Raw genomic sequence first — 132630 nt, 5'->3', positions numbered from 1 at the left:
GCTCCCGTAACAAAAAGTGTTTATTAAGGTACAGATCATTTTGCATTGGTTTAGATGTGCATATAAAGCATTGAAAAATGTCCTGTTCCTGTTCCACCGGGAGCATCTCACACCTTCCCTGCCCTACGGGAAAACCAGGATAACTTTTCCTTAGCTGAGCGTGTCCCCGGCATTCCTGGCTGGATGGTGGGACCCCGGAGGGCTCAGCTCCCACCTCGGCCCTGCTGAGGCCATGGCACCAACCATGGAACCCTCACTGTCCCTTGTGCCCGTCAGCTGATGGAGAACACAAAGGTCACTTTGAGACTGGGAAAAGGCCTCGGGAAAAGGAGAATTTCCCAGGTTTATCAGCTCCCCGTGGAACCCAGCGCAGGGAAATCTCTTCGTTCCTACGTCATCCAAGTCCTTTCTCCTCCTCCTCCCCCCATTTCTGATGGGAAGAGACGTGAGCTGTGGAAGGAGAGCCCAGGGATTCAAAGGATGAGCTGGGCTGGAGTTGAGCCACGAGTCCTGAAAAATGGAGATGGAACCTGGGATCACCCCTGGGGAGCAGGAGCCGGTTGATGGATCCAGCTGAGACCTGTGCTGGGCACTGCTTGGGGGTGTCCCTGTCCTGGGGGGAACAGACCCCACGAGGCCTCCAGGACCACCCTGAGTGGAGCCACGTGGAAAGCCTGGGCTCTGCCTTTGCAGCCCCTCCTCCAGAGGCTGCCCCAAGCCCCCGGCTCAGGGAATAAGGGGATCATTTGGGGTGGAAAACTCTCTGAGACCACTGAGTCCAAGCGTTCCCCCAGCACTGCCAAGGCACCACTGGCCTTGTCCCAGGTGCCACATCCACACTGTCAAATCCCTCCAGTGATGGGGCTCCGTCCTTTGGAGCTTTTTTGCCACTCAACCATTCCCCAATATTTTTGGAGACCCTCCTTGCCAGGAAGGAGGAATTCCAAGCCCAGGACACTGAAGCCACCACACTCTGCTGTCCAGGCAGGGCCACCTCCACCACAGACACCCCTGGGGACATGAAGCTTTGAGATTTCCAGTTATGTCCTCAGAGAACCGCCAGCAGAATTCCATCTTCCCATCCATTCCCATCCCAGCTCAACCATCACAAGCTGCTCATTATTTTCCCAATGGGTTTTATGTGACATTCTCAGTGCGGTGCTAATCTCATTTTTTGAACAAGGAGCTGCAAAGGGAAGCAGTGAAATGATCTCAATTCACCCCCTGCATTTTTACACGGGCTTGAGAAGCAGTTGACTTTTTAAAAATGTCATGATTTTTTTCAAGGCTTTGAATTCCACCCCGGCAAGATGCAGGGAATATTTTAACAGATAAAAGAAAATAAAAATATCTTTTTTTTTTTTTTTACCCCCAATGCTAATAGTAAGTTAAATAATAAAGAGCAAGTGATTAACTGGCTGCTGAATTGGTTTTGAAATCTGGCCAGATGTGTTCGAGCAGGAATTGTTGGCTGATAGCATTTTTATAAATCTGATCTCTATTTATGAGCCTGCCTGGGAAAAGAGCACTTCTGAAATCTGGCTTTATAGTCCTCGATTAAATGGTTCTGGATGAGGATTTTAATTTACAGTTTGAAGAGGGTGTGTGTGATGAAATCCTCGCTGGTTTTTTGTCTGAGTGTATCAAACTAATCAAAGATCCTTCTTCCACCTAAGAGGCCAAATTCTTCTTGCAATGGGAGAATTGTGAGTGAGGACTGCTTTCCCAGTTAGCATTGCCATAAATGGTAATTAATTTACCTTGTTCCTGCAGCTTTCAGGACTTTGTTAATGGTGTGAGTGGGGCAGGCACCTGCACAGAGCAGTTTGCAATGAAAACGTTCACACTGGCCTGCAGAAAAGGGATCAGTTTTTGTGCCAACAACGCAAAATCCACAAGTTTGCATCTCAAGGGCTCAGGCTGGAGATGTTCTGGTTGGAACTTCCCCAGAGATGTTGCTTAACAACAGAGTTAGAGCTGAGTGGAAATTTCTCACTTCCTCTTCCAGAGTGAAAATGTGACCGAATCACAGAATCCCAGAATGGATTGGGTGGGAAGGGACCTTAAATCCCATCCTGTCCCACCCCTGCCACGGCAGGGACACCTTCCACTACCCCACGGTGCTCCAAGCCCTGTCCAGCCTGGCCTTGGACATTTCCAGGGACAGCCACAGCTTCTCTGGGCACCCTCACAGGCAAGAAAATGTTGTTATTGGTGTGATTTTGGGTTTTCTCACCTCTGTACACATCCATGTATTTTTATCCATGTGGATGGAGATGAAAACGGAATTTTCCCCCACCTCATTTCTCACCCAATCCTGACACCTTCAGATGTTTCCTGTTTAAAGCCCATTTTTACACGGATCTGGTCTCCCTTAGAAAAGTGGGATAAACCATGGATGAGCCAGTTTATCACAATTATCTTGGTCGATGTGGAGGAGATCCATGTGCAGCAGCTCCCAGCCTAAAAGAGCATCACCAAAGTCACTTGTGGGGCAGTTTAAGTATTCAGGATGTTCCCGTACCCCCCAAACTTTTCTGCTTTAGTGTATATCCTTCACATCCAAGGTGATGGACATGCAAGATCTGAGCTCCTGTCTGATCCAAGGGTAAATAAAGCTCCTTCTCCTGCTTTGGAGGGCAGAAATTTCCCCTTAGCTTGGACATTCAGTGTCCTTGGGCTCCATCCAGGTGGGAATTCATCAGGGTTGGTCCAGAGGGATGAGCTCTGGTGCTGTCCCCATTGGCTTTTGAGGCCAGGCAGCTCCAGAGGGTGTCAGCACCTGGATCCCAGATGTGCCCAGCTCTGGGACCACTGAACATCTGGGCACAGGCTGTGAGCCACGCCGGGGTTCTGAGGAGGGGCAGAGGGAATGTTGGGGCAGCCTGGGCAGAGCTGCCGTGGATTTCCAGGCGCAGGCAGCTCCTGGTCCGGCTGTGTCACCTTCTCCCAGGGCAAACACTGGGAAGGTTCCTCCGACTCAGGAATCCCCATTTTTCTCCCTGGGGTAACACCAAAAGCAGGGATTCGGGTGCTCAGGATCCTTTTGTTGGTTCCTGCTCTGTTCCCAGAGTCAGAGGGAAATGATGATCCGTGAAGGGCTCTGGAAGCTCCTTACCTGCAGCTTCTCCCCCTCAGTGGTTTGTGATCCACAGGCAGGAGCACAGGGACCTCTCCCTGGGGAGGAACCCAGGGGCTGGGAGGGAGAGGAACTGGGGTAGGTGACAGCCGGTGGCACTCAGGACTGGGCTGAATTCTGCCCGGATGATCCTTTCTCACTGCCCAGCTCCAGCAGACAAACCAGGACCATCTCCAGCTGCAGCCACCTCCCAGTGATGCTGCTCTGAGCTCTCATCCCAAATGCTGACGAGGATTTCTCAGGTTATCGGGAAAGGGGCTGTTTCTGCCGACACCAACGTCCCGCACCTCTCAGCAGGAGCCTGAGTGCCCCCAAATTTAAGCAGAATCCGTGAAACATCCCCAAGACATCTCGGATTTGGTGAAACCATCAATAACCCCTGTGGGGAAACATGAAGGGATCGCTTTATTTTTTATGAGCACAGAGCAAACCCAAAGCAGCTGCCATGGAAAGTGCAATGACTTTATGATCAATTCCATGAGCTGCCCGAAATTTAACCCAACTTTTTTGTTGCGAGCTGAAGCAACTGGTTCGGGTGACTGATGTGACAGCAGCGACGCCGAAACCAGGCAACCACGTGGAACCTGGGGATCTTCACGGTCCCTTCCCACCCAAAGCATTCCACGACTCTGTGATTCCATTGCCACGCTCCCAGCCGGCTGCACAGCTGCTCCTCAGAGCTGTTAATGTCTGGATTGCTGCATCCCAACACCCTCCTGAGCGGAGCATCCAGGCAAGGACATCTTGCTCGCAGCTGCCAGTGGGGTTATCCCAGGAAGAGTTGCCCGGATAAAAATTGATTGCTGAACACATTCCACTCCCTCGGAGCTCAGATGTGACAGAGCCTTTGTAGCAAAGCCCAGGAGGCTGGAAACCTTCCTGGGGAGATGGAACCCTGTAAATGATTTCCTGTGTTAAAACAGCTACAAGAAGGAGCCGCACCCGGTGAGGCCAGCAGGTAACGGATTTGGGCCACCTGGAGCTGTGTGTTCCTAAATTCAGGGCTAAAGGAGAGATTAATTCATTTTCTGGGAGCTCCTGGAGGACCTGGGAATAGTTTTATGTGCATAAATAATGTGGGTTTTTTGCTATTTGTCACTTTGTGCATTTCAGCAACCTCCTGGGCTGGGAGAGCAGGGCAGGAGGAACCTTTGCCCTGTGAGCACTCGTTCGGCACAGCTGATTTCTCTGGGGAACACTTGGCAGCAGGAGATGCCACAGGAGCCCTGTGTAGGCAGAAATTCCCCACGTGGGAGCAAACCCAGGTTTGGTTTGCACTTTGCAAATGTCCACTGTGCTGAGAGTGCTCGAAACACCCAGGGGTGTTTTGGGAAAGGGAATCTGCAGGAATTATTCCTCTCCCCACACTGATCCTGCAGCAGTGCTCAGACGTACAGGCTGCTTTGCTTTTTGGTGAGGGTGCTGCCAAATTCCCTGGAAATCAACCCCTCCTGCAGATGCTCTGCAAGCAGAACTTTATGGTGTCGGTGCAGGGAGGCAGTGGGGGCTGAGCCCCCCGGCTGGGGGCTCTTTGTTGCTGTTGGGATCTCCAGGGAAAATCCCAGCAGCCGCTCCCAGCCTCCCATTTTGCCAAAACGTCCTGGAGCACCACACATGGAACCCTTGGTGCCTGGGCTTTGCTCCAGGGCTGCTCATGGAGACAACGGGATGGGATCCGTGCTGGAGCCGGGCAGGATTTCCAGCCGGGAGCCCTCTCCTGGAGGAAAACGCGGCTCTGCTGCCTGGAGAGCGAGACAGGGAGAGGCGGGATGGACATGTCCTCCTGCATCCGGGATTTGGGGGTGCCACTGGCGTTTGGAGGGCCCTGGCCAGGCTGTGAATGAGACAGGGCAGAGACCCTGAGAGAGACAACCCCAGATCCTGCTCTTCCAGAGCCTCTGGATAATGCACAGGGGCGTTAACGGAGTGAGACCGCTGCAGGCTGTGTTTCTGCCCCACTCCCTTGTCCTGGCCGGCCGGGAATGTGCTCTCCTGCCCTTCTCCTGTCTGGAGAGGCCCCGGACACCTTCAGCACCTGCCTTGGGACCGGGCTTTGGGGAGATGTAGGTGGGGACCATCCCCCCCGCCAGAGCTGATCCAGTGGCTCCCAGTGCTGCCCGAGCAAATTCCCTCTCCGGCTCCTCATGGAAGGAGGATTCCTTCAGCCTTTAGGGTTTTACAAGCAAGCAGCGGCCACCAGGGCGCTTTTCTGGTTCCAGAGGAACATGCCAGGGGTTTGCAGCAGGCTGGATCCTTCCCGGGGCAGGGGGAAGGCAGGAAGCAGAGCAGAGAGCCCTGAGACACCCCGGCAGCAGGGAAGGCAGAGGTGCCGGGGCCCGTCAGGAGGAAGGGATTTCTGCCACGAGGCACCTCCGGGCAGGGGCGGCAGCTGGGCTGGCATTTGGGGACCAGGGCTGCACAAGCCTCACCTGGCCGTGCTCTGCGAGCCTTTACTTCGGTCCCTGGGCAGGAATAAACTCCACTCACGGGACTTGGGGGGCTGGAGCCTCGGATGGATTTCCAGGACACGGCACCCCAAGGCCACCCCACGGCGGGGCCGGCAGGACGCTGCTGTCCCCATCCCCACCTCCAAGCAGCGGCTGTTTTGCTTCCCCACCGCCGTGACATCGGCCAGAGGTGGCTCTTTCCTGGCTGGCGGCGTTCGCAGCGCCCTGGGCGCGGGGCTGACCACTCCCCCTCCCTTTGAATAGGCAGCCCTGCCTCGAACACTATGGTATTTCCATCCTCCCCGGCTCCGGCGCGGAGAGCACCAGGTAGTTGGGAGGAGAGCGGACACAAGTGTGGGAAGCCGTGGAGGATACAAAGCTTTTCCCTGGGTCCTTCAGCTGAGCCGTAAGTGGCAGGGGGAGAGGCTCTGCGAACTCGTTCGGGGGTTGGAGGTACCTGGGAACATTTTCAGGACACCTCAGATTTGGTTTGTGGGGATTTACTTTTCCTCTCTCCATTTCCAGTCTCGCCCAGTGATAGATTTGTGTGTTTGCTGCTGCAGGATCTTCTCTAAATGTCTGGGGTAATGCTTCCCTTTAAAAATCTTTATATATATATATTTATTTATATATTTGGTACATAATTTTATATGGACATTCAGGAGAACATTATTATTTTCCTCACGGAGGTGGAAGGCTGTGCACTGGCATTAGTACAGTGAATTAAATTTGCAGTTCCTTTGCTGTTTTGAGTTGTAATTTGGTTTTGGTGTAATCGGGTTTGGTTTTGCTGGGAGGGAGGGGAGCTCCAAAGTGCCTGAGGTCGGACAGACAGCCCCGGGGCTGATTCCTGCTTTGCAGGGATGATTGGAAGGATTTGCTGTGGCCCCTCCAGGTGTTTTCCATGGCAATGCCATCCCCTAAAGGGCCCAGAGTGCCACAGGTGCCAGCGCTGGCCTGTGGGAGAAGCTGGAGTGTGACAGCTGCAGGGATGCGCTGCCGAGCCGCTGCCATTCCTTGGGAAGAGCAGAATCCTGCCCCTCGGCCCAGGCAGTGGGAATTGTGAGTCCCTGAGGGCCCAGGCCAGGCCTTCCCCCTTTCCCATTAGTCTGTAAATCATTGCTTTGCATGTGGCCACTCACTCGGCGTTAGAGCCACCATCAGCCTCCCATCCTGCGCTGTCAGCCGACACCTTTGGGGGCTGCGGGCTGGGCCCTTTCCTGCTGCAGCCCATTCTCGCTGCCTCCCATCCCGCTGGGTTTGCAGCTTTCTCCTGCCTGCCATGTCGACAATTTTCTGGCAAGCCGGATTTTTTGGGGCATTTTCTCCTTGCCCAGGGGCTGGGGGTGTGTGGAAGCCTGAGGTGCTTTTGGTACCCCAACACTGGGATGTGTGTGTGTGTCCCTTGTCCTCAGAGCTTTGGGGGGGGCCGTGTGCCCCTCCAGATCAGAAAATTCTTTCCCATCTGGCAAGGTGAGGGACAAAGAAACACGAGGTAACCCCACCTGCCACAGGGGTTTGGAGCCCCGTGGAAGAGCGGGGCTCGGTGGGGTTTTCAGAGCAGGCTTGGGCAGGCTGGTCCAGCTGTCCTGCTGAAGGTCCCACAGGGATCCTGGAGCACCCACGGACTCCCAGCTGGGCTGTCCATCCTTGTGCCACGAGATAGGCTCTGCGGGATGGGTCAGGTCCTACCCTGGGGCAGGGATCCCTCTCTGACACTGATCCCGTTCTTTCCCCCTTTGCTCTGCCCCAACTGAGGGCCTGGCCCGTGGCATGGTGCTGTGAGTCCACTGCTTCACGGAGGCAAATTCGCGAGTGAAATAACAGCTGCCCTCATTAACCCTCCCTTCTCATCCTCCCGCAGTTGCCAGTGGCTGTCCTGGGCCGCGGCAGAGCAGGGTGATTTAATGGCAACAGCTCTGGCACCCCACCTAAACCCTAATCCCACCTGAACCCAGCTGTGCATCTGCTGGGGCTGCTGATGGGGCATTATTTTAGCTTAATTAGCAGCTGAGCAGTGGATGAAGGAGCAGAGAGCAGGAAAACGTAGAGAAAAAAGCAGTTTACTACAGGCACAGAGAGCGAGGGCTCTGCGAGTCTGGGCCAAGCTTTAACCACCCTGGCGCTCTCCCACGGCCGCTGTCACCCATCCCAGCCAGAGTTTGTCCAGCCAAACGGGAAGGCTCTTGAGATCCCATCATATCTCCCTCGGATCTGACAGGCCCCGGGGGAGGGAAGAGCCAGGGATGCGCTGACAGGCGGCCCCTGCCCCATCCTTTGCAGCAAGCGCTAATCCCCCGGCAATCAGCGCCCTGCGGCTCAGACAGCGGCCCGGGGGCTCACATCCTCGGCCTCGCCCCCTCACTTTCCCTGGGTGACCTCATCCCGGCCCTTTAACCTCCCGCAGTATTTACAGGGTGCAGGAGGGCCATTGCTACTCTATTTACCACCGCTACTCCATTGTTTACCGCAGCACCACTCAGTGCCCCGCCCGCCTTCCCTTCAGGAAACCGGGTGTGAACACTCTAAAGTTATAAAATCATAAGAAATGTGGGATTTAGTGTGGCCAACCTGTTAAAAGCCATGGTTGTAAGTAAATAAAGCACACTCCTGTCCACTGCTGCTTTAGGGATGCTCCTTTTGTCCGAGGGGCTGATGAATGGGAGGAGGTTTCTAAGATGCCAACAGATCAGCAACCCCTCCTTCCCCTGGAACGGAGCTGGCGGGCGGCCTGGAAAGTGCCCGGATCCCAAGGGTTAAAGCCTGGCGGAAGGATGTCATTTCCACCGGCCCTTTGCCCCACCCCCTCAAAGATGATAAATTAGTGCTGGATGCAAAAATGAAGTGGTTATCACTGAGCAGCTCTGGGTCAGAGGGTGGGGGTGTGGCAGGGGCTGCTGCAGGCTTTTAAAGCCTTGATTCACCTTCTCCAAGCCAGAAATGTTTTAATGGGGTGGCTGATGCTACCCCATCCTCCTGGCTTCCCATCTGACCCCATGGAAATTTCTTGGTTTATTGGGATGGAGGAAAGCACCTGAGTAGTGTTTGGTGGCTGTTCCTGGTGTGACACCTTCCCTGGGTGCCCGGCTGGGGCTGAGGGATGCAGGACAGAGCTGAGCGTGGTCCTGCAGCTCAGAACCTGGGGAACAGTCTGAGCCTCAGGACTTTGCATCAGAGTCAGGGATGGAGCATTAAACTGGGAATCAGAGATGGGACTTGATTGGCCACTGGGAAGCCACTGTGGCATCACTTGACTTCCCTCCTCCTATCCTTAAAACAGCATAAAACTCAGACGTTACATGGAAATATTGTAAAGTGTCTTCATATATCCAACAGACAGATTTCACTTTATTCTAATATTCGTTTTTAACTCCTTCCCAACTTCTGCAGGGGGGTTGTGTGTTAATCATGAGCACAAACAAGTTTTCCCTTTTTAAACCAAGCTTGGTAATTGACTTAAAATTAAAAAAAAAACAACCCCGACCTTGTAAAAGAGGAGGGATGGATGTTGAAATGAAATTAAAATTTTAATTTAGTTTAGAAGTGACCCAAGAGTGTAATATCTTTGGCTGGTACTTGGTCAAGTCCCAGAATGAATGCTGCTTCTCCCACACATGTTTTCACAATAGGACAGGAATAATAAGAGCAAACAATAAGGCTGAAGTCAAACTGTTAAGTCATTAAGGATTTTACCAAATGTTTCTGATTCCCCTCTATTTATTAGCAGCTCTCAGGGAGCTGTGGCTCTGGATTATCTTGATGTAAATCTGCAGTGATTTCCTCAGTCTCAGCCAAGTTACCTGGCCTGGAGAGCTCCAGCCTGGAACGGAGCTCAGCTGAGCTCCCTGACAGCATCCAGGAGAGGAGAGGAACTCTTTAGGCTCTTATTAGAGGAAGCTGCAGAGAAGCAAAATATCGCTCAGCCATCAGGGAAACTTGCTGACAGTGGGAGATGTTTTGGGCTGTGAAGTAGTTTCCTCCGGGAAGTGGTGGAAGTTCTGTTAAAATTAGCCTGGACAAAGCACAGCAGAGCTCTGTCTCTGCTGGCTCTGCCTCCTCTTCCACGCTCGCTTTTCCAGAGCACAACTATCCCATGCACAGGATCTGCTCACCTGCCTTCTCCAGCAGGGTGTGTCACCTACTGGGTGCCATCCCTGCCCGTGGTGGGGGGTTGGAACGGTCCCTTCATCGGGGGATGAAGGGATTCCTTCATCGGGGATTTCATGATTCCAGGTCCTTTTCACAGCCTCAGGCCTGTGTTTCTCTGCCCTGTAACCGCTGGCACCCACAAAACCTGCATCAGGTCGGGGGACTGGCTTCATTTGCTTTTAACCAGGACTTGTCTTGAACCCACAGAGATGGGGATGCAAATTGCTGCTGAGTTTTGTGTTGTGTTTCTGCCTCTCTCTTGTGCTTTTTAACAGCTCAGCTTGGAGGGGAAGAGAAACCAGAAAGCAAAGAGGCTCTAAATGTCTTGGAGCTGCTGTCTAGAGATGATAATTCACCTCTTGCGGGCTGGGGAGGGGTTGCTGGGGCTGCTCTGCAGCTCTGGTTAAATCCTATTGCTATTCCTTGTTGCAGGAAGCCTGTCCCGGGTGTCAGGACGGGTTTGGTGCTGCTGCTGCCAGTGCTCACACGCGGCCTCGAGCAGCAGCGTGCGGTGCCTTGCTGGAAGGTTCAGCCTGAGAAAGATGCAAACGACACCCAGTGAGGCATGAACGCGGCTCTCGAGAGCTGCTGCGCGTGAGGTGCCTCGATCAAAGGGGAAAAAACCCCAAACCAAGCCCCAGCTGCCACTGCACGAGCTGCAAAGCAGAGAGCAGGGCTGCTCGCGGGGACTGACTGCTCTTGGGGGCTGTGGCTCCTCACTCTGGGACACGTGGGTGTCACTGCAGCAGCTGAACAGCCCCCAGCTCTCTCTGGCTCCGTTTCACCCTGTCTTGCTCTGTTTGGCAGCATCAACCTTTGCTTTAGGGCAAGGTCAGCCCGCGTTTTTCTGAGATGGTTTCTGTGCGCTGAAGGTTGGGGCCGGGTGTGCGATGGGCTGGGATCGAGCACCTTGTCCTGCATTAGGGGATGCCCTTCACACCGCGGATGTTCCGCCCTGGAAGTGCTCAGGGCCAGGTTGGACAGGGCTCAAAGCACCCTGGTCTCCTGGAAGGTGTCCCTGCCGCGTGGACCAGGATGAGCTTTAAGGTCCCTTCGAACCCAAACGTTCTGGGACCGCTCAGGTTGCAGCGATGGGCTCCACACACCGTCCTCCTCTCGCCCAGCTGCAGCTGCCCCAGCTGCAGGGAGATTTAAGCCAAGGCGTTTTAACGCCTCGTTAGGGCGGGCTGGCAGGGCGTGCACAGATGCTGAGATTAGTTAAGGCTTCTGAGCCGCACTAACTCTGCTCGGTGTGGTTTTGGGTACAGCACAGACAGAAACAGGCTCGTTGTTCTTCCACCGCGCAGGAGTAGTTTTCAGTCTTGTGAATTAAAAAAGAGAAGTTTGAAAAAAAAAAAAAATCCTGCTGGTGTTAGAGGCAGAGTAAGTAATAACCAGCAGGAAATGATGATGATAATTTAATACCGTGCACATGCAGGTGGTTTGTGTTGGGCCATTACTCACAGGGCGCGGGGGAGATGCTCTGGGGGTCCCTGTTTGCCGAGGTGCTGAGTGAGGCACAGCCAGAGCAGCTCTGCCCTTCCCTGGGGGTGGAGAACTGCAGCGAGCTCCAACAGCAGCAAAGCTCCGGGGAAGGAGCAGAGGAAAGGCTGGGAGAGGGTCCCAGGGCCTCCAGGAGATGGTCAAGGGTCCAGCGTAGAAGTGGAGGCTGGAGGTGACGTGGTTGTGCTGAGAAGAGCTGAGCACAAAACGGGGGGAGCAGCTGAGGGAGCTGGAGGGGGGCACAGCCTGGAGAAAGGAGGCTCAGGGAGACCTTCTGGCTCTGCACCATTCCCTGACAGGTGGGGGCAGCCGGGGGGAGTTCAGCCTGTTCTCCCAGGGAACAAGTGATAGGAGTAAAGGAAACAGCCTCAGGTTGCACCAGGGGAGGTTTAGGTTGGATATCAAGAAAATTTCTTCACTCAAGCACTGGCACAGCTGCCCAGGGCATGGTGCAGTCACCTTCTCTGGAAGTGTTCCAAAAATGCATCAAGTGGCACTTGGGATAGGGAGGGCCTGGCAGCTCCAGGTTAAGGGCTGGACCTGAAGGTTCTGGGATTTTGTTGTAAGAGAACTCAGACCGGTGTTTGCTCCTGCAGCACTCACAGCCCAGGGCTCTGCAGGAATCCAGAGGTGCTGCCGAGGAGCCGGAGCTGTCCTCAGGGAGGTTAAAGCAGCTCCTCTGCATCACCAGGCTGGGAACAGCCATTCCCCTGGCTCCACGCCCCATCCTGCCCAGCCCAGGCTATTCCCCTTCCCTCTTTCCTCCCAGCACCTTGGAGTCGCATCCCCCAAAGCACAGACAGTGCATTCCCTGCGTTTTCCACGGGCACTGCAAGGAGAGAGGGAAAACATCCACACCTCTGATAACAGAGCCGCGTTGCAGTTCCTCCACCTCAGCCACACAAATGGCTTCGTTGGTGATTAAAAATCCCAGCTAACGAGCAGCTCTGGCAGGAGGACTTGCTCAGGAGAGTAAATCTCGTGTGAGGAATGCCGTGTGGGACTGCAAGGGAGACATTCAGCAAGGGAAGCCTAAGCTCGTGGAAAACAGAGGATGTGTCGTGAAACGGCAAAGTTCTTTGTGCGACAGGCTGGGCCTGACAAAGCTTTCACAGGAAAGGTGTTGATCTCAACAACAAACTGCTTTTTTTTTTTTTTTTCCTCTCTCAAAAGAAAAAAATTGGCAACGATTTCCCACCGATTCTCCAGCAAAGGAAATATGATCTCATCTTCCCTCAGAGCAGCTCCCTCACTTGCAGGTGATAACTCATTCCCCATTGTCAGGCCCTCCCTCGGTTACACTCCTGCATCTGGGTGCTGCATTGTTGATACAACCCCTCTAATCACAATATTTCCTATTAATCCGGGTATTTTTCCTCTTAACTTTTCCAGCCTAAACTCATTAAGGTGCTCCAAGCTTCATACAGCTGTGGGAAGCACAGGCTTAGCTGGGGCTGTCAGTTTTTATGGCATGGAACCTAATGCCCCTCTCCATTCTTGCAGGCACCTTCAAGATGATGAGTTATTACATGGACACAGCCATCGGCAACGCAGCTCCTTATCCTTTGGCTCGGCCTGGGATGATGGTAAGGAACGGACAGGACAAGGGGGAATGGCCTTGCACTGCACGAGGGTGGGCAGGGATTAGATTTTAGTCAGAAATTCTCCCCTGGGAGGGTGGGCAGGCCCTGGCACAGGGTGCCCAGAGCAGCTGTGGCTGCCCCTGGATCCCTGGCAGTGCCCAAGGCCAGGTTGGACATTGGGGCTTGGAGCCACCTGGGATAGTGGGAGGTGTCCCTGCCCATGGCAGGAATGAGACAGTCTCTAAGTGCCCTTCCAATCCAAATCATTCCATGACTCTATAAAAGACAGGAGTTGGGGTTGGTTTCCTACCCCAGCAGTTTTCTCTCAGGTTGCTGCAGTTTCTCCAGCCCTGACCCAGCTCGGTGCCATCTCGTGGGTACCTTTAGGGAGTCCAGAGTCCTGAATTCCAAGTGTTTACCCAGAGCTTCTCTGCCCCTCTGGAGCCTGCAAACCTCCCCTGGAAATGGGATCCTGCATCGGATTTCCTGCGCTTGTGTTGGGAGGATTGTCAGGGGAACCATTGTCCCGGTGCCTGCTCCCCCTGCTGCCCCTCACCTGGGATCAGCACGGAGCAGGGCAGCGTTTGGGAAAGGTTCCCGTGCTTTTCTGGGGTTTTGGGACCACTCCGGTGCTCCCTCTCCCGAGCCAGCTCTGCCCTGTTTGCAGCTGATGGGTGGTTGTGTATAATAAAGGTTGGGGTGTGATTCTGGGACAGGCTGGGCAGGGATTTGAGCCTTTTTTAGGAAAATCAGATCCATATTTAGGGAAATCTGATCCATGTTTAAATAAATCAGACCTATATTTAGAGAAATCAGACCTCCATTTAGAGAAATGATATTTGTAGTTGTTTTTCCAAAGAACTGCTGAGCGTTAGAGGTCAGATAAACCCTGGGCTGACACAGAACATGTGCTAAGAGCCAACATTTTCCCCAAATTGGGAAGAAAAGCCCACCCTGAGCCGTAAAATATTCCCAAGGCAGCTCCACAGCTTTCCTTTGAATGGTTCCGAGCAAGCATTTGGCTTTTAAATATTGATTGGCCATCAAGGAAATCTATTCCCCCGCAGGGAAATGGTAACAATGATAAAAAATTCAAACTTCCTGCATTTATTTATAGGTACGTGCATGGTATTGTCCTCTCCTAGGGAGACAAACACTTAAATGCAGTGTATTTATTATATGCTATATATGTATATATGTCTGTGTACATGGTAAATATATATATTGTGTATAGCTATTATTATTACTTTTATATAATAGATATTATTCTGTAATATAATGTAAATGTATGTAATATATAATGTGTAAATATATATAATGTCTATTATATAATATATAATAGATATAAAATAAGCAGTATATAACATATAATATATATATTATAAAAATAATCAATACAGTGTGCACATATATCTACAGACACAATATATACACAAATATATAAGTATAAAATAAATAGGTGTGTACAAAATAAAATGAAAATTACATCCTGGGATCATTTATTAAAGTTTTTTTTTCCCCAACCTAAACAAATCTATGTTTCTAAGTACCTCTCTGTCTAATAAATATATTTTCTTTAGAAAGTATAAATCTAGCTTAATATACAATAAAAATAAATGTGTAATTTATATTGAGTTATGAGCTAGGATTGCATAGGTGTGGGGGTATAAATGCTTACGTCACACATAATCAGTACATATATAATGTGTTGGGTGTTAACATGTAATAATGCAGTATATTATGTAATGTACAGGTAATAATTATATTATCTAAAAATCGTTTAAACATTATATTATTTATATAAATTATGTTTAAATATTATATAAATATTTATTTAATGAATATAATTAAAATATATTTATGTACCTATTCAATTTATATAATTTATATTAAAAATTGTATTATCTATTCTATGAATTCTACAAATGATACATTGTATTATATAAATTATATATGCATGTGTACATTTCATAGGAGGTGTATATCTCACACACCCCTGGGTGCATACCACATGTATATACATGTCTGTGGACACCACAATAAAACCAATATAAACTTAAATAACCCAAATATAAAGGAAATAATCCCAAATAAAATCCCTATGAATAGGAAGAAGAACATAAATATGACAGCTGGGACCAGGCTCCCCCCTAGTGCCTGGACAGGGCTGGGGTTCTGCACCCCCTGGTGACCCCCCCACATTTTGGGGGGGTTTTGGGACCTCCTGCTGCCAAAAAATGACATTCCCAGCTGGGAGGGGGGGGTGGTGGAACAAACCCCTGCCACGGAGGGTGTCCCCTAACCCCGAAATCCTGCCGAGCCCAGCCCCACTCCGACCTTCACTTTTCTCCTCATATTGGTTTAAAAAAGGCCCTTTTTGGCCCCGTCCCAACACCCCTCAGCCAGACGAGCTGGGATCTGCCAAAGCAGGACTTGCTGCCTGATTTTGGGGGAAGCCCCACTGCCCCCTGCACATTTCGGGGTCCTGCCCCCCTGACCATTCCCTTCTCCTTCCAGAAACAAGGAGTCCCTGGGCCCTGCGAGGATCCCTGGGTGACGTGCGGCTTCCAGGCCTCCTGCTGCCAGCCCAGGCCGTGCTGCCCGCTGTGGGATGAACCCGCCACGCAGGAGGTGCCCACGGGGCTGGAGCACTACGGCACAGGTAGGACACGGGGGTGGCACGGGTGGGACACGGGGGTGGCACCTTCCCCGAGCTGGGGGGCTCAGAGCAGCCTCAGCTGGGAAAACAAGCCTGAATCCCCACCAGGCTCTGTTTGTTGTGCGTCCCCCTGGTCTCCTTCCAGATTTGCTTCCTGTCCCAGTCCTGCTCTCATTTATTGGGGATTTTGTCCTTAGTGCCTCCCTCAGGCACAGCACCACCAGGCTCGATGGTGTCAAGGGTCTCCCTTTGTGAAGATTGGCCCAGAAAGCAGAAAAAACCCTTAAATATATTTTTGTATCTATTGTCGTCCTATTGAAGTGATGCTGAAGGGTGGGAGCTTCCTTCTTCCCTGCCGTGGTGTGGGAGATCTCCTCTCCCCTTCCAGCTGTGCATTTTGCTGGTTTTTGGAATTTTGAAGTCCTGGGTGCACCTCCCTTGTATTTAGGGGCAGCAGCCCTGCCTGCTGCTCCCTGGGGTGTCAGGAGGATCCCATGGGTGGGGTGGACCTGCCAAGCTGTTGGTGGCATCCTCTGCATTTCTCCTGGCATTTGCAGGACTGATGTCCTGGCTTCTGGTGAGTGGCTTTGGAAAGTGGCATCCACGGAGGCTTGCAAGGAAATAGGGATGCCCAAATTTCCTTTCTGCTCTGGTGGAAATTTTGGGTCTCTTGTAACTCAGTGACTTGCACTGGCACAGGGTGCCCAGAGCAGCTGTGGCTGCCCCAGCCCTGGAAGAGTCCAAGGTTGGGACACTTGGAGCAACCTGGGGCAGTGGGAGGTGTCCCTGCCCTTGGCAGGGGGTGGCACTGGATGGGCTTTAAGGTCTCTTCCAACCCAGTTCTGGGATTTTATGGTTCTTTGGGAGGGTGCTGGTCGCCAGAGCCAGAGGTGAGAGGCCACGCTGGGCCATCAGCTAAAGCAGTCCCCAGCCTGGCCTAGGGAATGTGTTCCCAGCCTGGCCCAGGGAATGTGATCCCAGCCTGGCCTAGGGAATGTGTTCCCAGCCTGGCCTAGGGAATGTGTTCCCAGCCTGGCCTAGCTGATGTCTCCTCCCACACATCTCTAGTTTGGAAGTTGTTACAAAAGCACCGCTGTCTGGTTCTTGCCCCACGTGTGTTTCAACACATGAATTTTCATGCTGAGCTTGCACTTTGGGCCGTTTCTTGTGGTGTGGAAGGTGGGGTGGAACGAGATGAGCTTTAAGGTCCCATCCGAGGTCCCAGACCATCCTGGGATTCCAGGACTCTTGGAGGAGCAGATGGTCTCTGGCCTGGGGTGGGTGAGGAGGGAGCAGCCCAGGGCTCAGGTACCCCCAGCACAGCCTGGCCACAGAACCAAGAGAAAGAGCTCAGGTTGCACAAAGGTGACCTTTGCCAAGGGCCAAGATGAAGTTTATGTTTCACTTCAGTCCCACATAAGCCTGTCCTGAAGGGCTCAAACCCCGTGCCAGCTTTCCCGTGGCATGTGCTGCTCTCCTGGGACCAGTTCCTGCTCGTTCGTGGTGCTCGTTGGCCCCTGGGGAGGGAAAGCTCTGGTGCTCAGAGCTTTCTGCAGCTGAAGAGTTCAGCAGAACCAGCCACTGCTGCGGTCAGATGTACAGTCTGAGATCTCTCCTTGGCAAAGGTTCAGGCATTTGAGTTTTTTCCTTTCTCCTTTGGTGAGCACTTGAGTGTGAGCAGGAGATGGACACACAGAGCTGTGCCTGTGGCCGGAGCAAAGCCCCTCTGCTATTCCCAGGCGTCCTTATTCCAGCTATTTGCTCAACTCCTGTGGGTGACCTCTCTCAGCATGATGTCAGCTCTGCTCTGATGAAATCTGCCCTGGCAGCGTTTGGATTTGCTCAAACATTTTGCAAGTCTGTGCCTGGAAAGTTGTTTTAGTTTTTTTTTCCCCCAACCCTCTCCCGTTTTCTGTGGAAGTGCTCTCTCCAGGGACCAACATATCTGCAGCCCAGCTCTTCCTCACCCCACACTGGCTCTGTGAGCTTGCTTGTTACAGAGGCTGGAGCCTGCCTCCAACCTCAGTGAAGCCAGGGAAAGAAATCCAAGCTGTTGCTGTCTTCCACAGGTTTTGATCCAGCTTTTAGTGACTTGGGATGAGCAGGACAGGCCCCTGGTTCTCTTGCAATACCTAAGAATTACTTTTCAGTTCTTCCTGTTGCCATGCAAGGTGCTCTTTCTCTGATTTGTTTTTTAGTGTTGCTGGTTCTTCAGTCTAGAGCAGTTTCTAATTTTAAACGAGAGGAAACTCTTATTTGTATATGGGGCCAGGAACAGCCTTTCATTTCTCCTTTGTGTCTCGGCTGCACATGAAAACCATTTGTCATCTATTCTTCTGCTGCACCAGAGGCTATTTTGGTTTTCATGGTCTTGATGTTGGTGAAAGAAACAAGTCAACAAGGAAAATGCAAGTGTGAATATATCCTCCTGCAATAGAAACCCACAACATTTCGAAGAGTTTGAGGGCTGCTTGCGTTTAGGGAAGATGCTTTGCCTTTGAAGTTTGGGCAAGTTTATTTACACTGTGCTTGAAGCTGATAAGATTATTCTGTGATATGGATAAAGGAAAGCCTGATGTGGATTTAGCTCATAGATAAAGCAAGAAGGGGTGGAGTTTTTCTGGCTTTAAAAAGCCGACATTTGAAAGCGGGCTGGAGTCAGTTTCATTTGTTAGCTCGTGCCACAATGTGTGGTGCACATGTTGGGGATGTCACTGCCCAGGGATCACCACAGCGAGGGGAAGGCCCAGCCCAGAGGTGGCAGAACAAAGCCACCCAGAGGGGAGTTGCCAGCTGCTCAGGGACAGGAGCTCTGCTCCCTGCACAGGTGGCATCAGGACTGTAAGGGCACCATGGCTGCTCCATCTCCACCCACCTGCAGGTGCCCTGTGCCTGCCCAAAGCGTTGCTGAAAGGATGCTGAAAGCCACACTTGGCACCGTATGGTGAATCCATAAAGAAATAGGATCCTAATATTCCTCTGTGGGGGTATTTTTTGGATGATGCCACAGTAGGTGTAAAACTGGAGTGGAAGGAAAAATTTGACATTGGAATTATCAAATTGTTGTGGGGCTCTGAGCAACCTGACCGAGGGGGTGGCATCCTGCCCGCGGTGCAGGGGTTGGAATGAGATGATCCTTGAGGTCCCTTCCTGCCCAAACCACTCTGGGATTCTGTGATTCCATTCCAGTTCCAGCATGGACACACTGCTGGCTGTGCTGCCTTTAGGAGCCAAGGCCACTTGAACAGCCCCTTCCACTCAGAGCGGGTTTGTTTTCCTTACTGATAGGGGAGATAAAACTGTTGTTAATGGCAAGCGAGGGATGGAACGACTCCGACTGCAGCGGGAGAAGTTTCTACAACTGTTGTGCTGAATTAGCATCCTTGGACCGAAGGTATTCCCGGCCTTTTGGATACTTTTGGAGCATTTGGGGGAGTGCTCCTGCCTTCACTGAGAAGTGAATCACAGAATCCCCAAATGGGTTGGGTTGGAAGGAGCCTTAAGGATCATCTCATTCCAACCCCGTGCCACAGGCAGGGACATATTCCACCAGAGCAGGTTGCTTTAAGCCTGGCCTTGAACAGTTCCAGGGATCTTCTGGAGAGCAAAAAGCAGAACTGGTGCTTCATGGGCATCAAGTCCCTGCAGCTTGAGCTGCCCTGGTGTTGTGCTGGTTTGGGCAGGAGAGCCAAGCAAGCCCTCGCAGCTGGAGAAACACCTGGGTGTGCTCTGACCCCACACAAAGCAGGGCTGGATGCTCCCTGTGCCCCCACCCTGCTGACCCTGTGATCCTCCTTCCAGCCCGGCTCCCAGCCCAGGGTCTCACGCCCGCCTCCGTGGCAAACCCTCCCAGCTTTTCCCCACGTGTCCCCCTCCTTTGCCTGCTCTTCTCCCGGTGGAGAACCCCGCAGGAAAGGGCTTTCTGTGAGCGCTTTCTGGGCCGTCTTCCAGGCCCACGCTCAGAGGAAGGGCGCTTGGAGAGGAGGAGGAGAAGGGGGGAAGGTAAAGCTGACCAGGCTCAGCCCGATGGCTTCTCCAGCTGCAGAGCATTTTCCGAGCGCAGCTTTTTCTTTTTTTTTTTTTTTTAAATCTGCTATTTTTTTTCATGTCCTTTTATCCTATTTTTAACTGTGGCCTCCTTCCTTTTCTCAGCCTCCTCCAACACTTCCCCCTCCCCTGTGCTGCGCTGCCTCCCCCGCACGCTCTCGCGGAGATGAATGGGCGCCTTCTCACAGGGCACGCACAGCTGCTGCTCCCGCCTGCAGGACAGCCAGGCTCATCCCTGGGCCAGCCAGGCTCATCCCTGGAGCAGCCAGGCTCATCCCTGGGCCAGCCAGGCTCATCCCTGGAGCAGCCAGGCTCATCCCTGGAACAGCCAGGCTCATCCCTGGAGCAGCCAGGCTCATCCCTGGGCCAGCCGGGCTCATCCCTGGAGCAGCCGGGCTCATCCCTGGAGCAGCCAGGCTCATCCCTGGAGTAGCCAGGCTCATCCCTGGAGCAGCCAGGCTCATCCCTGGAGCAGCCAGGCTCTTCCCTGGAGCAGCCAGGCTCATCCCTGGAGCAGCCAGGCTCTTCCCTGGGCCAGCCACGCTCATCCCTGGGCCAGCCAGGCTCTTCCCTGGGCCAGCCAGGCTCATCCCTGATCAAGCCAGGTTCATCCCTGATCCAGCCAGGCTCATCCCTGGGCCAGCCAGGCTCTTCCCTGGGCCAGCCAGGCTCATCCCTGGAGCAGCCAGGCTCATCCCTGGAGCAGCCAGGCTCATCCCTGGGCCAGCCAGGCTCTTCCCTGGAGCAGCCAGGCTCATCCCTGGAGCAGCCAGGCTCATCCCTGGGCCAGCCAGGCTCTTCCCTGGGCCAGCCAGGCTCTTCCCTGGAGCAGCCAGGCTCACCCCTGATCCAACCAGGCTCATCCCTGGGCCAGCCACGCTCATCCCTGGGCCAGCCAGGCTCATCCCTGGAACAGCCAGGCTCTTCCCTGGGCCAGCCAGGCTCTTTCCTGGAGCAGCCAGGCTCATCCCTGGAGCAGCCAGGCTCATCCCTGGAGCAGCCAGGCTCATCCCTGGGCCAGCCAGGCTCATCCCTGGAGCAGCCAGGCTCTTCCCTGGAGCAGCCAGGCTCTCCTCACCCTCTTTAACAAACCAGGAGCAGCCAAGGGAGGATGTGGAGGAAGGTGAAGGGAAGCAGGACGGGGGAAGATCGGGGTGAGCCCCCACGGGGAGGGATGCCCTGGATGGGGATTCATTCCACGGCTCAGACAAAGCCCTGCACAAAAGCCTGCCCCTTCCCAACCTGCTGCAGCATTCCCTGACCCCCAGCTCTCCCTGGCTTGGGGGCTGAGTGAGGCTTCTGGGCTCTGTTGTCACCCTCTGGCCGCTGAGGTGACACAGCTTCTCTGAGTCTGGAGCTGTTTCGGTTCTGGCTGGAATGGGGGTTTCTTTCTTTCACTTTTCCTCTGTGGACCTTCAGGGGTTCCATTGGCTCCAGGTGAAGGCCAGTTGCAGCTGCTGTGCTGGGACACTCCGGGCTGCTGAAGGACACAGATCATTTTCTCTTTTAAGTGCACTTTCCAGTCTGTTGGTGGAGAGAAGAGATCCCTCTGTGCCTTGGGAATGAATTGCAGGGCTGTGGGATGCTGGGGGTGTGTCCAAATCTCCTGGGAAGGATGAGCAGTCCCTGCTTCGGGAGCTGGAGTGCTGGTTCCTGTGGATCCTGTTGTTTCCCAGCTGACGAAAACACACACAGGAGGTCCCGTGGCACTCAGTGAGGCTGGGACCTGCTGCAACTCAGCACTTGGACAGGATTTTTTGCACTGAGGCAACAGAATGCCAAAAATCCAGGCTTTCACTTTTCCATTGGTTTCCTGCCTGACTCTGGAAAATTCCCTGTGTCACCTCTCCAAGCCAAAACCCCAGGGAGCTCCCTGTGGCTTGGTCATCAGCAGAGAATGAGCTCAGAGCTCTTTTCCCACTTGAGCTGCAGACTGGAGTCAGCTAGGGATGAGGGATCATGCTCGGAGCAGGGTGCTGGTCCCCGGGATGAGGCTGGGGGAAAGCTGGAACGTTGGTGAGTGGGTTTTGGAAGAAGCCTGGAGACTTGCTGGGATTCTCAGATGTAACAGAGGGATGGGAGCTCAGCAAGAGGCAAAACTCAAGTTCGGGAACTGCAAAAAGGAGCAGTGGCACCGAGAGCTCCCATCTGGGAAAGGGATAACGGGATGTGGAGTCTGGGAGCAAGGGGACTGAGACACAGCCTGTCCAGGGCTTCCCTGATGCCTTGAGGATGCCTGCAGGAGAAGTCTTGTTTTGGGGTGCCCTGGGAGCAGGACTGACCCCTCTGTAGGGATGGAGCGAGCTGTGGGTGTACCTGTTTGGTTTTCCAGAGGAGGAAGCCATCCTGCACCTCCAAACACTTCAGACAGGCCACACAAAGCAGAACTGAAGCGGGTGGGGGGACGGTGTTTGAGCTTTCCCAAGAAAATTCCTCACAACTGTGACCTGTGGGGACACTGGGCAGCAGAGCACCCTCTCCAGAGCAGCACTCAGCACTTAGGGGGGCTTTGCTGGGCTGGAGAGGAGCAGGGAGGGCAGCAGAAGTGAGGAGAGAGATTTGGAAGAGGCTTCACAGGGAAGCAGTGGAATCCCTGTCCCTTGGAGTGTTCAAAAAATGTGTAAATGTGGCTCTGGGGGCCACAGTTCAGTGGTGGGCCTGGCGGTGCTGGGGGAATGGTTGGTCTGGATGATCTTAGAGGGTTCCTTCACCCTTTAGGATGCTCTCATTGTGTTTTCTCCCAGGATGGACAATGGGCTGTGGGGAGCAGGGAATCCGGGACCCTGCAAACAGCCTGATCCTTTTAGCTGCTGGCAGCTTGGAGCACCTCTCTCCCCCTCCAGATGTTCCCTGTGTTTATGGCTGCTGGAGCAAGAGCCTGAACTCTCTCATTAATGCGTTTCTCTCTCTCTCTTCCTCACATCGAAGCCAGAAGTCTCAGCTCCGAGGCTGCAGCTGGGAAGGAGCTGGGGTGAGGGGTGGGAGAGGGGAGGGAGGTGTGCGCCAGCCTCCCGTCCCACTCAGCTCCCCCTCCGCTTCCCTCCCCCCGAATCCTCCCAAAATACACATGCCCCGCAAAAAGAAAAACACTGGCAGATTTTTTATTTCAGAAAGTAAACACTTAGGCCATGGGGGTCTGGAGGTTATGGGAAAAGAGGAAACCATTGGGCTAATCAGGCCAGGACACACTTCCCCTGCTGAAATAAAGCAGAAATCGCTGCCTCGCAGGGCGCCGCCGTGGTTAACCCTGGGGCTGCCAGTGCCATCCATGGAGCGTTTTCCTTCAGTCCCTGGGATTTGGTGCCCCGTGGTTAACCCTGGGGCTGCCAGTGCCATCCATGGAGCGTTTTCCTTCAGTCCCTGGGATTTGGTGCCCCGTGGTTAACCCTGGGGCTGCCAGTGCCATCCATGGAGCGTTTTCCCTCAATCCCCGGGGATTTGGTGCCCGTGGTTAACCCTGGGCCTGCCAGTGCCATGGAGCTCTGGGAGCCTGGACCCTGCCCACTCATTTTCCTTCAATCCCTGGGATTTGGGGGGTCATGGTCAACCCTGGGGCTGCCAGTGCCATCCATGGAGCGTTTTCCCTCAATCCCTGGGATTTGGTGTCTGTGGTTAACCCTGGGGCTGCAGAGCTCTGGGAGCCCAGACCTGCCCCCACATTTTCCCTCAATCCCAGTTTTGTGGCCAGGGTGCGGCACAGGGCAGAAGGGGAGCCAGCGCTCCGCAGCAGTCCTGTGGCCCTTTGGGAATGAGCCTTTGGGAATTTTGAGTAGGAAATGAATTTTTTTCTCTGGTTTATGAGCCATCCTATAGAATTTCATCGTTATTCTTGCCTGAGAACTCTGCCTGCCGGCTGCAAAGCTCTGCAGAGAGGAAATCTCTCTCTGCTTGGATCAGCGGGATTTCAGCAATTTCTGCAGAGCTTTGAAAGGTTTTCAGAAAGCTCCTTTTTCCCATCCTTGCCAGATTTGCATGAGGTGTATGAATGATTAGATTGTGGATTCTTTGCTCGCAAACCCTCCAGGGAGGGATCCTTCCTGCTCTCTTTTACTCCTGTGTCTGTAGAGCACACGGAATATGGGATCTGGCTGGGAGATGGGAGACCCTTGGTGCTCCCACAGGACGAGGAATGGTCAGCCAAGGAGTGAGGGTGACCTTTGTGCCAACTTAAAGAGGTCTCAGTTATCCTTCTCTGAGCCTGGCCTTGGACTTCCCAGCTCCTTTCCCATCCTGAGCTCAGCACTAGGAATGGATGCCACTGCCAGGTCTCACAGCTTTTGCAGCTCTGTCTTTTTGGAAAGGCTGGATCTCTAAGCAGGAATGTTTGTAAGTGAATAGCAGAGCCTGGGGGAATGGTTCCACCAGACCTTGTCCCAGGGACTGCTGACTCCCTTTGCCTCCTGCCAGGCTGGGATTGTCAGAGAACCCGAAGAGATTTTGCACCCAGGAACCCCAAATCTTATCCCGATGCCTACACTGCCCCAGTCCCCGATGGAATTCCCTGAGCTGTCCCACAAGCCTGGAATCGCTGAGCAAGACCCAAAAGCCAAAGCCAGCACGGAACAATCTCGAGCCAAGGGAAAGTGACCTTTCCATCAGAGCCGGGGAAGGTTTTCCCTCAGCCCTGGGGGTGGTGAAAGGTGCCGTCACCGGTTCCTTGAGCCATCAGCCCCGCTCTTGCGACATTCCCACCAGGAGGCAAATCCCAGATAGCCTCGACAGGGGAGCTGCAGACCTGCCCGGTCCCACCCTGCTATCTCAAGAATGCATTTGAACAGGAGCTGTTTCTGCAGCCTCTGGAGGTCGGGGCTTCAGATGGAAATCAAGCTCCAGAGACAGTCCCACGGGGCAAATTTCAGGAGTTTTGGAGTTGGTGTTCAGCTCAGATAAGCCCTTGAGAGCACAGATACTTTATCTGAGCCTTATCTGAGCTATTTGCATCACTTCAGCTTGAGAAACTGCTGTCAGACGTTTGGGGAGGGGGGGGGGGTCAATTAGGATGGTCTGTCTGTTCCTTTAATCGTTATTTCCAACACAGAGACAATTCCAGGAGGATGGGACTGTCCTGTGCCCCAGCACAGCTGCGGGAGTTCATCCAGGCTGGAGAGGGGAAGAGCAGGAGGAGGTGCCAGGCTTAAAGGACAGCATTAGAATGGACATTCCTTGAAAGCCCTGGAAGGGATTGCATCTCTCTGCTCTCCTAAAGTGGGATAGAAATCAGCCCCTGCTGTTAATTGGGAATGGGAATGATTCCTCCTTTTCTGAGCAGAGCCAGGGCTGAGCTTTCCAAAGGAGCTCTCTGCACCTCATTTACCAGAACCTGCCTTGTGCCACTTTCTCACCTTGCCTGGAGCTCCTGGGGGGAATACGGGGTCCCTGATCTCTTGCTGCTCTCCCAGATCCCTCTTCACCCCAGCTTTGCAGCAATCAGCTGTGGGACTGCAGGGACCCTGCAGTGCAACCTCCTCTTCCCAGGGTGTGAGGGGTTCATCCACCCGAGCTCCCAGTCCTGGTGACTCTTCCCAGCACCCATGGTCATGGGGTCAGGGAAGCCCAGAATGGTTTGGGCTGGGGGACCTCAAAGCTCATCTTGTCCCCTGGTCAGGGACACCTTCCACTGGGCCAGGCTGCTCCAAGCCCTGTCCAGCCTGGACCTGAGGCTTTTTATGGGAGAAGGGCTCCCAGGGATAAGATCTGGGAGACCAGGCTGAGTCTTACCGCTGGGGTTTGGCTCCGTCACTCACCAGAAAGTCTTTAGGCATCCAAACCCCACTGCCTTCCACTGGAGTGAGATCCCTAAATCCCTGCAGCCGCTCCCGTGAGCCCCTGCACAGCTGTTTCTCACGTTGGAGATGCAGATGATTAATTCAGTGCACATTTTATGGCCGTGCTTAATTCAGCAAGGTCAGGAGAGTGGCTGGGGTCCCTGGAGAGCGGGGCTGTGCGAGTGCTTCAGATTACACACAGAAAGAGATGTCTGAAGTGATCCTTGGCTGCCAGCATGGCCGGCCCTGGAGCTGCCTCCAGCCTCCCCAGCACGTGCTGGACTTTCCTGGCCCTCCGGATGGACCTTCCCCTGTGGGCTTTGGGATCAATAGGCTTTGGAAAAGCTGCCCTGGGTCAGCTGTTGGCTGCTTGACCAGAGCTGGGACGTGGCTCCTCTCTGTGCAGCTGGTCCTGGGGAGGGACAGGCAGGGACAACGAGGTCCTGCGTGTGTTGGGATGACAGTTTCCCTGTGGGACAGTCATGGGACACTCTCTCCCTGTCTCCAAGTGGCTTCAGCGAGGTGTGGGGACAGCTTGGGATGGAGGGTGACATTTGCACACGGGCTCATTTTCAGCTTTAGGCTCACCAAAGGAGCTTCTCCATGCTCTAGGAGCTGCTTTGGAGACCTCTGATCCCCTCTTAGAGCCAGGGCTTCTCTTGATGTTTTTCCTTCCCCTGTGATGCTTCAAGGGCAGGTTGGGATGCAAAGCTGGGATCTCCACAAATCCCAGGCAGGAGCATGGAGCCCAGTGGGGGTTGGTCTTTTCTCATGGCTAAGGAGGGACTGGGCATGAGAAAACAGCCTCAAGCTGTGCCAGGGTTGGGTATTTAAGAGAAATGAAGAAAAGAAACTGCTCCACTGAAGGGTGATTTGATTTCTAAGGAGATCCAGCCCAAACTCCTTCTCCTTAACTCAGCAGCAGTTCTTTTTCAGGAGTCAGGAATGCCTTTGTCCCTGATCTGTGTGATTCACTCTCCACATCTGAGGTTCAGGCAGGACCAGGGGGCTCTTGCTTTGGTCAAACTGATGTCGGCACTGAGGTAGAAAAGGACAAAAGGAAGAGATGCCCCAAGGGAGCCTGTTCATGGAAAAATTCTAATTTGGTCAGTTCCAGGCATTTTGCAGAAGAGTCAGTGCTTGGGACATTTCAGCCCAGTTTTCCAGGCTCCAAAGACAGGACTAATTGTGGAAAGCAGTGATGGAAATAAAGCTGGCATCTCCTCCTGCCCTGGACCAGCTCCTCCCCACGAGCAACCTTGGGGTATCTGAGACATCTGCAGAGGTGTCCAGACCTCTGCTTTGCATGCAGCCCCTGCCTGACCCCAGGAGAGCAGAGGCCTCCTGTGTCCGGCAGCTCTGGCAGTGTTTCCATCCAGGCAAACAGCCACGCCGTGGAAGTGGGAGCACTTTTCCTTGCTCGGCACTAATCAGACTGACAGGATAACGAGGCAGCCCAGTAGCTTTGCTTCACTTTCCCCTTGTGCCGAGTCCCAGGCTGGGTGTCAGCTCAGTCCCCATATCATGAGGAAAAACCTCTCTTTTTTTCCACTTTTCTCCTTGTTGCTGCCAAAAGTGACAGATCGTTGGGCGGCAATCATCAATATTTTGTCAAAACCAAATCCAAATATTTCCAGCCAAACCTCAGCGTTTTCTGGTGCTGATGCAAAAACAAATCTCCGTGGGAAATGCCAGCATGGAAAGCAGATGGAGCAGCGGGCTGGGGCGTTCTGCTGTCCTGGCTCTCTGGCTGGGATGTGCGGCCGAGGGGCTGCGAGGCGCGGGGTGGTTGAACCCGAGAGCTAAATTTGGGCTGTTCTGTGTTTATTCAGTGTAAACAGCCGTGCTCTGCTGACCTGCACGAGCGGCCCAGCCTGGGCAGCTCATCCCACAGAGTCTGGAGCGCAGCAAGCACCGAAATTCCCTCCCTGCTTTCCAGGAGCAGGACGTGCTCCCTCACCCCAGCCACACTCTGAGCTCAGGGAATGATTTTAGGGGCTTCTCCCAGCTGCTCCTGCCTGGCTGTGGTCACCCTGCCCTTCTCTCCCCACATTTTCCCCTGCCCTTAGCAGAGCCATACTTCCACAACCATCCCTCTTGCCAAATCCCTGCCCAGGGGCCTCACAGCTCCAGCGGCACCGGATCATGGTGGGAGGACTTTCCCCTCCACACCCACCTGAAATCAGGGGTTTTGGGGCTCTCCCACGCCCGCCAAGAGCACCTTGCCCTGGCTGGCTGTCGCTGCCGCTCCTCACTTCATTAGCACCGGGGATGTTTATAAATGGCAGGATAATATTTTTCATTTCCAGTTTGGGTTTCCAGGGCAGCCACTTTCTGAAGCACTTAGGAAGTTTAGAGAAGACGAGGTTATATAAACGGTTTTCCCCCCCTGGGCCCTTATTAATCAAGTGGCTGTGGAGCCATTCCCAGAGCTTTGGGATCGAGGGCACTGGCTGGGTAAGGGGAGGCAGCTTTTTCTTGGCTCTTGTCCTTTATTTGGGAGTTTGGGATGGATGGACTCTCAGACCTGGCTGTGGGGTTTGAGGACTGAGGAGGCTGCTCCTGGGTTGTGTCAAGCTGGGTTTGGGGCTGGGTTCTTGTGCAGCCCTTCTGGGCCTGTGTGATCTGTGGCACATCTTTAAAGGATGTTTTTCCTGGCCCTGTGGATGCATCCCTGTAAAATTTGGTTATTTGGTGTAAAACCTTTGCATTTCCTGAGTGTGGAGTAAGTCTGATTTCAACAGTGACGTGCATTGAGTTGATCCCTGTGCTTTTCCAATGAAGCCCCATGGGTGTGCACATGCACTGATTCATAATTCCCCGATGCATTCCTAAAGCTCCCCAGCTTTTTCCCACCCAAGCTCCACCAGCAGCTGCTCCCCAGGGTGGGTTTGGAAAATAGGAGCCAGCTTTGGTCCCGATTAGAACCAAACCAAGCTCTGCCTCCTCCTCTGTGTCCTTCCTCCTGCTGCCTCCCCGCACAAGGGATGAGGAATGGGGGGTTGCTGTTTTCCTTGGGTGGATGGAGCTGTGCAGCAGCAGTGGGTCCACAGGAAATCAGCTCATTAATCTGCTGCCCCACCTTCCCAGTCCTCCAGCCAGGCTCCCTCAGTGTGAAAACGATGATTGCAATAGCCAGGGGTGGGAAATGATGATTTAAAGGGGGTATTTGCAACTGTTGCTGACTGGGGCCTTGACAGAAAGGAACTGAATTTCTTCCGGGTCTTGGGAGCCTGTGGGGAAAGGTGTCCAACATCTGGAGTGATTCAGGGGTTCTGGGCTGTTGTGCTGGAGCTCAGCCCAAGGAACTGGGCTGGGATGGGGAGAAAATCCTCCTGAGGCTTTGGGGTCGAGCTGGTGCGGGTTGGGTGTTCAGAAGGTGCACGTCCACCTCCCACAGGGATGGATGAGGGGCTGTGGTGGCCCCATCCACCCTGAAACATGACATCCCAGGACATTTCAGGGGTGTTTGATTCATCATCTGAGTGGATTTTCTTCCCTTCCCAGAACTCCTTTTCAGATTGGAAGGAAACCCCAAGCCCCAGAGGTTGTTTTGTTTCATCTCACAGAGCACAAATCAGCCTTCCCAGCCTCCCTTTTGCCTCATCCTCCTCAAAGAGGTGAACTAACTGGGTGAAAAGAGCTTGTTAACAAATTACTTTTAATAGGCCTTTTTTTTTTTTTTTTTCCATTTTGCAATTCCTTCCCATATTAAAAGTGCAAAAATAGAAAGTTTTAGCTCTGGTTGAATGACACAACATTTTCCTTGTTTATTTTCTTTTCACTGCTTTAACCCAACGAGAAGTGTGGGAAAAATAAAAAAAAAAACCCTGACAAGAAACTGGTCTGTATCAGCCAGGAACGTACTTGGAAAAAATATTTGCAACTGATTTTTTCAAAGCATGAAAACTAATAAATAAATCATCTGTTTTCATGACTTTTTCTGCAGGCAGTTGGGAGGTTGGGATAGGGAAGCAGAGTGTGCTGAGCCCTCTTCGATCTCAGGATCTTTGCTCAACAGCTTCCTGAAGATGGGATGAGGAGGAATGGCTTCGGAGTGGAAGAGGGTGGGTTTAATGGGATACTGGGAAGGAATTAATCCCTGTGAGGGTGGGGAGGCCCTGGCACAGAGCGGCTGTGGCTGCCCCATCCTTGGAAGTGTCCAAAGCCAGGTTGGACAGGGCTTGGAGCAGTGGGACAGTGGAATGTGTCCCTGCCACGGCAGGCGCGGCACTGGATGAGTTTTAAGGTGCCTTAACCCCCCTGAAATCACCCGTGGCTGTCGCGGGGTGACCGTGTCCCCTCTGGAGCCGCAATTCCCTGCCCAGCAGCTGTTCCCATTCACACCCGCAAGGATTTAGGACCTTGGGCGAGCTAATCAGGAGCCGCTCCCGGGGAGAGAGGCGTGTTATTTAATTAGCCGCACAATGGGCTGGCTGGGAGGCACGTGGTGGCTCTGATGGCAGCGGATAGATGTCCTTTTAGCCGGGCTAATTGTTGGGAAATAGCGGGGGCTTTGTTCAGCCCCAGCGTGGGCTCTGTGATCTCGCAGAGCCCGGGGGCTGCCCCGCTTATAATTTTAGACAGATCCATTCAAGCCTGGCCTGCAGCGCGGGGCCGAACAAGCCGGGCATTGTTGCCGAGCCAGGGGCGGCGGCCAAGAAAACCACCCCGAAAAACCCAAACACGTGTAGGGAGGAATATTTCCCTGGCGTTTGTTCGCTGCCAGGCCAGGTTGCCAAGCGCGGACAGTTGCGGGAGAGGAGGTTTTTCCTCTTTGAGCCGCATTTGCAGGCGGATCCCTCATCCCAGGAGTGATGCTGGGGGTGTCTCTGCTGGCAGAGACTCTCTGGGCAGGGCAGTTCCAGGGCTGTGGGTCTCATCCTGGAATTCCCGTGCTCTGGGATAATCGTGCCCATCCCGGAATTTTCTCTCCAGACTGGCTGTGTGCACCTGTCACCTCACGGCCGTGGCAGGGCAGTGGTTTGGGATGGAGGGACCTTGGCTGTTGGGTCTTGGTTGGTTGTGCCTCTCAGGGTCCTGTGCAACCAGGGATGGAAATCCCAGTTCTCTTTCCTGAGCTTTCCCCTCAAATCTCTCTCTGGAGAGACCCCATCACGGTCCCCCACCCCTGAGCTTTTCCTTTGGCAATGCTGAACTCCCAGCTCCTTGGGAAGGGAGAAAGCACCACCAAAAAAAGGGATGGAGGCACAAAGGTGGAAATGCCGACTAGGAATTAAACTTCCATCACTTGAACCCCTCTGTCCTGGCCCCGGCGTTAACCCTGGGGGTCACTGCAGTCCTGGGGTTTATTTTCCCGGGCTGGTCACTTCCAGCTGGCTGCGAGCATGGGATTCTCCCGGTGGCTGCCACTTCTCAGGCTGTGGATTCTCTACCAGAGCTTGGAGCCAGACTGACCTTCCTTGGGAGGTGCTTGCGTGGCTCTTGGACCTTGCTGAAGTGAAATGTGGCTGTCCCTCGGTGCTTGGTGAAGCACTGGGTGCTCTTTGGCTGGTGGTGGGTTTTGGAAAGATGGGAAGGGCAGAGAAGCGTCAGTGATCAGAGCCTGGCTGTCAGGAGACCGTTTATGAGCAGTGGTCCCTTTGCCTCTCCTGCATAAACCCTCCGTGCGTCCCAGGGAAGGGAATCTCAAGGGCTGCCAGGGATCAGTTCAGTAAGAAGAGACTGGTGAATGCCGAGAGTGCAGCCACGAGCTGTGCTGCTTAAACCTGAGCTGGCTGCTGTTTGTGCTCTGAAGGAGGGAGATCTGAGGCCAGAGAGATCCGGGCAAAGGTCCCGGAGGTGAGATTCGATGTGTATCAGCTGCACATGCCCGGTGTAATTGTGAGTTTCGGGAGTTCAACAGCAAAACCCCTCAGGGTGTGTTTACCAAGAGCTTGGTGCTGTGACTTGAGGGGAGAGGGAAAATGTCCGGAGAGCAAAGAGCGCTGCAGAGCAGCTTACGAGGGTTTTCCATCCAGCAGGGACACGAGTGAGTGACCGCCCGCCCGCCAACGAGATTCCCGTCAGGGTGGCATTGCTGGAGCCCAGAGCAGCTCCTCAGGTGCGGGATCAGCACCTCTGGGAGGCACTTGGAGATGCTCGGGCAGCTCGTGAGGCTTGCTCGGGTGCCCCGGCGTGTGACGGGGCTGTGGCTCTGCGTGCCGAGCCTTGACCCCCACTGGCCACAAAGCGGCTTTTGTGAGCCCTCCCCGCCGGGACTTAATGAGAGCAGGAGCCGCGGAGGCTCGGAGCCCGGGGACAGGCGGTCACAGGAGGGCATTGTGGCAGCGATGGCCCGGGGCTGGGCCGGCCCAGGGCTGGAGATCCCAGCGGGAACACTGCCCTGGCTGGGGGACTCTCCGTGCCTCCAGCCCCGCAGCGAGGGCACCCCAGAGGCCACATCTGGGGCACGGTCAGCACCTCCGGGACCCCGGCGCTGGGTCTGGGAGCGGCCCGGCTCCCACAGCCCGCCCGGGGGCACACGCAGGATGTGCCACTAACGAGCTCTGCTGCCCTGCCCGAGCCAAAAGCGGGAGGCTGGGTCAGCAGGGCTAGTCCAGCCTCCTCTTACCAAAATACTCCAATACTTCCCAGCTATTACGGCGCTTGAAAGAATTTCTCGTATCATTTTAAATTCCAGGAAGGGTATCTCCCAGGGGAACGGCCGTGGCAGCTGCCTGCTCTTTCCTCTCATTGCACAGGGCCACCTCCACGCCCAGGGCCACCTCCCTGCTCTTTCCTTTCTTGGAGTGGTGGCCGCTGCTCCTTTCAACAATGTCCCCGTTACGATAAATCCTTTCATGTCTCCCTTTCTCCCTGGAATTGCAGGACAGTTTTTTGCTTTTTTGTTCTTTTTTTTTCCTCTCCCCTTTGCTCCTGATTTTTGTCCCATGCCCTCTGGATATTGTTTACTTGACAAAACATCAAACCCAATCCCTGACCGCTCGCGGTCATTAAAAATCCCATGGCAGTTTTGGGGAAGGCTCCAATTTGGCTAATTACGTTCTGCCATAAATATCCCCCTGCAGTTTTAATTGGATATGGTGTTCTTCATTTCCTGGCCATTACAGCTGGGTGGATGCTCCACGTTATTCCATGGCCGTTGTATTTCACACCATGTTTTGGTAGCAGCAGTGCTCGGAAAAGCTCCTTCTCCAGACCAGAAGTCACACCTAATTCCTGCTGGGATGAGAATGGGGAAATGTGATGGAAAGGAGAAGCTGTCCCAGCTCCATGGCATCTGAAGGAGAGTCAGCAGCTGCCCTGGGCTGGGACAGGAGTGAATTTGGCCTTGGGGAAGTGAAAGAGCCACCCCAGCCAGGAGAGAGGTCATGGAAGGCTCGGCAATCACGGCAAAGTCTCCGCTCTCCTAATACCTTTCCTCAGTGCTAAATGAATAATAATTATTATTGTTCTGTTAACCCAAGGTTCGTCAGCGGCCGCGGGAACAATGGGGCATTACTGCCCGTCCTTTCTTTGTTCGCAGCGATGCAAACAGCGGGGCGCGCTGTGGCGGGAGGGCAGATGGTTATCGCCCATCTCTGGGCTGCAGGGCCGCTCTCCAGCCCCGCATCCGCCCTCCCCGGACAGAGCCTGAGTGGATATTAACGCTCAGTAACGACCCAGTGGAAAACGAGGGTGAGACTTGGATGGGGAAGAGGAAAGATTTCTCTAAAGCCTGCGAGCAGCAAATAGGAACCAGTTGCTGGGGCGAAGTCATGTTTGGCAGGTCTTGGACTCAGAACGGTCACATCCCAGCTGAAGAAACTAATCAATGGATTCCTTCCATGCCTTCTGCGAACACTGAGCCATTGAGCGGCTCAGCTGGAGCTCAGAGCCAGGGCTTTCATGTTGCAGCTCTGAAGTGAACACAAATTAAGGCGGCTGCTGGGATGGAGTTCGAAGGAGAGATTCAGCTGCCCTGGGAGGAAACCTCCGTCCGCAGCCACTCCGTTGTTTTCCTCCCCTTTGGGGATTTTTGCCCTGGTGCTACTTTTGGAAGCATTTCCAGTTTCCCTGCGTGTAGGGGTTGCCATGCATTGCACCAGCAAAATGGAACACAAGTTTGGGAAGGCGCAAGGGGATGAGGCAAAGCTCAGAGCTCCTCTGCAGCCATCCTGCCCCAAGCTGAGCTCGGTGTCATCGGCTGTGTGGGATCAGGGCTCAGCCGGGATGCCAACAGCGTGTGGATCTCTCCTAATAAGAACCACACAAGCTGTGAGAAAGGTCTTTATTAGCAGCTTTGTCGTGGTCCAGAAGAGAAGGATCTCCAGCACAGGTGCCCTGGAGTTCAGCCAGTCCTCGAGACTGTAACACTGCAGGAGAGGCTGAGCCAAAAGCATCGGCCCAGGGGAGCGAGGCTAAAGCAGAGACACCTCAGGGCCTCCTCTGTTGCTGCGTCTCAATCCCTGCAGCTCCATCCTCTGCCCAGGAGAGCCTTGTGCCGTGTGCCACCAACAGCCTGTCCCAGTTTGTGTCTGGGCGAGTCCCGGTGACCTCGCCGCGCCTCCTCCTCCCCTGTTTCGGTCCGGGGGTTGTGGTTTGCTGCAGCCGCGCTCCGAGCGGGGCGAACGAGCCGCCCGGGGGGGTCATTTCCATACGGTTGGGACCGCAGGTGCTTTCTGCTGGCTCCGGCAGGCAGCTGCACAAACCGGCACCCCCGGCCAGCTCCCTCCTCTCCCTGCCGCGGGATCCCAGCCCGGCCGAGTGCGGGAAGGGAAGGACTGGGGGGCTCTGATAACTGCATCGGGTTTCTCTTCCCAAGCCTGCTCTGGAGGGATCAGAGATCAGGCAGCTGTTTCTCCTGAATCCTCTTTTGATTTTCAGCTAGAAACGGTCTGCTAAATCTCCTCTCTGTAGTTTCTTCCTTCAATTGTTGCTGTAGGGGGAAGAAAGAAACCTAAACCGGGGGCAGGTGCAAGGACATGATCCTGTCCTGGGGAGGGACCACATTTTATCCCTGCAGCCATCCTCTTTCCACCTTCGGATTTCCAGGTTCATTCCTGTGGTAGGTTTCAAACCACCAGCCGAGGTTTCCAGCTCTGAGCATGGCTCAGGTTCTCCTGAGCCCTCGGGAATCAGTGGAGGAGGTTTTTCATCACAGCAAATCGCTGGTCCTGCTCCACTGCTGCAGGAATAGGTTGCCCAGGACTGAGCTTGCAAGTGAATTGGAAACAAGACTGCCTGTAAAACTGGGAATGGGAGAGATTGTCAGTGGGTGAGGAAGATGAACTTGGGGCCGGAGCTCCCTGCCCGGCTTTGCCAGCTCTCATCCCTCCTGCTGCTCGGTCTGCCTGCCTTGGCAAAGCCGCGGGTGCAGCCAGAGCCAGCTCTCCACGTCTGCCCCGGCACCTCGCAGCTTCTTTCGGTTGCACAAATCTCCTGCTATAAATACGCCCGTGGTGGCTGAGACAGGCCCCGCTGCAGAAGCGAAATAACCTGAGCTGCAGCGTTTGAATCTGCAGCTCATCTTTCGGGGCCTTGGGAGGTTTCAGGGGTGTTTGCAAGCGGGACCCTGGTCCATCCCAAGGGCTGGGCAGTGCCATGACCCCAAGCCTGTGTTCACTTGAGCCCATCTTTGATGGGAGCAGCCTGATCTGCCCCAGAGAGTCAGAGGCTGTTACACACTTTCAGAGTGACAGAACCACAAGAGCTGGTTGCTAATGACTTTTTTTCTCCGTGCCGGTAAGCTGACATCTGTGAGTCATTCTCTCCTTCTGCTCTGCCGTTTGTGGTCTGAAGTTTGTGCTACCTAAATACAATCAAATAGATTTCATGCGAAAACCGATATTTTTCTGTTAACTCCATGCCGTGCTGGCATGATACTCATCTTGCATCTTCAAGATGCTTTTTATCCAGTCAGTTCCCAACTCCTTTTGGCCTCCCACCTCTACCAAGCAGGCCTGGGAACAGCCACCCCTGGCTGTCACCCACCAGGACACAATGTGCACAGCTCTGCCCTGGCTGTGCCCCTGAGTTCGAATGTGTGGGACAGGATCAGGCTGCTCCAGGCGGGATGGTGGGAGTGTGAAGGGGTGATGGAAATGTGAGGAGATGAAGAGGTGATGGGAACTGAAGGGGTGAGTGTGGAAGGCAGCGGTTCATGTCGAGGCAGGCGGGGTGAAGACAACTGGCCCGTTTTCAAGAACCATCGGTTTCAGGCAGTGGCTCCAGCCGGGGCGGCATTTTCCCGTGCTCAAACTCTCACTCCGCCTTGTTTGGGGGCCGGGATGCGAGCAGAGGTCGGGGCGGAGGCGCCCTGGATGCGCTGCCCCCCCTTCCATGCCCGGACCCCCCGTTCCCCCGGCAGCGCCGGCTCCGCTCCCCGCGGCGCCGGGGGCCGGGGCCGCCTCCGGGGCGGGGCGGGGCGGGGCGGGTCCCTCCCGCCGCTGTCACCGCTCGGGGCCGGCCCAGCGCCCTCCCCTCGGCTCAGCCCGGCCGGGGCGGCGGCGGCAGGGACGGGCGAGGCGGAGCGGAGAGGAGCAGGGAGCGCAGCGCAGCCGGGAGCGGAGCGAGGGAGCGCGGAAGGAAGGAAGGAAGGAAGGAAGGAGGAGGAGGAGGAGGAGAAGGAGGAGGAGGAGGAGGAAGAGCAGCGGGAGGAGGGAGGCAGCGCCGGCCGCGCTGCCCCGGGCGCCCCGCTCCGCGCTCGGCGGGGCTCAGCCGCCGCCCCCCGCTCCCGGCGCGACGCCCCCGCGGCGCTGCCCCAGCCATGAAGGCGGCGGTGGATCTGACCATCATCAAGACGGAGAAGGTGGACATCGAGCTCTTCCCGTCCCCCGGTGAGCGCCGTGTCCCCTCCGCGCCCCGCTCCGCGCAGCCCCGTCCCCTTCTCCCTGCGAGGGCGGCGGCGGGAGAGGTTTGGCCGGGGGGGGAGGGGGTGATCAGAGAGGTCGGTGTGGGTTTTTTGGGGGTGTTTTTTGGAAGGGAGCACGGAGCGCACCCCAAGTCGCAGCGCAGCGGTGCCTCCCGGGCTCTGCCCGCTGCCGAAGGCCAATTGACTTTCCGAGCGCTTTCATGACTTTCCATCCCCTTCCTTCTCCTAAAAACCATCCCGCCGCCCCTCCAGCCTCCTTCCCTCATGCGCCTGGCATCCTTGCCGGGATGTAGGGAAGCCCGTCCGGCGGCAGAGACGCGCTCCCCGGGACTCCCCCGTCTCTAGCTGGGATGTGCGTTCCCCCATCCCTCGCTGGAAATGCCTTGTGTGGTCCAAGCACTCGTGGTATTTGGGAAACACCGCTCCAGCGGTAATTGCTCTGGGTTTTGCACGTTTAATCCAGGAAAACCCGCCGCTTTGATTTTTTTTTTTTTTTCTCCTTTCTGGAGCTGGAGAAATGGGTGGAGGGAGCAACACGTTACTGAAGGGAGGCGAGAGGGGTTTTGTGTGTGCTGTAGCGGTGAGTTCAGCTGCTGCTGGCTGCGGTTACTGCTCCGAGCCGAGCCTTGACCAGAATAAGGGCTGCTGTTCACACACTGCTGGCGTCTGGCTGCTCGCTGACCCCGGGCGCTCAACTGCTCTCTGCCCTGCCCGGGCGAGGTGGAGGATGGAGCTTGGAGGGCCCGCAGGAAAAAAAAAAAAAAACAACAAAACTCCTTTTTCTGCATAAAACGAGTCCTATTGCTTCATCTCTCCCTGCTGTGATTCCCACTGGAAGTTTGCTGGATTTTGTGCAGGGCCAGTGCGGCGAAGAAAATCAAATTAAAGATTGAGCTGTACGTTTCTCTGCCGGTTAGGAAGTTTCTAGGAAAGCCAGAAAGGAGGCAGAGCTCCTGCAGGCATTGGAATTTTGGGCTGCATGTGGAAATAAAATGACAGCTGAGTGCTGGAGCCGCACAGGGGTTGGTGCTTAGACTTCAGTAGATGCTGGTGCAGCATCAGCTGGGCTGCAAAGAGCTCCAAAGTCAGCACCCACCTGGGCATCAGCCATCCATGGGCTACGGAGTGCCCAGCACAGGAGTTCTCCCTTGGGGTCCCTCCTCCCGTCCTCTGACCCTGTGCTGGTCAGAGCAGGGCCGGTGCTCCCTGCCCCGACAGCAGGGCTGCGCCTGGCTCCGGGTGTGGGCTGGGGGCACCAGGCTTCAAAATGCCCGAGGGATGCTGAGGATGCACCCACGCAGCTGAAATGAGAGGCTCGATCGGAGCTGAGGACCCGCTTGTGCCTATTTCCTAAAACTTCGGTGAAGACTCATTCCTGCCCTTCAGCTCCTGAGGGCAGTTTGCTTTGTTGGAAGGGCAGAAAATGGGATAGGAATAAACACCTGGACCATCAGGGTGGGATGGGGTTCGCTTTTCACTCCAGAGTAAAGTATCTGTTTAAATTTGCACTCTCCGGGTGTGGGTGGGAGCTCTCACAGAGGCTCTGGGTGTCTGAGCCCTGGAGCAGTGGAATTCCCTGGTGCCCGAAGGGAGCACTGAGTTTCACCCTGCCTTAAGCTCATTTTCTTCCGGCCCTGAAAGCTCTGCTGCAGCTGATGTCAGCAAACAGTTCTTAGAGCCGACCCAAAGTTTAAACTCGGGCAGGAAGAGCGCTGAAAAACACAAACCCGAGAGGCAGAAAAGAGCTGCCCCCCCATCGGGCTCGGCTGCAGCCGCTCCTGTGCTGGTGGCTGCGCTCGCTGGGAGCCACAAAGGTCAGCGCTGTCAATTAGCTGGCTTAACCTCATTTCCCCTCCAGCTCGGGGAGAACGCGGCAGCTTTCTGGTTTGGTGGGATTGATGGTGAGGGAAGGAGTGAGGATGCTGCTGGGTTGTGTTCCTGGGATCCAACCATGCTGCGGGGAGGGAACATCACTTCTCTCTGCTCCTGGAGGACTCATCTGCTGCCTGACGGCTCCTTCAGCCCTGAATCTGCCACCAAATGTTCCCATCGTCCTGAATTCCAAAATGGGCTGAGAAGGACTCCAGCCCCTTGTCCCTTCACAAAGCAGCCGTGCCCGATGTGATCCCTGGGGTTAACCCTGGGCAGGGAGGATCCCTGCAGCCAGAGGATTTCAGTTGTGCAGGATGTTTGATATGCCAGGTGCTCCATAAAACCACACCCCTGTCCCCTCTCACCCCCCAAACCAAACCCTGCTCCACCCCGCACCTCTGCCTGCCACACTTCGGGGGGATTTGTGGTGTGTCCGGAGGGTTTAACAATAACCTGGAGGGGATGTGGAGTTGTAGGAAGCTTCCAAAGCCAAATTTCCCCCTCCACCCGTGCTGTTACCAGCAGGAATGTGTGGGTGAGATGAGCAGGTCAGAGCCAGAACCCCAAGGAGGTGGTTCTCCTTTAATGTACCATTTTATGTGCATGGATATTTTTATGAGGCTCTGATGGAGAGGACGGTAACATCACTTGTGATTGTACTTACATGGCCAATCCACCAATGGCTGGGTGGGGCGGTTTTTGAGACAGTAAAACCCCAAACCACGCAAAATTCAACCCAAAGGGGAACTTCACCTGGGGGCTGCTGAACGCTGCCCTCCACAAATCACTTTGTTTCCTGCACGCTCCGTTCGCTGGCTGTGGGCAGAGTGGGAAGCAGCTCCCCAGCCCTCGCTGGGGTTTCCAGGCACTCATCTCTTGCTAAGGAAGCTGCGGATTTGCCGCCCCCGAGGTCCCAGAGCAGGGCTGTAATCCCAGGTGTCGTTCCTGGTCATCCCAGGTGGAGCAGGGATGCTGAGCTCCCCATCCTGCATCCAGCTCTCCTTTTGCCTCCTTTCTCTGGAGGTGTGTTACGGGAGCAGGGGGGGATTTGTTCCTGGAAAAGGGATTTGCTCCGCGCACACGCAGCACAGAAATCCGGACTTTTCGGCTTTTCGGCTCTTCCCATGCCTACCCTGAGGACAGCTGGGACATGGACACGTTGTTTCCATTGGCCTGTGCGTGGGTGGCATCCCAGGGGTGTATTTTTATCTGGCAAGAGCCTTTCCCTCTGTTTAGGATTTGGGACGTCACTTGGGGCTGAAGCAAGATTTTCCCTTCCAAACCAAACCTCTGTAAGATTCTGGTTCTCCTGCTGTGGTGGTGCAGGGTACAGGAAAGCTCCTGCACGGCTTCCGTGCTGCTTTTGGGTGTAGGAGCTGCCTGAATCGTGCTTCTCCCCCTTCCCACAGCCAGGTCAGGCTTTGCTTTCACTTTCAGCGCAGACAAATACGGGAGTTTGCATTTAAAGCGAGCCTGGCAAATGCAGAGCCCCTCCACAGAGCCTCGCCGCGGGCGAGTGGCAGAGAAAATCGCTCTTCTTTAGGTTTTAGGAGGGGATCCTTCATTCTGCTCTATGCCTTGTCTAGGCAGGACAAGTTTGCAGCCATCCCTGGCTCCCAGGTGTGCAGGGAACCGACTCACAGCTGGATCGGCCCGTCCAGCGGGGCTCAGTTTGCTGAGGTCAGGGACCTGGAACATTGCTCTCAACCAAAAAAGAAGGGTCGGATCCTGCGTTATCTCCTCCAGCTGTGTCAGCTGCTGCGTGACTCAGTTTCCCTGCTGCTGACGGGAGCTGGCTCCTGCATAGCCACGTTTTCTTTCCATGCGGGATAAAACCCAGCAGAGAACTCCAGCACTTCCCTCCCCGCTTTGGGATGTTCTCTGTCCCTCGCTCTGCCTCAGAGGTGCTGGGAGAGCGCCCACCTGTCCTCCCCGGGACACGCGGGATGCCAGAGCCTGGGGGAAGGAAAGCACTGATTGGTGATTCCAGGGATGCGGGGAATCGCACTCGGATCTTTTGGGATGCTCTGCTCTGCAGTGCAGCCAAGGTGAGAGCCGGGCTCGGCTGGGGATGCTCTGTGTGGGCTGGAATCATCAGCAGCGAGGCTGAGGCTCGGAAATGGAGGGCTTGGGGCTGCTCTCGCCTTTTCGGTGCTGATTGCCTGCGGAGGAGGTGAGAACTCAGCTGAAGAAGAGCAATTACCTCTGTATGCGCTGACAAAATGCCCATTACTGCGGTATCCAGCCGGGATGCGGGAATGAGAGGTTCCCAGGAGGGGGGACTGGCTGCACTTGGCTGCCACCAGCTCCAGTTTTTTCCGTGTCGACTTCACACCAGAGCTCTGAAAAGGCGTGGAAAGAGGGCGACTCGAGGAGCTGTCCCTCAGGGACACATCCACCAAACGCATCCCTGGTTTTTAACCTGAGTACAGGGAGGGAGATTTCCAGGGAACAGGAGCAAACCCCTGTTCCTTCCACGTTTCCATCCCCAGCTCCCCAAAGCGCGCGCCAAGGGTGTAATTACAGCGTCGTTACGTGGAGTAGCCCCTAATTAGCCGTGTAATTACAGCGTGCCATGCTTTGATGGGCCTTATAGAATGTAGGGATAACGCTGGAATGCCGCGCTCCAGCTCTCCAGAGCGAGCTGCTGAGACATCCTAAAACTTCCTGCGCTCCCAAATCCAGAGCAGATTGCTGGCAGGCCGGCAGCGAGGGGCTGGGACTCCAGCGGGTCTGTGGCTGAGCTTTGCCAGGGGATTATCACAGAATGCCAGAATGGTTTGGGTTGGAGTGGCCTTAAAGGTCTTCTTGTTCCACCTGGGACACCTCCCACCAGCCCAGGCTGCTCCAAGCCCCGTCCAACCTGGCCTTGGACACATCTCTGGGAGCCAGCTCTGGATTTGCTGCTGTGGAAGTGCAGAGGCTGCACCCTCTGGAATGGATCCTGCTGTGTGAGGAGCTGGGAGCAGCTGGATCAGGCTTAGGGTGCAGAGGTTGTCCCATAGATTAAACCCTCGGGTGGGTGTGGGTAAGACCAGGCTGTCTGAATACACTTCGGGGATGTGAACTGGCAGAGCTGTCACCCTAAATGGCTCTTGTCAGCTGTGGCACCAGGATCTGCTGGGATTTTGGGGAAGGAGGGAACAAATCCAAGTAAACCTGTCCCAGATAAGGCAGGAGGGTGTTTTCCTCTTTGCACTGTCAGCTGGTCCTTGCGTGGCACAAGATGAGCAAATCGCAGGATTTAGGACAGTCACTGCTGTCCCTGATCCCGAGGATGGAGCTCTGGCACCCTCCAGGCTCCAGATCCTGCTGGAGGAGCACCTGTGCAGGGTGGGGATGTGCCAGGACCTGAGGAGGTGCACAAGGAGGGGAGGATCTGCTTTATTTGAGCATTGAAATTCCCCTGGAGCCAGGGCCTGCCTGTGATCTGGGATCCTTGTGGGAATTGGGATATTCCTACAGGAGCAAGGTTGTGCCTCTGTAGGTCAAGCCCTGAGTCCCCAGTTGGCTTTTTGGCTGGGAGTTCCTGGTGGATTCCAGTGTCTCCAGTGCCTCCTGGTGCAGCTCCAAGCCCCATCCCAGCAGGAGCCAGTGGCACAATCTGCAGCTGATCGGAGCAGCACAGCTGCCTCACAGCCAAAAATCAGGCCGGCAGCCCTTTTTTGTAACCCCACGCCAGTTATCCCTCTCAGCTCTTTTGTTCCTCTTCCGTGACTAAGCTGCTCGCTGCCTGTGTTTCTTTTTTTTTTCCTTTCATTGTGTAGTTTATAATCTTCCAACGAGATACAGACGAAAATTTGTTTGCAGTGCTGGCCAAGAAGGCTCTCGTTTCCCTGGCATGGGGCCATGCTTACATCTCCAGTCAAAATACTGCTGGTTAAACAATAAATATTTATTGATTCTCCTACGAGCTCCTACATTTTTCCCAGGTGCAGTGGAATTTGGGGGGGGGGGAAGCTCTTGAGTGCTGCCCATGGCAGAGCCAGGAGATGGCTCCGAGATAATGGGCCTGGAGTGGGGGATCTCCTCCTGCAAAGGTGACCCTTGGAAATCTGGGCTGGGTCCTGCAGCTCAGCCCTGCAGAGCTGCTCTCAAACCTCCAGCCCAGCTTTTCCCAGGCCTGAGGATTCGTGCCCGCAGGCTTCCCTGGCAATTATGGGAAAATGTGGAAATCTACACGTTGTGCCTGGATATCTCCTGGAACAGGGGAGGGACAGTCTGGGGTGGGCACAGAGTTGGCAAAAAAAGAAATAAATCCCTGAATCCCAGAATGGTTTGGGTTGGAAGGGATCTTAAAGCTCATCCAGTTCCACTCCTGCCGTGGGCAGGGACACCTTCCACTGGCCCAGGTGGCTCAGGGCCCTGTCCAGCCTGGGCTCAGACACTCCCAGGGTGGTTTCAGTTTGTGATTTGGTCTCAGGGCAGCCACCCCCGGCTCTGGAGGCATTCACAGGCTGCAAATGTTGCCTTGCAGAGCTGCAGACAGAGCCTTCGGTGCTGCTCCAAGGTGTCCCATCCTTCTCCAGAGCGGTGGCCCCTGGATGGGGACAAACCCTGCTCTGTCACCACTGTCTCTTTCTGAACTGAAACTCTGCATTTTTATGTTGAGGTTTTGGGGTTTTTTTCACTCAACTGCCAAAAATCCAAGACCTGATTTGCTCCTCTGCCCCATGAGCAGCACCAGCTCATGGCAGCAATGACCCTGAGCAGCACCGGGCAGGTGCCACATTTTCCCCTGTCCCCTCCCCGGCCGTGCTGACCTTGAGCACTTTCCTGGCTCTCCAGGCTGTGTCCTGGCTCTCTGGGCAGGGCAGGTGGAGCCGGTGTTTGCAGGGAAGCAGGAAGCTGCTGCAGCGCAGCCCCTCAGCCCCACATCTGGTTCCTGGATAAATAGAACCTGCCAGAAAAACATCACAAACGCACCGAGACACCGCGGCTTGCTTCCCCAGAGAGGAGAATCCCCTCGTTTGTGTGGCTCCCTCTGGGCTGGGAATGAGGAGAATCCCCTCGTTTGTGTGGCTCCCTCTGGGCTGGGAATGAGGAGAATCCCCTCGTTTGTGTGGCTCCCTCTGGGCTGGGAATGAGGATTGGAGTCCTGGTGACAGCCACGGTTGTGGATTGGGATGTGCAAAGTCGCAGGGCTCTGTCTGGGTCTGAACTGGGCTCTGGGGCTGTAATTCCCATTCATTCATCTCCCAGCTGGTGCTGGGCACAACAGCAATCCCTGCTCCAGCAATTCCCTGCTTTCCAGCCTTTTCCCTCGTGTTTGAACCTCTCCTATAAAGCCAGAAAAGGCAGAGACCCCCAGCTCAGGTGGCTGGTGCAGGAACCCCGGGGTTATTTGGGCCGGAACAAATGTCCTGGGAGGGAGGGTGTGCCGGGAGCACTGCTCTCCTCTGGGATGGGGCCGTGTGTGGGAAATCTCCCCACTGAATCCCAGTTTCTGGGATGGCTGTGGGGCTGCAGGCTGCCTCCTCACCCCAGCTGAGCATCCAGAGCTTGTTAATGAACAGAATGCATTTTCTTACACGGAGAGGATGCTAAATTGGCTCCACATGGATTCTGGAGGTTGTCGCACTTTCCCGGAGGGTGATGGCATGAGCAGGAATGTGGGATTGATGAAAGAAGCCAGACACTGAGTCAAAAGCTCCCCCTCTCCCCTCGCCGTGCCCCCTCTCCCCCCATCCCATCCCAAATACTTGACGTGATTCCAAGGCATTCTTCACATGGCTGGTGGGGAGTGCGGGAGAAGCCAGCCCAGGACTGGGATTTTCTTTAAATGCAGCTTTTTTTGGTAAAGCTTTGGGGTCTCGGACCCCAAAAGTTGTCGAGGAAAGGCTTGATGAGACCTTGTTTTTCAGGGAAACTGAGGCGCGGTGCTCCCATTCCGCCACATTAGTGAAGTGGGACATCCCCAGTCGGGTGCTCCAGGTCTCCCTCTGCTTGCAGGATTCCCATTTTCCATGGTCTGTGTTCCCCTGTCCGGCTCCTCCCTGGCTCCTCCACAGCACCAGGCAGGCTGGACCCATCCATGTCCCCCGGAATTCCCAGTTTGGGGGTGCTGGGTGACTGGGGCAGGCGAGGGGCTCAGCATCCCTCGGGAACCAAGAGTCTGGCACGGCGGGATGGGGCTTGCTGGGATTCCCGCTGGGATGCTGCCTCTCCTGGGGTGGCCCCGCAGGACAAAACTGCTGACTCAGGGAAGCTGCCACCGCCACCAGCAGACCCCAAAAGCTGGAGCTGGACACCGGGCAGTGCTTTGGAGGTTGTTTTCTGTTGTTTTCCTCCCGTTGTCAGCACTTTTTATCACAATAATCGAACTGCGGCTTTTTGACCCACATGAAAGTTTTCTTCAGAGGTGCCTGCGTGTGTTTGTGCAAAGCCAGTGAGTTTTGGTCACTGCTCTGGAAGCAGAAAAGGGGATTTTTGTTTTCTTACCTTTTAGTTTTGAGCAATTGTTTACCGAAACCTGAACCCTCTGAAGAAACAACTTGCAAAAGCTGAGTAGTCCTGGCTTTTTCCACTGGAAAATTAAAAAAAGATGGAGTGGAACACGTGAAATTTGGGTCTTTTTTTTTCCCCTTCTTTTTTTACCCATTATTGTTAGAAGCGGTTTGAAAATGCAGTGCCAAGAGCTTTCTCTTTTCAAGTGCTCGAGGCACGTTACCCAACTGCTCCATCCCTCAGCGTGCTCCATGAGGGCAGCAAACGCAATTCCTCCTGGTCTGCAGCTGGAAATGAGGAAAAACTCCTTTACTCAATCCCTGGCATCATCCCCAGGCGGCGGAGGAGCCCAGCAGGTTGGGAGCGGCATCGCGGTGCCCCGAGCCCGTGGCATTTCCCAACCCCATCCTTGTGAAGGGTTGCCGGGGAGTTTGGGCTCTGGGAAGGCTGGGAAAGTTTTCCTTTCCAGCGGCAGCAGCAGGATTTGGGATTCGGAGCTGTCCCGGTAGCCGGGGCCGTTCCTCGCTGGGGCTCTTCCCATCCCTTTAAGCGGCTCCAGATTTGAATTTGGCTCCAAAGGCCGGGACATGAAAGGCTCCGGCCCTGCGCCTGTTTGCCTTCGAGCGGGATGACTCGCACCATCCCTGCTTCCAAACAGCCGAGCCCGAGCGGCCGGGGCCATATGGATCCTGTAGAGTGACCCGGCTGCCCGGCGGGATGGGGAGGGAAGGAAGGGATCGGCGGGATGGGGAGGGAAGGGGGTCAGGGGAGGCTGCCCCGAGCTGTGTCACCCCCGGGCTGGACCCTCTCCCCCTTTGGCGTCTTCAAGGGCTTCTGCCTCCCGTGGCTTCCCAGGCACTCACTGAGAGCCACAGTTAGGCTGAAAGAAATTTTAAAAAATAAAAGAAGAAAGAAATCGGGGGACAAAACCCCGGAGAAAAAGGAGGGCAGGGCAGGGAAGGGAAGGGAAGGGCAGGGGAGGATGATGTGCCTTTAAGCCGCGTGTGTAACTGCTCGCTAATCTGGTGACTAACTCCGCGCGCGGCTGCCAAACCGGGCTCCATCCCCAGCCCAAGGCTCGGGAGTCATCGGGTCCCCTCCCTGCCCCATCCCGCGCCCCGCCGGGCGCCAGCCCCCCCCGGCCCCCCGCACTCCCCATGGCAACTTATTTACTCATCTGGAGGGCACAGCCCCGGCGGTCTCTTGACTCAGCAGTCCGGGGCCGATGGGAGCTGCGGGAGCAAATTCCAGGCAAGAAATAATCTCATGACTTGTCTCGGAAAAGATTGCTCCGCAAAGATCCCCTGACGGTCACGGAGCGCTCCGTGCCGGCCCTCCGGCACAGCCCGGGCAGGCTCCCGATTTCCCAACCTCGGGCAGCCGGGGCGGCCGGCCAAGGATCCCGCGGGGACTCGCGGCAGCTTTCTCCCTCAGAAAAACAGGGCTGGATTCGGGGATAGGCGATGGCACGGGGGCCTCGGAGCCGATGCCTGGCTCCCCCGGGACACAGGGAGTGGGGAGCTGGAGCTGGCCAGGGCAGGGAGCCCGGAGCTTGGGGCTATGTTGGTTTTTGGGGCATTCCTCCTTTTTCCCCTCCACTTCCCAGGGAGGGTTTAATCCCTTCCTTCATCTCCAGGCAATTTTGGTTCCTGCCTCAGTGTTTGGTTCCTGCATCAGTGTTTTTGCCCAGGCACTGGCATCACCTCCGGCAGGGCTGGCACCAAGGATGACTTTCGAAGCACATTTATCCTTTTTTTTTTTTTTTTTTTTTTTTTTTTTTTTTTTTCCCCTCCTGTTGGCTTTTTTTTCATCCTACATTTCTCTCATCCTGGTCTTCTTTCCCCACCTCCTCCCCATCCAGAGGGACTGGAGTTCCATCCCTCTCTGAGCGCTCTTTGGGAGGTCTGGTCCCATGCCCGGTGCCTTCCCGTGGGCGCTGGGAATGGGGTGGGATTAAACCAAATTGGGAATGAAGGATCTTTGCAAACCTGCATTTTTCTGGGAGGAGAGCCCCGGGGGCGGGCAGGGCTGTTGGACTGACAGCTCCTGTGCCTCCTCCTCAGCTGGGATCAAGAGTTGGGATCACACAGCTCCTGGGGCCATCCCACCTCCCTGGAATGGAGCTGGTCCAGTGCACTTGGAGATGGAGAGGAACCAGCCTTGGATCACTGAGGAGTCACTCCTGGAGCACCAGGAGCTCCCAAGGGCATCTCACACCCCTCCAACCACACATCCAAGTCCCTGCCAAAGCTCCTCCAGCCTCGTTAGGGTTGATGGAGGATTCCTGGAGTTCCTGGCAAGGGCTCCCAGCTCCCGAGTCACCAAATGCCGTCCCCTCCACCCCCACCTCCACTGAGTCTCTCCTAAAGAGCCTCTTGGCCCGAGCAGCCGAATTCAATCAGCCCTTTCACCATCTGCTCCCAGGCACTTCTGCCGGGGAGGGCTCGGGGCCAGGGAGGCTGTAATTCCTTAATAGCTTCCGGATGCTGCGCGGGGTGGATGTGAGGCCTGGGAGTGCCTCGGCCTCTCTCCCCCAGCCCTCACCGAGGTTTCCAAGCTCAGGCTTCCTTTGGGCAGATCCGAGCCCCTCCAGCCGCTCGGGTTTATCCCTGCCTGCCCTTCACTCTTCCTGCCTGAGGCCAGGAGGTGACATAATCCCATCCTGGACAGCGCTTGGCTCTGGGATGGGGATGACTGAGGCTGATGGGGCAGCCCAGCTCGCCTCTGGCCGCCTTCCCCAGCTCACTCCCACCTTCATCTTCCCAGGGCTTGGTCTGGCCCAATTCCTGCACTGGTCCCTTCCCTGGTGGGAAGTTTCCTAGAAGTAGGAGCTGTAAAAGAAGAGCTTCCTGAGGTCGATTGGGAAAACCCTCGCTGCTGTGCCTGAGGATACTGGGAACCTGGATGTTGTGTGGTGTCACACATCTGGGCAAAGCCCAGGAGCCCCGAGCTCAGCCTGGGATGGAGAGGATTAATCTTGGGGCTCTCCTGGAAAATCCCCTTTGTTTGTATTCTTGTCTGCTTAAAAATGAAAAAAAACAGGAGAATTGTTCCTGGGAAGCTGTGAAATGAAATCGCTTTGGCACTGCTGTTCCTGAGGCTGGCGCGGGCTGCAGAGCATTGGTTTCCAGGTTTCTCCCAGGCCCCTTCCTGGCCTCCATCACTGGGGAAGCTGAGCTTGGCCAGGGGACAGCGAGGTGAAATGGTCTAGGGCTGGCAGGAGCATCCAGGGATGGCCTTGTCCCTGGTTCCCTGCTGGTCCCAGATGGGAAGCTGACCCTGGTTCTCCTCAGCGATCCCTTGGCTTGCACAGCTTCCAGCCCAGCCAGGAAAAGGCTCCTGTCCTGTTGTGGCTGCTGGGATCATCTGCTGCAGCGCAGAGCCTGTCCCGGGGCTGGGGGGTGTGCAGTGTGTGGGACACGAGTGGTGCCCGTGGAGGTGTCGTGGTGGCATCAGCAGAGTCACAGCCCGGGGAGAGCAGAGGAGATGGGGCTGGCTCAGGTGGCAAAGCAGAGGGAGCACCTTTTCCCTCTCCTGTCCAGCTGGTTCTCCCTCCCCTCCGGTGGGATGCTGCTGCACTGGGAGATGCAGCTTGGGAAAGAGCTTGGAGTGTGCAGTGAGTGCTGTGAGCTGCCCTGGGCTGGGTTTCAGCTGCAGAGTGGCTGCTGGGGGGATCTGCGTGTATTTGAGGGTGTGTTTGAGTGTGTGTTTGTGAGCCCTGGCCAGGAACGCCCTCAGAGAGGAGGGGTCAAGGCACTTGTGAGGGCAAATCTTCAGGGGAGTAAATCCAGGGATGCAATGGAGTCAATCCATAAGCACACAGGGGAATTGGAGGTGTGTGGATTGTTACCTGCCATCCCCTGGCAGCTGCCAGCAGAGCTGACTGTTTGCTCTGAGGAGTTATAAATAATTTTTGTTGATTAAAATGATTGATTATCCTCGGTCTAATATTATTTAGGCAGAGCAAACAGTGCTGAGATTTACCAGCTGCTCTCTGACCTCCCAACCCTGATCTGTTTGCAGAAAGCCTGGGCAATTATTTGTTTGATTTCAAAGCTAAATATCCTAATCTTCCCTCTCCGCCTTTGGAAACTGCAACTGGCACCGGGACAGCTCGGGCTGATAAGGGAGGGTCCTCGTGAGCAGCGGCACCTCCCTGGGCACAGAGGGCTGAGGGGGGACATGGCGAGCTGGCGGTCACAGGTGAGGACAGGGAGAAGCTCTTGGGCTCCTCCTCCTCCTCTGCACACCCCCAGGGAGCCGAAGCACTCCCAGATGCGTGGAAAAAAGGGAAGCTGGCAAAGCCTGAGGCAGAGCGAGGGCTGTCTGTGGGCAGGGCAGCCGTGATCCCTCTGCGAGCCGGGGGGACGCGATGCGCTGCGACTTGCAGCTGCCATTGAGCAATCCCGGCTGTCTGGCTGGCATTGCCCCGCGGGGAAGGGGTGGCCGGGAAGGCTGCGGAGGAGGGGGTGGGACAGGCAGGAATCTGCAGCTGCCGAGCGGTGCAGGGCTCGCCCAGCGCCCGGCGCCCGGGGCGGGGAGCGGAGGTGACCCGGAGCTGCCGAGCCTCCCTGCCTCGTCATCCTCTGATCCTTCCGCATCACCGCCTTCGTGCTGGCAGCATCCCGTGGGGATGTTCTGGGCTTGAGGAAGCCGTAGGACCATCCCTAGGGACCTTCCGCTCGTGAGTGCACGGACACCACCAGCGCGTCCCTCCCTTGCGGCTCTGACAAACATTCCCGGGGCAGGGATGGGAGCTGGGGAGCGGAGCTGGGGAGCGGCTGTGGTGTGGACGGACATATCCGGGGGGTTGGACATCACTGCAGCCCCAGGGCACTGCCACTGTCCTGCCATGTGCTGCCCTCGTGTCTGGCGTGACTCGGCCCTGGCTCAGCCCGGGGGCAGGGGCTGGGGCCGGGACACAGAGGGATCAGTCTGTGCAGGGAAACCAGGGGAAGGCTGGGGAATTCCTCGGGACAGACAGACGGGAGGTGTTTGGCTGAGCATCTCCGTGTCTAATCCCTTCCCAAGGCACGGATAAGTGGGGCTCCTGTTAGGACCAGTGATTTCCCAGCAGCAGGGACATCTCTGGAATCCATCTGCCCCAGAAATGTCTCGTGTCCTGGTGACGGGCAGCACAAATGATGGGGTTCTATCCAGGGCATGGAGTCATTGCACATGGATCGTGGGGATTGTGGGGTGAAAACATCCCCAGCTGTGAGGTCACGCACGGCTGCTCACAAAGTGTGCTGGCACAGTTTGTTCTTCAGGTGTGTTTGAGCTGGCTCAGAGGGTTGGGATCCTTTTGTGGGTGATGAAAGAGCTCAGCTTGAGTGAAGGTTCCTTGGCCTTTCTCCTGCTGCGAGGGGACAGCCCTGCCAAGAGATCTCAGCCTTCCCTTTTCACACTTCCCATCCTGACAGCATCTTCCCCACACGATGTTCTGCCAATTATCCTCAACCTGGCCTTGCTGCATCCCTGCTCTCCCTTGCTGGGAGACTCTGGCGCGTGGTTTGGCAGCCCCAGCCTGCAGCAGCAGCTGGAGGTGTTGGAGCTGAATCCCCTTTGTGTCTGTCCCTATTCCTGGATGATGATGAAGGAGAGGGAGAAGAGTCTGAGGCTTTGTTTGAATGGATGGAAAAATGCTCCATCTGAGCTGCCCGGGGGTGATCGCAGCAGTACCCTGGGGGCATCCTGAGGGTGCTTCTGCAACCCGGGAAAAATCCGTGTCAGGGTTCTGGGATGGGTTCATCCTTCTCTTGTGACAAATCCTCCAGTGCCATCCCTTCTTCATCGAAGATGCCAGAAATGGCATCATCAGTGAGACTTGAGGAGAGAAGAGCAGAATTCCCAGGTTTAACCTGGCTGAAAGGGAACCTGAGCTCTCAGGGATGCTGGGTGTGGATGACCTGGAGCACCGGGTCCTCCCTGAGCGCCGGAGCCCAGCCTGGGATTGCTCTGGGAGGGCTCAGGCTGAGCTCCTGCGGCCCTGGAAGCCTCCGGGGGCACGGCTGGGACTGAGGGGAGACCAGCGGCTTCTGGTCGCAGGCGTGAGCCCCGTGAACGCCTCGGGCTCTGTGCCAGCGGCGCGGGAATCTCTCGGTTGTTTGCTCGGTGCCGAGCGCTGGGGCTTGGCAGAGTTTCTTCCCCTTTTTCCCCCGTTGCTGTTGAGCAATCCGAGCTCTGCGGGCTGCGAGGAGCTGGGTTTGGTTGAAAGGAGCATCTCCCGGAGGTGGAGCAGCTCCACGGGCATGACCTGGGCTGGCTGGTTACACTTGACCTGCTTCCAGCGGGGCTGGGTGTCCATTACAGGCTTTTCCAAGCTCCGGGAGCGCGCGTGTGCCCGTGCCCGGGGATTAGAGCTCTTTGGCGGCGCGGTTAGCAGGGATTAGGGCGATTATCCTGCGGGAAGCGTGGCTCACAGGTTTGCGCCAGGCTGGGAGGGTCCTCCCAGCCCTGCTGAGGAGCGATCCCGGCCCTGGAAGTGAGGTGCTAATCCCGGCTCCAGAGGGGACGCCGCTCCTGTGATATTCCATTGGGAAAGAGGGAGGGAAGGGCCGGATGGCTGCGAGAAGAGGCTTTGCCTCCTGAGCAGGAGGGGTTTGGGCACAGGAGGGGTTTGGACAGGTGGAGCCTCCACGGGGGTTTAATTAACCCAGACTCTGCCCTCAGGCCAGCGGGCTCGGGAAAGGCTGGTGGGAGTTTTAGGTCGTGGTGCTGTCGAATCTGAAGGGACTTCAGAGGCCGCTTAGAGCTGAGCCAAGAGTGGGAGGGTCTCGTGCTGAGCTGATGGTGGTGCTGGAGCTGAACCACTCCGGCCTTGTAGCATCTCGTCCTAGAACCCTCGAATGGGCTGGGTTGGGAGGGACCTCAAAGCTCATCTCATTCCATGGGCACCTCCCGCTACCCCAGGTGGCTCCACGCCCCATCCAACCTGGCCTTGGACACTCCCAGGGATGGGGCAGCCACAGCTGCTCTGGGCCCCAATGATGGGAATTTATTGATGACCAAGCTTGTTTCTGGCTGCTTTGATGGTTCCAACGAGCGCCGTTAAACCATGGCCATGTTCCCCAGGCTCAGAGGTGGCTGAATCTCCCCAGGGTTTGCTTTATCCATCTGTGCGCCTTCCAGCAGCTGAAATGGGGAGGATGGAGTGAATCCCCAGCCGAGGGAAGCCCCTGAGCTGCTGCAGGAAGAGGAGCCGTGGGCCCTGGGCCTGCTGAGCTGCGGGAGCTTTCCCGTAATTGCAGTGAGCATTGACTCAGGGGCTGTGGTTTAGCTCAGCTTTGGCCCTGGCCTTTCTCTAGCACTTCATTCCCTCTTCTGTCCCACAAAAGCCAAGGACGGAGTGAGCTCCCCATCAGGCTGCTCCCCTGCGAGCTCCTGGGACTCCCAAGGATGCTGCTTTCCCAGGATTGCCATCCAACGCCCACACTGTAAAGCAGAGAGAGGGAGGGAGGAGAAGGAGCAGGAGCCTGAGCAGGGCGGGCTGTGACTGAGGGTGGCTGCAGAACCCTTTCCCTGGACCTGGTTCCTCGCAGCTGCCAGAGCCCCAGAGCCAATCCCAGCCCTCCCTCACCTGGGGGCTGCTCTGTGTCCAGCTTTGCTCATGGCACACAGGGCTGAACCCCAAAACCAGAGGCCGAGCAGAGCATCCCAACACCTCACCCGCAGCTGCACCTTCCCCTCTGCTGCTCCAAGTGCTGAGAGCCCAGACTTGGTAAGAAATGCTTTTATCTGCATTTAGGGAGGGCAGTGTTCAGGCTGGTTTTTCGGGGAAGAGCTGGCCCCCATGGCACACCACATCTCCCTAAGAAAGCTGCTGAGGGCCGGAAAAAAGCCGGCTTTGTTGGGCTTTCTGCAGCGCTAAGCAGTGTGGGCTTTCGGTTTCCTCTCTTGTTTTTCTCTTGAAGCCCAGCTTTCATCTCACAGTATTTATTTTTCACTGCTTGAAGGAGGAAAAAAAAATACTCATTTTTCTTCTTCTTTTTTTTTTTTTTAAGAAATATATTTATTTTAAATTAAAATAGCAAATGTCTGCACCTTTTGTGCCATCCTTGCAGAGGGAAGCAGGGCCAGTCTCTGGCGAGTTGCTGCAGGAAGGGGACCCAAATTTCCTCTTCTCTGCTCCCATCCCATCCCCACAGCCTCATCAAACACCTCTCACTGTGCTCAGCCCTGCTCCCCACCCAGATTTCCTTCTGGTCCCTTTTTTCCAGCTTTCTGTCCCACTTTCCCTTTCCCCCCCTCGGATCTCGCTGCCCTTTGGGTCCGAGGAGCCCTAATTGGAACAGGCCGGCTCCTCTCCTGCTTCCTGCGTGGGAGTGAGAGGCAACGCTTGTGAAAACAGTTCAAAAGTGCACACAAATTTTTGCCTAATCCTGCCTAAATAACAGGGGGCTCAGCCAGGGTTGTTTGCCCTGCTCCGGGGCGGGGGGCACCTGGGAAAGGCAGAGCTGCCCGAGGGGCTGGAGGTGCCTGGGGGTGCTGGAAACCCGAGCTGGGGACATGGGGACGTGGTGGGGACGTGGTGGGGACGTGGTGGGGACGTGGTGGGGACGTGGTGGCTCCGCGGTGCCCGGGCGGCCTCGCTGGGGAGCGTGGGAAGGGTCTCGGCTCCAGGCCCCCTTCTCCTCAGTCTCCTCTGATCCTGGGAAAGGTTCTCGGCTGCTGAACCCTCCCAGCTGGGGGACGTTGGGAAATCTGTGCTCCAACTCTGCCCTGGTTTGGATCCTGGGGAAGGCTGGGCCAGAGGGGGCTCAGGGGGATGAGCTCGCTGTGGGCTGGAGGGGGGAATCGTGGGCTCAGTGGCCACAGACTCACCGCAGGCACGTGGGAAGAGGGTGGGAGAGTGAAGTGAACCTCTGTCACCCCTTGCAGAGCCTCTGGGAAACTCCTGCTCCATCCTCATCCAGCAGTGGGGGGACACTCTGGAGCGTGGGCAGCTGCAGAAGGATGGGATGGGGGCTCCAGGGGGATCTCAGCGGGCTCAGGGCTCAAGGATTTGAGGGACACAGGCATGAATTCATGGAGCCCTTGGATGCGCAGTCCCTGCAAATGATCTTGTTTGAAACCAGATTTAACCGTGGGTCCTGGAATGGTTTGGGTTGGGAGGGAACTTAATGCTCATCCATTTCCACCCCTGCCATGGGCAGGGACACCTCCCACTATCCCAGGATGCTCCAAACCCTGTCCAACCTGGCCTTGGACATTTCCAGGGATGAGGCAGCCGCAGCTGCTCTGGGCACCCTGTGCCAGGGCCTCCCCACCCTCACAGGGAACAATTTCCTGCTAAAACCTAATCTAAATCTAATCTAAATCTCCATTTCATTTTAAAGCCTCTCCCCCTTGTCCCTGTGCCTCTGCCAAGCCACCCAAAGGCCTGGAATCTCCATGGCATCCATGTGCTCCAGGCCTGGGAAGGGAAGGCTGAGGAGATCTTGGTGTCCTGCCCTCCATCCATCCATCCATCCATCCATCCATCCATCCATCCGGGCAGGGACAGGAGGTGGCTGTGGGGTCAGATGGCTCCGCTCTGACCCTCCCCACATCCATTTCCAGCAGCTACTGGGTGAAACCCCACACAGGGACATGCTGCGGCTCTGATGGAAAAAAAGTGAGTGGCCGAGGGGAGCTAGGAGGAGTCACTGACCCCGAGTGGAAACTCGGCTGAAAAATGACTTTGCTCCCGTCCTTCTGCTCGGAGCATCCCTTCTTTCTTCTCTGCCATTTATTTTCCTTCTGCAATCAGCTGCGAGTGCTTTGGCGTGCAGAGGAGTTCTGTGCGTTTTAAGGTCAAAATCCCTAAAGTTTGTAAATCCGAGTCCTTTAAAAAGATCAGATGTGTGGAAATAGTTTACACATGCAGGGCCTGGTGGGAGCAGAGTGGGAATTCGGCTGGGAGATGAACTTGGTGATCTTGGCCTCTTTGCTCCTGGTTTTCTCTCAGGCTCCACGTGCCCCTGGCTGGAGGGATCTGGGCAGGTCCCCCTTAGCACAGAACCTATCCAGGGTGATGTCAGGGTGTTTTATCCTCTTGTCTCTCTGAAATCCCATCCCCAGGGATGACAGGGAGCTGAAGGGGCCTGGTTTGGAGAAGCTGTGGAGCCCCCAGATCTCTCTTTGCCTTGGAAAGCTGCAGCCAGACAAAAGCTGTCCCTGTGCGAGGCAAATTCCGCATCTCTGCTCTACAGATGCTGCTGACACGATTCTCCAGGGCGACTGCAGCTCCTGGCACTGTTTAAAAATCCAACCATAACTCCCTGCCTGCTCTCCCAGGAGGGAAATCAAAGGCGGCTCCATCGGCGCAGGACGAGGACAGGGCATCCACGCAGCCCAGTGCACGTGGCAGCCGTGTCGGGGGGGCTCCGATGGGCTCGTAAAACCCAGCCAGGAATCCCAGTCTGGCCCCTGCTGCTGAGCTTGCTTTTGGGATTAAAGCCCTGGCATTGCTAAGCTGGGTTTAGGTGGAACAGCTGGGCCTGGTGCTGGCTCCCGCCCCGGCCCCTGCACTATGCTCTGTGGGCAGCACTGAAGGAGAGGTTTTATTGGTGTGAGGTTTGATTAAAATCGTGCAAACAAGTTTCAGATGGCACTGAAAGCTGATACCAGGGCAGCTAAGCCAGGCTTGTTGCTTTTGTTCCTGAAATCCTGCTCGGCTCTGACCTTTAGGTGTCCCAGACAGGAGGCGAAGGGCTGGAGGACATTGCCAACGCTGGGTTTGCCTCCATGGGAAGGAATTTCCCTGCGCCCAGCAAAGTTCATGGAGTTCTGGGATATTCCAGCTTGGAAGGGGTTTACAGGGATCACTGAGTCTGACTCTTGGCCCTGCACAGAGCTGGGTGAAGGCCACCATGCTCCCTGCACATAAACCCCCCAATATTTAAATAAATATTTAATTATTTAAATGCTTTCAGTATCCCCAAAGCAGCAGAATTTAGGGTAAGACCTGTCCATCCACCCCACCTTTCTCGAGTCACCCAGCCAAGCCTTGTCCCCAAACACATCTGCAGAGCTTCACACATCCATTCAGCTTTCCCTGGGTGAGTTTTCCCCAGCTCTGGGACTCTGCTGACCCAACTGAGGCTTCTGCAGGTTTGGGGCTTTGGGGCTGCTTTGTCCTTGGCAGAAACGTGAACAAGTGGCTGTGACCTCGCAGGAAATAAAGCAGGTGATGTTTCAGTCCTAAATCTGCCAAGCACAACATATTTTGCAGAAGCCTTGAAATGCACACGTGGGCTGATTTGGGTGTTTAAATGGAAACCCTCCTCTGGCATGGGGTTTTTTTATTTTTATTTGGGAACCAACTGTTTGCTTCCCTGTGACCTCTCCCTGGGAATCACTTTTAAGTCTCCCCTGTTTTGACAGGTTGTTTGTGCAGAGCTCAGCGTTCACCTTCCTAAACCGAAACCTTATCCCCACGCTACCGAAAAATTGATTCGCTGCGTTTGTGCAAAGCCAACCCCACGGATGCTGCAGGACGAAAGAGCAGGATCAGGGATGGGGCCCTGCTGTTGCAGAGATAAAAATACCATTTTTCACCCTGCTCTTGGTGTCTGGCCTAAGGAGGGCACCTCCACACGGGTTTTCACAGGTGGTGCAGTGTTAAAACTGGGGTTAGAACCGTTTTCTCAGCCTGGGTCTGACTCATCTTCCCAGAGCAGGCGGGAGCTGCCGTTGAGGCAGGCAGAGGGAGTGGATTCCTGGGTGGTCCCTGTGACCACAGAGCAGGGAGAGCAGAGCATTCAAATGTAACTTGAGGATGAAGGGAAAGGGGCACGGAGCCACTTTCTCCCGGTGTTATCTCAAGCAGCAGATGGAGAACAGAGATAGCGACGGTGGCTGCTCATTTTCCGTGCCCTCTGCAGCCAAACCCAGTAAATAATGAAGTGTAATTTGCCAAATAGCCCTCGGAGGGGGGATTTGCTTTCGAAGGTCCTGATCCTGCCGCCGTGGAGGCAACCCTGGATTTGTGTGGTGGGCTGAGGGCAGGAATTGTGTCCCAAGAGACTCCATGGTGGGAGTTTCACTGCTCCTACCTGAGCCAAGGGTCTGCAAATCGTTTCTTGAGAGCCCTGGGGACTTGGCTGGAGGAGATGCAAAGGGAAGGGGGAATTTTTGAAGGGGCTGAGAGGTGGAAGGGGCAGAAGTGGGGACAGAGGCATTGCTCTGTTTGGCTTGGCAGTGGAATTGCATTGGGAGCATCCAGCGGATGATTTGGGGACGCTTTGCAGCGTGGTCACCCTCACCCTGTGCTACAGAGCTGCATGTGGAGCTTTATCCATGGAACCACAGGACTGTTTAGGTTGGAAAAGCCTTCCAAGATCATGGAGTCCAACCATTCCCCAGCACTGCCAGGCCACCACCAACCCATGTCCCCAAGAGCCACATCCACACGTTTCTTAAACACTTCCAGGGATGGTGACTCCACCACTGCCCTGGAATTCTATTGACCCAACCCCCAGACTCCCTCTTGGAAAAAAACCCCAGTGTTGTGTTGTTTGGCCTTTAAATGATGCCCATGAGCTTGGCTGGGGAGGAGTTGAGTGGAGCAGGAATTCCAGACTGGGGCAGACTGGGAAGCAGCTGGGCTGGCTGTTCCCAGTGGCTGCAGAGCTGTTTCCATCCCTGACTCCAGGTTTTCTCAGGAGTACACCAACACTGCCTGGAACAAGCCCTCAGCAGCATTTTGCAGGTGTAAAGGTTTATTCAATCAGGAGCTTAACGAACTTGGAGCGATGGGAAACCACTGTGGCCGAGTTTCCACCAGACAGGGAATTCTTTGATTTTCGATGTCTGCATCCAGATATTCATGAGAACACCAAAGACTTTGCCCACGGCATCATTTTTCCACTGAGTTTTCATGGAAAATTTCCACTAGGCTGCAGTGCTGAACCAACCTCAGGTGGAAGGTTTCCATGGGAGGCCGACCAAGTGCAGGTTTTGGGATGGTGGCTGTTCAAGGCTTTCCTTCTCCATCAAAGACGTTTTTCAGGAATACTGAAAGTACAGGAAAAAGAGCCAAACCTTGACTCACATATTTTGCCTCAAATGGTTGCTTTTATTTGTGAGACTCTTTGGCTACAAAGATTCGCCTCCTTCCAAATAAATTCGAAAAAGGCATTAAAAAAAGGAAAGGAAGAGGTTTGCTCCTTGTCAGGATTGACTCCAGGCCTGGCTCTTGGCTTGGCTCCTCTGTCCCATGGGATGCTGGCGTTGTCGGTGACTCACCCGCCGCTCCGTGCCATGGATGTGCATGACGTAACTCCGGACTAATGTGGGATTTTCCAGCTCTTTGTTTTCCTTCCCCCCTCAAATGGATTTTCTGCCGCTTCCCCATCCTCTCTCAGTCTGCTGTCAGCTCACTTTTTCGTGGGGTCATAGAATCTCAGGATGGTTTGGGATGGAAGGGACCTTAAAGCCCATCCCTTTCCACCCCCTGCCTTGGGCAGAGACACCTTCCACTGTCCCAGGTTGTTCCAACCTGCCCTTGGACACTTCCAGGGATCCAGGGGCAGCCACAGCTTCTCTGGGCACCCTGTGCCAGGGCCTCCCCACCCGCAGAGGGAAGAATTTCTTAGGATAAAGAATCTTCTAGGATTCTTTCATTTTCTCCTTGCTTTTCCTTGGACTGGGATGACAGAGTGGTAATTCAGGGATGCTTTTCTCCCTCTTCTTTGCTCACCCTGGTGTGGGACTCTTGGCCTTCCTCGGTGCCTGGAGCTGCTGAGCCATTTCCCAGGCTCCAGAGCTCCAGACACACCTGGAGTGCTGGAGCCCAGCAGGCTGATGTCTGGAAAGGCCTTGATATCACCGTCCAGCAGCACATTCCAGGAGCACGGGGATGCCACGTGCACTCGGCTGCCATTCCCTGCCATCTTTCCCAGTCCTGTGTCCTCACAGCCGCGTTTCTCCCCTGCTTCTTTCAGACATGGAATGTGCGGATGTGCCTTTACTAACCCCCAGCAGCAAGGAAATGATGTCCCAGGCACTGAAAGCCACGTTCAGTGGCTTTGCCAAGGAGCAGCAGCGGCTGGGGATTCCCAAAGGTAAGACATGGCTTCCCATGACTGCAGCATCCACAGGGACTGCGTCCTCCTGCCAGGCTGCCCAGAATTCTCCCTGTCTGCCATCTCCTCTGCTGGTTCTCCTCAGGTGCTATTGCCTTTGGAATACCACTTGAAGCTTCTGGGAAGCTTCAGCTGGAAAAACGTGGAGAAATCATCAGGGACCCTTTAGCAGAGGCTGGTGACAGGGAGAAGCCAAGAAAATTGGAGAAAGGGGTGGGAGAAGGGGGTGAGAGAAGTGATGGGATTTTTAGAAGTCCCAAACAAATCCAAGGCTCGTTCCTTGGATGAAATGCGCCCGTGTTAAGGCTGATCCAGACTGGGCGGGGTGTTCCTCACACCCTGGTGCCAGTGGGCTGCCAATCTCCATGGATGGGGCTGTGCTAGTGCTGGAGCACTCTCTGTGTCCGGTTTTCCTGGGAAAACCGCCTGTGGATGCTCACTGCCGGCTCCCTCTGCAGACCCCCAGCAGTGGACGGAGACGCACGTGCGGGACTGGGTGATGTGGGCAGTGAACGAGTTCAGCCTGAAGGAAGTGGATTTCCAGAAGTTCTGCATGAACGGAGCTGCCCTCTGTGCCCTGGGCAAGGAGTGCTTCCTGGAGCTGGCGCCTGACTTTGTGGGAGACATCCTTTGGGAACATCTGGAGATCCTGCAGAAAGGTGAGTCCTGGAGTGTCCTGGGTGAATGATCCACGGCATCCTGGCCCATCTGGTTTTGGGGCTTTCCATTCACCTTGAGCTTTAACCCCAGGAAAAACATCTTCCAAAGCCCAGCTTTTCAGCAGGATTCCAAACGGGCATCCCGACGGCAGCGGGCAAGGCGAACCCTGGCAGTGCCTCAAAGAGGCAGAGTGTTTGTGCCAGCTGCTTGGCAGGGATCCCCCGTGGGCAGGGACGCGCTGCCTGCCTGGAATCCATGGTGGGATTTTCCAAAGCGTTTTTCCTCAGCCTGTTCAGCTCCCATTGTGAATTTTACTATTTCCTCCACTGGAGCTGGGTACAGGAATACAGCCAAAATCTTACCCAAATTTCCCAGTGGTGATTGGAAGCTGCTTTGCTTTGTTCCATGTCCAAAAAAGGGGTGTTTCATGTCCCCCAAACCAGCGTTTCTGGGAGGAGAAGCCATCTGTGCCATTCCTTGCACGACAGCATCCGAGGGCATTAACTTTTAGTGACTGGGGACACGCACTTTGATTTTGGGTGTTGATTTCCCGTGTCTGGATGTCCAGGAACACTGGGATGGTTTCTGAGGAGCAGGTGAGGAGCTGAGCACCTCTACCTGAGCCACAAGCAGGAGCTGCAGCACACCTGGGCTCTTTTTGCAGCTCCTTTCCCTGCAGAGCTATTTGCTTTCCTGGAATGTCCCCTGTGCTGTCCTACTGACCCTGGTGGCAGGAAGGGGAGGGGGAGCACAGTTATTCCTTCCAGGAAACCATTGACAAATGGATGTTAATTGCCCATTACTAATTTTACTGCTACCTGTGGTTTGCAGAAGGTAAACACGGCCCTTCCCGGGCTCTGGGCTGTTTTCCTGCTCTTGGGCTCTAAATCTGGTCCATCCCTTTTGTTTTGCATATTTTCCACGGAGTGCTTGGATCAACACCGAGCAGTTTAACCAAACAAAGCCAAACCTTGTGGTCAGGTCAGTTTTTCCTTGCAATGAGCCATTGCTTGCACCTTCCCACAGCCCTTCTTCCTTGGTGTCCCTGCCCATGGATGGGCATAGGTGACATTCAAGGTCCTTTCCAACCCAACCCACCCTGGGATTCTGTAATTCGGAGATTTTTTGGGCTGTGCAGGAATAATTTTGGCTGTATTCCTCACCACTGGAGAGGGTGGGATGTGCTGCAGGTACTGGCTGAGGCAGCAGGGCTGGGTTTGCAACTCCTTCCTGCAGATCCCCCACACGTGGAGATGGACTTGATGCTGTAGATTTATGGCAGAGCAGGAATCGTAATTTCAGACAGCACTGGCACGGGTGGGTGCTCAGACACTGCAGCACTGATGGCACAAAAGGTCTGGGACAGGGAGGAGCTTTTACAAAGAGGCTGGAAATCTTTGTGTCTGCTGCAACTCTTCTTCAGAAAGGTTGAAAACGAATACAGCTGAATTTCTGTGTCTTCACACTGTTGGTGTTGCCCTGGGAACCAAGAAGTCTCCGTTCCCTGTCTGGTTTCACTGGTGACTTTGTCATTCCTGCACAAGCCGGGCCCTGGCTCCTCTGGTGGGCTCTGAACACATTTCCCAGTGAAGTATTTGGAGAGTAACAAAGAGCTTCCAAGGAACAGACCAGCCTCCCCTCAGGACTGGTTTCTGTTCCCTGTAAGTCCTGGGGCTGAGCTGGGAGCTCATCTGCAGCCCTGACCAGAGCTGGGCTGTGCTGCTGCTGTACAGACAGAACAGAGCTGTCCCTGCCACGTCCCTGCCCGTGTGGGAGGAGCTGGGGGTCTCCCCCTGTGCCTGGATGTGAGGTGGGAAGAGATCCAGGTGTCTCCAGGCTCCAGCTTGTCTCTCCACCTTCCGCACCACCATCACTGGGCTGTTGGTTCTTAACCCTGAGATGTCCGGCCTGACCCGTGCTGCTGGCCCGGGGTCGTGCCAGGACAGGCCGTGACCCTGCTGCCCCCTGCGCTGACACCGTCCCCGGTGAGCGCAGAGTGACTCACGTACCACAGGCTGCTCAGGGTTTAAAAACAGCACATGGGCGCCTTCTCCCCGCATGGATTTGGGTATTTTCAGGCTTATTTTTCCAAATTTCTTCCCAAAATAACCTCCTCGGTCACCAGCAGCCAGCAGTGCCCTGCATCTGGCTGTAAGCGCGGCCCGAGGTTCTGCCCTGCTCTGTGGTCACCCCCTGCCCCTTGGCAGGCACCGTGGGGAGAGGAGCAGAGCGTTTCTCATTAGTCCTCTGTGTTTGCACAACCCCTCCTTTTGTTAGGGAATATTTTCCAGCCTGCAATCCCCAGGGGAGAGGGCCAGATTTAGGCTCCTCGAAGGCGAACGGAGCCTCCCAGAAACAAACCCAGCCTCGAGCTGCCCAGGGGCGCTGCTTTGGTTAAAGGGAAGAGAATCTCCCATCCCAGTATCCCTGCCCAGAATGCCATGCTGGAATGAGTCAGGTGTTCATGGAAAAACTGCTCAGGGTAGGAGCAGGGTGGCTTTTGTGTGGGAAAGCAGATTCAGCCCAGCCAGGAGGAGTAAAGCACTTGGAAAAAGCCATGGGAAGCAGGGAATCCATGCTTTGGTGGGCTCCATGCTCTTTCCCAGTGAGTTGTGCCCATGGAAAGGCTGAAATTTGGCATTTTGCCCATATACACACGGAGGAGTCTGTGTCAGGAGGGGGGTCAGGGACAGTGGGGGTTTTGAACATGGAATGTTCTGCCTGCACCAGGGGCTGCACTGGTTCGGAATTCGCACAGATTTGGGGTTAGAGGAGCTGGGTTTGGGGTATGGTCCCTACTCCTACTGCTGGTCTAAAAATAGGGCTTTTCCAGGAAAACAACTGTCCCTGTGTGGGGAAATTTTCCAGGAGCTCACCCATGGAAGTGTGCTCAGCAACCTCCAGGAGAACAAGGGGTGACAAAGCCTGAGGCAAGCAAGGAAATGATGCAGCTGGGAGCTCAGAGCCTCCTGGAGACCTGACTGAGAAAGGTGTTGCTGGTTGGGTTGGGTTGGTTTTGTTTACATTTGGCCATACCTGCAGTAGGAATTCCCAAAGTACCCCGTGAGCCGCAGGTTTCTGTGGGATTTCAGCTCTGAATTCATTCCTGCTGCTCAGAACGTCCTGGTTTAACCCAGGCAGGAGATTTTGGGAAGTTCAGGGTGCTCTGTGTCACAGCAAGCCTTGCACGGCTCCGTGTGCCTTCGGATGGGTGACATTTCCTTCCTTTCCTCTTTGCAGAAGAGGTGAAACCGTACCCAGCAAACGGAGTGAACACCACGTACCCCGAGTCCCGCTACACCTCAGACTACTTCATTAGTAAGTCTCAATTAGCAGGGTCAATTAGCACCATTCTCATGCCTGGAAGCACCTCTGAGCAGAGATTTGTCTGCACCACAATAGGGCTGCACCATGAGAAGGGAGATGTTGTTTTTCTAAGGGTTTGGGGTTTATTTGGAAGCCTCCTGTACTTTTTGGTGGCTGCTTTGTGTGCCAAAATCTGATTTTTTCAAGCACTATTTGTCTGAAGCTGTAGCTCAGCAGGCCTTGAAAGCAGTCTGAGCACACCTGAGTGTTGGGAATTGTAAAAAATTTGTTTAAAAAGGGCAGGAATGGGGGAAGAAGGCTGAATGCTGGATTGCCAGGGAGGAGCCTAGCAAGGAAAGAGATGAGTCTCCATCTGCACTCCTGCACTTCCCATTGCCACTGCTTTGGAGATGTTCTTTAAGGGCATTGGAAATCTGAGAGATATTTCATGAACCAGCAAAAAACCGAACTGACCTGAAGAGGAGAGATTTAGATCAGGTGTGAGGGAGAAATCCTTTGCTCTGAGGGTGGGCAGGCCCTGGCACAGGGTGCCCAGAGCAGCTGTGGCTGCCCCTGGATCCCTGGCAGTGTCCAAGGCCAGGCTGGGGCTTGGAGCAGCCTGGGGCAGTGGAAGGTGTCCCTGTCCATGGCAGGGGGTGTGATTGGATGAGCTTTAAGTTCCCTTCCAGCCCAAACCCTTCTGGGATTCCATGATTCCATGATTCGGTGCTTCTGTGGATTGGGATGCCAGGCTCTGGCACTGAGGAGAGGAGGCTGTGGCAGGGACTCGCCTTTCCCAATCAGAAGTGAAGCATTTTTGCCCTGTTGCTCCTTTGCTGAGGCTCCACTCCCCAGGATTTTCCAGCTTTTTCCCTCCCTTTGGATGAGTTTGGTGCAACGCACATTGAAGATGCTTGGGGGTATCTAATTTTGCTGAATTCCTGCGTTTTTTAGACCCCATCTCTGCCGCTCTTGGAACCCTTGCCCAAACCAGAGCCTCAGGGTGGGCACGGGGGATACTCTGGTCCCTTGGGGCTGCTTTTGGGGCGGGCTCTGACGCTCCCGTTGTGCCCCCAGGTTACGGCATCGAGCACGCCCAGTGCGTGCCCCCCTCCGAGTTCTCCGAGCCCAGCTTCATCACCGAGTCCTACCAGACCCTGCACCCCATCAGCTCGGAGGAGCTGCTGTCCCTCAAGTACGAGAGCGATTACCCCTCGGTGCTGCTGCGGGAGCCGGCGCAGGACTCGCTGCAGAACGACTACTTCTCCATCAAGCAGGAGGTGGTGACGCCGGACAACATGTGCATGGGCCGTGCCAGCCGAGGTAAAGCCGGGCTTAAAGCCGGGATGGGCGTGGATTCCTGCTGTTCTCACCTTCCCTCCCGTGGGAATGTGCTCCCAAGGCCGCCAGGGAGCTGTGCAGTGCTAACACAGCCCTCTCCCAACACACGCTGGGTTCCCTGGTGGGTTTGAGCCCTCCCTGCCTTTCTCTGCAGGGGAAACTTGAGGAAGGTCTTTCTTTCCTCTCCTCCCCTGCCTGTTTCACATCTGCAGAAATGCAGCAATTCTGGTGCTGTGCTTTGATGTCGGACATGAGTGGAATTGAAATGAGCTTTTGTGTCATCAGGGAGGACAAACTGCTGGGTGCTTGTAGAAATCCCATTTTGTAGGAGCCCAGGCAAAGCCCCACAAATTCTTCACAAGTTCTCATCAGGAATTGCTATGCAAGGTTTCTACCCTGTGATCCAAAGCCTTTATCCATTATCCCCAGGGATTCTGATGGCTGCTTGTTCAAAATATTCTGCTGTAACCAGTTCCTGAGCTCTGTTAGGAGGGGCAGTGTCAGGGGCTGAGGCAGCAGCAGAGCTGAAGGACCCCCCAAGTGCTCCTCTTCAAAGAGTTGTAGGGACATGGTTCCTCTTTGGGATGGTGGGATTTAAACACCTGAACACTTTGGAAGATCTGAGCCCAAATACCTTCCCAATTAACATTATGAATTTGGGAACACCTGGGGCCCACGTGCCCAAGTGCTTTGTGATCACATCAGTGATGCCAGGCTGGGGATGTGGCTCTGTCTCAGCTCAAAGCAAAGGTTTAATCCATAGAGCTCAAAATCCCTCACAAAGAGCATCATTATCTCCTGATTCCAGGCAGGGAACCTGAGGCACAGGCAAGAGATGTGACCCTCGTGCCATCCCCCCTGGGTGGAAGCCAGGTGTCCCCAGGCCCAGGACGCGTTTTGGTGACGCATTGCTGTGAGCCAGGTTTGAGGAGGAGCAGTGAAACCCATTGATCCGGAGAGCTGAGGATGAGCTGCCTTCCCGGGAAAGCCAGAGCTGCTTTCCAGCACACGTGCAGCTCATTTGAGCTTTCTCACTCTTTTTCCAAGCTGGGAGAGCTAATTACAGGGAAGGTATTAATTGTGTTATTGCCTCTCCCTCGGAGAGAGGTGACCTGAGCCAGAAGGGCAGCAGGGTTTTAATTTGGGGTAAACTTCTCCTTTTGGGGTTGTTTTTCTGCCTCTGTTTCAGCAGTGCCTTTCCCTTTTCATGACCTTTTCTTCAGCACAGGTGATTTCATCATTCTCACAGTGCAATGGTGCAGGAAGGCTTTTGCAACTGTGCCTCGAGCCTGTTCTCAGTGGCAAGCCTAAAAATGGTTTCAGGGGAGGGAAGAGAGAGCCCTTGATGCTGCTGTTAGCAAAGACATGAACCCTGCAAGAGGCTGCACTCACACCAGTGCTGAATTTCAGCCCTTGGGGGACACAAATCCTCCCAGAGGTGGGGGGGGTAAAGTATAATTTTATAAGATTTTATAATATAATATTTTTAATATGAAGCAGAGGCCAATTAATTTGTATTTATGTTCCTCTTTACCTTGCCCTGTCTTACAAGGTTAGTCTGACACAAAGTCAAGCCCTTCAGCATCACCTCAGGGTGAAGGTTTTCCAGGCAGTCGCCTTCTCTGGGGCCTTTAGGAGGGAATTTTGGGGTCCCATGGGAGTTGTTTCCCTCTGCCCTGTCAGTGAGGGCATCAGGTTGAGAAGTGGAGCTGCCAAACTCGTTTCAGCTTCTCTTGAGTAAGTGCGTGATTGTTCCAGCTAGGAGGAATTTGGGTGAATTTTCAATGGATTGACACAAATCACATCTCTGTCAGGTTTTAATTCCTTTTGTGAACGAGCCTGGGCTGCAGGACTGCTCAGGGAATTGGTTATGCCAATTAATGTACAGCAGCGCTGTGTTCCCCTCAGCAGGACTCAGGGAAGGATGGGAGTGTGAAATCCTCAACAAACTAAAAGAACAAAGAACAAAGAGTTTGAAACAGGGTTTTTCCAGCAGAATGAAGCCAATGGATCCCAACTCCCAATGGTTCTGGGCCAGCAGTCAGGGCAGGACCTGCAGTAGTTGAGCCTTTCCACAGCAAGTGCTCTTCAAGCTACAACACAACAAATATTTGGGGGGGTGTGCCAGCGCCCTTCCACGTTCCCCTTCCCCCGGGATTTGCTCTCTGGGCCCAGGCTGTGGGTAGCTCTGCCAATGGAAATTTCTCCAGGAGCTCTTGCACAATCCCAGCAGCTGTTTTTAGCCGGGTTTGGGAAATCAGTGAACTTGAATGATCCTGTTACGCTCGTAGCTTGTCAGGAAAGATGTTGAGCAATCGGCAACGTAGGGAGATCAGAGGCAGCAATTTCAGTTTGTTCTTTGGGTCCTTTTTTAGCTCTGTTCCAGTGCAGAGGCTGCACGGGCCGGCCCTGGGAGTGTAAATCAGCATTGCTGAGGATCTGGCCTCTCATGTTCTGGCTTCGGCTAAAAATACCCCAGAGAGTGACTTTGACACAAGCCAGCTGTGCTCACCTCACCAGGGCTGGAGAAAGCTGCGGGAGCTCTCAGCTATTCACTCTCCTCCTCCATCAGAGCTGCTGCTGCTTGGGGATGTGGGGCTGGCTGGAACAGAGGGCAGGAAAAAAGTTTGGGAGGCAACATCCAAATTAAAGGAGCTGGGTGTGCCCGAGCGGTGCTTGAATAGGGCTGGCAGATGTAATGGGGGATTTACTGGGGACCCCCAATGTCCTTCAGCAGCGAGAGAATCACAGAAATCAGAGAATCATAGAAAGGTTTGACTTGGGAGGGACCTTAAAGTTGGTTCCATCCCCTGCCATGGGCAGGGACACCTCCCACTGTCCCAGGGTGCTCCAAGCCCCAATGTCCAGCCTGGCCTTGGACACTGCCAGGGATCCAGGGGCAGCCACAGCTGCTCTGGGCACCCTGTGCCAGGGCCTGCCCACCCTCTGAATAAAGAGGTCCTGGAGTGCCCATGTTTAGGCTCCTGAGCTCAGCCTTGGGTATCTAAAGTGAACGCTGTCTCTGACACTGCCTTTTGGAAACGAGGGACCACTTCCAGTCAGCCCCAGGCACCAGTCTTGGGTAGAAAGGCCAGATTTGGGTTTTCCCCCGTCTCTCTCTGCCTGAAGTTTTGCAGGGCTCAGCCCTGCTCTGAATGACAAAGGTAAAAGTATCCCAGGCCTGGGCTGTGCTTACTTTGGAGATGGGATGGAAAGGGACAGCATCAGTTGCCCTGAGCCTGCACAGTGCACAGGTGAGGCACCCCATGCTGGCCAGGTGAGGCACCCTGTGCTGGCCAGGTGAGGCACCTTGTTCTGGCCAGGTGAAGCACCCTGTGCTGGCCAGGTGGGGCACCCTGTTCTGGCCAGGGGAAGCACATTGTGCTGGCCAGGTGAGGCACCCCGTGCTGGCCAGGGGAAGCACCCTGTGCTGGCCAGGTGAGGCACCCTGTGCTGGCCAGGTGAAGCACACTGTGCTGGCCAGGTGAAGCATTCTGTGCTGGCCAGGGGAGGCACCCTGTGCTGGCCAGGGGAAGCACCCTGTGCTGGCCAGGTGAGGCACACTGTGCTGGCCAGGTGAGGCACCCTGTGCTGGCCAGGCCCCTCTCACCAGCTCTGCCTCCTCCAGGTAAGCTGGGAGGCCAGGACTCCTTCGAGAGCATTGAGAGCTACGACAGCTGTGACCGCCTGACGCAGTCCTGGAGCAGCCAGTCCTCCTTCCAGAGCCTGCAGCGCGTCCCCTCCTACGACAGCTTTGACTCCGAGGACTACCCTGCCACCCTGCCCAGCCACAAGCCCAAGGGCACCTTCAAGGACTATGTGCGGGACCGGGCCGACATGAACAAGGACAAGCCTGTCATTCCTGCTGCTGCCCTGGCTGGCTACACAGGTAGGGAGCCCTCCGTCCTGGAGAACCCCTCTGGGCCCCCCAGCACCTCGGGGAGCACCTCCCCACCCCTGGGGGCAGAGCCTGGGGGGGCTCTGAGCTGCCCCAGCTCAGCGTGGCTGGTTCAGGGAAGGTTTTGGGGTATCTCTGGGGTCAGCCCAGGGCTGCATCTCCTTCGAGTGTGGCCATCCCACACACCCCACACCTCATGGGGGATGAGGGACCTGGCTGACCTCCAGCTGTGGCCTCAGCTGGCTCTGGTTTGGTTCCTGTACACGAGGTGCTGCAGAGCCCCCAGCCCCCTGTGGCACTGCCAGGTGACCGGTGGCCACCTGGGGCAGGAGCAGCCACATCCCCAGCCCTGCTGTGTGTGGGGACTGCTCCTGTCCCCTCTGGCACGAGGAGGCCCTGGCTGTGCTCTGTACCTCGGCGTGAGGCAGGGATGGGGTGCTGCCAAAGCCATCCCAAACGTTTTCCATTCCTTGTGCTGGGAGAGATGAGAAGGTGATAGGCCATGGAAACTCTGGCTCTTTGTGACAGCCCTTCAGCAATCTGGCATCTCCAAGGAGAGAAACTTGGTGGGATGGGGCTTCCAGCTAAAGCTGAGCTAATCCTTTCCAGCCCTTCCGTGCCATGGCTTTTCCCTGTGCTCTGAGGAAAACTCTGGGGCAGCCTCCTGCCAGCTCCCCTGGCTCTGCACATTCAGGTCTGTCCTGCCCCAGCTGGGAGCAGCTGGTGGAAAGAGTTTGTGCAGATAAAGATCATCCCCAGGTTCAGAGCAGATTCTGAGCTGCGACTGTCCCTGAGTGTCCTCCCACGCACGGCTCATCTCATCTCATCTCATCTCATCTCATCTCATCTCATCTCGGGGCTGATACCGAGCCTTTGTGAGGGTGGGGAGAGGTGCAGGAGGGAGGAAAGCTGGGGAGATAATTTTAGGAGTGTAAAAAAGGAAGTGGTTTGTTGCTATAGCTTTAGTTAGAAAGAGAGCTCAGCCCTGCCTGCTGAGTGAGACTCCAGCAAGTCCATACAAAACAGGAGTGTGCTCTGCATTCCTGCAGGGATTGGGGCTTGGGGAGGGAGAGGAGGGACCACGGCTGGGGGGCTCATTCTCTGCTGTGCCATGGAAATAGATGTTCCTGAGAAAAGAAACCACTGAGCACAACTTGCTCTTTTCATTCCTATTTTCATTCCTATTTTCATTCCTATTTTCATTCCTATTTTCATTCCTATTTTCATTCCTATTTTCTCCTGACAATGCCTTTCCCTTCAGCACCTGGAAGTGCTTTGGGTACGCAGTGCCTGGTCAGGAGCCCGGGATGCGTTTGAACAGCTGGGGAAACTGAGGCACCGAGGTGCTGGCAAAACCAGGAGCATTCTTTCCTAAGCTGGATATTTCCCTCCACATTTGCTCCACGTAGCTCGTGGAAAAGAGTGCAAAAGAACCACCCCCGGAGAGAGGCGAGGAGCTGGAGCCAGCGGCTGGGCCCTGTGTTTTTCCAAGGAATATTAGCACCCCAAAGGCTGTCCTTGGAGCTGTGCCTTCGCAAAGGGGAGACTTGGGTTCACGCAATGCCAGAGCACAATTCCAAACGCTTTGCTCTGCATAACATTTTCCCTCACCTCATTTCCAACCCCTCTTGGAGCTGGGAAGAGAATCCCTTGGCCCAGGCACTTTGGTGGGATCAATAAGCGGGAACGCCTGGCTTTTTTTATTTATTTTTGCATTGCTTCACTTGAGAGGCTTTAAATGTGGAGAGGAAAATCTGGAATCACTGGGAAATCCTTGAGCTGGAGCTCTGTTTGCCTGCTCCGAAGGCTGCTGAGCAACATTCAGTGCTCGAGCCAGCAGAGGCAGCTTTTGCCATTGGGAATGGGCTCTGGACAGGTGATCCTGGCAGGCAGTGACCCCAGAGATGTCCTCTGAGCCCTTTTAAAGCCCCCAGACCTCCAGCAATGGGTTTTCTGAGCAAAGGGAGCCGGAGCTGGGTCGCTGTGAGAGCAGATCCTGGGAAGAGCGAGTAGAACGTGTTGGGTTTCAAACTGGAGCAGAACTGGGCGCTCTCCACTCTCTGGGTTTGTGTCAGTGCAAAAAGCCCCGCTCAGGCTGCGCACTGAGAAGTGCTGGAGGTCTGGCCTGGGCCAGCTGAGCTCGGAGTGGGGACTGAGGCAGAGCTCAGGCCTTGTTGTGCTTTGCTGCGCTTTACTCTCACTTTACTCAGGGGTGGAAGTACTGTCTGGCAGCCAGAGCAGGGGAACTCAGAGTCTGGGCTCTGCTTGTGGCTTGGCCGAGGAGGTGGAGCCTCCCAAGGAGCAGAGCAAGGCTCTGCCAGCCCAGGAGCCCAAAACGCCCAGACCTTGGGGTTCCATTTCCCCCCGAGGACACAGCCAGCACCCACCAGGCACCTCCAGGTGGCCCCACTAGATCTGGCAGGGTGAAGAGGGACGTCACATCCCTCATGCCCAGGACTTTTCTGCTGACTTTAAGATCTGAGAGTCCTGTTCAGGTTCTGTTACCTCCGTGCTGCCCAGGGAGGTGGCCCCAGCACATCTCTGATGGTATCTGCCCCAGAGGCACGTTCGGGGGTGAGAAGGTGCATTTTGGAGAAGCTCTGTTTGCGTTTGATGTATTCTTCACCCAGCTCCGAGCGGCCTTTCAGAGCTGCCTTATCTGCCCCCACATCTTGACCTATTTTAACGAGTTGCCATGGTTGCTCACAGAGAGGTTGATGCAATTTTCTTAGCTTTTTTTTTTTTTTGAAGGAGAAATGTAATTGCTCAGGAGTTGGTGAACTTCAGTTTCCATCGCTGCAGGGAGGGCCAGCCCTGGACTCCTGGATTTGGAGCTCACTCAAATCTTGGCCAGCCTGAATTTTACTGAAAAAATGGCTGGAGCTGTGTCAGGGGAGGGTTAGGATGGATTTGGGGAAAAGGTTCTTCCCCCAGAGGGTGCTGGGCACTGCCCAGGCTCCCCAGGGAATGGGCACAGCCCCGAGGCTGCCAGAGCTCCAGGAGTGTTTGGACAGCACTGCCAGGGATGCCGAGGGTGGGATTTGGGGGTGTCTGTGCAGGGCCAGGGGCTGGATGATCCTGTGGGTCCCTCCTAGCTCAGGAGATTCTGTGATTCTGAGATTTTACATGAAGCCAGGCTTTATTTTCTTTGCTGTGACAGTGCATCCATGACATCCAGGCAGGGGACGGCTCAGGATGTGTGCTCACTGCTGGCTCAGCTGAGCTCACTCTGAGCTCCCTGGTTCAGCAGCAGAGCTGTGCTTGGTGTGAGTGGGCAGAGATCCCTCCATGCCTGAGCCCAGCTAAAGTGAGCTCAGCTCTGCCTCCACATCCCCTGGGGCTGTGCCATAGCTGGATCCTGCAGCCTCTGGTGCTTCCCACAGCCACCAGCATCCTGCAGGAGCCCTGGCACCAGGTGGATAAACTCAGCTGGAGCTTTGTGCCCTGTGTTGGTGTTTGCAGCCCGTGCTGCCACTCCCCTGGTGTTGCAGGGCCACAGAAGGCTCAGACCTCACTGGTTCGATGTAACTGTTCAGCACTGAGCTGGTTTTGGGTTCCCTTGAGCAGCTGTGTGGGTTGGTAGCCAAGTTATGGGGTTTGTTTGCTCGGTGGTGGGCAGGACTGACACCCCGGGGCTTTCCATCCACGGTGTCGGTGCTGCCACAGCTCGGAGCCGCTGCTCCACACCACTGAGCACACAGCAGGGCCATCCCCTCGTGCTCTACAGGGGAGGGGAGGAGGGAGGGATGGGAGAGGTGAGGTGAGTGCTCCCCAGGCCCTGATCCCGCAGCTGCCAGGCTGTGTTGGTGTGGGTGCTGCTGCCTGTCCTCCCCTCTGGGCCTGCTTAGGGAGGTGCTGATCCCTTCAAAGCCAGTCCCAGCACTCCAAGAGTTAATGCCCCTTCCCAGCTGATGTCGCCCATGACCAGAGTGTCCCTCTCAGAGCGGTGCCATCCTCGTTATCCTGATGCCCATCAGGAATCCAGGAGGCAGTGCAGGAACGCTCACAGATGTTATCTCCTCTCACAGATGTTATCCTCTCACAGATGTTATCTCATCCTCTCACAGATGTTATCTCACCCGGAGCCCTCTCTGTGCCCAGGCCAGAGCCCGCCCTGCCCCTCGCTGTCAGCGCTCGCAGGGCTGTGTCCGGGGGCCTCCCAGCCCCTCTGCTGTGTGTGATCAGCCTTCCTCGCACAGCCCGAAGCCTCCCCAGCCTCTGTTTGCGAGCGATTCTTATCTGTGAGCCGGCAGTGAAAGCACAGCTGCTGTTTTGCAAGAAAGCCGAGGCGGTGCCAAGGAAAGTGGGTCTCTTTCAGGACAGTTCAGGTGCTGCTGCCCCTCCCCCCGTGCTGTGCTGCTGCTCTGAAGCCTCCACAGGCGACATCCCCCCTGTGCCGTGTTCATCGGCACCCAAAAATCCTCCAGCAGCTGCCTTCCCATCCCCTCTCCCGCCGCACTCCAGTGGTCTGGCTGTCCTTGCCATCCCGAGCATTGCTGGGCACATCAGCATCCTGCGTGCCTGCTCTGCTGGAGCAGAGTGTCCGTGTGGGCATCTGCAGCCACGGAGCAGGAGTGTGGGAATGCAGGCACCCCTCTGGCCCTGCTGGGATGCAGGGGATGCTGTCACCCTGCTCCTTCTGGGTCATGCCCTTCACCTGCCCTTGCAGGTGACTTCAGGGTGGCCACCCAGCAGCTCCTGCCCGCTTTTGCCTCAGGCAGGACCCCTTCTGGCCTCCCCAGGGTGGCAACTCGAGGGTGGGAGTGGGGCCGGTTCAGTGGCTCCTGCCCCACCTGCCAGACGTGCAAACGAGAGCAAAGCCAGCCCCACGCGCCGCTGCCCAACCGTGGCAGAGCTCAGCTCTCCCCAGGGCTCCTCCAGCCCGGGGAGGGGCTGGTGGGGGGCAGCAGCTCTGGCTGTGTCTCCTCCAGACACCCAGCTGGTGTTGCTCAGCAGCTCGTGGACAGCAGGAGCACCCTCAGCAGGGTGTGGAGCTCACAAAATCCCTGGAGCTTTCCCAGGTGCCTCTGGAGTCAGCCTCTGGCTTCAGGGACAACGCTCTCGGGCACAGGGTGGGATTCTTGGGATTGTCCCGTACAGGGCCAGGAGCTGGAGTTGATGATCTCTGTGGGTCCCTTCCCATTCATGAAATTCTACCAGATCAGTCCTCCCAACACCTCCTTCCTGAGAGCAGAGGAGCTGCAGCAGGGAAGCAGCTCTGGCCTGCATTGGCCCTCCTGCCTGCAATCATGGCCGTGTTGTCCCTAAGGAAGGGCCTTCCAGGGTCCTTTCCTGCTTTTTCTTTGGAGATGCCTCCATCCAAGCTCCACCACCTTGCAGTGTCTGGCTCCTCCACCAGCCTGGGCAGGAGTTGGGGAGGAGCTGTGGGAACTGGGCTGACTTTGGGGGATTTGGGGACCGTGGTGCCATCAAAGGGGGTGGGCAGGGTGGGCAGGTGAGCAAGGCAGGGGCTGTTTTGGAGACGTTGCCAGGGCCGATTGTTCTGTGGGGTTGGAACCACAAACCGCAGCGCGCCAGGCAAAGGTGGGGGGTGGGTAGGTGGGGTTTTTTTGTCTTCTTGTCTTGTTTGAACGAAGGGAAACAAAACAGAGGCCGTTGGGAGGGGTGGATGTGTAAAACCCTCCCGAGAGAGATGACGGGGTTGTGCCTGTCTGCCCCAGCTGGGCCGTGCCACTGTCACCGCGCCACTGGAACGGCCCCATCCGGCAGAGTTTGGTATCCCAGTGCTTGGGAATGGGCTGGGGGACCATTCCTGACCAAGGAAGGGTGGCACAGGGGTGGTGTGGCACCAAATCCTTCGCTCTGGGGACACCATCAGGGGTTGGTGCTGAGGAAGCCCCACTCGGCCAGCAGTTCCCACTATTCCCACTGCCATCCGGCTCAAAAGGAATATTTTCCCCCTGACGCCGCAGAATTCCTGTGGTGTGACAGTCCCTGCTGAAGGACCCTGTTCAGTGCCACCAAGGCCAGACAGGGCCCCCATTGTGGGTGCTATTTTTAGCAGCCCCGTGGGTGCCGGAGGTGGCGGCGGGGCGGGAGGACACCCCCACCCCTCTGAGTCCTCCCCTTGTCTCTTGTGGAGCAGGGCCTGCCCCGATCCCCAGCCAGGGCTGGGATGGCTCTGGGAAGCCCCTGGATGTGTGTGGAGGGAGCAATGCCATAACAGCTGCCTTGTGCCCCTCCAAACCTCCAAGCCTCACTCTTGGAGCTGCATCCCAGTCCAGGCTGCGGGAGCAGGTGGTTGTTTTGGGATAACCACGGCAGTAGATCCCGTGGTGGGATGCACCCTCTGGCCTTGGGACAGCCTGGCTGTGTGTGCTTGTACCATGGAGTGATCCCAACCTGGCATCCTGGTGGGGATTTCCAGCCCTGGCTGGGATGAGAGGAAGGGTTGCAGCAGAAGGGATGGAAAATGGGCACTGCTCCTGTGGATGAGGAGGTTTGGGGTGCAGGGACAAGCCTGGCAGCTTCCTGCTTGCCCTGTGACATCAAGGGGAGCAGCTTTGCTGCATGAGCCACCTGGAAATCCCATGGGAAGAGATTCCCTGCTCCTTGCTGGCTGCAGAGCGGCTCATTTGTGAAGATGGCCCTCCAGCATTAATTACAGCTGCAGCAGATGATGCCCTGACCTCCAGCACTGCTCCCTGCTCTGTTCTCCTCCCTGCCAGCGCTGATTTGGGGCACAGGCCCGGGCATGTGCCAGGGTTTGGCTCCTGCCACCTCACTGCCATCTCAGAGCAGTGCCACATCTGCCAGGCTCGGCTGCCTCCCCCTCGGGCAGGGAGGGGGCGTTTACAGGAGCTGGGACATGCCTGGAGCCCTGCATAAACACATTCCTCACATAATTGCCTGTCCAGCGAGAGGAATTTGGGGTTTTACGTGCGCGTCCCGCAGGCAGCTCGGAATAGACCTCGGGAATCCCTGTTCCAAGGATGACACCTCTTCCTTGGAAATCCCAAAATACCCAGCAGAGCGGCACTGGGAGCGGTGGCAGGCGCCCTACCTTGCTTGCCAGAGAGAGGGCAAGAATTCCTGCGTTTCCCGACACCTCTCCCTGCCAGCTGGCGACCAAACGGGAATGGCACCGGCCATTGGCTCAGGGTTAGTGAGGCTGGAACCTCCAAAGATCCTGTAGGGCCAGGATGGCCCAGGGGTGTTTTGAGGGCAGCTCCTCACCCAAGAACCTGGCACCTGTCTTATTTCGGGGAAGGAATCAACTAAAAATCCTTATTCTTCAGTTGGGCAGGAGAGAAATCGATGTGAGGGGATGGACTTGGCCTTGGACTCCTTGGGCTGCGTCTCTGTTAACCTGATCTGGGTGTTGGATGCTCCCTGGCTCTGTGTGGGGAGTTGGTGTAAGGTCAGGTGGGTCAAGAGGACTCATCCCCATGGGAATTCACCTGTGCAAGACCTCAGGCAGCCACCAAACCTTTTTCCCAGGGTTTTCTCTCCATTTAGAGCTCACTGCTATAAATAGGCCTGAGCCTGGAGGTGTGGTGGCATTTCAGGCCGAGCTTTTGGCTCTTCCCTTTCAGTGAGAGGCAAAGGCGTCATCTGAATTCCCTCCCTCCTTTTGGAGTGGATAATCCAGCTCCATCCCTACTGCAGAGAGTGACTGTGGAGTCAACATCTTGGCAAGCTCCAGAGGAGCGACGGGCTGGAGCCTTTCCCTGCCGAGTCCTTTCCCATTTCCAGCAGAGTGAGCTGGGAGCTCCCTGCCTTGCCCTGCCTGTGGCTGTGATAACCCCCAGGCCTGGCGCCGACAAAGCCCTGGAGCAGTTCCACAGGGATAACAGGAGGGAAACAATTTGGGAAGGGCTGGATGGGACACGGCCATTCCCGTGTCCTGGAGCCAGCTCTCTCATTTCCTCCTCCCCAGCAGCTTTTGAGTCATTTTAAACTCTGTGGAGAAGGAGAGCAGCCTTCCCTTCCCTCCGTGGGTTATCCCGCAGCCACAGCTCAGACAGCGGCCATTGTCATTCCTGGAAACAGGCTGGGCTCCATCCCTTTTCATTTTTTCCCTGCTTGAAGCTTTACTCAGGGCTGTCAGCACTGGGATTACCCCAGCCTAATCCAGCCTGTACAACTCCCTGTGAGATAAATCATTTCCTCTCTCCCCAGGCTGTCTTGTTATAATTATTGTCATTATTAGTGATCTATTCCAAGGTGGGTTTAAACCACGCCAGGGTCTCTCCCAAAACACCTTGCCCACAGCTAAGTGCAATATTTGGGGCGTGGCTGCATTTGGAAGTTGCTCATCAAAAAGATTTTGGCTCCAGGGCTTCTCCTCTACCTTGGATTGGGACACAAGCCCAAGGAAGAGATAAATATTTCAAAACTTCTCCACGACTGCAGCCAAAACCAACCACAGGCTCTCGCTGGGTGCACTGGGACAAATTCCTGATGGCCAAAATGAGCGATTGGAGGGAAGATGGGGACCGGGTGTGGAAGGAGAGGTGGAATGCCCACGGCATGGGATGCTCCAGCTCACCTTGTGCCTCCCCAGCCGGGTCAGGGGGTTCCTTGTGGATTTGCTGAGGCTGTGCCAAGGTGGTGGCGAGGAGATCCTGGGCTGGGGAGCTCTGTGTGCTCCCGCCCTCCCCACGAGCCAGCGGAGCCCATTCCTGCAGCGACACGCCCTGGAAAGAGGCCAAGGAATTCTCATACCTGGGTCCCCCTTATCTCGATCAACAGCACGGAGCAAAGAGTCAAGGTCGGGAAGCGGAGTCTGCCGGAGTTCAGCCGTGGCCAGCGGCTCTTTGGCACGGAGGGCTTGGTGCTGCTCTGGTGCCAAGGCAGTGACTCCTCCTGTCTGTGTGCCAGAAAAATAATCCTATTTATGTAACTCCACATGAAGCATTCCAGGGCATGAATATCCAGCTCTTCCTGCAGATAGGAAGCTCTGTTACTTGTAGGGTTGAACTCCCAGCTCAACTCCTGCCCTGTGGCTGCTGGTGGCTCTTTTTGACAGGAGAAGGCTTTATTTTATTCAGTGAGCACCTTTTGCATGGGAATTTTTCCCCCTCTGGGATAGAAGAAGCTGTGCTTTTCCTGGCATTAATATCCTGTGTTTCCTTTGTCTTTCTAGGCAGTGGGCCCATCCAACTGTGGCAATTCCTGCTGGAACTGCTCACCGACAAGTCTTGTCAATCCTTCATCAGCTGGACAGGCGATGGCTGGGAATTCAAACTTTCTGACCCAGACGAGGTAAAGTGCCCTGGAATTAAGTGCACAACCCAAATTCCTCAGAAATATCGGTGGGAATAAGCCTCTCCTGCTCCCTTTGAGCAGCCACTTTGTTCTGGTCTTGGATATGTCGTGGGGAATCAAGGAATCAGAGTCCAGCTGGAAATTTGCTAAAAACTGGGATGCAGTCACCCCTTGGAAGCAAGGATTTGTACCCAAAGTCGGTGGGAAGTGGCTGGGACGCTGTAGGGAGAGGAGCATTGGCAAAGCTCTTCAGAAAGGCTGGGTACAGGCGAGGGGGGACTGTCCCTGGTTTGGGGAGCAGATGGGATCTTTGTCCCCTTCCTTGGCTGGAAGGTGGGGGTCGGTCTCTCCTGCCAAGTACAAGTGACAGCACAAGAGGAAGTGGCCTCAAGTTGCACGAGGGGAGGTTCAGGTTGGATATTAGGGAATATTTCTTCGTGGAAAGGGCTGTCCAGCCCTGGCCCAGCTGCCCAGGGAGTCCCCACCCCTGGAGTGTAGATGTGGCACTTGGGGACATGGGTCAAAGCTGGGGAACAGTTGGACTCCATGATCTTAGAGGGTTTTTCCAACCTAAATAACTCCATGAGTGACCAGAGCCTTCCAAAGTGCAGAAGTGACCGCCACTGGGCCATTGCGTGTTGGTGTCCTCTGGTTTAGAGCTGGCAGAAGGTGGAGGAGGAACCTTGGGAAAGGGGTGAAGCACTGGGGATATGAGGATATATCAGAGGTTATTACAGCTGGTGGTGGGGTCAGTGGCTCTGACCCAGGAAGAGGTGACCGGTCCGGGGAGATGGTCCCGAAAGGAATCGCCTTCCCCAGGCCCGGTGTCTTCCTCTCAGCTGCTGGCAGGAGGGCCCTTGCAGAGGCTGTCAGCTCTTTAGTGATTGTCAGCTCGTGATTCCAGCTCAGCTCTGCAGGGCACCCCCAGGCCAAACCAGACCAGAGAGAGACGAGAAGGCCCGTGTGGCTGGTTCCGCACAGAGGTAGCTTTATTGTTGGTCCCCTCCGGCGAAGGGGAAAGCCAGGGACGAGCTCTCTCTCCCCACAGAGCCAGGGGGCTTCCTTTTATAGGGATACAGGGGATCAGTGGGGGACCAATGGGTTACAGAGGGTCTGGGACAGACCAATGGGTTACAGAAAGATCTGCATAGTGTCTCTCAAAGGATTGTGGGTCCACTTTTCCTCGCCATGACCCAAGAAGTGGTTGCCTTTCCAGGGAGTCCTGCTGGGCGGTTGCGAAATCTCTTGTCTCAGCAGAGATCCCTCCAGGGCAAGGGCTGGGCATACCCCACAAGAGGTAGCCCACGGGGTTATCCAGGTAAATCCTCATGCAACGCTCTGCCACGTTCCACCTCTGCACAGAGGCTGCTTTTCCCCAGCGCCAATTCTTGTGTCCACCTTAGTGACAAAAAGACTCCTCCACACGGACATCCCAACCGAGCCACGCTGACTTTCCCTCCCTCTCCCCGCTCCCCACAGGTTGCCCGGCGATGGGGCAAGAGGAAAAACAAGCCCAAGATGAACTACGAGAAGCTGAGCCGCGGGCTGCGCTATTACTACGACAAGAACATCATCCACAAGACGGCCGGCAAGCGCTACGTGTACCGCTTCGTGTGCGACCTGCAGAGCCTGCTGGGCTACACCCCCGAGGAGCTGCACGCCATGCTCGACGTCAAACCCGACGCCGACGAGTGACCGGGAGGCGGGGACACCGCTGTCCTCGGGGAGAGCCGGCGGGACTCGTTCGGTGGTTCTTTTTTATCGATTTTCGCTGTTCTTCTGCTCATTTTTTTTTTCAAGGGCCACTCGGATTCGAGGCTTTGAGGATGTCAGGGGAGAGGGGGGAGGAAGAGGTAAACTTTTGGGAAGGATGGGCTTTTTGTTGATTTCCTGAAAGCTCCAAGACAGGCTTTTCTAGGGGGAAATTTGGAGTTTTAAGAAAGCCAGAAAAATGTAGCTCACTTAAAAAAACCAGCAATCCCCTCCCCACCCATGGCTGTTTAGGAAAAAATGCGATCGAATGGATCCCTTTGGTTGCTCACACACAAACTGACAGGTCAGGAATGACAATATTCCCGAGCATTTGAGGAATTTAAACTCTTTTTCTTTTGGAAAACCAAAATGGGTGAATATTCTTGCTTCGGGGAGGGGCAATACAGGGAAAAGCCAAGAATGGTTGTTCTTGTCCCATCACCTTTCTGTCCATCGTCGTCTTTTCTTCAGGAGACAGAATTTTTCCTAGGAGGGATCAAGACTCTTTTTTATTTTTTTTTAAAGTTTTATTTTATTAAATTTTGTGCCAGTATTTGTTTTTTTTTTTTTTGTTTTGTTTTGTTTTCCTAAATAGTCTTAAGCTCTAAGATGGTCTCAGTATTGCAATATTGTGTGTGTTTGTTTCTGTTCTGCCAGCAGAGAGTTTTATCCCAGGGAGGAAGAAGAGAAAAAGAGGAATTAGTTTATGTAGACCCCACTGGAGAATTGGAATGCTGGGACTGGGATGGGAAGGAAAATGAGCTCCAAAGTGGCTCCTGGTGGTGCTGGCTGGGGGTGCCACTCTTGTTTCCAGCCCCACACGCTGTGCTGATAATGCTGGTTGAAATCCCTGCTTTTTGTTATTTTTTTTATGTCTGGCTGCACAAAACCTCTCAAAATTTCCATGGAAAATGTCTTTTTTTGCATTTTCCAAATCACTTCTTTTGCTCAAGGAACACTTTGGTGCTTACAGAAAAGTTTTTGGGGGAGGGGGAAAGGAGAGAAATTCCCATGTTTTTGATGTGGTAAATGGAAAATATGCAAGTTAATTGAGGGGGAAAATCAGGAAAAAGTTCAAAACCCAAAGGGAAATGGTTTTTCCTTCCTGTTTCCAGCAGCTCTGTCTTTATGGCCGTGTGTGGGCACAGCAGAAAGGAAATTGTCCCTGCAAATGGGATCTTTATGGCTCCTGGGCAGCTGCTGCCACCAATCCTGGCGGGGTGTGAGTGACACGAAGCACGGCCGGTGTCACCAGGGATGCCTTTGGGATCAGTCCCAGAGGAGTTGCTCCCTCTGGCCTCCAAACCTTTCCTGCAGCTGCTTTTCTCTGGAGGGGTCACTCCTGCTGTGCCCAGTGCTGCCAGGATGCCAGGATGCTCTGGGCAGGCTGAGGACCATGTCTCACCACCCTTGGGGTGCGCTTGGTGGGAGTTGGAGGGTCAGGGGTGCGTTCCCATATCTCGATACAATCCCAACGCCAGATCCCCGCAGATTTGGCTGCCCAAGGGAATCTTTCACCCCCCTGGGTGTTTGCATTTAAAGGCAGCATTTTGTACTTTACCAAAATCCCTTCTGCGTGTGTCTTTGGGGCACAGAGTTCATTCCAGAGGCACTGTGGGATAGCACTGGGGTCAGGGGGTCAGAGCCTTTCCAGAGGTGATTCCTGCCTGATCCCAATGGATCGGGTGGCAAGACAGGAATCTGTGTTAAAGAGCCAGAATATTCAGGCACAAACACCCCTGCAGAGGGGCAGAGCTGGAGGGGACCCCAATTCCAAAGGTGCCCAGAGGTGCTGGGCTCTCCTCCTTTCCCTCTGCATACCTCTGTATCCTAAAATTGGTCATTTCAGGGCAAGTCAGCCCCAGAATTGCTGTGTCCTTATAAGGGGTGGTGTTGGAGGGGAAATGGGAAGGCCAGGAGGGGGTGGAAGCAGAGGGGGGGCTGTTAGACCCAGGAAGGGAGGAAGGGAGGCTGTTAGACCCAGGGGCTGCGGGTTGTCTGAAGGGAAGGGTGGGATGGATGGAAAGGAGGGAAGAGGGGATGAATGGAGGGTGAAGGGAACCCCAAAGGAGGAAAGGGACGCTGCCCACTGAGAAGTGAAACGTGGGCTCATCTCCTCGGGCAGGCAGGGAGGAGGAGGATGGAGGCAGCCTTGCCAAGCTGGGGGGAGGAAAGGAAAATTGGGATATCATGGATGAGAGCCCCACAGATAAGGCTCTGGGACAGATCCAGCCTCAGGCTGGAGAGCTGGACAGGGAGCCAAGAGAGGTGTGAGGGCACAGAGAGCACAGGGAGCAGCTGCTGAAGAGCATCCCAACAGGAAGGGTTGGATTTCCAGCAGAGGGGTTTGTGGGATGTTCAGGGTTGCTGCAGAGTGCCCTGAACTCACCCATCATGGGTCACTTAAATCCCCCTTCCACCCTAAGAAAGGGGCTCCCAAACATCCCAGCTCCTGCCCCTGGCATGGGGCTGTGTGCCAGGACCTCCCTCCTGCTTTGCTCGGCTGCTCCAGCTGAAAAAGGAGAAGAATGGGATGAAATTCCGCTACAACAGAAGGAATTGCAGGTTTGGGTAGAACCCCCTCTCCCTGCCAGGCTAAATCCCTCATCCACTGGGCTTATTCCAGGTTTCCAAGCCGAGCCTGTGCGTTCCCAGTGATTCTGGGGAGATGGTTAAAGGTTAGGAAGGGTGAGCCATGGGAAGCAGCTCTGGGTTTTTGGAAGCAGCCCCTGGCTGAAGTTTCTCCACCATTTCTCCCGGCCCTTTGCCCTCCCTGCTCGCAGCCTGTGAGCAGTCCCAGACACATCAGTGCCATCATTTCCTCTTTTCCTTTGCCTTTATTCCCGTCCTAGAGGCCATCCCAGAGATGGCTGCTGTTTATACACTGGAAATGTGCGGATTTCTCTTTGTTTCTTTTGCTTTGGTTCCTTTCTCCTTCTGCTTTTCATCGCTGGCCTTTGGCGAGGGCTGTGCTGAGCCAGAGGAGCTCAACCCAAACCCTCTGAGCTCCTTCAGGTCCACAAAAATGTGGTGAATTCCCACGTGCTGGCCCAGAAGGACGGATCTGAGAGGGATGATGGAGATCTGCCCGGGCTGGGACTCCCTCCTGTGCTGCTTTCTCCAGGCAGGAGTGAATTCCTCCTCGCAGATCCTGTTGGAAACAGGGTTGTTTTGTCTTGGTTTGGAATTCTCAGGTGCTCTGGGTGAGTTTTTGGGATATTTTCTGTGTCCTGCTCATTTTCTGCTGTTTCCATGTGGGTTGGTGTCCTCTTGGCCCCTCTGGCAGAGCCTGAGCCCTACTTGCAAACAGCTTCGGGGGCCTTGACAGTTGATATTTGGGATCTCAAAAATAAAGGAAAAAACCCCAATAACGATAAAAACCATGCCAATAATGATAAAAACCACCCCAATAATGACAAAAACCACAAGCACTTTCCTGCTGCCTGTCCCTCTCCATCTCCACATGTGGAATCACCATAATCCTTGGCCACTGGGGCGTGTCCAAGTGGAGATCCATGTTATTCCCACCATCCTGATCCAGATGTGACCATTTGGGGGGAGAAATAACCAAACAGGACCAAAAAAAAAAAAGAATAATGTAAAATTTCACTTTCTCCTGTCTTCCCAAACCACCACCTCCTCCAAAAAACGGTCCCAAAAAGCACCAATAAATCCAGATGCTGCAGGAAATATCTCCACCTTCTGAGTTTTGCTTTTTTTGGAGGGGTTTTCTCCAAGGTTTTAGGATTTAATTGCTGGTTCCTCGTGGACATTGGAAAACTGGGATGCCTTGGCGTGCTCTGCTCCCTGGTAGGGTCTCTGTAACACCCAGGAGCTGTTGTCTACATTCCAAAGAGGTTTAAATAAAGGATAAATCTATGTATACATATATGTTATAATGGAATATCTCCAGGAATTAACTGCCTCAGTAAAAAAAAAAAACAAAAACAAACAAAAAAAAACCCAACAAAAAAAGGAAGTCTTTTTTTGTTTATTTTGGTTTTACACATTTTTTTTAAGCTGATAAACTTAGAAGAAGTAAAAAAAGAAAAAAAAAGAGATTGTTATATTGTGCTGTTCAACTATTTTCCAACGTGTATTTTCATATAATTTATATTTTTTAAAAGCGGGGGGAAAAAAAAGTTTAAAAGTGAGATTTAAAAAAAAAAAAAACAAAAAAAAAAAAAACAAGGAAAAAGCAGGTGCTTTTTAAAAAAAAAACCTGAGCTGAGGTAGCTTAGAGATGTAGCGACGTGTGTGTGTGTCCGTGTGTTGTGTCTGGTTCCGTTTGGTTTTTTTTAAAGGATTCAAATAAAAAAATAAAAATCCCTCCTCCATTGAATTCCTGGGGAAGGAGGGGATTGGTTTTGTTTTAATTGCTGATGCTGGCACATCATTTTGCTGGAGAGTTTTTTATATACTGTAGCCTTATTTCATATCGTATTTTAAACCATGTGAAATTAAAAGAAGAATAATTCCTAACCCTCGGTGTCTGCGTGATTATTCCTTGCCTTTCCTCTTTAGATTTGGGATGGAAAGTGGGAAAACAATGCAAAACTGTGGAAATTCCAGCAATTTCTCTGTTTTTCCCATGATGGAAATTGGGGTTTTATGGGAAAGAAGGGCCTGCCTGACATGGCAGCTCATGGCAGGGTGATGCTCCCCATGGCTCCCTCTCACTTTGGGATCGTGGATCCACATTCCAGGCTTTCCAAATCCTCTTTCATCCCAAATCCTCACTGGGAGCATGGGGTATCTGTGGTTCAGCAGCCCAAATGAACTTTGAGAGTGGCATTTTCCTCAACAGGATCTTGGGGAATGGGTGTGGCCAACTTCCAGATCCCGTGGCCACCAGCAGGAAGATGTGCTGGGAATTCTCTTTCCTCCTGGAGAGCTTGGGCTGTGGCCCCTCAGGAGGAGAAATCCACCTCTGCACTCTCCAAATCCTTCACCATTGTGCTTCAGATCCTGGCAAAATGCACATTTGAATCCGTTGTGGAATATCCTGAGTTGGAAGGACTCACAACGAGTCCAGCTCCCGAGCCTGCATGGGAGTTAGGATGGTTTTTTCCAGGAAATTTTACGCTGGCTCTCGTGTGTCCTTGTCCTCACCAAGCCAGGAGGAAAACTCTGCTGTGCCCAACTGGATGGGGCTCGATTGGAGCCCGAGGCTCTGGAAGTGGTGATTAATGAATCCGGCATCTGGGAGAGGTCCATGGAGCAGGAGCTGATGCTTTTCCATAGGAGTTTGCGTGATGGGAAATTCCCACGGGACACCACCAGTGACGCTGCATTGACGGAGTCAGCACAAAGGGGATCAGACCCATTGTCCTGGAATGTGATGCTGGGATTTCTTGGATACCAGGAAGAGTGGACGAGTCACGGGTGGATCCAGGACAAGGAATTCTCTCCATTTACAGCAGCCCGTGGCCACGCAGGGAACAACATCCCGGGATGCTGAGGGATGAGGGTGGAGAACCCTGACGGTCCTCAAGGCAGCCGGAGCGTGGTCCCGGGACATCGCTGCATTCCCGAGGCTCAGCTGATCCCTGAGCTCGATGGAGAGAGAGGCTGGGGGGGTCTCAAAGCGGGGACAGCCCTGGGGACAGCGCCCAGCCCGCTCCATCCTTTCCCTGGAGCCGCGGAGCTCCAAGAGGGAGCGGGACTCGGCTTTTCCTTCTCCGCTGGAGCGGCCGCGGGCCCTTGATCCTGCCGCGGCTTTTTCATCGCAGCGGGAGCCGCCGGGGCTCGTGCTCGGCTATCCCGGGAAAATAAACATCCATCTCCTTTCGGCTCCTTTCCGCTCCTTTCCCAGCTCCTATTCCAAGGGCTCCGGCTCTGGCTGGGGGAGAGCAGCCAAACCCCAGAGGGCTGAAGGTGCCCCGGCTCTCGGGGGTTTTCCCTCCTTGCAGAACCTGAGGATGCCGCAGGTCCCCGCAGCCCGGATCCCGCATTCCCCAGGGATTGCAGCCTGTGGAACACTCCCACTAAAAACACCCGCGCACCTGGAGCTCCACGGGAAGTGACGCCCATTAACGGCCCCGCGTTAATTATTAACCCCATTAACCGCCCTGCTCCCCAGAGGAGGCACAGCGGGGCACATTTGCCCCCCTTGTTGCCCCTGCCCTGTCCCCACACCTCCTTGTCCCGAGGGTGTCTGTGCCACCAGCAGTCAGAGTAAGATTTGGGATGGGGAAGTGGAGTTTGGGAATGGAGCCGGAGATTTTCCCGTGGAAAAAAACCATCCCAGCCACAGCTCTGCACCCCCAAAATCCATCCCCTTTGCAGCATCCTGCAACCAAGCTGGTAATAAAAAAACCATGGGAATCTGGAATCACAGAACGAAATTACTCAGGTCGGAATTCAGGCTGCTGCGAGATCCCTGAGTCCAACCGTTTTGTAAAATCATGGAATAAATGAGCTCCATGATGGAATTGAGCTGAGAGGAAGGGGTTTGCTGGGAGCGATGTCCTCCCCAGCAGGAAAATCCTGCCCGTGTTGGGAATTGCACCTGCAGGAGGATTTTCCCGGTGTGTTGGCCCCGGGTGCTGCTGTGTGGCTGCTCAGGTGTGGCATTGAACAGAGCCAGAGGGGACAGAAGGCATTTCCCAAGCTCCAGCATGTGATTTTCCAGGGATGCACACATCCAGCGGTGCAGTGGAGCAGGAGGCAGCGTATCCCGAGGGATGCCTGCGGGGTGGAGGGGGTTTCTGTGCTCAAAACCTGCTGGAAACACCGTGAGCTGCTGCTCCAAGGACAGACCAGCGAGGAAAAGGGACTTCTCCAGGTCAGTGTCTTGAAATGAGAGATTGAAACTGGTGTTTGAGGGAAATTGAGGTCGAAACAGGAACGGGAATCACTGAAGGCTGAACTGAGGGAAGGGCTCTCTGGAAATCCCTGAGACCCCAGGGAGGTGGAAGGAGGCAGTGAAAGAGAAGGATGAATTTAAGGGCAGGCAGTAGAGGGATGCAGGGGCGGAAGGAGGGGGATGAGGTGCTGAGCAGCTGCAGGTGATTGGAAGGAGCTCGGCTCCTTCCTGGGTGATATTTTCTGGATGATCTTTAAGATCCCTTCCAAGCCAAACCATTCCGCGATTCCATGCGGGATGCGCACACCCTTCCACACATCCCGCTGATGGTTCCCGGGCACAGCGAGCACCTTACACCAAGAAAACGGAGATTTAGGGCTGGCGGGAGGCACCGGGACACTTTTGGTGCCCGTTCCCCCTCCCGGGCTGGGATGCCGGGGATGCCTTTCGGAGTCAGCACTTTCCGCTGTTTGCTTTCCTCCCCCTCCCGCGGAGCCCCGGCCTCTGAACCTCGTCCAACAGCAACTTTCCGTCTCTTCCAGCGGCCTTTCCCCGCTGCCGGGAGCGCGGCCGTTCCCTGGCCTCGCTTGAAAGGCGCTCCCACAATGCGCCTTTGTGCCAGGCTGCTCCGGAGGGCAGGAATTCGGGATTGCCGGGACACGGGGCCAAGAAGGCTGCGGCGGGGGCTGAGAGCCTCGTGGGGAGCCCAGGGGTGCTGCCCCAAACTCTGCATCCCTGGGTGGGGATGCTCCCCAAACTCTGCATCCCTGGGTGGGGATGCTCCCCAAAGCGTGGCATCCCTGGCAAGAGGATGGTTCCCAAGAGTCCCTGGGATGCTCCCCAAAATTCTGCATCCATCAAAGAGGGATGGTCCCCAACAACTTCATTCCTGGTGTGAGGGTACTCCCAAAGGTGCTGCATCCCTGGGGTGAGAATATTCCCCAAAATTCTGCAGCCATCAAAGAAGGATGCTTCCTAAAATTCTGCATCCCTGGGGTGGGGGTTCTCCTCAAAATGCTGCATCCTTGGGGTGAGAATGCTCCCCAAAAGTCTTCATCCTTGGGGTCAGGATACTCCCTGAGCTGACGCATCCCTGGGTGAGCATACTCCCCAAAATTCTGTATCCCTGAGGTGGGGATGCTCCCCAGATGCTGCATCCCCCTCCTGTCCGCAGCATCCTTTTGGGAAGGGAATGGGACACTCCTGGCATGGTCATGCTGAACTGAGCTTATCTTTCCTTAAGACAGGGCTGTTTTTCCATGGGGTAAATTTCCCAATTTCCCATTCCCTGAGCTTGACTTGCCCTTGACGGACCCAGGAGAGCCTCTCCCTCCTCCTCCATGCCCATTCCTTAACTGCCTTCCCACATTCCCCTTCTCCTCCATCCCTCCCACCATCCCAAACCCCCCAACCCCCTCCCAGGCTCATCCCTGGCACCCTCCATCCCACATCCTCCTGCTCCAGCTCCGGCACGGTGGCAAAGGCATGGCAGGAACGGTGCCGTGGATTCTCAGCTCCGATTTCCCAGCTGGAAAGCTCGAGGTGAAGCTGGAGCCACGCACGGCCTTGGCTTGGGGCAGACCACCAACGTGCCCACCACAGACCTCCGGCAAGCCCGCGGCTCCGAGCCCAAATCCAGGGGCTTGGAGGGAGCCGGGAACAGGCTGGGAAGGCTGGAGGGGAGAGCAGAGTCTGCTCAGCTCCAACCCTGCCAGAGAAGGGGTTTCTTTTGGAGCAGGGAATCATCCGCTCCAAGGAAAATGAAAACTAAAATCCCCACGTTGAGGTTTTTCTTTGGGGTTTTTATGTTTCTCCCCTTCCCTGGCCTGGTTGCTCCTGCAGAATTCCCAGCTGGTGCTGGCATCGCTGTCCTCGTGCTGGGGGCTCTGCTCCAGGGGGATCTGGCAGCAGGAAAAGGTTTTACTTCCTGTCTGAAGGGCAGGAGGGGCTGGCAGAGGAGATTTGGGATTCAGGATCTGTGACTTGGGGAGCTCTTGGGAAGTTTGGCCTCTTTCACCATCTTTGCCTCAGTTTCCCCAAGTGCAATCCCAGATCCCAAACCTTCCCTGCCTGCCTTAAACACACGAACATTGGGGGTCCCTGCTTGGGAGTGGGATGGGATGGGATGGGATGGGATGGGATGGGATGGGATGGGATGGGATGGCATGGCATGGCATGGCATGGCATGGCATGGCATGGCATGGCATGGCATGGCATGGCATGGCATGGCATGGCTGCTCCTTCCAGCCCCACCACCACTCAGATGTTTCATTTTTCCAATCCCCCGAATCCTCAGCCAGGATCAACCCAGCACAGCAGAATAAACCCATTCCCATGTTGCTGCCACATTTCCCCACCTCCATCCCAGACATTTCCCAGGAAAGTGGGATGGGGAACACGGGGGGACATGGTTTGTGGTTTCCTGGGGATCCCCATCTCTACCCCAAATACCTTCCTGGAAAGTGGGATGGGGGACACTGAGGGATGTTATTTGGGGTTTCCCTGGCGACACCACACCCAAAACCTGGGAGCTGGGACCATCCCCATGGGGATCAGGATCCTTCGGGAAGCCTGGTTGGATGCTCTGCCTGAACAGCCCAGGGCATTTGTGTCCTGTGAGCCGCCCCTGCAAGCGGTTCTGTGTTCCCAAACACATCCCAAGTGCTTTCCTAGGAACATGGGGAACAGCTGAGACATCAACACAGGATTAAAAATTAACCTGGCTCATCTTGGACCTTAATGAGGTGCAAAACTCTGCAGAGCCTCTTCCAGCTGGATCCATCCTGCTCTTTTGGGTTGGAGCTCAGGGACGCTGGAAATGGGGTTGGTGACAGTGGCTGCACTTCGGGGACAGTGAAGGCACCTGGAGGCACCGTGTCCCCATCCCGCGCCCCAAACCCTGGGATAAAGTGACCCTTTCGGGCCTGGGTTGAAGGTGTTTTGCAGCATCTGTTCCCAATTCCCTGCCAGCTCCTCTTCCCTCGGCACCCCCCAGACTGGCCAAGTGGAAAGTCCTCACTGGAGGAGAACTCCTCATAAATCACCAGGACCTGCATCACCTTGATGGGTTTTCATCACGAAATCCCCCCCAAAAAATAGCAAGTGAGGGAAATCTCACACTCAGCACGAAGCTGGCACAGCCCTGGTTTGGCTTTTCCCTCCTCCATGAGATCCAGCCCCGGCCCAGCTGCTGGTGTAGGGTGAGATGGATGTTTATTTTCTCCCCTTTTTGGATGTTTATTTTTCCCTCTCCCCTTTTTGGGATCCTGGGGTTGCTCCTGTGAGGTCCCACTTTCAAGGCAGAGCCAATTCTTGACGATAAAAATAGAAGGCAGGGGCTTCCTGCCAGTGAGGGAAAGAGGAGAAAGAGGGGATGAAATGCCAGATAAACAGAGAAAAGTGAGTGAGTGGCACTTGTGGAGCTGCAGGAGGATTTGAGGATCCAAGGAGCTTCTGGCTGGGTGGGATCAACACAGGAAAAAGGATCAAATGGAATGATTTTGTCACCATCCTCGGGTGACGCAGGGGAAAACCCCTTTGCTGGTGTGAAGCAGTGGATTTATGCCCTCCAGCGTGAATCCAAACCCTCCAGCCCCTTTCCCAGCCGGATTTGGAAATCTCTGTCACTGCTGAGCTATTTAAAGGCAGTGCCAAACTCGGCTCTGGGATGTGCCCAAGGGTTTGGATCCCACGGTGTCCGGGCTGTTGTGGTGTCTGTGGGATGCCAGCAGCTTCCCGAGGTCCCCTGGGATCCCCAGCACCCACAGGTGTCTTTCCAAAGGGAAGGATGAGAGGGGTGAGGCTCTGTTTGGTGCTGCCCTGGGATTTGCCAGGTTTTGGGAAGATCTGTCATGGAATCCTTGAGAGTTTGGGTTGGGAGGGACCTTGAAGCTCACCCCATTCCTCTCCCTGCCTTGGGCAGGGACACCTTCCACTAGCCCAGGTTGCTCCAAGCCCTGTCCAACCTGGCCTTGGACACTTCCGGGGGTTGTTAAACCATGCATCCTTATCTCCCCAGTAAAACAGGGATAATCACCAAAAAATGGTGCCTGGTCTCACAGCTCTGCTGATATGAGTCTGATTTTGGGGTGAAAAAGCAGGGAATGTGAACTGGGAGCAGCAGGAGCATCCCGGAGCTGTGACAGCTTTTGGGCTCCAACAGCACCAATATTTACAGCCCAAGTGGAGGAGCTGTAAAACTTGGCAGCAGTTCAGGAGAGAGCGAGGAAAATTATTGGAATGAGGCTCTGGGAGCTCCACTTCTCTCCCTGTGTGTCGGAAAGGATTTATCCAACTCACAGGATCCCTTCCTCCACGGGGAAGGGGAATTTGGCCGTGGAGGGTTGAGAGGCGAAAACTGATCACAAATAGAGAGTAGCAATGAGGAAGGTGTTAATTGGTGAGGTTCGTTAACTTCCGGAAGGGTTTGCTCAGGAATGCTGTGGCTTATACAGAGCCCGGGGCTGGTTTTTGCTCCTCACCCCCCCAAATGTGTTCTGTAGCCCAAAGAAATCAGTCCTTGCAGCAGGGACACAGCAGCTCCTTGCAGGGATCCCGTCTGGATGCCAAGGCTGAGGTGCTGACAACAAACCTCGGATTTTCGCACCAATTTTGGGAGAGTTTCTGCAGCTGAACCTCATTTTGAGCTGGAAATGTACCTCGGTGCCAATGGCAAATCCATCCTGAAGTGCTGTGTCCGGCTCAGGAGCCCAACATCAGATGTGGAGCTGCTGGAGGGAGTCCAGAGAGGCCACGGAGCTGCTCCCAGGGCTGGAGCCCCTCTGCTCTGGAGCCAGGCTGGGAGAGCTGGGGGTGCTCACCTGGAGAGGAGAAGCTCCAGGGAGAGCTCAGAGCCCCTTGCAGGGCCTAAAGGGGCTCCAGGAGAGCTGCAGAGGGACTGGGGACAAGGCATGGAGGGACAGGACACAGGGAATGGCTTCCCAGTGCCAGAGGGCAGGGCTGGATGGGATATTGGGAAGGAATTGTTCCCTGGGAGGGTGGGCAGGCCCTGGCACAGGGTGCCCAGTGCAGCTGGGGCTGCCCCTGGATCCCTGGCAGTGTCCAAGGCCAGGCTGGACACTGGGGCTTGGAGCAGCCTGGGACAGTGGGAGGTGTCCCACTGGAATGAGCTGAGCTTTAAGGTCCCTTCCCAACCCAAACCGCTCTGATTCCATGACCCCTTCCTAATCCACATTGTAGCGGTAGCAAAATGGGATTTTGAGTGTTTCCCTTCCCAACCACCTCATGCCGCACCAACCCAACCCAAATCTGGTCCCGATCCCCAAAACCTCCCAACCTAAACCCAAAATTCCCGTCACAACCAGACAGGCTGGGAAGAGCTGGATCCGTCTTTGCCTGGTCACGGTGAATCATCGGCGGTGGGGCTGTGCCAGCTGCTTGCTCAGCCAGCAGCAAGGAGGGAAAAACTCCAAACAAACCCAACAGCTCAACAAAAATCCATCTGCAGTTCCTCTCAGGAAGAGCCGCTCCGTGTACTCACAACACTGGCAGGAAAACACGATGCTCTTTCCATAGGAGCATTCCTGATGTCAGCCCTTCTCCGATAAAATTAGCAACGAGGAATGTGCAATTCCTGCTGGGATGGCTTATGGAAATGATAAACAGAAACAGCACAAATCCAGGTTTGATGGGTGGATTTAGAAATCTCGGCAGCTGCAGCGCTGGATTCCCCCTCCATGAGCTTCGGGACTGTGGGAGAGGGGGAAACTGGAGCGCAGGCTGCTTCCAGAAGTGGCACATTTGAGTGAAATTGGTTTAATAAACAGTTTGGGTTGTGATTCAGACTTGTTTAACCACACAAGAAAAGCTGAGAGGAATCACTTGGGGGCTGGTTTGTGCTCGCCCAGGGCTTGCACAGATCTGCCAGAGGGGTGTCCCTCCCCAGTGTGGAGATGGAGATGATGCCTTAGAGATAAGGGCTGGATTAGCTCAGGGATGTCGGTACAAGAAGAATTTGAAGGATTTAGCCCCAAATCATGCCTTGGCCATGACCAAAATGAGGTGGCACACAGGACAGAAACCAGCACAGAGCAGGTGATTGTCCTCCAGCCCTGCATTTTGAGAGGACCCACATCCCTCCCTCCGGAGAGCCCATCCCACCCAGCCTCCCAGCCCCGCTGACGATTTTCTCAGACATTCCTTCTCAGCCCTAGCACTCCTCGTTTGGGGTTGCTGTGACTCCAGAAATAAACACAGGAGGTTCTGCTGGGGGATAAAAATGCCGTGTGGTTTTTGCTGCCCGACTTCTGTGCACTCGGCTTCCAGATGCTCCGGAAGGGTCGGCTTTGGGGAGAGCAGCGGTGACGTGGCCTGGGAAAAGCTGGGCTGCTTAAAGCCAGCCAGTGGGGTCCCAAAATTCCCAGACTGGCTTTAGGAGCAGGAGCTGATGGAGCTGTGGAGAGTGGGGGTGGGCTTGGCAATGTGAAGTTGCAATGGGAAGGAATCCTGGTGTTCCATGGTCTTTCCTTGTGGTTGGTGAAGGTTTTCTGCAAGGGTGGATTTGTTCCAAAAGCACCAAATCAGGATAATTCACATCCTAAGAGAGATCAGAAGGGCTGACAAACACAAGCTCAGTTTTGCCTTCCCTGCTTGCCCCACAGAACATTGGGAGTCACTGGAGACTGCTCAGTTCCCGTTTGCTTTCCTTGTCATGCTCTGATGACATGGACAGGTCCAACCCAGGCGTGTCCTGGTTTTTGCGGGACAAACCCTGTCCAGGAGCTCCAGCTCACCCACGTGTAGCCACCAAAATCACTGGCATGGTCTCTGACTCGATCCTGAAGCCCCAACACCGGGATGGGATGGATCTTGGGACAGATGGGATGGGTCTGGGTGTCCAGATGAGGAGTCCCACAGTGGGGGATGGAATCTCAGCCTCCAGTAGATGAGCTTTTGAGAACATCCCTCAGAAAACCAGCCGGGAGGAGACCAATAGATCCTGGAGAAAAGCAAAGCCTGGAGCAGGAAAGCTGGTGACCAATGAATGGGAGTCCAGAACTGGGCCTCTGAGCTGGGAAGATCCCAGCCTGCCAACGGGGCTGCCTAACCCAATCCAGATTTCCGTAGGAAATAACTCCAGGACACTTCCACCACAAACTATGCGCTGCTGCTGCTTGGACGAGTCCGTACGCCGTCATCCTGGGCTGTTTTTTCCCCATCCTCCCTTCCAAGCATTGTTCCAAGGCCGAGGCCGCTGCTGCAGCCAGCTGGGTGCCCTGGGAAAGAACTTTCCCAGCACTTTCCCTCTCCCCGGGAAGGACACGGCGGGAAGCAGACAAGAGGTCTCGCCGAAGCCAGCGGGAAGCACACGGGGGGCGTGGGGTTATTCAGGAATGTGGCTCCGAGGAGGGAATGCTGCTTCTGCATCACCATCACCAGGGGGACAAAGCTGGGATCCAGTTGGTTGCTCAGGCTCCAGACACGGAAGTGTGGGGTGGGCAGGGAAGCCAAAGCCTGGCTTGGAAGCCAGGATGGGGAAAATAATATCCATGTGCTTTCCAGGAATGAGGATGAACGTGAGGGACCGTGACCTCCAGCAGGGCTGAACAGGCCAAGGCAGCCCCAGCTTGTTCTCCTCTTCCCAGCCGGATGCTGGGAGCTGTGGGATGTGTGCCCTGGGAATGCCACAGCTCTGGCAGCCCCTGGGGCACTTGAGCTGCCACATGAAAGGAAAGCCTGAAAAAAATCCTTCCTGGAAAAGGCAATAATCCCTTAATTAGAGAATTTTCCAGGTGCAGAATGGGATTCCTGATAAGCTGCTTTCCATGGAAATGCCATGTGATTGGCATCACAAAAGAGGGGAAGGAATTAGAAGAGAAATACAAATTGTGTGGGAGTAAAGGGGGAGAGTTCCGCTTTGAGCTGAAAATATCAATTTTCTGGGGGTGGAGAGAAAACAAATGAAATCAAACCACGTTTTGATCAGCTCTCCAAAGAATTCCAGGATCTTTTTCTCCCAAAGGCTGCTGATACTGGAGTCTGTAACTCGAGGAGCTTTAGCAGCGTGGCACAAGGGCTCTGGAGACACCCAGAGGGATGGATGGATGGATGGATGGATGGATGGATGGATGGATGGATGGATGGATGGATGGATGGATGGAGGGATGGATGGATGGATGGATGGAGGGATGGATGGATGGAGTGATGGATGGAGGGATGGATGGATGGATGGATGGATGGATGGATGGATGGATGGATGGATGGATGGATGGATGGATGGATGGAGGGATGGATGGATGGAGTGATGGATGGAGGGATGGATGGATGGATGGATGGATGGATGGATGGATGGATGGATGGATGGATGGATGGATGGATGGATGGATGGAGGGATGGATGGATGGATGGATGGAGGGATGGATGGATGGAGTGATGGATGGAGGGATGGATGGATGGATGGATGGATGGATGGATGGATGGATGGATGGATGGATGGATGGATGTCCCTGGGAAGAGAGGGGAGACCCAACCAACCTGAGCAGGTCTTGGTGGAGCAGGGAGGGGCTCCCAAGTAATCCCAAGTAATCCATGCACTTCCATGGCCACCTTGTTTCTGTGGACAAGGAGAAATCCTGTTTCCAGGAGCTGCAAACAGGGCAATCCCATGGGATTTAAGGTGCTTGGGGGCTTTCCCTGGCTGGGGTGAAGGCAGCAGGAACGAACTCCCTGAGCATCCCTCAGCCCCTCAGCAGCAGCTGCCTTGGCCCAGAGCCCAGGAAAGGATTTATAGGGACAAGAGCAAAGGATAAATTTCACCTCTGGATCGCTGACAGCTGGAGCTACCTGGAGGAGGAAACTTCCTTTTTAATGTGCTGGTGTTGCAACATCTGTTGGAGAAGGAGTTTGGGGAGGAGAAGTTTGGGGAGCCTGGGCATTTCCTCCTGGGGCCGATCCAATGAATCCAGCATCGGGAAAACTGTGAGCACAACCAGGATAACTGTGGGGTGGCTCTAAGGTGCCTTTAGTGAGGGTGGTGGAGGGTTTAGCCTTCCCAGGGGAGATTTGGCTTGGATTGCTTTCATCCCAGCTTTCCTGATTCCTCCTGAAATCCTCCATCGCCCAGGATTTGGGAGCAGCCAGTTGTGGTCTTTGCAATGGGAATGAAGGAAAGCAAATAAAAGAATAAGGAATAAAGTAGAGTTGTATTTAGTGGTGCTTTTCCCAGGAAGGAATTGAAGTTAGCTGGAAATCACTGGGAGTGAGGAAGATGCTGGTCCTGGTGGTGTCTCCCTGGGATGTCTCCAGGATTTTATTGGCACACGGGGAAGGAGGAAAATGCTCTGACCCGCTTTGCTTCGCCTTTGCCATCACAAACCTCTCACCCCCAGCCCTCCCCCCATCCCAGCAGGGGGTTTCCCATGGAAGAACCTGGAACTTGAGCATGGAGAAATCCTCAGCAGAGAGCAGGGAAAACCAGGCATGAGCATGGAGGAAGGCTCTGCTCTGCCCTGCCCTGCTCCCAAGCTCCTGGAGAACCGACTTCCAAACTCCCGCTGGAAACGTGACCCCAGCTGCCCCGCAGGAATGAAGGGCTTCGCCAGAGCTGGTACCAAAATTCCCCAAACCCCTCAGCAGCATGGAAGGCCTGGGATCTGAGCGTGGTCCCTGGCATCAATCACTGTAATAGAAACCAGAGCTGGCTCTGGGCCCACCGAGTCCAGGCAGCCCCTGCCGAGGCGTTGGGAAATTCACAGGCTGAGAACGGGCAGGGAAAGAAATTCCAGGCAGGGCTTTGACTTTTTTTTTTTTTTTTAATGGAGTGGAAGTTCAAAATTGGAAAAACATAAAAAGAGTAAAAATAAAAACAGCAACAACAAAACCCTCAGCGAGCTGCTGGGCCTGAACCTTCCTCCTCTTCCTCTTCTACCACCCTTTTCCATCTCCCTGGATTCCGCTTCCCACTCCCCACACAAAGTTCAGCTGGGATGGTGGGAGCAGGGAGGAGAAAAGGACAGGTGGGACAGGGCTTGGAGCTACCTGGGATGGGGGAAGGTGTCCCTGCCCATGGCAGGGGGTGGGACTGGATGGGCTTTAAGGTCCCTTCCCACCCAAACCATTCTGGAATTCCATGATTCCATGAACAGCCTCTTCTGATCCAGCTGAGAAGGGGTTTCATGGCTCTGGGGATCAAAGGGGGTTGGGTGGTGTCAGAGCCAAACCACCCTACAAGACCTCAGTGAGTCCCACTGTGATTTATGGTTGGACTCGATGACCTTGGAGGTCTTTTCCAACCAAAGCAGTTCCACGATCCTGTGATTTCAGGTGAACAAACATCTCATCCCAAGCGTTTTGTCAGGAGAAGCAGAGATGTCACCCAGGGCGACAGAACTGGGTCTAAATCCTTGCTCCTGACCCTTCTCCATCCCTGGGCACTTCACATTTGGACTTCTCCCACTTCTCCAGCTGTGTCAGGTGGGATGAGCTCAGGGAAAGATTGCTACAAGTGCAGGGATCACAGGAAAACCTAGGAGAGAAGGATTCTCAAAACACTTAATGAGTTTTCACTTAATTATCTCCTCTCCCCTCTCGCTAGGAATTGGTTGGAAGATGATGGGGAGAGAAATTTCACCAGAATTTTATTGGATGGTGCCAAAAAAGTGAAAGGATTTTTTCCAAATCTGTGTCCAGAATCATTCGGAGTCACTGGGATGTTTTGGAGCACCAGGGCTTGACATCCAGACAAAGAAAATTGCACTCAGGGAAAAAAAAAATTCTACCCCAGCTCCCCCATCCTCCCTCCTGCAGCTTTTTCCCACCAGAAGAAAACTTGGATGTTTTATAGAACTGTTTAATAACGTGATGACAATCCCAGCCCCTGCTGCAGCCTCAGGCTTCTCCCTGGGGGATGCTGAACTCCAACCAGCTCCAAACACCCTGGTCCCTCCTCCTGGAGGAGTTTTCCATGTGGAGTGGGGGCATTTTCCCTTTTTCCTTTCCATTCCTGCTGCTTGGACATCACACGTGGGGGTGGTGCGTGGAGATGTTACCTTGAACATTGGGATTTTTGTTCTCAGAAATTCCCCTGCCTGCTCATCTGGGCAGAAAGTTTTAGCATGTCCCGAAGATAAACAGGGAAACTGAGGCTCACAGTGCCCGTATTCCCAGAGATACTCCTGGGAAAAAAAAGGAAGAGGGATTTCCCCTCTTTTTGCCTTCATCATCACCCTCTTTTTCCCAAGAATATGACAAAAAGAGGATGAAAATCATCTGTTTAATCAGAGCTTCATTCTTAAAGGTGCCCTGAAAGCACAACCTCGTGTGTTTGCCTTATCCCAGCATCCCAGAGCCTCTCCAGGGACGGGGCTGTGTTTATCTGGGATCTGAGAGGAAAACTGGGGCAAAACCCAACAATTTCTGCCCACTCACGGCGGCGTTGAAAGAGATCCGCCATCCCAGATGGATGCAATTAGGGGCAGGCAGCGAGAGAAAATATTCCACAGGTGCTGAGGGACCTTTGTGGAAACTTCAGATGCTGCTTTTCCCAGCGCTCCCAATCCCAACGTCCTGAATTATGGCTGTGCACAGCCCAGCCCGGGGGTTTAGGAAACACTTGGATGGTGCTGGAGGAGATTTTATCTTTTTTTCCCTTTTTGTCTTTTGCTGCTTTTCCCAATTTTATGCCCAGCTCCATCCCAAAAATGTGGTTTTCTCGGATTCTCCCTGATTTTCACAGGTTTGATCCCAGATGTGCAGCCAAGCACCACCCTCTCACTACCTTGAATTCCTTTCTCTGTCACTTCTCTCTCCTCACGGCTTGGAAATAAGCCCATTTTGCCCCAGTTATCCTACATGGATAAAAAAATCCCAAGTTTTTCCAAGGAAAGCTCTGCAGGGAGGCTCCGGTCACTGCTGGCCGTGAGAATTTTTAGGAGGGAGTTTTGGACTCGGTTTGTTTGATTTATTTTCCCTTCAGTGGATGCAAAATGAGTGGGGCAGCCTTGCTCCATGTGGAGAGCAGCCTGTGTGTCCATGGGCAGCAGCTTTGATTTTGGCCAGGATTGTGTGAAAACTTCCATGAAATTCCTGCCTCATTCCCAGGGCACGAGGGGGAAGGCAGAACCCACCCATGCTCTGTGCCTCAGTTTCCCCACCTTAAAAATTATATCACTAATAACTTTCCAGTGGGTTTTTTTTTTTGGCAGAGGGGATCTCCCTGTCCTTCATTTCAGGTCCAGGGCTCAGAGATGAACAGCACCAGTGGAAAGGATGGAAGAGTGGGGAAAAAACTACCAGCAAAAGCGGGGACAGTTTTTTCTGTGGCCATGTGAACAATGAAGCAAATTCCCAATTTTTGCAGGGCCAGGAGGAGCCCGTTCTTGTCCCTCCCAGTATTTTTGGCAGCTGCTGCCCCCACTCACTCAGCCCCATGTCCTGTTAAGGACTTTCGGGGACAATGCATCTTCCCCGGGGTCATTTCCTGCAGGCAGGGCCCCAACACCGGGAGCTTCTGTTTCCCATTCCCGCTCCTCCCGGGGCCTTTTGGGTCAGTGGCGCTGCTCCCCTTTCACCCCGGCAGCAGGGACAGGGAGCAGCCTCCCCTCCCACTCCCCCATTGCTGCCCTGACGCTCCCACGAGGAGTTTTGGTGTCAGGATGAATTCCCAGCCCCCACGGGGGCACATTTGGTGACCTTTGATCCATTGATCCCAAAGATCCCAAAGAAAGCGGCTTTGCCCATCAATGTGAGTGAGGCATCATCACTCCAGTGCTTGGCTGAGCCTGGTGGCATCCACCTTTCCTCCACCTTTCCTCCAGGAATTTGGAGTCCAGCAGCCAAACTGATCCTGAGTGTGGAGATGCCGGGCTGCAGCACCAGCTCAGCCCCTAAAAAGCCATCAGAGAATCTCCACGGCAGCTTCCAGGAGCCCATAGGAAACTCTATGGATCTTTTCCTGTAAAATGCAGGGTTTGGCTTCCTGTTAAGAGTGATCAGCTTTCCTCTTTCCAATAAAATGGTTTTGGCAGCAGGATGAGGGAATCTGCTCCTCAGAGGAGCCATGGGGATGGAGATTCAGCAGCAGCAAAGTTCACGGTCCCGGAGCTTTGGGGTTTTTACATGAAACCACCCCAAAATGTCAGGAAAACTTCTTCCCCCTTGTCCAGTGTGTGGAGTTCACCTCCTGACTTGTTGAGGATGCCCAGGTCAGGACAATCAGGTCCCTGCGGGCACCTCCAGGCTCAGGCAGGAGGATGGAGCATCCCTGGGAAATCCAACGCGTGGTTTTAATTTTCCTCCTGCTCTGGAGAGAAAAGGAAGCCCAGAAGATTTATGGGCTCCCTGTTCTTCCTGCAGGTTTATAAATAGCCTTTCTCAGGTGCTGGGCACATGGGGGCTTCGGGGGAACGCCGAGAGGGATCAAAAGCAGAGATGGGTCCCTCCCCCTCTCCCCTGTCCACGTGTCTGATCCCTGCTCCCATTTCCAAAGGGCCACAGCAACCTCTCTGCTTCCAGCTGGAGATTCACGGGGATGATTTTGCTGCCTGAAATCCTGGAATCCCAAACGGAGCCCCCTTTGGAGCACCAGGAGTGCCCCTGGCTTTGATGTTTGCCCTGGGAGGTTCAGGTTATCCCATTGCTGTGGGGGAGAGGGAGAAGCTCCAGGACCCCCCAGGAGGGGACCCCACCTCCACAGCGCTCACACTGCTAAAAGGGTCTTTGGGTTTCAGCATTAATTTTCACTTGAAACAAAATTTATCATTTTTACCGAGCCATTTTCCCAATATTTTTTTTTAAACTGGAAGTTTCTTAGTTCTAAAAGAAAAGTTTAATTTGACAATGGGAAGTTGAACCACGCTCACAACCAACTGCTCCAGGAGAGGAAAGGGAAGAGCTGGAGAAGGCAGAGGTGGCAGAGAGGGGAAAAGGGTTTGGAAAAAGTGAGAAAAATAATTTCTGTGGTTTTGTTCATTCCTCTTTTACCTGAATCTCTGTGTCCTCAATTACAGCACCCACCTTCTTTGGGGGGCTGGAAGGCAACACTTGACTTTTCCAAGGACCTGTTGAAGTGAATTCCCAGGAAAGGGAAAAGCAGATTATTGATACCAAGAAATAAAAGCCCCTAAGGGCCCTTTATAGACAGAAAATAACTTTAAACTACTCAGAGCTGGGGTTTGAAGTGACATTTCTAACTCTGGCTTTGAAATCCCCTCCAATTCTCCCAAAACGCTCAGGGTCACCAGGACAAGCCTGGCGGAGATGCCACCTTTTGGTGAAGCCACCACACCAACTGCAACCCATGGGTGGGGACAAAACTCCCGAAAATCCTCTTCGGGAAAAGTCCCGGCTGCCTCTGGAAGGTGCCAGGAAAAAGCTCAGTGATTGTTTTCTGCCGACTTTTTAATGCTTTTTAGGGAACAAGGAGTTTTCCCCCAATGCCTTTTAGGGAAAGGGGAGTTGTCCCCCAATTCTTTTTAGGGAAAATAGAGTTTCTCCCCACGGCTGGAGCTGTAACCAGGAATATTTCTCCTTTCCTGCTCCCAGCAATTATCACACGATCCTTATCTCCCACCATCGACGAGTTCCGGAGCAAACACAGCTCGGGGCTAATCCCTGTCCTGCCCTACAGCACCCAGGGACACCCCAGCCCAACCCAAGATAACATTTTCCATGGGGAAGCAGCTTCCAGAACGGCTGATGGTAAAATTGTGCCAGGATTAACCTTTCCAGACCCCTCTCGGAGTTTGGAAAGTGGTTGGGTATTTTTTTTCTCGGAGATGTCAGGCCCAGGAATAAATAGATGAGAGAAGTTTTCCAGCACTCGATGATTCAAATCTCCTTCCCTTCCGCTCATGAAGGGGTTTTTTGGTTTTTTTTTTTTGCAGATGCCTTTCCTGATTTCAGAGCAGATTCGCAGCAGAGGGGCTGTAAATGGAGGATTAAAACTCTTCAGTAAACAACGCTGCTCCACACACGCTGGGAGAAGATTTCCAGGTGATTTAACTCCACCAGCGTCAGCAGGGATGGACACGAGGATGGAAAATCCTCGTCAATAGTTGCAAAACGAGCAGCTGCTGATTTAAAGTCTCTGTTTCACTACCAAATGATGAAACAATGGCTTTTTAACTAATTAATGTGGTTTAAATCTGGCTTTAAAACCTTTTTATTTGCCCGAGCACCAGAGTCTGAGCCATCCTGGCAGCCGTCCCTACAGGGCTGGTTTGGATGGGCAGGGGCACCTTTTGGGCTCACAGATGAAGGAATCCCAGACTTCCCAGGGGAAATGGGCTCCTACACCCACCGGACCTCCTGCTCCTCGGAGCGCTGACCTCGTGGCCAGCTGGACTTAAGGGATTTGAGCTCGACTCTCGCCAGGCGCCACGGCCTCTGCCTGCGCTCTTCAGGGCGGTGTCTCCTGTGTTTAGCAGAGACCTTTTCCAGGCTGACATTATTCCTGGGGATGGCCATTCCCACCATTCCCACCATTCCCACCATTCCCACCATTCCCACCATTCCCACCATTCTGGGTGCCCCAGGAATGGGCAGATCCCCTGAGCCCTGCTACCAAAGGCCCTCCCCAGAGCTCATCCGTGTGTTTGACCCCCCCTCGGCAGACCCAAGGAACGGCCCCCAGGAGCAGCTCCAGCCCTGCCCACCCATCCAGGAGCTCCAAGGTGTCCCCTGCAGCAGCTTTGGGCTGCTCAACCTCACCCCGAGGAGCTCCCTGGAACTCTGACCCTCCGGAGCCATGGTGTGGGAATAGAGATTTGATCTGGGGGATGTGTTCAATGCCTCGGCAGGGATTAGGCTGGAGCAGAGCTAAGCCCGGCCTGGCAGGGGTGATGGAAAGCAGATGCCGCCCTCATCAGCTCTCTGGTTCTGGCCTGCTGGGAAAAGCAGGATCAGAAGCAGCTCCTGGAGGTTTTGTGGTGGGAGAGCATCCATGGAAGCTGGAGAGGAGAGGGGGAAGGCAGAACCCCCAGGAAGCAGGAAGAAAGCAGAGGGGGAAAGGGAAATAGAGAGAGAAGAGCACGGAATGGTGGGGACGAGGCACCAGGACAAGGCACCGGCTCCTCCACAAAACAGGCCAATGGAGCAGAGCTTTCCTCATTGGGAGCAAAAACTTCCAAAATAAATCAGTGTTTTCATGATCTTCCCTGTTTCCCTTCCAAAAATGATGAGTTTCCACCTAACCCCAAAGCCAAACTCCTGCCCCACAAAGCACGTGTAGTAAACAGGGCCCTTTGTAGGATAATTCTTATTTAAACTGAGCATCTTGTTTTTCTTTATAAGTCCAAAAATAATCTTACGAAAATGTGCTTTAGGTAAATGGCTTAAAAAAAGTCATGGAAAGGGTTGTATATTCTGCATAATTTTCTGTGTTGCCAGTTTTTTCTGTCTTCCAGGATAAAGTCAGGGAGCTCCTGCCTATTTCCACCCTCTGCCTGTCTCCAGCTCCAGTGAATGAACACTGATTTATCCCGGCAGGAGACCCGGATTGCAGCCTGGGAATGGGGAATGGAGCAGCTCTGGCCCCACAAAGGTGAGCAGGGAAAAGCTCAGTTCCTTCTCCTGGCACTCCCCCAGCTGCAGTTGTCTCTGTGCAAGGTCTGGGTGATCTATTAAACCTCTCAAACCAGGATTTAATTTAGTTTTAATAAGACAGTTTGGGAGATGTTAATTAAATTGAGTTATTAAAGCCACATGGGCTGGACTTGGCTGATACATTTCCCTCTTTATTAAGTCCATTAAAAAATAAGGGAAGATAGAAGGGGGCAAAAAAAACCCCGTTTGGATGCAGCAGCACATTCAAAGAGTTTCTTTTTCCTTTGCTGAATTAAACATGTGGAGATGAATAAACACCAAAAACCAGGCAGGTAAGCTTGAATCTGCCCAAGATCAGCAAAGCTTGGCTTAAGCATGAAGCCAAAATGATGAAGTCCCTTGAACCCAAGTGTCCAACAGATCTTTGCACCCTTAATCCCAACATTTCCTCTGAATTCCATCCCCACTGCTGGGTTACCAATGGGAGGGATGCTGGAGCGATGCAGTCACGCAGCATTTCCATCCATCCCCACTCCAGCAGGGAAAACTACAGGAATGCACCTTTTTATCATCTTACCTAATCAGATTTTTCTTACCTCTGGCAAAAAATGCTTCTGGGAATGTCTTCAGTTGCAGGAATTGTCAGGGTGATTGGGTTAAGCTGAAGAAAGACTCCCATGTGCCCCAGAAATGACAAATATTTTATTAGCTGGAAGTGTAAGCAGCTCTAATTAGCTGAGCAGGCCTGAGTTAATTGATTTATAAGCTTTGGAGGATGTAAGGCACTGGTGAGACAATCCAAAGGGTCCTGGGGAGGAAATCCATCCTGCACTTCCCAAATTATCCTCTTCTTTGTGTCTGGGATGAGCACAGAGAGCTCCTGGTCCTGCCCCGAGGGCTGCAGAGGATGGGGAACCCACCAAGGTTTTATCCCAGCTCTCTCCTGCTTTACTCCAGAATTTCTCTGGAATTTTTTCCTTTTCCAAAGCCCCTTTGGCTGGTTTTTTATGGTGTATCAATACTGGCAGCTCACGTCCCCTCCTGGTTGATGCTGGTCCTTCTCCACCCTTTTCTGCTCAGAGCATGGGTGGAGAGGGATTAACAGCACCAGGGAAAAGTCTTGGGGATCTTTATATCCACCAAAGATGGAAAACACAAGGAAAAGCTGGAAAATAACCCAAGACCCCCTTCTTTCCATGCCTTTTCCCTAAAAAGACCTTTGTGCTGGATTTCTGATGGCTCCCAGTGCAGACCCCCATGCTGGCCCCTTCTTACGAGGATTAAGCTCGAAAAAGCCAGAATTGTATTAAAAGTGGCATTGACGAAATGTCTCCCTTGTGCCACGCAGCTGCTCACTCTTCCAGGGTGGAAAAGATCCTTAATCCCAAAGGAATTGCTGGGGAAATGGAGGCAGGAATGGCACAAGCTTTCTGTCCATGCTCCTCGTGCCTGGTAGCACCGAGATATGGTGGATGTGCTCCCAAGGACGCTGGATTTAAGCTGAACATCTCCAGAGCCAGGTTTTGCAGGAGCAGCTGGAATTCCACAGCCTTAAGCCGGACTTTTTCCCAACCTGCCCAGAGCCACCGAGGGCTCCATGTCCCTGTTCCCTGTGGGTGATGGGGAGATGCCTCTCCCCTGTGTGCATCCCCTCCTCCCATCTCAACAACGTTCTGGCTCCTCACTGCCTGGATGATCCCAGAGGGAATAAAGGGGGAAAGGCTCAGGGCTTGGGGAACTTCCTGAGAGAGCTGGTGAGGAAAGGGTTTGGATTTTCTCGGTGTGAGGAGAGGGACGTTCCAACATCACTGGGAATGAGAGGGTTTGGGAAATCTGAGGAGGGATTTTCTCTGGAATCTCAGAGATTTCCAGGGCACTTGTTTCCTTCCTCACCAATTAAGAAAAAAAGGAATTTTTTTTTGTTTTAATCCCTAACTGTAAATTTCTGCCCCAAATTCCCCCATTGCAGGGAGCCCCTGAGCGCCCAGGCTTTGCAGCCCTGTTTGGCAGCTTTGGAGTTCTGCAAATCCTCCTTGTCCCATTCCAGCCAATACCAGGGACCACTTTCCCTCTTCCAACCCTTCTTGCTCTTGCTTCCCCCATCCCAGGCACAGGGAGCCACCACCACCTCTCCTTTGGGGTGGAATGAAGGATATTTTATGGGAATCTTGGAATGCTGAGCTGCCTTTGGTCCAGAGCTGCTTCCAGCTGAGGAACAGAAAAAGGAATCTTACAGGGGAAAACCATGGATGGGTACTTGTGGGATTTGGGGTAACCTCTGCAGCTTTGAAATGTCCACAAATCCACGTCCCTGGATTCTTCTCCTCTTTGCTGTTCAGTTCTCCTGTTTGTCCTTATCCCATGTGCTCAGATCTCTCCTGCTCCTCTCAATCCCTTGGAAAGAAGGAAAACCCATCCTGTAAATGGCACATCCTTCCCTACCATGGGTAAAAATCACCCCTCAGAAAACTTTGGATTTTCCTGCAGAAGCTGATCGCCTCTAAATCCCTTTTCCCATGAAATCCCTGCAGCGACCCTGTTTGCCCTGGAACTTCATCCTGGCTTGGAGGGCAGCAGAGATGAGTTTGGGATCTTTTTATAGGAAGGAAAATCATCCCGTAAATGATCCCTCTTCGCCTACCATGGGTAAAAGAAATCATTGATCCTGGAAACATTCCATGGAGCCGTCTGGAAACATCTGTCGTGGATTCTCCAGGTGTTTCTTGCTGAAGACACCTTTACAAGTGCTGGAGCACGATCCTAAGCGTTCATAATTGATGTTTAAAACAAATTGGTGCTCTCGGGGAGCAGGAATTGCAGGGCCAAATGGGGGGAGGCTGGGGCTGGGCAGATGCTCCTCACAAAGCTTGGCTGGGGGCATGGAGGTGATGCAGGGTGGGATTTGTGCTGGCAGAGCTCTGTTTGCAGTGCCTGGAGCAGCTCTGGCAGAGGAGGGAAGAATCCCAGCCCCGAGGAGCTCCAGCCCATGCTGGCACAGGCCGTGGGTGGGATGTTTGGATTGGGTTCACCAGCTCCACTTCACAGACAGTGACAGCCAGACGTGGGCTTTCCATGGAAAATATTTTGCTTCAGAGTTAAAATAAAATTAAAAAGTGAAAACTAAAATCTCTTTTTAATTTTTTTTAATATTTGTTTTTCTTAGGAGTTCTCGTTCTGCCAAAACCAACACATCCAAAACCATTCCAGGAGCTGTTTGATCCGTCCCTCCCAGGGATCGGGGAAACCTGTGGAGTGCCTGCACCAGCCTTCAGCTGGGTTTCCATCCTGGTGCCCTTCCCAGCAAAGGGAATTCAGATCCTTACATGAAGGCTGGTGTGATCCCACCGCCTCCTTTACGTGGGATTATCCTGTTATCCATCCCTCTGCCCATAAATAATGTTATCAATGACCTAATAAATTAGACAGCACATGGGATTTTATTTTCATATTAAATATTGACTAACAGGAGCTGCATGGAAATTTAAAAAATTTTTTTCCTATTTTGGGGGAAAAAAATCAACGTTTGCGGGCAGCTGCTGTCTCCAGATGTCCCAGTGCCAGCAGAGCCCAGCAAACACTGAACAACCCAAAACAGCACTGAAAAACCCCAAACCTTGGGCTGGGCTCCGGGGTAGGAAACATCTGGAATTCTGTTTGCCTGGCCTGTCAGGGGCAGATAAAGGATAAATGCGGAGTGGCAGCCACGGGCTCTGCACATCTGCCAGGGCTGCAGGTGGGATCTGGGGGGAATTCTCCCTGGACAGGCTGGGAGCAGGAAAAACCCCCACAAACCTTGCAGCTCCGTGAGTCAGGGCCATTGTTTGTTTGCACGTCCGAGGGGAAAACACGCCTCGAGTTCCTCCAGGGATGGATCGAGGCCACGAGTGACGTCCCCACCTGGAGCGGGGGCTGAGGGCTGGGGACAGGAGGCAGAGCTAATGATTTATCCAGTTTGGATTAATGAGTGGCCCGCACTGGGGGTTTCCTGCGGCGCTGCCTCCACCCGGCTCGTGCAAGGGGAGATGAAGGCTGGCAGGGCTCGTGTTTGCCTTTGCTCAACTCCCGGGGCAGCGCTGGCTCCGCGCTCTGGGGGCTGCCCAGGGAGGTGGCACGGGGTAGGGTTTGGCCTGGGGTAACCTCTGCAGACTGAGGGGTTAATGATGGCTCTGTTCAGCAAAAAAGTGGCAAAACGGGGATCAGTGATCCCCTGTGCTGTGCAGAGAGAACGAGGGTGGGGATGGGCCCCCTTCTCCCACCCTGCTGGTCACACCCTGCTCAGAGAAAATCCAGGGGTTGGTTTGCCTCTTTTTTGCAATTTCACCTTTTTTCTGCCAACCCTGCAGGTCATACCCTGTTCAGAAAAACCCCAGGAGCGGGTTTGCCTCCTTGGTGCAATTTTTCCTCTTTCTGGCAAGAGGAAAACACCTTTTCCTTCTGCCTTGGCTCTCCCTCTGCCGGGACAGCACCACAGTGAGGGCTGGGGAACCCGCCCGAGCCAGAGCAACTGGAACCAGGGTCGGGTCTGATTTTCTTGCCACACCTTTTCCCATTAAACACCGAGTTCTTTTTTGTCAGCCTGAGCTGAAGCCCTGCAGCAGAGAGGAGCCCAAAGCCCATCCTGTTGTGGCCCAGCTCTGTCACAGAGGTCACCACGAGCTCTTGGCAGCCCCAGCTCTGCCCTTTGCCAGCACTGATTTGCCTCCCCCAACAATAAAAACTATCTGGGAAAAAGGTCCCTGCTGCTGGAATTCCACACACAGGATCAGCAGAGAATGGAGATTTTTTTTCCATTTTTTAAAATATTAAACACGTCCAAGACTTGCCTGTGCCAAGGCATGGCCATGGCCTGCTGAGCAACAACACTGCCTGTTCTAGGAGACAAAAAACATCCATTTGGTGCCCAAATCTGAGCCTGGACGTTGTTTTGGGGTCACAAAGTGTTTCAGGGAGGTAGAAGAACTTGAGACAGCCCAGGTTTTATTGCCTGAGCAGTTCCAGGACAAACTCCGCAGGGTTTGAACCTGACTCGGTGGCAATAGCAATAGGGCGCCTTACAGCTCATCCTGGCTTAACCCAACTATTCCCAAACTTCAGGGGCTTTATGGATTCGCTGGACCCATCCCAAGCCACCGTCTGTGTCCCTGCTGGAAGGAGAACCAGAATCGTGTGGAGGTCTCTGAGGAGGGGCCGGGCCTGGCTCCGCCCGAGCGCCGTAAACAGGAAAGCGCGGAAGCGAGGAGCGGAGCCCGGCTCATCCAGGGCTCCGGCACACAATGCCGGCCCGGAAAGGGGGATTATAAATACCCGGGGTCAGGGCCGGGCTGCAGGAACAATGGGGAGAGGGAGGGTGGAAAAGGCTGGAGGGGACGAGCACAGGGCCAAGGCCACCCTGTCGGGCGGTGACGCAGCTCAGCCTTAGGGGTTTGGGGGTGCAGCCGGTCCCTGCAGGGTGCTGGGCCTTGTGGGCTGGTGGTGTTCCCAAACCACATGGTGAATCCCCAAAAAATAATGGAATCCTGGAATAGTTTGGGTTGGAAAGGCCCTTTAAAGGCTGGGCTCTCTGTAGGGTTGGGTAGGCTGGTGTGAGCTGGGAGTTTGGCAGTTGCATCTCCCTGCTGCCAGATTTGGGGTTCCCACTCCCCAGAAAGGGCTGCATCCGTCCATGGATGCTGGTTTGCTGTGGAAGGGGCTCAGGGGCCCCAGTGCCTGGCTGGGTTTAAGATCCCACCAAGGTTTAACTCTGAGCATCCCAACGGGCTGGGGACGAAGGGTCACACCCCCTGCTCCACCCCAAGCCTCCCAGCACTTCACAAGGACACCCTAAATTTATCCAGGATCTCCATTCCTGGCAGTGCCCAAGGCCAGGCTGGATGGGGCTTGGAGCAGCCTGGGACAGTGGGAGGTGTCCCTGCCCATGGCAGGGGTGGCACTGGATGAGCTTTGAGGTCGCTTCCAACTCAAACCATTCCTGGATTCTCTAGGACCTTACATCAGTAGAGGGGTTTGGGAGCTGCTCACGGATGAGGTGGACAATGGAATTTGCTCTTCCCAAGCTGACTTTTCTTTTCCCAAGCATCCCATGGGATTATCTGAGCCCATTATGGACACAGGAAGCTGCAATGCTCCCCCGCTGCCTCCTCCAGCCCCCAGAGCCACCTCTGCTCTGTGCTGATCCAAAGACGTCAAAGGAAGCAAAATCCACGGACAGATAAACCCCAGACAGGAGAACGCTGCAGCCTGGGCTCGGGGGAAGGTCAGCGATAGCCCAGCAGCAGCACCTCGATAACCAGGTCAGGGCCAGCAAGAATTCCAGGAAACATCTTGGCTGCTCGGGAGCATCGGGATGGCTCTGGAAGGGAGCCCGGCCCGGCACGGTCCCGGCACGGGGATGCTCAGGAAGCTGCTCCGCTGGGAGCTGCCTCCCGTGGCTGGAATTCCTGCGTGTGCGTGGATTTCCCACTCCGGGAGTGTCAGCATCCCCTGGGATTCGCACTCCTGCTGGAAGGGCTCCTTAACCCTGCGTGCGATGTGGTTGGAGCATCGCTGGGAGCAGTGCAGGGACCTCCATGGATGTGGCCCTGGCAATGCCCAAATTTAGGTCAGAAACAGGGCTGGGGGTTGTTCTGCTCGCTGGATTTGCCCTGCCCCCGTCACTGCTCCCATAAATATCCCATTTCCCATCTCCAATCCTTAATGATGTCCCCAAGGAGACGCCTGAGCTCTTAGTGCTGTCCCCTGGGAATGCCCAGGGATGGCTCGGGAGGGGCAGAGGCTGCCGCAGGCACAGACATCACTCGGGAATGGCAGATAATGGCTGGGATAACATCTCCCGACATCTCTCCTCGGAAACAGCCCTGTTCTGGGGTCTGGAGCACCCGCAGTCCACTCCTGGATGGCCTTCCCTCCCTATTTGCTAAGCTGAAACCCAAATATCCAAGGGAAGAACGGCAGGAAAGGCTGCTCCCTTCCTCATTTCATGGAAAAACAGTTTAAAAAATCCCAGGAGAAAGGATTATCCCTGTTCAGCCCCAGCTGCCAGGAGGGTCCTGCAGCCCCCGGGAATTATCCCTGGCAGGAGGGTCACTGAGAGCTGAATTCCAGCCTGGGAAAGGGAATGACATCCATGCGAGTTGTATTGATCCCAAATAACTTCACACAGGTACAAATGTGCCCAAAATATGGACTGTAAATAAAACAATGCTATTGGCAGGTGCAAATGGGCTGAAATGTGTGAGATTTGTGGTTGTAGGAGACTTGGAGGAGCCTCTGCATAAAAATCCTCCCGAATAACCAGTGGGACTTTATTTTTTTTTTTTTAATCATAATTTTTTGGAAGAGACTGGGGGATGCACAAGTGATTTTTAGGGCACTGGGTATCGTGATAAGCACAGCAAGGAAAGCACCAGCATTACTTGAAGCAATTCCTGGGCCCTCTAGCGGTGCTGGCTGTGCTGAGGGTCAGCTCTGCTTCCCAAAATAACCCCCCAAATCCCGGTTTGAACACTTGCCTCCAATCTATCTTCCCTCAAATAAGGAGAAAAAGAAAAAGGCCAAATGGCTCCTTTTCCCTTCTTTTCTTAAAGCACGGGAGAGCTGTGAATCCGACTGGTTGGGATCTTTCTCCTGCACTTTTTGGACAGAAACCAGGGAGTGAAACTCATTTTAAAACCGAAAAAAGCCCTTTGGAAAAGCTGAAGGAGGAGAGGTGCAGCGGGAGGGGAAGCTGGGCTATGCAGGACTGGCCCCTTTTCCCAACCTTTACTTTCCCCACTTCCCACTTCAAAGGAGAATGATGTTCCCGGGAGCTTTGGAAGCTCCGAGGGATGAGGGATTTATGAGTTTCTTTCCAAGCCATGTTTCTAAAATAAACAAAAGTTGAGTTTGGCTGCAAGGGGCAAAAGATTTGAGTTTTATTTCCTGCCTGGAAGCTGCAACCGGTTTAACAAAGGGGAGGGTGGGAAAAGGTGACTTGGAAAACACCTTCCTTGGAGATTTGGGAGTTAAATAGATGATAGATATTAAATATATAAGCTACATAAAATAAATGATAGATATTAAATATCTATGTAAAGTTGATATATAAATAGATAATAAAAATATTCCCCCTCTACCACCCTGGCCATTCTCTCCTATCCCAGTTTTTCATGGAAAACACCCAGTTTTGGTAAGGATTTTTTCCCCCAAATAGCTGCTTCTAGGGGTTGCAGAGCAGAGGTGGCATTTTTAGTGCGGGCTGGGAAAGGATTTGTTGGGGGTTTCTGTGCCTGTTCCCTTCTGGCATCTCCACAGCCTTGGGCAGGGGGTAGGAGAAGGGGATCCAGGGGCATTTTGTTGGATATCCAAAGGAATAACTCTCATGGAGATCTACAGTCCATCCTCAGAGCAGCTTTCCAAAAAAGTCCTTCATGCCATATGGAATTACCAGCCGAAAATCCCTCTCCCATCCTTTTGCCACCCTCTCAGATGTGACCCAGCACGAGCTGGGTCAGTCCTCAGCAGCTTCCCTGGGTCTGGAGGGCCAGGAACAGGGAATGGCTTCCCAGAGGGCAGGGCTGGATGGGATCTTGGGAGGGAATTGTTCCCTGGGAGGGGAGGCCCTGGCACAGGGTGCCCAGAGCAGCTGTGGCTGCCCCTGGATCCCTGGCAGTGCCCAAGGCCAGGCTGGATGGGGCTTGGAGCAGCCTGGGACAGTGGGAGGTGTCCCTGTCCATGGCAGGGGTGGCACTGGATGAGCTTTGAGGTCCCTCCCAACCCAAGCCATCGTGGAATTCTGTGATTCTGTTTTCTCAGTTCCAAGCCTCCCTGTTTTCCCCCTCTTTGTGGATTGGGAAGGTCTCAAGGCACCCCCTAATCCTGGGACAGGGTTGTGGGGCTGAGATCCCAGGCTGGATCCAAATCCGAGCTTCCCAAAGCCAAGACTGTCCTTGGGTTGTTTTGGGAGATATTCAAGCTGCAGAGTTGAGGGATTTGGGAAAGTTTGGGTTCAAAATGCATTTTTCCAAGGGGTGCACACCAGTGCCATGATCCAAAGGGTTCTGCACAGGGAATCCTCAATCCAGCATCCCCCAGCTGAGCCCTTTGGAATGTCCTGGGCTGTGCTGAGCACCATTCCCTGGAAACATCCAAGGCCGCCTTGGAGCGGGTTCTGAACCACCTGATCCAGCTGAAGACGTCCCAGCTCAGGATTTCATGTTTTTTCCAGCCCAGAGGATCCCGTTTTTCCAGGATTCCGTGGCTGTGCAGGGGGGTGGGTGATGGTGCTGCATTTCCAGGTGAATTCCCAGCATAATTCCCAGGATGGCAGGAGCTGGGGGATGCAGCAAAAGACACCCAGATTTTTATGGATTTCCCCATTTCTGGAGGAGAAGGCAGGAGGTGGGGAGGGGAGGCTGAGCAAAATGGAAGAGGGGATACAGGAGCTGGGATCCTGGGAAGCAGGAGCTGGAGCAGGAGAGCGATTGCCAGCAGCCCCACTTTTTGGGATAAAGCATTCCTGCTTGCTGCTGGCTGGAACTGGGGGCTGAGTCAGAATTCCAGCGCTGAGTGGGAGGCTGGAGCTGCTGTCCTGCACCTCCTCCCTGGCTGTGGGAATCTGGGAGGCTCCCAGGTGGGATCTCCTCCCTGCAGGGCCCTGGGATTCCTGCTGGGCTCTGGGGCACAGCGAGAAGCTCAGAAGTTGGATAAAAATGGAAAAAAAATGTATGGATTTCTCCATTTTCAGGGGAATTCTCCCCATCTGCCCCCACAGCTGGACGCAGCTCGGGCTCTGGGCTGGGGCAGGCTGACATGAAAACAAACGAGTTTTTTCCTTTTTCCCCCCATTTTTCCAAGGAAACGCTGCCCAGCTCAGCATCTCCACAGGAGCAGAGATTTTTTGGGAAAAGAGCCCAAATCCAGAGGTTGCCAGGATCTCTGTGGTGCTCCCAGTCTCAGCTGCTCTATTTTTGAAACGATCCAAGGGTTTCTTTAAGGAGGTGATCCTCAGGAATGGGGTCTTTGGGAGAAATATTTCTATAGATAAGATTATTCATTTATTCTTTATTTATTATTTATTAGTATTTATTTAATATATATTCATTCAATATATATTTTTATACATATATAAATATTCCTATTAAAGAAAATTTATAATTATTTAATACATATTTATTCAATATATATCCAGTGTTTATTCAATATATAAAAACACTTTTGAAAAAATATTGAATATATTTTTATATATAAAAATACATTTTTATGTTTATAGAAAAAATATATTTATATTTTATATCCATAGTATATAATTTACATTATATAATTAATTATAATTTATTATTAATGATATTTATTTATTCTATACATTAAGTACTATTAATATTATATTTATGCTATATAATCTATATTATATTTATATTTATATTTATATTTATATTTATATTTATATTTTTATTTTTATTTTTATTTTTATTTTTATTTTTATTTTTATTTTTATTTTTATTTTTATTTTTATTCTTATTTTTATTTTTATTTTTATTTTTTTATTTTTATTTTTATTTTTTATTTATATGTATTTGTATATGTATGTTTCTATTTATATCTATATCTATATCTATATCTATATCTATCTATATCTATACCTATATCTATCTATATCTATATCTATATCTATATCTATATCTATATCTATATCTATATCTATATCTATATCTGTAATAATATTTATATAATTTATATAATATATATTTATATAATATATATTTATATATTAAAATATTCCCATTAAGGAAAATTTGTAATTATTCCACATTATATTCCTAATATTTATACATGATATGATATTTATAATTATATAAGATATACAATACATAGAACGCACAGTCTACCTAATATACAGAATATGTATATTTATGTAAATTAGGGGCGGGGTTTTCCCCATCTCTCCGCCATTCCAGAGGGATGGTGCTGGTCCCTTCCCGGGGCTCCGGGGGCACAGGGAGGGAGCAGCCGGGCTGTTATTTTTGGATTGCATTACACAGCTCCCAGATGGAAAACCTCCCTCCCAGGGGGCAATAAAATGGATTAAAAAAGGGGAAAAAAAAACGAAAAAAGAAAGGTCCTGACCCCATCAGAGAAGCAGGAACAGCATTTCTTGGGGAGCAAATCCTTTTATGAGGTGGGCAAGAGGAAATTTGGAGCGGGGGGGAGGAGCGAGAGGGAAAATGGGGATCAAACACACCAAAATTCTGTTCATTTGGAGCCTGGGGAATTTTCCAGGAGGGGATATAATTCCAATATAATTCCAGCAGGTTTCGTTAATAAATCACTTTTCCATGTGAAAACTGGCAGAGAGGGGATCCAGGCAAAGTGCCCGGGATGCTCCAGCCCTTCCCTGCCTGGAAAACAGGAGAGAAAAGTGAGGGCTCTTTGCATTTTTGTTGGTATTAAGTGGAATTGGGCCCAAAAATCTCCTTCCGAGACCTTTAAAACATTTCCTTATGGAGGGGAAGGACTTGTGGCCGATCACAACAAAAATGAACGGATCCGTGGAAAATCGGGATTTTATGAAATGCAAATTGTCCCTGGGAGCGGATGCTTCCTTCCCAGCCTTCCCATAAAAGGAAAGCTGGAAAATTGGAATATTTCTGATCCTGGAGGTTCCTAAAGAAGCCCCTGGGTTGGGAGGGAAAGGGAATGGTGAGGAAGGGGAGAATTTATTTTCTTCTGAAATTCCTGCTGCTGCTGGGCATCCTCTGAATTCCACTGAGGGGCAGAAGGGACCTGCTGGGGATGCCTAAAAATATCGTTTATTAAACAGATCCTTCAGGATTTATTTATCCAGCATTTATTGGGATATTTGAACAGGCAGGGCAGCTTCTCCTCTTAATGAGCAAAACACTCCTTTCCATGGGAAAATCTCCTCTGCCTCCAGAAAAGGGGGAATCTCTCCAAACAAGGGGTTGATTTTTGGAGCTGGACTTGACCTTTCCAGCACGATTCCCTCCCCTGACTCTGGCAGTCCAGGTTTCCCTGGACACAGGATTATTTTCTTACTGGTTTATCACCAGCCCCTGGTTTATTCTGCCAAGAAACGAGCTCCAGAAATCCTCCAATAAATGTGGAATATTGGAGCTGGCCAGGGTTTCCCAAGTCCTGTGCTGTGCCTCAGTTTCCCTATTTTTCCAAACAGGGGTTTTCTTTGCTGCCCTCCTCTGAAGAAATGATGTCATTCTGCAAAGAGATAAAATCCTCCAAAATAAAGTTTATTCCAGCCTCTAGGCCAGGAGCTTTGGAGTTTTCACCTCCAACCTCCTCTTCCAGTGGATTTCCAGCAATCTCTGAGTTTTTATGGGATGATCATGGAATCACAGCATCCTTTAGGCTGGAAAAGGCCTCGAAGATCATCAAGTCCAACCATTAGGATTCGCCAAGGAGCAAATCTGGAGGACTTGGAGCTCATAAATCACTTTTCCCCTCCAGCTGCATCATCCCAGAGGTTTCTCCACCCTCAGGAGCTGGAGCAGCAGCACCAATCCAGGTTCTCCACTTTCAACAGGAGTCGGAGCCCCAGTCCAACCCCTCCCCCTGTACTGACCCCTGTGGTTCCACCTCCCGTGGTTCCACCTCCTGGAATGAGAGAAAAAGAGGAAAAGAGGGGAAGGGAAGGGAAGGGAAGGGAAGGGAAGGGAAGGGAAGGGAAGGGAAGGGAAGGGAAGGGAAGGGAAGGGAAGGGAAGGGAAGGGAAGGGAAGGGAAGGGAAGGGAAGGGAAGGGAAGGGAAGGGAAGGGAAGGGAAGGGAAGGGAAGGGAAGGGAAGGGAAGGGAAGGGAAGGGAAGGGCTCAGCTGCATGAAGCTGCTCAGGCCAAGGAGCATCTAGAGCTGGTTTTAGGTCCAGATTGGAGCGAACTCTGAACAGACAAAGTCAGCTTAAACCCAGACTTTCATCACTGCAAACCGAAACTTTGCTGCGTCTTCAGGAGTCAATAAAGGACCACGTTTCAGATCGTATTTGTGTCGTATTTTATATCTTCAGGAGCCAACACCCCCCCCACGTTTCAGACCGTGTTTGTATCATATTTCACCCATCACAGGGTGCTCGGTTGCTACGCAACCTTTATCTTGATCTCGAGAGTTTCACTCAGCTCCTGGGCAAAGCAGCTGCAAACCAAACCCCGAAAAACTCAAAAAAAACCCCCCCACATTTGTGCCTTTAAACCAGGAGCTGCTACCGAGCTGACCCGTGGCAGAAGTGAGAGGGGAGTTGTGGCACATCCACCCAAAGCCGGTGTCACCTGGGGCTCTGAGTCACCGCTGTTTGCTCGGGGGTTTGGGTGCCCTTGGCAACACTCAGAGCTCAGCACGGCAGCACCCACAGAAATCTCTCCTCTGCATCTGCAGCGTTTGCTTTTTGGAGAGGTGCAGCAGAGAGAGAGGTTTGGAACCGCTCACGTGGCCGGGTGCATCTCACCCTAAAAGCTCCTGGGCCTCTCTGACAACGCGGCCAAATATGGCCCGAAATGGGGGCCCTTTGTTGGCTCCTGAAGATCTGAAATACGACACAAATATGACACAAAATGTTGATCCTTTAGTGACTCCTGAAGCTGTGAAGTAGGATCCAAAATGATCCAAAATGTGGGACCTCTATGGGCTCTTGAAGATATGAAATATGATGTGAATATGATATAAAATGTGGGGGCTTTTATTGGCTCCTGACAATGCAAAAAATGATACAAATATGATATAGAATGTGGGGCCTTTATTGGCTCCTGATGATGCAAAAAATGATACAAATGTGATATAAAATGTGGGGCTTTTATTGACTCCCAAAGATGCAAAAAATGATACAAATATGACATAAAATGTGGGGCCTTTATTGGCTCCTGACAATGCAAAAAATGATACAAATATGACATAAAATGTGGGGCCTTTATTGGCTCCTGACAATGCAAAAAATGATACAAATATGACATAAAATGTGGGGCCTTTATTGGCTCCTGATGATGCAAAAAATGATACAAATATGACATAAAATGTGGGGCCTTTATTGACTCCCAAAGATGCAAAAAATGATACAAATATGATATAAAATGTGGGGCCTTTATTGGCTCCTGATGATGCAAAAAATGATACAAATATGATATAAAATGTGGGGCTTTTATTGACTCCCAAAGATGCAAAAAATGATACAAATATGATATAAAATGTGGGGCCTTTATTGGCTCCTGATGATGCAAAAAATGATACAAATGTGACATAAAATGTGGGGCCTTTATTGGCTCCTGATGATGCAAAAAATGATACAAATATGACATAAAATGTGGGGCTTTTATTGACTCCCAAAGATGCAAAAAATGATACAAATATGATATAAAATGTGGGGCCTTTATTGACTCCTGACAATGCAGAAAAAGTGATACAAATATGATATAAAATGTGGGGCTTTTATTGACTCCCAAAGATGCAAAAAATGATACAAATATGACATAAAATGTGGGGCCTTTATTGGCTCCTGACAATGCAAAAAATGATACAAATGTGATATAAAATGTGGGGCCTTTATTGGCTCCTGATGATGCAAAAAATGATACAAATATGACATAAAATGTGGGGCCTTTATTGACTCCTGACAATGCAAACTCTGAGAGAAATAAGATATTAAATTTGTGTCCTTTCTTGGCTCCTGAAGATATGAAATATGATATGAACGTGACACCAAATGTGGGTTCTTTGTTCACTCCTGAAGACGCAGCAAAGTTTCTGTTTGCAGTGATGAAAGTCTGGGTTTAAGCAGACTTTGTTCAAAGTTTGCTCCAGTCTGGACCTAAAACCAGCTCCAGATGCTCCTTGGCCTGAGCAGCTTCATGCAGCTGAGCCCTTCCCTTCCCCTCTTTTCCTCTTTTGCTCTCCTGCTCTCATTTTCCCCCATCACCAGCCCCTGCCAGCTGCTTTTGGGGTGGCAGGTCCCAGGCGTGGCCGGTCCCTATTTCAGTCCCAGGGCACCCAACGGCTCTTTGGGCGTGGGGGTTTCAGGGGCACCACCAAAAATCTCCCGGGCCTGGGCCCTGAACCCTCCCGTGGTGGCATCTGTGATGGGACCTGCACTGGAGTGAGGGTGATGCTCTGAAATCACCTGGAATCATGGAATTATGGCATCCCAGAACATTTAGGGCTGGGAGAGACTTTAAATATCATCCCTGACAGTGGCAGAGACAAATTCCACCCTCCCAGGTTGCTCCAAGCCCCGTCCAGCCTGGCCTGGGACACTTCCAGGGATCCATCCAACCTCACCCCCCTCATCCCAGTGAAAACCCCAATGCTTTGAACCACACTGTCTTTCCGATATCTGGGTTTTATTGCTTTATTATCATTTTATTTCTGTCCTCATGGTGAACAAATTCCTTTTTTTTTTTTTAATTCTCCCCCATTCTGCAAATATTTACCCAGGGCCCTCATCCCAAACCGTGGAAGGGCAGAAGGGGCTGGAGGGAGCTGTGGGAAAGGGACATGGAATCAGGAGAGCTCAAAGTTCGGTGCCCTCTGGGGGGATTTTTGCTTCTCTGGCCTTTTCCCACCCTGCACAGCAAAAGAAATCCACAAATTCCCAGGGGATCTCCTTAATTAGGGAGGGAAATCCTCGGGAGGCTCATCCAGGGCTGGGGAAGGTGGGGACAAGAGGAGTTGGAAGGTGACACCGCTCCTGATATTGCCCTCATGGGCTCCTGTGACTCCAACGGGATGGGATGGGATCGTCTCCTGTGGGAATATCCATGTTAACCCTTTCCCTGCCACTGCTCGAGAGCCCTGGCTGCCACTGGGATGCTCCCAAAATTCTCTTTGCCTCAGCAGATGCCAAAAACCCTTTGCAAATCCACTGTGGGGAGTCCAGGAATGGATCCACAGCTCCAGCCTTGAGTTTCCTTCCAGGCTTTACTCTGATTGAAGGAATTTTTGCCCTCCTGAGTGTGGACAAATATCCACCAAGGAATATTCCCTGGGAAATGAAGGATGCTGGCCAAAGACATTATTTATGGGGAAAATCCAACAATTCTTGTCTCTGCAAGATGCTCAGTTATAGATCGACCTGCAGGGGGTTGTGGCTGCTTTTCCAAGGGGATTTGCGTGTCCTGGCAGGATGGGGATGGACAATGACCCCCTCAGAGCCAGGATCTGCAGGACCAGGCCGGCAAATCCCGTCAGCCCCGCTGCAGCCGCTGCTGGAGGCCCCGCCAGGGCTGGGCTCCTGTTTATTGGCAGGGTCCTGACCTTGCCCCGTTTATTTTCCCACTGGGATCTGGGCATGGAAAGGGGATTTGTAACGTGACACTCACAATAACACAGCCAGGACAGGCGGGACAGGGCTCCCACACGGCTCCCACACGGCCCAGCTGCTTCCCAGCATGGAGACTGTGGCCACGGGAGATGCTCTGATGGGGAAAAGAGGGGGATTCCCCCTCACTTTTGCTTCCTAGCTCGTTTTTTATTGGGTTTTAGAAGAGAGGAAGCTCCTGGACACCAGGGATGGAAGGTTAAAGAAGGGTGGCTGCTCCGTGCTGAGGCACATCCAAAAATCAGGGACAAAAAGGAGCTTCCCAGAGGGTTTCCCTCAGCTTGGTGGGAGAGTTCGGGAGGGTTTTAATCTCCAAACACGTTGCTCTTCCCTCCCTACGGGTTGAGGGATAAAGGAGGGAAAAAATGAGAAGAAACTACCAAATTGTGGGAATGCTGCAGATGGAGAACCCAGCCCAGCGCTGGGTTTGTATCCCTGTTCCAGGCCCGAGGACTCAGGGTGAAGAAAGCAAATCCTGGGAATGCCAGAGGGAAAGGAGAGGGATGGGAAGGGCGTGGAACATGCCCCCATGCCATGGATCCAGCTCTGTTTATGTCCCAGCAAGTCCTGGGACATGCCATACCTCCGGCAGCACTTCCTCACCTGTCAGGATGGGAACCTGGATCAAAGGTTCTCAACCCCATTCCAGATTCCCCGTCCAGCCAAACCCTCCCAGGCCTCAGTTTCCCTGGGAAAGCCCCGTGTGTGGCTGTGTGGATCCCGGCATCTCCATGACACAATTCCCTCACCTTCCACACTGCCCAGGAGATGCTGGACCATGGAAAACTCAATGCCCTGGACGCTTTTTCTGCACTTTTCCTACTTTTCCTGCCCCGGTTTAAAACTGAAGCCTTTCCATGGGCACTGAGTCCGCCTCATCCCACCCTGCTTTTCCCTGCTCCGGTTTGGAGAGGATCTCAAAGTTTCTGGGTTTTTTGTGCACCCCTTGGGGATGGGCAGGGATTTTCCAAGCCCCCAAGACGCCCCAGGTCAGGTTTTTGGGATGGAATGAGGTCTGGAAACCTCCTCAATCAAAAGGAGAAGTTGAGATTCATCTGTAATGATGGGATTTGGGGCTTTTGGGAGAAATATGAGGAGTGGGAGCCTCAGGAACAGCTCAGGGGACCTGGCAGTGGTGGGAACATCCAGCAGGGTGACAGATTTGGAGAGAATTCCCTCAGCTTTTACAGCTCATCCCAGCTTCCAGCACTCACTGGAATGAAGCCAGAGGGGCTTTGCTTAGATTTGAATCCCAGCTAAGAGGGGCTTCTCAAACCCAGCCCTTCCACACCCCAGATTTGCAGGGGGCTGTACAATCTGCGGTGATGCCCTGCAGCCCCATCCCCGGGGCTTTGGGGTCATGGATGCCCCCAGATTCCCACCCTGTTCCTCCTTCTCTCGGCACCATCCCGTGGCAATTGGGACAGATCTGCTTTGTCCTTTGGGATTGGGGTCATGGCCCCTCCTCCCGCTGCTCCTGCCTCCTTTGGGAAGCTTTGGGATGCTGAAAGTGGGAAACCCAAACCCCAAATGATGAAGAGTCTTGGGGAAAAGGGAAACTCCGGCTCTCCTGGCCCACAGGATCCCAGGAAGATGTTTCCGGGTGACCCACGAGGTTAAACTGCGGTGCACCTGGAATCTGGGGTGGGAACACTGGTTTTTGGGAAGCACCTCTTTTGTTCTCGCCCTCCTCCACCCACCTGTAGACAAATTCTGGAGGAAACTAAATTCCCACTTGGATAACTCCTTAAAATCCTGGGGTGGCTCAGCTTTCCCTTCAGTTTCATGTCCAGATCAGAGCATTCCCTCTTCAACACCTGCCCAGCCCTCACTGCTTTTAGGGCATCCCAAGCAGCAAAAAAGGGGCAGTTTCCACCACCCTGTGCTGGATTTTTTTTCCTTCCAGGGTTGTTTTCCATTAAATTAAAACAACCCAACCCCCTTCCTGTAAAGAGGCATCCCTTAAATCCAGAGTTTGCCAATGATCCTGATTTAGGAGTGCCAGGAATCAGGAATAAGGCTGCAGCTCTTAGAAGAGCTCGTGGAAGAGCAAAAATGCTTTTTGCATTTTTTTTTTTTTTAATGAAACCTTTAAAATCTTCTGGAAAAAATCCAAAAACCAAAAAATGGTTTTCCTTAAAAATTCAGAACTGAAGAGATCAGTGATGATTTTTCGGACCCCGGTGATGGATTTCTGCGCTCCTCTCAGGAAATCCCAACTGAAGGAACATAATTCATCCAGGGCAGAAAGGGCAACTGGGAAAGGTGAAAACTGCTGGAAAATTTCCATTTCCAGGCCTTTGGATCTCCCCCATGCCTCTATTTCTTATAAATCCTAGGAAAGGACTTCCATTTATCCCCAAAAAGGTCTAGGGATGCACTTCCTTGTGCTGGGACATGCTCCAGGCACGGAGCCTCTGCTGTCCAGTGGAAGCAGCAGCTCCGTAGCACCCAAAATTCCCCGGTGAAGACAGAGCTGGGTGGTGGCAATGTTTGTAAGGAAAGGAGTTTTTCACGTGGAAAATGGGATTTCTGTTGGATCCGAGGGAGAGCGGGGCTGGCTGAGGGGTTGGAGGGGAGGAAGGGGATTTGCTGTGGGTCTGCAAGGCATCAGGGGGATGCAGAGAGGGCTCCTGGGGGTGATGGATTGTTCGGGGCTGGATGCAGGGTGATGGATGGAGGCGGCCCAGGAGGCTGGGAATGTTTTGGGAGTGTTTTCATCCCAACCCTTGCACTCTCCATAACCCAGGAAAGAGCTCCTGTTCCCCTGTGGACAGGGAGATCCAGGGAAGCACCAGGAGAGGGGAGGTGGGAGCTGCCATCCCTCTGCAATAACAAGGTGGGGAAGACCCTCCATTAATTCCCAAAGAAAGGTAAATTAGTGGATCCCACTGTCTATCCCCTTCCCAGACTTTCCTCCCACCTCCTCCAGGATAATTTTATTGGTCGCAAAATGCAGCAGAAAAAGCCCAATTCCGTCATTTCCTATTATTCCCAAATAAAAACCAAATGTTGGGCCCAGAGTTCAGATCAGGGGAAAATCCACAAATCTCTCGGCCGTCTGGGATCTTTTGTTTATCGCTGCTCTTAATCCCATTTTTTTGGTCTCCCGGGCTGAGGGAAGATAAATGAGGTGCGTCAGGAGCTCACCTGATTAACTTGGCCCATTCCATGGGGTTATTCTTCTCCAAGGCTGGGCTGGAAAGGGAACAGCAGGAATTTGGGAGTGCAGAGTCCCAGTCCCACGAAGGCAGAAGAAAAGGGCTTTTGGGTTGATCTTTTTTCTGCCCAGGACACTCTGCAGGGAGGATGTCAGCAAAAAACCTCTGGATAAAGTATTTTTTCCCTGGATTTTCACTGCAGGTCAGATTTGGCCTTGTGCTGCTGCCCCCCTCATTCCTCCCAAAAAACAGCAGCTATTCCCGCAAATGTCCATGAAGTCTGTGCTGGAGGCAGAGATCACCCATTGCAATGCCACATGCACCCTGTTTCCTCTGCTTTTTCTGACCTCAGATGGAAAAAGAGGGAGTTTTGCCATGCTTCATGGGATGGGAAGGGGGTTCTGCAGGAGACAGAGAGATGGAGACCTGGCATTCCTGGAAAAGTCCCAAAACCCATCCCAAAATCCTTTCCTGTGGGTCCAAACAGAGCTGTGAGGATGACAAAGGCACTGCCTCCCATCCCAGCCAAAGAAATCCCCAAATTTTCCCCAGAGCTGAGGCAGCCAGGACTTCTCCTTATATTTTTTCCCATGTGAAACCCAAGGCTTAATCCCAAATTTTATCCCCCCTCCCTGGGGCATCTCTGCTTTCTTTGTTTTAATCACTTTATCTCGCCAGGTCCCTGGAAAAAGCCTCCCTCCCTTCCCATCTGCTTTGGGTTGGGATCCCGTCTGCCAGGAGGGCTCCGGGATGGCCCCGGGAGTGCCGGGAGCCCGGAGCTGCTGGCCGGGATCAGCCCCTCGGCTGCCCCCTCCCACATCTGCTTCCCATCGCTCCTTCATCTGCCCAGCCCTGGGAAAAGCCGGGATTTGGGACAAAACCCACCCTGCGCCTGCTCTGAGGCAGCCAGGTTAAAAATTCCCACTCCAGCAGCATTTCCCCTTTATTTAACAGCAATCCAGATCTTTTTAGTCCAGCTAAGAAAGGGTTGAGATTCCCCAAAAATTCAGCTTTTCTCTAGCGCTGGTCCTTGGGCTGTGTGGTGGATGAGTGGTGCTCGTGTCCGTGCAGGATTTGTGCCTTTGGAATTCCTTAGGGACAATCAATCCCACACCTTTGGGCTGCCTTTAGTTCCTGCCCCATGTCCCAACACCCCTTCGAGCTCAGCGGGGAGCTGAGACCTGGCGTGCCAAAGGCACCCTCCCACCTCCTCCCTGGAAATCTTTTCCAGGCCTGGCACAAGAGGGAGACAAAAAGCCAACAGCAGCCACAGGTTTGGGTTGGAGACCTGTTTTTGGTGGGGGGAGAAAGGGAAAATATTGCATTTCTGTGATGAGAAGCACAGGGTTTAGCCCTTCTTGCGCTGGGGGTTGAGCAGGGAAATGGACCCCAACAGGCCCTGGAATTCAATGCTCATTTTCCACTGATGGATTGAAGTGGAATTTTGTCTCTTGGTGAATTAAATCCCTTTTCTGAGCAGCCCAGGAATCTGATCCAACAGGCAGAGCTGCAAAAGGCAGGCGGCTGTGCCACGGTTGCATGCCTTGATCCTGTCCTGCATCCCGGGATTTCAGGAGCCCGAACGCAGCCTAGATCCCGCCTCATTCCAGCAGCAGCGCATCCAAAAGCACCGTGATCCCGTGTCCCTCCCTGATCCCGTCTCCCTCAAGCGCTGAGAGCTGGAGAAAGCACAAAAGAGCCTTTAAAGCCCTCAAGACGACTCAAAGTGTGGCTGCAACGAGCTGTGAAATCTCCGGGCAGAGCCAGGGCTGGGAATAAGCAGGGGAAAATCTCTTCCAGAGGTTCCAAAGGGCCAAAACCTGAATTTCATGGCAAGAAAAGAGCAGAGAGTAATTCCACTGCAGGAAAACTCTTCCTTTCCCCCTCCACAAGTGGGATTAAGCCCCGGAAAAAAAACTTCTGGAGGGGCTGATTGCTAAAATTAGCCCGGACAAAGTTTGGGAGGTGGAGGAAGGAGAAGCGTCCGTGCTGCTGGAAGAGGCTGAGCTGCCCTTGAGCTTCGTGTGTGGGGTCCAAGCAGGGCTTGAGCCACTTGGGTTGGCAAATTCAGCTTTTTTTGCCCGAAAATTGGAATGCTGGCAGACACCCAGTCCTACCCTGCCTGTGATCCGGCTGGGAAAATTACTGTGGATATGAAACGCTGCCCTTGGTTTCAACTTGCTGACACCGTGAAGATGGTTTTAATTAAAACTCGTTAACAGCAACCTGTTCCTGCAAATGAGTGTGGCTAACCCAATTATGGAGCCGGTTCCTTGGAGATGCTGCTCTCCCCAGAAGCCCAGCCTGGACACGGGTGTAAATCCTCACTCTGCTCCTATTGCCAGCACTGCAGAGGGTGAAAATCCTGAAAGGAAAGTGTAAAATTTGGGGCGTTGCATGGCTTTGGAGTGCAGGAGCACAGGCAAGGAGGATGCTGTCACATCCCAAGATCAATCGTCTCCATGGACCACTTCTCCTGGGAGCTCTGTGCTCTGTGCCCAGCAGCAGTTTGAGCTCTGCCAATTTGAGGGGTGAAATGGATATTTTGGGATAAAACATCAGCTTGTTTCTTGGGTATGAGCTGGAGCCTTGAGCTCAGCTCTGGGGTATAGACAGAATTCCCTCAGTACAAAGGTTTCCTCTGGGACAGGGGGGATGCAGGCAGGAACATCACACCTGCCCTGGGGAAAGGCAAACCCCGCCGAGCTGGAGAAAGAGCCCAGCAAAGCGTCGGCTGCACCCACCGGGGAGCAGGTCCCGAGAGCTGGCTCTGGGGGCCCGAGCATCCTCAGCATCCTCAGCATCCTCAGCATCCTCAGCATCCTCAGCATCTTCAGTATCCTCAGCATCCTCAGCATCCTCAGCATCCCCACTGCCAGGTTTTTCGGGTGCCTCCCGCCGGCGCTTTGGGCAAGGAGCAGGAATTATGAACGGTCCCTTCCCCCGCTCCTCTCGCCCCCGCGGCTCCATCCCCCACAGGCAGCTGGTTCCCATTACCAGGAGGCTGACAAGGTGCAGGGCTGGCGCGGAGCCTCCTTGGCAGCGAGTTGTGACGAGAGGCAGAGGCCGGCCGGGTGTCTCTGATGGGTTTCCGGGGCTGTTATCGGCCCGGCGCGACCCCTCCCGTCTGCGCCCGTGCCGGGGGGACCGCGGGGCTGCAGCGGCTCTGGCCTCGCTCGCGAACGGGGATGGGACATCCCCAAACGCCGTCTCCTCTCGGTTCAATCCCGTGCTGAGCGTTTCACCTGTCTGCAGGAAACATATCCCTGCTGCACCCGGCCTGGATAAACTTCCAGCCTTTTATCTGGCGGCAGCAGAAATACCCCAGCTGTGTGCTGGGAGGAATAATCTCCGCAGGCCTTCCTCCATCCCGGCGTTTCTTGTTGTGCCAAGATCCCGGTGCCCTGCCCTTCCCCTTGGCACAGCATTCCCACCCGCAGCCGGGGGTGCTGCCCTGCTTTGGGCGGGCTGGTTTTTCCCAACAGGGCACCCATTCATGCAGGAGGTCAGCCAAGGCTTGAGGGTTAAATGTATTTATTCAATAAAGCAAATAAATAGCTGCCCCAACTCCTGCGTGTCCACAGCTTCTCCCGCACCTCCCTGGATGAAAGCAGCTCCAGGGCCTCAAACACGACCAGCACTTCCATGCCCCCAGACAAATTAATCACCTCCTTCCCAGGCAGACACATTAAACATAATTTTCCAGCTCTGCCCAGGCACTGCGAGACGCGCTGGAAGCCGCGGCGGCTGGAAAACGCTCCGTGCCGCGGGGGAGAAGGAATCACCGGGGGGTCTGGGGCAGCAAATGCGATTTGTCTTCCCTCCGTTGTCCTTTTTTTTTTGTCTTTCCCTCTGTTGCTTCACTTTAGCTGGGTTTGTGGGCTGAGCTCATCCTGTGGGATGGCTCCGGGATGGGTCAGATTTGGGGATCGTGAGACAGAATGGGATCGTCCTCCCCGACCTGGCTCGGCAGGGACCTGCAGCCTCCCTTTCCCCCCCTCCAGCTGAGATCACGGCGGTTTGGTCTCCCTAGAAACTCCTTTGATTTTTCCAAGCACGGCTTATCCATTTCAATTGTCCTTCATTAGGCAGTAATCAGGTAATTTCCATCCCTTTAACTCCGGCCCCAGCAGCTCCCGGCGCTGTGCATTCCCATCACCAGCCACATCAGGGGGAGATGCCATCCTTCTCCAAATGCTATCCTTCTCCAAATGCTATCCTTCTCCATCATTCCATCCTTCCCCATCATTCCATCCTTCCCCATCATTCCATCCTTCCCCATCACTCCATCCTTCTCCATCATTCCATCCTTCCCCATCATTCCATCCTTCTCCATCATTCCATCCTTCCCCATCATTCCATCCTTCTCCAAATGCTATTCTTCTCCATCGTTCCATCCTTCCCCATCATTCCATCCTTCCCCATCATTCCATCCTTCTCCATCATTCCATCCTTCTCCAATGTTCCATCCTTCCCCATCATTCCATCCTTCTCCATCATTCCATCCTTCTCCAAGTGCCCTCCTTCTCCAGCTGCCATCCTTCCCTGATTGCCATCCATCCTTCTCCAGCATCTTTCCATCTCTGACCACCCTGCCAAGACCCTGCTCTCTCTTCCAGCACTTGACTTGATGAGGCAGGGGCAGATTTGGGGGAGCAGAGGGGTTGCTGGGCTCAGCAATGGATGAATTAATGCCATAGAATCCCAGAATGGCTTGGCTTGGAAAGCTCCTTAGAGCCCATCTCATCCCATGCCCCTGCCATGGGCAGGGACACCTTTCACTGTCCCATTTGCTCCAAGCCCTCTCCAGCCTGGCCTTGAACATTTCCAGGGATGAGACAGCCACAGCTTCTCTGGGTACCCTGTGCCAGGGCCTCCCCACCCTGTCCTGCTCCTCCCAGCCTCCCACACTCATCTCCATTTCAATCCCATTTGCATTTTTCCAATCAAGGCCAGGGCTCCTGTCCTGTGTCACAACAGCCACACCCCACTGCCACACTCCTGACATCCTCCAGGGCCAGGCAACACCCGCGTGTCTGGGAGAGGGAGGAGAGCTCCTGCAACAAGCTCCAGGCTAATTTTTTCCAAATTTGTCTCCATTTTTTCTGGCGATCCTGCCTCAAATTTACATGGATGCTCCTCTGGAGCCTTCCTGGAAACTGACCTCCAGAGCCCCCTCCATCAGCAGCACAAACTCCTGGGCTGCTGGAGCCAAAAGCATCTTCTCCCACCTCTCACCCCAAAAACATTCCTGGAGTCCAGCACTGAGGAGAACAAGGATTTGGGGGCCAATCACCTCTTTGTGAGAATGGTTACTTTTGGACATTTTTTGCCAAATTTGTTCAAAATTTTAGGTTCAATATGAGCTGGTGAAGAGTTCCCTTCTTGCACCTCCTCCAAATCTGTCATATTTTAGCAAATTTTAGGGAAGACAGCGCATTAAATTCCTGCCTGGAAGAATCAAGTCCAAGGGCTGCATCTGAACGGGGCCTTTGGTGCTGAATCCTCTTTGTGTGGCTGCTGTGACCCAGCAATGTCCTGGGGGTGGTTTCACACCAGGGTTTGTCCAGTGCTGGGTTTAGCTGGGGGGTCAGGGGTGGATTTTATCCCAGGTGTTTGTTATCAGCTTATCAACAAAAGGGACAGTTAACCCTGTTAGAATGGGCTGAGTGTCTCCATCTTCCCCACAGCAGGCCAGAAAGAGGGGTTTAAGTGTTTGGGGTCTGGCCAAGGGCAGACAGATGAAAAATCCCAGTCCAGGGTAAATTTGTCCCCTGCAGGAGGTGAGTGAGATGCTGTGCTGCCCTCAGCCTGTCCCTGCATGCTGTGCTGGGGCACACTGAGGGGTGGGAGCTTCTTCACCCTTAAAACTGTTCCCAAGGCCTGGAAAGCGTTGCTCTGTCTGGATCCAAAGTTGTCCTGAAGGTAGGGATGTGTAGGAATTCCCTCTGGAAGGTGCTTGTCCTGCTTTGGGTGTTACCAACAGCAGCCGATGCTCCAGCAGGTGCTCGGGGCCAAATTCAGTGTCCTCTGTGTTCTGTACATGTATTTTTTATGTATTTTTTTCCCCAGGACACCACTTCTTCCCAAAGCAGCACCACTTCCCAGTGCTCCCTTTGCAGTAGCATCATCCCAATAATCCCCCCATGGATGCGCAGTGTGCTGAGCCCTCACTGATTCCAGGGGAGTGGAGGATGCACTGGGCTCCCAGGATGACATAGGATTTGGTTTTTAGGGAAAAACCCCATTATTCTGTCAGCAGTTTGACTGCAGTGGTGGTCTCAGGTTGGAAAAGCACTTCAGGATGAAAGGAATGATGGAAGTGTCAAATATTATCCTAAAAAGCTCCGTGAAAACTCCCGGGTGTTTTAGGAGCGCTGCCAGGTGAGGAGCTGAACAAAGCCAAGCTCTTCCAGAGGATTTATTTTTGGAGGCTTAGCACTGTTTAAAGAGGTCAGAGCAGATAACGGGGCTGGGAGCACACAGCCCTGCTTCCCATCCCCTCATGGCAGGAGCGGGGCAAAGCTGGGACCCCCAGAAGGCAACAGGAGCAAATCTGGGATCTCTCCAGGACATTCCTGTGCATAAGCACAGCAGGTCTGGCACTGCCCAGAACCTGAAGCTCCAAGGCCCTGAGATGTTCTGGAGTGGCTCAGGAGCCCCCAGCCTGCTCATGGTGGTCCCTTGGACCACCTCATAAGGAGGTGGGGACAGGACAGGGAAGGGCTCCCCATGGACAGAGGGCAGGGATAGATGGGATATTGGGAAGGAATCCTTCCCTGGGAGGGTGGGGAGGGGCTGGGATAGAATTTCCAGAGAAGCTGTGGCTGCCTCTGCATCCCTGACAGTGTCCAAGGCCAGGCTGGACAGGACTTGGAGAAACCTGGGACAGTGGGAGGTGTCCCTGCCCATGGCAGGGGGTGGCACTGGGTGAGCTTTAAGGTCCCTTCCAAGCCAAACCATCCTGGGATTCTGGGATTCCGTGTTCTCCTGACACTGAGGTGCAGAGACAGAGTTTGGGGGACTCAGAGGACGTGAAGCCCCTGAGCCAGGCTGGGGTTGAAGCTCCCTCCTGTCACCGACTGATCCCAGTCAGGACACCACAAACCTGGGATTGAACATCTCACCAGCGGGATCACAGGGAGAACAGGAAATGAGCCCAATTAGGTGGAAGACGAGTCTGCAAATCCCATCTGGGGAACGATTTTATTGGTGCTTTGCACTCCTGTGGGACACTTCTGAAAGGCAGTGCTGGGACACTGCTCCATCCTGGCACTGCCATGCGGGCACCGCACGGTCCGAGGGAAGGGGATGCAGGAGAACCTCATTTCCAGCACCACAGCGCTGTTGATCTGGGCTGTACAAGAAAAAATCAAGACATTTCTCACTGCAGTGCTGAAATTCTGATGAAGCTGCTCTTCTCTTCCTTGCAGATCAAGCAGGAGATTTTGGTCTCTCCTGTCAGAGCCCTTGTCTTGCTGTTGCTCTTTGCTTGTATCAGCACAACGATGAGGAGCCAAATCCCTGCTCTCCCTGCCCTGGGTGACAGAAACACAAATGGAACGAGCAGGACACATCTTCCTGCCCTGATCTCACATTTGGTTCATTCCTCCTGCCCTTCTCTGGGTTTCCTTGACAGAGGGAATGAATATTTCCTTACATTCCTTCTGCTGTTGACTTCTCCTGCAAGTCCCACAGAAGCCTGGCCAAAACAGAGAGGAGGAACGCAAAGAACCGTGGATGGATCCCATTAATCCCAGAACTTCCAGACCACCCAACAATACGGAAACCAGAGAGGGCTCGATGGTGATTTCACCTTTCCCACCCTGTTTGGGGTCCTGCTGTCCCCACCAGGCTCTTTGGTGCTCTCTGAGCTTCGACAGAGCTGGGATCTCATGGAGACATCCCAGAGCTTTGCCCAGGGCATGTTTAGAAGCCTCTGGAGGAGCCATCTCAACCCAGCACCCCTTCTTTTGACATTTGGAGAGCAGGGTGATCCTCCTGCCGAGGACCAGACGAGACCCAGCCAAGGAGGTGATGGTGTGAAGCAAGGCTGGGATGAATTGATCCCACAAGGAGGTGATGGTGTGAAGCCAGGCTGGGATGAATTGATCCCACAAGGAGGTGAAGGTGTGAAGCCAGGCTGGGATGAGCTGGTCCCACAAGGAGGTGAAGGTGTGAAGCCAGGCTGGGATGAGTTGATCCCACAAGGAGGTGATGGTGTGAAGCCAGGCTGGGATGAGTTGATCCCACAAGAAAGTGATGGTGTGAAGCCAGGCTGGGATGAGTTGATCCCGTCTCTAAGAAAATAAAAGACAAAGTCTTGGCATATCTGTGCCCGAGTGGAAACCAGACTGTTTTTCCCATTCCTGTTGGAGGGAGTCAAAGCCAGGCTAAGAGAGGGTGAGAGCTCTGGGAATGGCTTCGTTAATGTATTCAGGTTCACGTGGTGAGATCCAGGGATCCAGAGCCTCAGGTCCATTTTTAGTGGTGATAGAGCTTGGATTTCCTCCTGCTGCAACCCCATCCAGAGCTCAGGTGCAACACCTGGGAAGGGCAGGACTCAAGGAACAGCTCGGAGGTTCTCTGCAGGACGCAGACATTGACAGGCAGTGGAAAACACCCAGGATTTTCCAAAGCATTTCCCACCATCCAGACCCCACCAGCTCCTCCCTTGTCACCCACCATGAGCTCCCCACCCCCTCTGCAGCCCCCTGGAGCTGCTGGAGCCCCATTTCCCTCTGGGTGCAAAGAAGGGGAGAGAATTTGACTTGCAAATCTCGTTTCGGTTCCTTGTTGAGAATTGAGCATCTCAGCAGCGCCGTTTCACTGATGTTCCTCCAGCATCCTCCATCCCCTTGTGCCCAAAGAGGTGCCACCAGGATTTGGGGATGCAGCAGAGACACCTGGATTGCAATGCCATGAATGGATCCACTTCAGTGGCCTCAGTCTCCAAATATCCACAACAAACATTCTTATTCCCTCCTGCTCCACAGCTCAATCACAACATATTCCCCTGTAATGAGCTTTTTTAGGAGAAAAAATCCACACCCACCTTTGGGACTGAGCAACCTTGATGGGTTTTTCAAAAATTTTTACATGTGGCATCTTTTTATGTAAAAAAAATACCCCAAGCGCTGTCAGAGAGTGGCAGTTTTGTCACAACTGAAACCATTTGCAGGAAAGGGCTCTCAGACGAGTTTCCTGTTTCAAAAAGAAAACAAAAAAACACTCTTTGAATGTCCTGAGATTGTCGAAAACATCCTGTTTTGACATTCAAAGAAAATTTGTGTTTTGGCTGGCAACAAGTTTGTTAAAGAATAAGGTTTTTCAGAAAGAATGGGGGAAAACACTGCCACCACCCCACCCCAAGCCAGAGTGTGCTTCAGGGATCTGGGTGAGGCCAGTTCCAATTCCAAGCCTGGGGGGGTTTGGATTTATGGGTGTTGAAATGGAGCTGCTGGCTTTGGGAAGCAACCAGGTGTATGGTGGATCAAAATACGGGAAAAAATTCCAGCCTGGCTGGGTCACGTGTGTGGCTGACCATTGGTACTCCAGGGATCCAGGTTTATGCGGGAAAAATCCAATAATAACATCATCTACTCCCTGCAGGTCCTGGTGAGCAGAGGGAGCAGGCTTTATCCTTGGAAAGCGATGGAATATGGATTTTAAGGAAATAGGAAGGAGCAGGTTTGGAGGGATTGAACACCGGGCTGCCCAAGCTGCCAGTGCTTTTCCTCCTGGGAGCTTCTCTGGGATGCTCCAGCCCCAGGGTGCCTTTGGATCGCTGGGAACACGCCAGGATTTTCCACCCACCTCAAATCTGGGTGCTCCCGGCTGCCATTCCAAACCTGGATGTCAGGGATGTGATCCCAAGGCAGCTGAGCCCGAGGTGTTTGCAGCCATCCCTGGATTTTGGGCCAAGGCACAGGAGTGAAAGCAGCCGCAAGGAGCCAAGGGAAGTTCAGGCCAGGTCAAAGCAAAAGGATTTGGTGGCAAATTAATTTATTTTCGGAAGAAGCACATGGTTCTTTTGACATTCAAGAGGAGTTTTTTGGGTGAGGAGTAAACCCTGCTGTGCTGGCTGTTTTAAAAACTAAAATATCCATAAAAATTTTATAAAAACCCTACACCAAACATTCTTCTGGGCAATGACAAGGAGGAGAATGGTTCGTCTGGACATTTTTGCCAAATTTGTTCAAAATTTTAGGTTCAATCTGAGCTGGTGAGCAGTTTCCTTCTTGCACCTCCTCTGAATCTGCCACGTTTTAGCAAATTTGAGCACAGCAAACCTTCAGATTGGAGATTATCCCCATAGCACTGACCCTGAGAGGTTTTAAATGCCTTTGTGGCTCTTAGGGATTCTTGGTAGAAAATGGGATGTGAAGAGTTGCTGGATCCAATGATTTATAAGCCCTGACACTCTAAATTCATTAGGCACCAGTGGACAAAATGCAAATCCAGGAGCAGGGAAGGAGAACACGGCACTAAGCGGATTCCAGATGATGGATATCCGAGTTCCCACGTGATGAAAGAGCCGAGCTATGCAAGGTGTCTGCAGTCACAAACCAAAGTCTATTAAAGCTCCTTGTTCTGGGGAGTATCGAGCAAAGCTCGGGAGAAAAATTGGATAAAATAAATGTTTTTGATTTCCTAATGTGTTTTGAGCTCAGGCCAAGGGCTCAGCTGGTTTTCCTGGGAATTACACTCTGCTGTGTGCAGGGAAACAGCTCTTTAGCCTGGAACAATCTCTGGAGCTGCTGAAATGGATCCCAGCTGGGGGATGTCACCCCCGCCTCAGCAAAACCTCCCCTCTCTGCAGATGGAAACGGGACCGGGCTGGGAGCGCTCCACATTCAGCACCAGCCCTAAAAATGTGGGGTTGGTGCTGCTTAAAGCCCAAAGTCCCCTCAGTGGGAGAGGTGCTGCTACAGCTTGTAAGGGCTGAGCAGCCTGGGAGCACCTTCCTGTGCCCTGGAAGTGACAGGATGGGACCAGGAGATGCTGTGGGACAAACCTGCAGGGGTTGCTGGAAAATGGGCCCAAACCAGCTGGGTTTGGGCACCCTGGGGTGAATGTTGGTATCTGTGTCCCTTGGGGTGCCAGCTTTCTGCAATATTGCACCTCATGTCTCACCTCTTCCACGTTTTCCTCCGGAAGCTTTGTTCTTCCCT

At 53.7% G+C, this 132630-nt stretch overlaps 1 protein-coding gene across 5 annotated transcripts; it reads left to right on the top strand.

Annotated features, from left to right (window-relative positions):
- The first annotated feature begins 10996 nt into the window (after positions 1 to 10996).
- ETS1 (ETS proto-oncogene 1, transcription factor) lies at positions 10997 to 83166 on the top strand. 5 transcript variants are annotated; one of them, XM_068994665.1, is made up of 11 exons: positions 10997 to 11118; positions 12412 to 12497; positions 12742 to 12824; positions 15339 to 15483; positions 58356 to 58475; positions 58955 to 59155; positions 62397 to 62474; positions 63540 to 63785; positions 67432 to 67692; positions 76811 to 76929; positions 78412 to 83166. In XM_068994665.1, the coding sequence occupies exons 2-11, from the start codon at positions 12458 to 12460 to the stop codon at positions 78625 to 78627; spliced, it is 1509 nt and encodes a 502-aa protein (XP_068850766.1). In that variant the 5' UTR covers positions 10997 to 11118; positions 12412 to 12457; the 3' UTR covers positions 78628 to 83166. The 5 variants fall into 5 exon arrangements, with proteins under 5 accessions (XP_068850766.1, XP_068850768.1, XP_068850767.1 ...); XM_068994666.1 differs by lacking the exon at positions 10997 to 11118 and adding an exon at positions 11277 to 11410; XM_068994664.1 differs by lacking the exon at positions 10997 to 11118 and adding an exon at positions 11277 to 11537.
- The last annotated feature ends 49464 nt before the right edge of the window (positions 83167 to 132630 follow it).

Source organism: Aphelocoma coerulescens, chromosome 24 (genome assembly GCF_041296385.1).
Source record: "Aphelocoma coerulescens isolate FSJ_1873_10779 chromosome 24, UR_Acoe_1.0, whole genome shotgun sequence".
Lineage (NCBI taxonomy): Eukaryota > Metazoa > Chordata > Aves > Passeriformes > Corvidae > Aphelocoma > Aphelocoma coerulescens.
The sequence above is the reverse complement of the archived record's forward strand: the minus strand, read 5'-3'. Positions and strand labels throughout refer to the sequence as shown.

Coding starts and splice junctions, on each gene's coding strand:
- ETS1 (XM_068994665.1), top strand. CDS start 12,458: ATGATCTCATCTTCCCTCAGAGCAGCTCCCTCACTTGCAG. Junction 12,498..12,741: donor AGCAGCTCCCTCACTTGCAG/GTGATAACTCAT, acceptor CCATTCTTGCAG/GCACCTTCAAGATGATGAGT. Junction 15,484..58,355: donor GCTGGAGCACTACGGCACAG/GTAGGACACGGG, acceptor TGCTTCTTTCAG/ACATGGAATGTGCGGATGTG.